The following is a 130,065-nucleotide window of genomic DNA, read 5'->3' as shown; positions in this document are numbered from 1 at the left end:
CTCTGGTGGGTGACCCGTTTGACTTATTTTACAGCCATTGGTAATTAGTATCTCCAGGAGTTATTGCCATAATCAGGCAAGTTTTCCCTTTGACTTTTTGTTAGCCGTTAACTTTGGTGTTGCTTGCTCTGGGATGGCGGTCAAATCCGTAAAAAAGACAGCAGTAGTAAAACGAATAAAACCGTAGGGTTCCTTCTGGAGAAGTTTAATACTTTCAGAGCTATGATAATTCCTTTTACTTCAAAGCAACCATTACAAATACAATTTCATCAGCCTTGATGGAATTGTGGGAGCCTGTTGTAAGTATTTGAGTGGAAAAGGGGGTATTTGGGCATGATTTCATTAGTTCTTTAGGGGCATGTGTATAGAATAAAAAGCAAACACTAATAGCGAGGAATCACAAACTCTCGCTGGCAACTAAAAACAAATATTTGTAATGATTTTGAAGGGAAACACTTTGGGGTAGTCTTAACATGCCAAGTAACTTTTAAATAATATGAAAGTGAACTAATAGGTACAATGAGAAAACCAACACTACATCATGTCAGAGGCTAATGTATTATCTCACTACTACATATCCGATGATGTCATCAAGAGCATAATCAGTTACAGTATATACAGTTGAAGTCGGAAGTTTACATACAATTAGGTTGGAGTCATTAAAACTCGTTTTTCAACCACTCCACAAATGTCTTGTTAACAAACTATCATTCTGGCAAGTCGGTTAGGACATCTACTTTGTGCATGACACAAGTAATTTTTCCAACAATTGTTTACAGACCGACTATCTCACTCATAATTCACGGTATTACAATTCCACTGGGTCAGAAGTTTACATACACTAAGTTGACTGTGCCTTTAAACAGCTTGGAAAATTCCAGAAAATTATGCCATGGCTTTAGAAGCTTCTGATAGGCTAATTGACATAATTTGAGTCAATTGGAGGTGTACCTGTGGATGTATTTCAAGGCCTACCTTCAAACTCAGTGCCTCTTTGCTTGACATCGTGGGAAAATCAAAGGAAATCAGCCACGCAGTCGTCATACCGCTCAGGAAGGAGATACGTTCTGTCTCCTAGAGATGAACGTACTTTTGTGCGAAAAGTGCATATCAATCCCAGAACAGCAAAGGACCTTGTGAAGATGCTGGAGGAAACAGGTACAAAAGTATCTATATCCACAGTAAAACGAGTCCTATATCGACATAACCTGAAAGGCCGCTCAGCACTGAAGAAGCCACTGCTCCAAAACCGCCATAAAAAAGCCAAACAACGGTTTGCAACTGCACATGGGGACAAAGATTGTACTTTTTGGAGAAATGTCCTCTGATGAAACAAAATGGAGTTGTTTGGCCGTAATAACCATAGTTATGTTTGGAGGAAAAAGCGGGAGGCTTGCAAGCCGAAGAACACCTTCGCAACCGTGAAGCACGGGGGTGGCAGCATGATTTTGAGGGGGTGCTTTGCTGCAGGAGGGACTGGTGCACTTCACAAAATAGATGGCATCATGATGAAAGACAATTATGTGGATATATTGAAGCAACATCTCAAGACATCAGTCAGGAAGTTAAAGCTTGGTCGCAAATGTGTCTTACAAATGGACAATGACCCCAAGCATACTTCCAAAGTTGTGGCAAAATGGCTTAAGGACAACAAAGTCAAGGTATTGGAGTGGCCGTCACAAAGCCCTGACCTCAATCCCGTAGAACATCTGTGGGCAGAACTGAAAAATTGTGTGCGAACAAGGAGGCCTACAAACCTGACTTGGTTACACCAGCTCTGTCAAGAGGAATAGGCCAAAATTCAACCAACTTATTGTGGGAAGCTCGTGGAAGGCTCCCCGAAACGTTTGACCCAAGTTAAACAATTTAAAGCCAATGCTACCAAATACTAATTGAGTGTATGTAAACTTCTGACCCACTGGAAATGTGATGAAAGAAATAAAAGCTGAAATAAATAATTCTCTACTATTATTCTGACATTTCACATTCTTAAAATAAAGTGGTGATCCTAACTGACCTAAGACAGGGAGTTTTTACTAGGATTATATGTGAGGAATTGTTAAAAAATGAGTTCAATTCTATTTGGCTAAGGTGTATGTAAACGTTCGACTTCAACTGTGTATAGAGGATCTTGCGAAATGTAGGGGGTTGAAAATTACAGCCAGCAAGATTAGGAATGGAATGAAAATAGGAGAATAGACAACTTCTCAAAGTGCTCATCAAGAGGCAATGAGACCTGTCCAGACTCTGTTCCAGCGTTGTTTTTTACTCCCTGCTCCTTTACTGCCCATCTAATGGCTTATTTATTACATTCATTCTTTATAAGGCTGTTCCTGTGTGGCCTAATTATGGTTAGCGCTACTTTGGAATTCCACGATAATTATGAGCTTCGTTGTTTTAATAAGAGTCTTGGCAAGGCTGGAACTCTCGTACATCTTCACAGTTCCCAGAGGGGATTTTTTTTAAGGGCAGCACCAATGGTGGACAGATGGAATGCAGGCATACCATTGGTAAATATTTTGACCATGGAGGTGTCTACTAAAATGTTATTGGGTCTCTTATTGCAAAACCACCAAACCATGGGATTATCCTGTCATGCTTCATAAATGATGATAGATTTGACTATTCATAATGCCGTACTAACTATGTCTGGTAATTGTTAGAGATCACCAGTTACCTGTATCTAGTTAGTGATAAACAGTGAGCCAGCCAACATCACAAAAGTATACATATTTTACAAGGACTCAAATGCGATATTATCTAATCAACTACTTTGACAAGACCAAATTCTGTGGAAAGGTCATCTTGCAGTGGATAATGAACAGTTCTGTCTGTCTACTGATCAGTTGCCCCCAAAATCCATTTGTGCCCTCTATACTGTTGCTTTTGATTCTATACATAATTGTCCATTCTCTTGAGAATCTCTGAAGGACGCCATATCAATTGTCCCTAGCCAATCACACCTACACGTCCCAGTCTCGTCGCATAAACAAACACTTTTACCCAAAAGGCCTAACATTTATTTTAAATAGATGGTCAGGAACAAATATCAACCCATAGTTTTATGTTGTATGATGAATATTAATGTTTGGATAATAAATCGTGTTCTCTGCCAGATGTTGTGATGAGTTTTATTCTCAGTGACACTGTTCGGTCAATATGAGGCAAAACAGTTTTAGGTTCCGGGTCCAAATAGTTATTCCCCAGGACCATCAAGCCAAGTACCTGATCTGCTAGATATATCTATCCCACAAGCCAATTAATATGAGTTTAAAAGTACTTTAAAAAAAATGTATTGTCCTTTACGTTCAAGGTTTTGAAATAACCCTTTCCAATTTGAAAGGCCAGAAAAGAGAGACGTGTTATGCAGATGTGGTGTTGATTACTCATCGTCTGCACGTCAATCACCTTGTATTCACTGGCTGCGCCTGACATGCACAAACCCCTGAATTACAGGGGTGGCTGAAATGCTTATGACCGTGCGTTGTCTTTATCTGTGATGCACTGTTGCATGCGAACTCTCCCTTCAATGCATTGTCTTCCCAGTAAATGTCTCACTGTCCACTGTAAATCTGCCAAGACACAAGAAATCCTCATCCGTGATCACTGATGTATCGCTGTCCAGAATTTCCTGACTTTTTTAAAAAAGTCTGTGGAGATCATTAAAGGTATTCTCTCCTTCACCGCTACCCCCCCCCCCATCCTCATTAGGTATGCAAAATCCATTTGTTTATCAAACAGCTAAGGGAGCGGAGGACAGCACACCCAAGCTGGGGATTGATTTATTAACACTGATTCCGGCCTGTGAGACCATCGTGATGACGATCCTGGTGCTTCAGGAATTTCAATGGAAAGAAGAACCCCTTCGCTAGAACATTTGCCATGCATGACTTAGCGCGAGTCGTAATTTAATGGAGGCCGTCTAAATCTATCAGCGAAGAGGGCAAATATTACCGAGACGTTGCCAAACCGATGGGAAAAATGGCTGTCCATCTGGAAAATCTAAGTTCACATTATGGATATCAAAAGTGATGATATGAAGTCACAGATAAAAACTGAAAAAGTTATGTCTGCAGATGTTTGTGTGATAATAATCTTGGAGGGCCTCGGGTGCCCAGCTGTCTGTGGTGATTTTTTATCTTCTGTTACAATTCAACCTCTCAGAAATGTTTTATGATGAATCTACATATTTTCATTCTCCAGGGGGATACAGATTATTGGGAAGCACTCGATCTCTGCCTCCATTTCCTGTCGGCTTTAATAGCTTCCAGGTGAGAGGTGTTTCTCGGCTCTCTTCTGGGAATGCTTATTAAAACTGTTTTCCTATTGATACAGTTGGTTTGATACTTACCAGATTTGACAAAGTAAAGATCTCATGTTTGGCATAATATTACAAGGGAAACATAACTAAATTATTTGGCCTCAATAGCTGGAAATGTAACATTGTTAAAGTGCAGGGCCTGAAAATCTAAACGGGGTCCCACGCTGCATTTGGTTTTCATTATTTTCTTGAAAAAACGTTAACAATATCACCCAGGGATTAAGTCATGGGGCAGGTCGCAGCCAAGCTAAACATCCTGCCTCCCTCAGACAGATGAAGACAGATGAAAAAGGGAAACAGGTGTAAACTCTTCTGCATTTGTTTCCTTTGTTTCTGGGAGGTGTTCTCTGCTTTGCTTGTCTTCGAGAAAACATCTCACTGAGGTCCTAGGGAGGAGGGGGGAAAAAGTCACAGCAAAACCAAACAAAGGACGTTTTCTCTCTCTCTCTCCCTCTCACTCCAACCCCCCTCTCTCTCCCCTCACATGCATGGTTCCTGGGAACTGTTGAGAGAGTGACTGTGGATCTCCAGGGGGGACCATTAGAAACGGAGCACTGCCCCTGCTCTGCTCCATATTTATGAGGTTGGGTTTCCTACCCGGGGGTTTCACTAAGGTCCTAGTGTAGCAGCATCCCAGAGCCATGCTGAGGGATCACTGAGTGATACAGTGACACTAACCACCAAGAACCCTGCCCTGCCCTAAACTTACACACACGGCTGACTGCATTTAGAAACATTTGAAATGATTTGATAATACAAAACACTTCCATTTCAAAGTGGGATTTCATAATACTGTCATAACATGATCGCGAAAATCAAATCAAACCAAATTGTATTTGTCACATACACATGCTTAGCAGATGTTATTGCGAGTGTAGCAAAATGCTTGTGCTTCTATTTCCGACAGTGCAGCAATATCTAACAAGTAATCTAACAATTCCACAACAACTACCTAGTACACACAAGTCTAAGTAAAGGAATGGAATAAGAATATATACATATAAATATGACAGAGAGGCAAAGGCAAGATACAATAGATGGTATAAAATACAGCATATACATACGCTGAAAGGAATGGAGAAATGTGAGCAATTCTTTTGAAGAGATGACAAGGAAATGATGGGAAAACGTTAGGACACCGTATGTGCACTTGAGAGAAGACAATAATGATCAATGAACATAATATCTATAACACCAACATTAAAGGTCTATGTATTCAAAAAATGATACAGACACAACAAAGAATGGTAAAGGAAACATGAACATTGTATTAAACATTTCCCAGATGTAACGTTAGCTAGCAAGCACAGAAAACATTGTATTAACATTTCCCAGATGTAACGTTAGCTAGCAAGCACAGAAAACATTGTATAAACATTTCCCAGATGTAACGTTAGCTAGCAAGCACAGAAAACATTGTATAAACATTTCCCAGATGTAACGTTAGCTAGCAAGCACAGAAAACATTGTATTAACATTTCCCAGATGTAACGTTAGCTAGCAAGCACAGAAAACATTGTATAAACATTTCCCAGATGTAACGTTAGCTAGCAAGCACAGAAAACATTGTATTAACATTTCCCAGATGTAACGTTAGCTAGCAAGCACAGAAAACATTGTATTAACATTTCCCAGATGTAACGTTAGCTAGCAAGCACAGAAAACATTGTATTAACATTTCCCAGATGTAACGTTAGCTAGCAAGCACAGAAAACATTGTATTAACATTTCCCAGATGTAACGTTAGCTAGCAAGCACAGAAAACATTGTATTAACATTTCCCAGATGTAACGTTAGCTAGCAAGCACAGAAAACATTGTATTAACATTTCCCAGATGTAACGTTAGCGAGCAAGCACAGAAAACATTGTATAAACATTTCCCAGATGTAACGTTAGCGAGCAAGCACAGAAAACATTGTATTAACATTTCCCAGATGTAACGTTAGCTAGCAAGCACAGAAAACATTGTATTAACATTTCCCAGATGTAACGTTAGCTAGCAAGCACAGAAAACATTGTATTAACATTTCCCAGATGTAACGTTAGCTAGCAAGCTAAAAAAAACAATTGCTGAGGACATTGCCGACGAATCCTATTATTTACATTTTTCAGTTGGACTTTTAGTGAATAGATTAAGCAAAGTTTCATATGAAATTAAATCCCCCATTTCAGGCTCATAGGCGAGCAATAACTATTTAAGTGAGTAAATCGCAATAACACAGGGTGGTAAAGCTAGTTACAAAAGAGTTACGATATGACCCTCAGCTACACAATTTGATCCGTAAAATGTACCCCGAGGATTCAACCCTGTGGGGATCTCCATGCACCATTGACCTCAGTGAGAAGAAGAAGCAGAAGGTAAGTCAAGGGAGCGTGTCAGGCCTATACCAGCCGGTGGGGGAAATGGTGCTGGTACAGGCTATATATCAGCATAATTTTTAAAATGTGGTTTGGCCTTTTGGCATATTCACTAACATGATCAAGTAACACTTGTCATGCTTGTTAAGAGCTCTCTGTGTGTGTGTGTGTGTGTGTGTGTGTGTGTGTGTGTGTGTGTGTGTGTGTGTGTGTGTGTGTGTGTGTGTGTGTGTGTGTGTGTGTGTGTGTGTGTGTGTGTGTGTGTGTGTGTGTGTGTGTGTGTGTGTGTGTGTGTAGCAGTAGTAGGGGGAGGCTTCAGTGAATGATAATCCCCTAGAGTCGATCTAATCAGCAATAATGATACAAATACAGCATCAAAATCCACCTATTTAAGCTAGAGACTTCACACGTAAATGTCTGTAACATCCAAACGGTTTGGACCCAGTTGTAGAAAGCTGAGAAGCTCACGATTACAAACACATTCTCAGTTTTATTCTACGACACCCACAAGCTTCATGGGACTCATCTAAAGTCAATGATGTCAAGTTGAAACGGTTTGAGGTAAAAAACTAATATGACCCCACCATCAGAAGCTGAGACTCTCACGAACATGAACATTCTGCCCCACGAGCTTCAAGAGACATGTCTAAAGGAAACCCATTACAAACTTTTGTGGAAATGAATAGTATTTTTTGAAACCATGGTCACACAACTTTTTGTCGTTGTTTTTGGTTGTTGTTCCGGATGCTTTCCTAGATCTCTAAGATGCATTTCAGACACCTCAAATCACATATCCTTTTGATTAATTTTTGGACTGTTTTTCCATGTACGGTACCAGTCAAACGCTTGGACACACCTACTAATTTCAGGGTTTTTCTTTATTTGTACTATTTTCTAAACTGTAGAGTATAGTGTATTACAATGATAGTAACATCCACAGTAGTATATCAATATTATCACTAAACAATGTAATACTTTTCTGGAATGGAGGGGTCTACTAAGATGTTGTTATACCATGGATCATTTAGTTATTTGATTAAGGACCCTTTTTCTTTGATTTAGGACCCTTTTAGGACCTTTGGCTGTAGGTCTAAAAAATAAATCTAGAAAAATTATTTGATGAAAAATTGAATTTGTCCTGTTATTAGCCCATAGAAACACTTTGAATAACACATACAGTACCAGTCAAAAGTTTGGACACACCTACTCATTCAAGTTTTTCTTTATTTGTACTATTTTCTACATTGTAGAAAAGCAGTGAAGACATCAAAACTATGAAATAACACATATGGAATCATGTAGTAACCAAAAAAGTGTTAAACAAATCAAAATATATTTTAGATTTGAGATTCTTCAAAGTAGCCACCCTTTGCCTTGATGACAGCTTTGCACACTCTTGGCATTCTCTCAACCAGCTTCATGAGGTAGTCACCTGGAATTTGTTTCAATTAACAGGTGTGCCTTGTAAAAGATCATTTGTGTATTTTCTTTCCTTCTTAATGCGTTTGAGACAATCAGTTGTGTTGTGACAAGGTAGGGATGGTATAGAGACAATAGCCCTATTTGGTAAAATACCAAATCCATATTATGGCAAGAACAGCTCAAAAACGCAAATAAAAACGACAGCCAAATCATTACTTTAAGACATGAAGGTCAGTCAATAGGGAAAATTTGCAGTCGAAAAAACCATCCAGCGCTATGATGAAACTGGCTCTCATAAGGACCGCCACAGGAAAGGAAGACCCAGAGTTGCTGCAGAGGATAAGTTCATTAGAGTTAACTGCACCTCAGATTGCAGCCCAAATAAATGCTTCACGGAGTTCAAGTAACAGACACGTCAACAACTGTTCAGAGGAGACTGTGTGAATCAGGCCTTTATGGTCAATTTGCTGCAAAGAAACCACTACTAAAGGACACCAATAAGAACAAGAGACTTGCTTGGGCCGAGAAACACGAGAAATGGACATTAGAGCGGTGGAAATCTATCCTTTGGTCTGATGAGTCAAAATATGAGATTTTTGGTTCCAATGCTGTGTCTTTGTGAGACGCAAAGTAAGTGAACAGATGATCTCCGCATGTGTGGTTCCCACGGTAAAGCATGGAGGAGGAGGTGTGATGGTGTGGTGATGGTTTGCTGGTACCACTGTCTGTGATTTATTTTGAATTCAAGACACACTTAACCAGCGTGGCTACCACAGCATTCTGCAGTGATACACCATCCCATCTGGTTTGGGCTTAGTGGGACTATAATTTCAACAGGACAATGACCCAAAACACACCTCCATGCTGTGTAGGGGTTAATGACCAAGAATGAGAGTGATGGAGTGCTGCATCAGATGACCTGGCCTCAATCGCCCGACATCAACCCACTTGAGATGGTTTGGGATGCGTTGGATCGCAGAGTGAAGGAAAAGCAGCCATTTTTAAAATGTATATTTAACCTTTAATTAACTAGGCAAGTCAGTAAATTCTTATTTTCAATGATGGCTTACACCGGCCAAACCTGGACGACGCTGGGCCAATTGTGCGCTGCCCTATGGGACTCCCAATCACAGCCGGTTGTGACACAGCCTGGAATCAAACCAGGGTGTGTGTAGTGATGTCTCTGGCATTGAGATACAGTGCCTTAGACCGCTGTGCCGCTTAGGAGCCCGTGGGAACTCCATCAAGACTGTTGGAAAATCATTCCAGGTGAAGCTGGTTGAGAGAATGCCAAGAGTGTGCAAAGATGTCATCAAGGCTAGGGGTGGGTACTTTGAAGAATCTCAAATATATTATATATATAAAACACTTTTTTGGTTACTACGTGATTCCATATGTTCCATATGTTTATAATGTTGATGTATTCACTATTATTCTACAATGTAGAAAATAGTACAAATAAAGAAAAACTCTTGAATGAGTAGGTGTGTCCAAACTTTTGACTGGTACTGTATGTTTTATTCAAAGTGTTTCCATGGGCTAATAGTAGGACCAATTAAATTTTTCATCAAATCATTTTTCTAGATTTATTTTTTAGACCTACAGCCAAAGGTCCTAAAAGGGTCCTAAATCAAAGAAAAGGGGTCCTAAATCAAAGAACTAAATGATCCATGGTATAACAACATCTTAGTAGACCCCTCCATTCACAAAAAAGTATTACATTGTTTAGTAATAATATTGATATACTACTGTGGATGTTACTATCATTGTAATACACTGTATGCTCTATTTAATGCGCATCACGGATGTTCAGCTTTACAGAGTGATGGTTGAAATTTAAAGGCAATGTTCCTGCATTAGCAGAGACTGCATTCACAGTAAAAGCTTCATATGGCGGCTCAATCGGAAATGAGCTTTACATTTATTTTGCGGAATCTGTAATGCTTAGCCTATACAGATTGAATAGAGTCATACATAAATGAATACTACAATGTGTCCATTACTACCATAAACAATAACCCCATCCTCTGATAGGACAGAAGCAGGTTCCAATCCCAGACAACATTTCCTACTCAGACATGTCATAGGCTATAAAGATAACGACACACCTGTAAATACAATTTGCTTCGTCACATTGTCACAGTACCAAAAGCTTGAGGGACTCACAAACTATTAAACACTCAGACTCCAACTCTCTAACCTTACTCCAAAAGATGAGAAAATCAGTGAACCTCACACTGAAATATGTGCTCTTTTTTTGACAGTGCAGCGGTTGTGCAACACATGGTTTTGATGGGCCAACATCATATTTCCAAAGCTCCTCGAGCATCAGTCCTTCCCAGGAAACATGGCTGGCTAGGTTGAACTTTTGTACGGGTGATTTACATACCTTCTCAACTGTGCAGAGTTGGCGGAGGGCTCCAATGTCATCTCGGGCTGAGGCCCAAAGCACTTCCTGTGCAAGATGACTTACAGTCCCCCATCAGTCCTGAGTGCCGTTTTGCTGTTATGACCCCCCCCCCGCTACCTCCCCAGCCCAAAGCCAGGCCTGCGGTGTCACCATGACATCAGCACACAAGAAATGCTCTAATACTTCAACATTTCGGGGTGCAGATGTATGGTGTTGTGGAGTGTCATAATGTCACCTAATTCACTCAGCTCAAACCCTGAAACAAAACACACCGGTACACAATCTATTACAACTCTGATTAAAATGATTGCGTTCTGTACTATGACAACTATGGCTATCTAATTTGATAGCCTAGGTCGATTGTTCCCTCTTGTTTGACACCCATACAGTCCTTTCAGACCAGCAAGGTTGAAGTGATTAGATGATAGGAAAAGGGGCTTCCAGAAAGTATTGAGGTGCACCATGGCCGTTATATGAATAGGGGTCGGGCTTCGGCCTCTTAGAGGAAGCTTCCTCTTCCCCTCCTTCCCCCTTCTAGCAGATGCATTACTTAGTCACTATGTGTTGCTAGCCAAATCACCCAGAAACACTACAACATCCTCCTCTTTCAGAGTGTGGCCGCACAACCTTCAAGTATCAACAGCCAAGTGCCGAATGAGAACCTTTTTTACATGAAATCTTTACAGAGGAAACCCTGGTCATGTATTATGGAGCGCTCGCGTTCAAATATGTCAAACCCGTTAGTGGCTTCTCTACGTGACGAACCACTTGTTATGGGATGGTGGCCATGTTTTATATAGCCTGGGCTGCTCAGCTTCCGCCCTCACTTGGCAGAGTCGAGATGTGTTTTGGCTCTGGCACCGGAGGCTTACAGGAGAAGGACTCTGGGTTCGGGGAGATGGCGTTCTGGTTTTCTATGGACGTGCTCTAGAAGGCTTTGGGTGAAGGCTCTTACTAACAAGCACAGTATACCAACAAACAAATAGTCATCAAAACTCATCAAGAAACTGCTGACTACCAAAGTAGGGTTAATTACTCACAACCTGTGGCTGAGAGAGCTAATGTTGTCTAATCGGCGTTGCCGTTTGCAGCCTCCGATGCTAAGTCTCTTTAGATAGCTTATGTTGTGATCCTCCTACGTGCTTGAAAGATAGGAAGCAGACTTCCTACTAAGGGGCTGCAGACTTGATAAAGACCTCTGCTGGTCTACTCTAATGGCGTCAAAAAAAGCTATCGGGCAGAGTTAAGGGCAGCTATCTCAGGAAGCGGCCACACCCTACGACCTCTGAGGAAGCCCGTGCACGTTGCACACAGTATCAAACGGGTATGCATACACACAAACCCATTAACTCTTTGCAAAAATGCACACTAGCGTGCACAAAGGAATTGTCTTATGTGTTCTCTGTGTAGTGCCTTGAAGTGATGAAGTCACATTGTACAGTTTAGTACACATAAGAGTCAACCTCCAGGCTTGCAACCATCGAGATGATCTTTTTGCCTGATGTTATGCTATCATTTATAGAGGGAGGAATTGTTGCTCTTATTCAGAATTTGAATGATTGATTCAGATACACACCGGTCAATATGTCATCTGAGAAGCCTAGTTCGAGGGTTTGAGAGCCAAGATTTTCATCATAAAATGTGGTCTTTGGAGGCTATTGCACACGTATCTCCCATAGACTGAGTGTTGGCTAGAACAAGCGTCCAAAAGGTTGAAGCATTTGAAGGATGAGCTTGTCTGGAAAGTTTCTTATTGAGCTAGGAGTACTCGGTGTGATTCCTGTTGCCCTCTGCTATGTGAGGGAATAGATGATGGTAGATCTGGAGATAAGCCACACTTGAGCAAAATGAACCAGAACATCAACAATACACGACAGTTTTCAAGCCAAATGTATTCTTTATTAGTCTGTTTCTGTACAAAAAGCACTGGATCACAGAAAAAAAACATGCATCTATTTACAGCATGGTCAAAGACAGAAAAGGAAAAGCGGGGGGGATACCCCCCTTTTGTATTTTAGAGACATTAATTAAACATTGTGCTTTGATAGAGTATACTTTGATGGTACATTTCATATTTGACAAAGATGCAGTACCTCTCCCCTTTTCATATTGAATAAAACATTGAGAAAGTACACTTTGCAATTCAAAAAACCTCTGCAGAAAAACCAGGGCGGCAAAAAGCAAGCTTTCTACAACTAATAACAAACAAAACAAAAAAATGTTGCAAGCTATTTGAAAAGTCAGTATAGGGATGGAATGGATACATGGGGGTGAAGGGGAGGATTGTGAGAAGTCAGCCAAGATTTAACTCGAAGAGAAAACGTGTGTTTTCATTGAAAATGGGTTTAGAAGTCCATAATATTGAATTCAGATGACATTCTATGAGCTGGCCTTGACTCTCGTAATTGAAAAATGGCTCTCTCAAAGTGGTGCAACAGATTTGCCCTTTTTCCTTTTCTTCACGAGCCCACATTATGACTACATGTTGATGCCACCCGACGACAGCTGATTTATGTCAATCGCTGCACAGAATTAGCATAAAATCAAAGGTTTAATCAGGCGCATCATTGATTTTTTTATGTGACCTATTGTCCCACTATCATTATGTCACACAGGATATGTGGAAATCTGGAGGATGTAGCGTTCAACATATCCTAGTTTAAACTACATCCACTGCAGCTCAAATGATTATTCAAAACCATCAAATGAACGACAACTCTAATTAATTCTTAGACATCTATTTATTTCTACTATGTTTTGTAACTTTCCCCCAGGGCGTTGCTGTAAATGAGAGTGTATTCTCAGTCAACTCACCTGGTAAAATAAGGAATAAATAAATCTGCGACAGCATAACTCCATTTTGAAGAAGAAAAAAAAAAGATTCTAAGACCACACTTCAATTAAGAGTATCAAAACAATGAAAATGCATTGTATTTGGAGCGTGTTCTATTGTAAAGGCATCAATTATGTCTTGTGTTCTTTTGCGTTTCAAAACCATTTCCACTGAAATGTGGAGCGATAGCTTGCTTTACAGGAAATACACATTGCATAAGTACATGATACAGATTTGTGTGCAACGACAATAACACCACCGACAACACTGACATCAATGGAAGGTTCCTTGAGATCGGTGAACCCTACACTTGAGTGGTCCCTCCACAGCAGTTATTGGAGGGCGTACTTGAGTTTCAACCATTGCTGCTGATTCAGGCATGTGTATTACATTCATTATCACCAAAACACAAGGAATAGGCTTGGGTCCGTAGTTAAGATGGGAAAGGAGTTGAATTCTAACCAACGAACGAAAAAAAAATGGATACGCCTAAAATTTTAAGTAAGGAGTATGGAGGATTAGGATGGAAGAGTTTTTGAAAAAGAGAAATTCACATGAAAACAACCTTGCCATTTTAGCCACACTGACAAAAATGTGAATCGAAGAATGGCTACAACAACAAAAAAACATCCTGGTGCATATTTGTACTCGCCTTTGTCTTTTGTATTTTTTTTTTATCTCCATTTTCTGTAATTGTTTTCCTTTTTTGTATTTTTTTCTTGCTTGCTAAGATGCATTGCTCTTGTAAGTGCCCCAACTAAAATAGTGCATTAAGAAATAACCATGATAATACACATTTCACATTAATACACAAAGGACAAGGAGAACTGGCGAAAACACAAATGCTGTATACAAAAAAAAAAGTTAAATATAGTATCGGAAAACCATTTTTATACAAAAGTGGTGGGGCGTATATCCTGCTTTAAAAGACAGGGTGACCATGTCATGTTTGACTTTTTTCGTTTTTACAAAAGGGTTGTTCCTCTCCTTTTTCAATCTTTTTACAATATCTAAAAGGTATTAAGACATCAAATGTGTTTACATATATATTTAAGACTATCATTCAGGCCTAAATCACAAAAGGAATCCCAAAACATACTTTATAAATACATACAAAATAAGCACAATCAGAAGAATAACAAGAAATCTGGTACCTAAATGTGATTAAAACTGCTGCAAGCATTTCTGGTTAAAATCTACCAATCAACACACCCGGAAATATATCTATTGTACTATGTTTCAAAAATGGTAGACATCTAAAACCCTTTAACCTCAAAACCTCGGGCTGTTTAGTACAACATTTGCTATTTGCTCCTTGGCAGAATGTTTGCCAACCCTTTCGTTAGATTAGAAAATTACTGCATTTTCCTTCAGATATGATAAACGCACATTATTAAAAGCTATGGTACACAAATTAAAATGCTAAAAGACTACGACATTAGATATCAGTTGTCTTTTTGAAGCTGATTTTTTTTATAGACATTGTGGGGAATTCTCATTGAAACTCCCGCCGATGTTGAGTCGGACAATTGACGGAGTGTTGGATATTCATGGCTTCTGCACTTTTCCCATAGTTGACCGTTTTGAACTGTAGGCCTTTAGACTCTACCTGCTCACAGTGGTTATATGACTGACAACGAACTAGGTTCATTAGAAGATCCAGTCAAAATACTTTTTCAGACATGCAAATGAACCTCGTAGGACGCCGGACAATGCTTAAACGACAAGGAGTAACTACCTGCCTTTCAAAACCACAGTTTGTTATTCACATTGCTATATTTTCAGATTAGTTAACCCTTCATACATATCTATGTGGAAATGCTACCTGTTGGGCAAGGAATGGCTTACAAGTCCCAAAATGCAAAACACAGAAAGTGACGATGAAGTCAACTACTGAACCAACACAAAGATAATCTAGCGTCATTTTACGGGTTTTCCGGTTACTTGGATTTTCTTTGTTGTGCTGTTCTGTTTCCAGGAGTGAAGAGGCTTGATGGTCCTGTTTTGGAGGTTGATGAGATTTAAGCTGATGCTGTAGAGATTCTGTGAGCTAGTGGAGATGTGGTCAATCTGGCAGTAGGCCCTCTTCACATAGGTGGGACTATTAGACCTGCCATGGCTGAAAGACAGACACGCTGGTTACCTAATAAAGTGGGGAGACGTTTTGTATCCATAACACATTTTGCATCGATAAAACGGTAATATAATGTTGTAAGGATATCCCATAGAAAATCATTACACACCCTCTTAAATGAAAAGCCGTGTGTTGAGGTAATTATGATATGCATATGGATTTGCTGCAAAACCTAAGAATGACAAAATTATATTTTTCAAATATAATAACTTTTCCAGTCATGTTACATTGACTTATAATCAGTCACTCACTCTATGTCAACAAAGATTCTCAGCCAAATTATTTGATTGTGATGAATGTTTTGAAAAGTCTCAGTCTCAGATTCAAAAATCTACTTTACCAAGAGCCAGAAGTTATGGATCAACTTTGACCTTCAATCCACTACTACCTCAGGCCACATCATTACGTCATGTGAATTCTAGCATTACAGGGTCTCCATGACAACGCCCTTTCTAACAATAACCCAGGCAGAAGTGGGCGGGACTGAGAGGCAGGAGAGGGGTGGGATGCTCACCCTGTAGGCTGCTGCCATTGGTGGTGGTGCAGGTGGGGGGCGGGGAGGTCTGTGGCCGCACGACAGGGGCGAAGGCGCTCTTCTGTTTGACTGCAGAGATCATATGGACAGGAGAGAATGAATAAGGGCCTATGGGTCCACCGGAGAACAGAGGGATGGAGGAAGAGGAGGAGGAGTAGGAGGAGGAGGGGGAGGTGGTAGATCCTAACGGAGAAGACAGACAGACAGACAGAGGTTGGTGAGTGAGTGGACTGAGATGAACTGTAACAGTGAGGGCATGCATGGGGGCTGAGGAATGGATGCCTGTCTGAAGAAGGGTCAAGGTCTGGAGTGACAAGCCCGGAGTAAAAGGTGCACAATATTTGCAAAGTTGATCCATAACTTGAAGAGGCCCATTTTAGACTTGACACGACAATACCTTGTTCTTGAGGGTAGCAGCAACCTCCATCCATGTTCACAACAAAAAAAGAATTGTGTGGATGTGTGTACAGTATGTGTAGAATGTTCATGTATGAAATGCTGACTGTGATAATAAAGCAATTTGATCATAATCACAGTGTATTTGATACCCCATTCTACCCAATAATGGCTCGGTTAGTCTCTGTAGTTATTGCATATTTTACCACAAGAAATATGATTCCAGTAAGGTATGAATCCCTGAAGCAGCTTATAGTCCCATATCTCACAAATTCTAAATGGGACGGCAAAATGCAAACTATGTGCATCCCTACAAGTGAATAGTTCTTTTGTTTCGTCTTCCTTGAACTATTGACTCATACTTGCTCTGTGACATCACAGTAGAGATGTGTTTTTTGATACTTAATCCCAACTTAATTTGGTTTGACCCCAAGCATGAATGATACTATGAGGGTGTTAGAATGTTAGTAGCGGTAAGTAATGAAGGAGATGGAATAAGGTATAGGCAAAGCAGATGAAGACTTGTACAATGCATGGTACAGACAGACAAACCCAACCTTTCTTTTCAGTAGACAACACATAACCCTCCGCATCGAAATGCCAGAACAAAACCGACTTTCAGTTTCGTATCCAGAATCGACAACCACTGAGAACGCTGTGGCATTGTTTTGTCTGCCATGCTCTACACACGCCTCTGGGAGACTTTGATCTGTGATGCTGTAGCCTAAACAATAAGCAACTCAAAAAGTCCCCGGGGGTGACAGAGTTCAAAAACACCTGTGACCTCCGAGTGGAATCGTGACTCTGAGCATGTTAATTAGAAGGAAGGATCAGGGACAGAGACACAGAAGGGTTCTAGCACTGAGAGGGAGAGAGGAGGAATCCCTGTGATGTCATCTACGCCATGTGTGTGTGTGTGAGGAATTCCAAGGCAGGTGTCCTCAACACCAGTCCTCCAGAATGGCAGTGGACGCAGGTATGTTCTGTTCCTGTGCCTCTACTGAATTTATCAATACTAAATTGGTGCGAGTCCACACACATTGTGCCCCAGGTCTAAGCCAATCACTGTGCAAACAGGAAGTAGGAGATAACTAGCCGACACTGCATCCCTCCTGGACTGAATCAGAGTATTACTGACCAAATGAAACCTTGTGTTGCTATCCCACCACATATATAACTACCCAAATGCCCCCCCCCACACGGAATGTGACATGCCTTGAGACGTGACGCATTGAGATGCAATCAGATATATTAATGATCATTGGGACCAAATAAGGCTTTACTTACTTGCGTAAGGGGAGTTGGCGGCGGAGCCGTTGAGGAAGCTGGGTGAGCCTGGCACCCCGAGGTTGGTCATGCCCGCTCCGTAGCCGTTCATGGTGGACGTGATGGTGTTATAGTTGGACTGCTGGGGCGTGGAGCTGGGGACGTAGCCACGGGGCGATACGCTGTTGGAGTTACGGGAGTAACCTGGACGAAAGGAGGAAATGCTACAGTTAATCCAATGGCATCAGCACAGTGCAGTTTGGACAACATCACATTTGTATTCCATTGACTAACTCCGAAAGCATGGACCTGATTTTTACTATTCTAATATTGAGTATTCCAATTTGCATTGCTCACCTCCAGAACTAAAACCACCCGAGGCAGCATTTTCCCTCTCCCTTACCTGTTTGAGCACAATTCCCTTTACACTTCAAATCAGAACAAGGGTTAATAAATATTATGTCAAAAGTGATCATTCGATTTGGTAAGAGTAGGGCCTTTCAAAATGGAACCATAGTGTGAAGTTTCCATGTTTCCCCAATGAATTGAAGAGTTGAATCGGACACAGTGTGGCTTTTGAAAGGGATTGTCCCTGCTGCCCCTCCCTCCACTGTTGTTCCTGACATGTGTTTCCCATTGCCTGCACTCTTCCTGATCCCAGGGTAGCTCTCCATCAATTGCTCTCCTGCTGGGAATTGCGTTGGCTCAAACCAGGAAGTGGGAAGAGAGAATGAGAGAAAAGAGAAGAAGAGTGAGAGAGAGAGAGAGAGAGAGAGAGTGTGAGAGAGAGAGTGAGAGAGTGAGAGAGTGAGAGAGTGAGAGAGTGAGAGAGTGAGTGAGTGAGTGAGTGAGTGAGTGAGTGAGTGAGTGAGTGAGTGAGTGAGTGAGTGAGTGAGTGAGTGAGTGAGAGAGAGAGAGAGAGTAGTATGGAGAGGAAGTGAGAGCAAAACTGTGCCTTTCTCCCTTGTCTCTAAGCCCCCAGATGGGTAGGAGCCCTAGTGCCTCGTGAAGGCAAGAGGGCTATAACGAAGGGAGAACGGGTATTCAATACATCTTAGATGAGGGCCAATCAACTAAGGGCTGGGGGTGGTAGAGGGGGGAGAGAGTTAAGGCATCTCCACTCCACTATTGGGGGGAGAGATGAAGGACAGGCCTAGCCTAGGGGGAGCAGTCAGTAACCCTATCCAGCTATCGCGGACAGCCTCTGGAGGTCAACGAGACCGAGACGCGCCACAAGGGCCGGGTAGTACCCCTACTCGCTCCAGAGGAAACTGTCAACGTGAAGCAAAACAACTGGAGTGGATGCAAGTTTGAAGACAAATGCCAGAGGAGGAATGATATAATCCATTTTTGCACACAACGTGATGTAAAGCAGATCCATAACGCTCGTCTGGAATTGTTTCAGTAAATTGCATTGCTCAGTCCTTTCATAAAGCTTGGCGTATGAGCCACCCTCTATATTAATGCTTTATCTTGGCCAGGTCGCAGTTGTAAATGAGAACGTGTTCTCAACTAGCCTACCTGGTTGAATAAAGGTGAAATAAAAAAATCAAAATCAAAATAATATTTGAGTCATAGTACATCATTTATTGGAGCTCAAAAGAGGAGTTACAGTAGGTGGGGAAAAGTCTGATTCTGGGTTGCAATGTTCCAATGATTATGGACATAGACTATGACATTCTGTATTTTCACGATGGCTTCAGTCCTGTTCCCATGACTTCATAGATTACTGTAGGTGTTCACTCGGTGGTTGATGTGAAAAGCAGACAAGGGGAGGGCAGGAGGAAGGGAGGAACTATGCTGAGGTGTCAGGGGAGAGAAAACATCTCAAGATATCTCTCGCATTTCCTCTTTCTGCCTGTATCCTCAGGTCCGACGTGAGCCAATCTGTTCATCACACGTTCAGACCTATTTCCTGTGCATCAGTCACAGAGCTGCTTTGTCAAAGGAAACAGCCCTCTGTAGGATAGGGGTGTGTGTTTGTGTGTGTGTGTGCGTGAATGCATACATGCCTGCGTGTGTGGAGGGCTTTTCATTATAATATATGCATAATAACATGCCTCTGCATTTTTGGAATTGTATAAACAGTGAATTCATACTTGCAACAATAGTGTCAAGCATGCACTGAAAAAAGAGACACACACTCACACTCTGCTCCCTGAAATCTTGACCGAGCTGCTGTCTTCAGTGTCTAAACTCTGGTTGCTTTATTCATGCCACCTCGTCTGCATTTTTTAACTCATTAGCACCTCCTCTTCTCATACACCCCTTCTCTACCCCATACTGACGCACGCACGCACGCACGCACGCACACACACACACACACACACACACACCCTTTCTCTACCGCACACAGTGTTGTATAACTATCCTTGTGGGGACACACAATTCAGTCCCATTCAGAATCCTATTTTCACTCTTCCCTAAACCTAAACCTAAACCTAATTATAAACCTAACATTCATTCAAACCCTTACCCTAAACCCCCTAGAAATAAAATGTGACCTTGTGGGGACTAACAAAATGTCCCCTGTTGGTCCCAACAAGTATAGTTAAACACGTCCACGCTCACACACGCACAGAGGGATACATTTTTAAAAAACACACAGAGGGATACATACAAAAAACACACACAGAGGGATACATACAAAAACACACACACAGAGGGATACATACAAAAACACACACACAGAGGGATACATACAAAAAAAACACACACAGAGGGATACATACAAAAACACACACACAGAGGGATACATACAAAAACACACACACAGAGGGATACATACAAAAACACACACACAGAGGGATACATACAAAAACACACACAGAGGGATACATACAAAAACACACACAGAGGGATACATACAAAAACACACACACAGAGGGATACATACAAAAACACACACACAGAGGGATACATACAAAAACACACACAGAGGGATACATACAAAAACACACACAGAGGGATACATACAAAAACACACACAGGGGGATACATACAAAAAAACAACACAGGGGGATAAATACAAAACAAACACACAGAGGGATACATACAAAAAAAAACACACACAGAGGGATACATACAAAAACACACACAGAGGGATACATACAAAAACACACACAGAGGGATACATACAAAAACACACACAGAGGGATACATACAAAAACACACACACAGAGGGATACATACAAAAAAACACAGAGGGATACATACAAAACACACACACAGAGGGATACATACAAAAACACACACACAGAGGGATACATACAAAAACACACACAGAGGGATACATACAAAAAAACACACACAGAGGGATACATACAAAAACACACACACAGAGGGATACATACAAAAACACACACACACAGAGGGATACATACAAAAACACACACAGAGGGATACATACAAAAAAACACACAGAGGGATACATACAAAAACACACACAGAGGGATACATACAAAAAACACACACAGAGGGATACATACAAAAACACACACAGAGGGATACATACAAAAACACACACACAGAGGGATACATACAAAAACACACACACAGAGGGATACATACAAAAACACACACAGAGGGATACATACAAAAAAACACACAGAGGGATACATACAAAAAAAACACACAGGGGGATACATACAAAACAAACACACAGGGGGATACATACAAAAACACACACAGAGGGATACATACAAAAACACACACACAGAGGGATACATACAAAAACACACACACAGAGGGATACATACAAAAAAACACACAGAGGGATACATACAAAACAAACACACAGAGGGATACATACAAAACAAACACACAGAGAGATACATACAATAAAAACCCACAGAGGGATACATACAATAAAAACCCACAGAGGGATACATACAAAACAAACACACAGAGGGATACATACAAAGGCATACACACATTTCACTGAGCGTATATACGCACAAATGGCCATGCCTGACGTATATGGCTGCTAAAGTACTGCTAAAGTACTGCTAAAGTACTGCTAAAGTATAGCCATGAAGCTTATATTAAAGAGAAACATAGGACGAGCATATCTACAGGGGACACCAATACACAGAGAAGGTGTGAGAAGATCAGAGGGTGAAGGGTGAGGGTCGTGGAGTGAGAGGTCATAGTGGGGGGTTGTGACACTCACCCTGGTCCCCCTGCGAGGCCTCGGAGATGTTGACGGCCAGCTGGCTGCTGAAGGAGTTGACTCCCATCATGCCGGAGTGAGCGGCCGAGCCGCTAAGCGAAGGCAGCTGGTTGTGGCTGCGGGGGACGCTGTACAGGGCCTCGGTCAGGTCAGCTGCCCGCTTCAGAATGATCTCCTGATGGGAAGGAGGGACAGGGAGAGGGGGAAGGTGGAGAGAATTGTGAGTTTAGAGATTTTATGTGTAGTGTTGAGTATTTCTTTGACCAGAAATGAACCTGATCATATATTTTATTTGGGCCACGTTACCCTTTATTTTCTCTTAGTCAGTACATTTAGCCTACTTCTGCCATCTAGACACTACATAGGTAGTTATCCTGGCCTCCCAGGTCCTTGTGACCTGGCTGTTCTTGAAATATAAAATGGGATGTTCATTTAATCTGTAATTAATCAAAGAAAATAAAAACGCTTAACACGTTTTTTAGAGTCGCGAAAAAGGAAAAACTTCAATAAATGCCCAGGGGTATGTTTAAAAGGATGAGAGCCAATAAAAATGTATATGATTACATACCTGGTTATTGTGGGGCATTCCATACAGGGCTTCTACTAAGTCTGCTGATCGCTTTAACAGCACTTCCTGAAATGACATCACATGTTACTGAATACTACAGTTCATTTGAAGAAAAACACAGTATGATACCGAGTTACATGAAAGACTCCACCACACTCATTACAATTTCAGAATCCTGGAACTTGTTGATGGTTGACAGAAAAATAAATTGGAAGATTTTTTTTTACTGCTCGTATAAACCGAGAACATTAAAACCTAAAACATGTAAGCGGTAAAACAATCTGGGATGTTTTGGTTTTGTGAGTGTAAATCATTCCATTGCATTGTAACTCGGTTTGAAAGTTATAAATAGGTTGCTGTAAGAGTCGGACCTGGATGTTGGGGAGTTGGGGTCGTAAAATGGGGAAAGCATTCAAATGTAATCATTGTTTTACAGAGCACAAGTCAGAGATTAGCTTTAATGGCAAGGCCTATGTGTGATAAACAACCCAGAGAAAGCAGCTGTCTGCATCTCATTTCCCCTCTCCCATTCTCTCACACACCCACACTCACACTAAACTCTCTCCCAGTCAGCACTTAGGCTTCTCAAGTATTAGGACCCAACCACTCCCTTCCCATCCTCTTATGTCTCTGCTTGCAGGGGGTTTAACGTTTTTGTTAGAACACACATTTTGTCACGGCACCACATAGTAACAAATTGTCATGATCGGAGGGCATCGTCACCAGGCCTCTAATCAAAATGGCTGCCGATGCACCCTGGAGGGAGTGAGGGAAGGGGGAAGGAAGAAGCCTGAGGTGGTGGGAACCCATTAACACTTTCAGACTGCCTTCAGTGCTTCCGATCCGCCACTTCAGACCCCAGCTTATTAGAGCCACATTGCATCTGTTTATTGAATGCCTAATTCACCCCTCCCTCCTGCTCTCTCTCTCTCTCCCACCATCATCCCTCCATCCCCACCTCCTCCATTGCCCCCGGGCTGTTTTCCCACCACTCAGAGGAGGAAGTGTCCAATCTCTCCCCGGCAGCCCAGTGGGTCGCCGTGGCGATGGCTCTTAATAACAATAACAGGCCTGATAGATAGATAAATAGGGTCTGCCGGAGGAGGCGTCGCTCACAATCGCTGGGGCTAAATTGGGGGACAAACACTCACACATTCACACAAGGTCCTGTGCCTTTTCACTTGAGGAATGAGAGGAGAGGAGAGGAGAGGAGAGGAGGACGTCACCACATGAGAGTGGAAAGGAGATGCGAAGTGAAGAGGACAGAGAAGAGGAGTGAGTGAGGTCGAGAGGGCTGGGTTGGTTGTTGTTTCCAGGGCTCTGTAGATGAGAGCTGGTGTTGTGGGAGCCTCTGCTGGAGGTCTCTGGGGTATTACAACGAGGAGGGGCCTCTGTCTGCTTTTCTGGAGCAAGATTGGTTCCTACAACACATCAAGACTTTCCCTTGTGTTGTAAAAAAAATAATAATAATTGAACTTGACCGAAACGCTGTCAAAGGAAATGTGCAGTGCTGTGGTGAACATGTATCCGGGAATAACTGTTTTCCTTATCGGTTAATCATTTAACTATTCCCTCACTGTTGGCCCTGTGTTCAGTGTTTGACAGGGAAAGAGTGAACGAGGACGCTCTTTCTTTTCTGTCCCCCATTTCCCACGACAAAATATGACCTCAGGAAAAATGATTCAGTCGAATCAGCCCGAGGAAAAACCATCTGCCCAGATGGGCAAGCATACTGACTTGAGTTACAGTGAGGAAGGGGTGTGTGCGTTTTTCTTAACTTCATGTATTCTCTCCTGAATATATGCTTGAAAGGAAATTAGATTCCCTTGTTTTATTAACATATTGGTTTCGTTTTTTTTTTACCATGTGCACATTTTATTTTAGAAAGAGCAGGTGTGAACGTATGCGTGTGTTCGTGTTTGTGTGTTTGTGTGTGTATATGTATGTGCGTTGGTGCGTGTGTACAGATGTAGGATCTTAATTTGAGCCAGCTTGTTACAGCACAAAAATAATCCTGCAGCAACAGGAAAGGTATATCATTATGTGGATTATAAATAACGGACATTTTTTGTAGGGCTCGATACATTTTTCGAAAGGGTAAAAAATGTCAATTACAAACTTTAGAAGCCTTTTTAAACCTCAAATAAACTAAAGTTTGCATTTCAGGGAAAACTCTTTGCAACAAAAAGTGATCAAATTATGTTTCACATCTATCTGAGATCCACCGTGCCAGTGTGCCCTTCCTCTGTGCCTCTCCTTAGTGGGCATGCCGACCCACCTGCCTACCCCCACACTCCTACTGACCCCGCAGCTATCCTGCAGGCACAAAGTCACACAGACACACACACACCGCTACCCCCACTGCAACCAAGCAATATAGCTCCTGTCACTCTCTATCCCACCCCTCGTCCCTACACCCAAACCCCTATCCACTGAGAGAGGGCACAATCTGTCACACCCTGGCACTGCCAACATATCCACCCCTGTGAGGAGTGTCTCAGACTCCTCCTCTCCTCCTCTCCTCTCATCCTATCCCCTCTCATCCTCTCTCCTCCCCTCTGGCATGCGCTCGCTTCATTAATCTCCATTATGAAACAGAAGTTAGTTAATGTCTCTGAGGCTTGGCGGCTGCAACACCCTGCCCGCCATAGGGAACTTTGGCAACCCCTTCCCGCCCTGCCGCCTCAAACGCACAGGCACACGCACACACACACACACACAAACACTTACACACGCAGCAATATACAAGCGCATGCATTCATAAACATTTGCACGCACACATTCCTGCCTCTACACACTAGTGTGTGTTTGCCACTGACGGTCTCTCTACTTGTATTTTCATTAGGCAACGACAAACACAACAGCCTTTCTCGAGTTAATGACGCCTTCGAGGCCTTACTGCTCGCTGGCGCAACTCTGTTTGTGTGTTTGGGTGTTCAATTGTTTGAAGTGCGTGGCCATTTTCTGATCATAACAACTGCCCTAACTACGGTAACCAGAATCTGAAAAACAAATGCAAAAGGAAGTACTCTTTGGAGTACATCGCCCCCCCAGCACTACACAGCTGATTCAAATAAACAGCTCATCATCAAGCTTTAATTATTAGGGTCAGCTGTGTAGAAATATTTATGTAACCCGGGGGGCAGGACCGACTTTGGGAAACTCTGTTCCAGAGTATTATTGTAGAATAAGTAATGCTGCTCTAAACAATAACAACCATTCGATAACCAACTAAGGAGAAGGCCGTCTGTTCTGAGAACCTCATTACATTTCATGTTACTTGACTTGGACCATTGGAAATACATCAAAGCACTTTGCGACATAACAGCAAGGGTTATCTATGCCTGGGCCTTGTGGTACTGTAGCTGTGGGGTGGGGGTGGGGGGGTGAGGTGTGTGTGTGGAGGTGAGATATGGACGTTGCACTGCCTTGCCATGAACCATACCACACATATCCACACACACACACACACACACACACACACACACACACACACACACACACACACACACACACACACACACACACACACACACACACACACACACACACACACTCCTCCTTTTAGCGGCTCGGAGAGACAGCGCCATTGGATTCCTGTCAGCCCAAGTGCCGGCAATCAGAGCGCGGGTGTTTTAACACAATCAATACGGTAATGCACTATCTCCCAGTTATCATCATAATCTCTTATCACTGGCCCACACCTCTAGGGAGGGGGGTCAGGCTGCTCTGCACTTCCTCTCAGAGATGGACTGAGGGAAAGAGGGATGGAGGGTTAGAAGCAGCATGTTGGCTCATTCAATAATCACCTCGGCCAATGAACAGAGAGATTCCATAGTGTGTTAAAGGCTGGTTTAGTGCTCATATAAAGTGAGTGTCACTTGAATTAAATATAAAGGTAATACCTTGGTTTTTGGAATGACCCATTTGCAATATGAATAAACATAAAACATGGAATATGCAAGGGTTGAAAGATTCACTGCAGACAGACAGACAGACAGACAGACAGACAGACAGACAGACAGACAGACAGACAGACAGACAGACAGACAGACAGACAGACAGACAGACAGACAGACAGACAGACAGGGGAGGGCAGGAGGGAGGGAAAGGAGTGTTCTCTCCTTCATCCTCAGTGGGGCTATTGCCAGTGAGGGATAAGAAGTTGGCCCAACAAGAGACTCCCTCCCTCTGTGAGAGTAGGACGGGTCTGTTCCCAGCCTCTATCCTGGAAACCTCTACCCTGATGACTTAGACTTGGGGAAAAACAGGTTTTAGCTAGTATATGTCTCTTTTACGACCTCAGACAGAGGGGGAAACCATTTCATCCACCATGCTCTCTTTTCGTCTGTCTCAGGGCCAAGAGGGAAAGGCACATCCAGCATTCTGGAGCGACAGACCACACATCTTGAGAGTGGATGTCTCTTTAGGGTACTTCAGAGCTCCAGGTGGAATAACTCACAAGGAGAACGATATGAAAGAGCAGGAATTATAGAATCCCTCTATCCTGAACTGACTGGCGTCATCTTCAAGTCAGGTCGATTGAGGAAATGAATTCCGATTTGATTCACGAGTTGAAAAATGCAGATCATTTTATATGAGGATTGTTTCTCTCCAATTGATTTGTGGAATTTGAGAAAATGGATACGTTAAATGACAATGAATTACCTATCGACTGGAAACCCAGTCTAATTCACTTCTCCTTGACTGTACGCGTTGTAATGGTGAGGTATTGCTTAAACATCTTAGTGACACGGTAAGAAAAGGTACTTCTCTCGAGGAATTGAATTTCTTTACTATTACAGATATACGGTACTTTGATAAGTGCTATTTTCATGTGGAAACGTTATGGAATGCACCTTGATCATACGTCATATAGTTGAACAGCATATCTCTTTTACCCACCTAACCCAACCCTCATGAGCCCCGCCCCTGCAACCAGCCCCTGTCCCCCAAAGCCCCAGTCCTCCTTGAGTCTGTCTCCAGACATATTCCACTTTCTTTTTTTCTTCTTCCATTGCTTTCCAGGGGCTCAATTATGGGAGGTTGGCTCCCTGCATCCAGAGGTGCCCGGAGAGAAGAGATCAGCTGACCCTGGAGAAGAAGTCATCCGACAGGTCCCTTAACAATGATAAATCCCCCCTAGCCCGGCTCTGCATACCACCTAGATACAACACACAGGAGACGCTATGGCGAGCTACCGCTTCCACACCGTAACACCAAACTGATCTCTTCGAGTACACAGTCTCGATCAGGGGTGTGCGCACACACAGCTCGGGTGCTGAAAAGCTACAGGGTGTGCAGGCTTTCATTCCATCCTCGCACTAACAATTGCATTCAAATACAATTGTCCCCTAACCCCTGGCAGTTAATTCCAATGTCATGGCCAAACAGGTGGAAAACACATATTCTCCTTGAACATATGAAACCTCACATGAGCCAATTTTTAGCTGTTGCCGTTGACACATTTTGGCCGGTAAGACGGCAAACTCTTCACCTCGGTTTGCTTTTAATCTCTGTCTCCATTTGTTTGTCTGCTCTGTATCAAAACAGGCTTCCCGTGTGGCCGTATCTTAGGAAAATAGGCCCTCCGCATGTAAGGAATGCATCACCATCCAGGTGTCTATTTAAGAGGATTCATAGGCCGTTAAACTTGCCGTGACCTGGGAATGGGTCTGGGTCTTCTACCGCAAAGGTCCTGGAACGGAGTGCCTCCCATGCTGAGCAATGAGGGGAGGCTAGAGCTTGAACTCGTTTCACATATCCTCCATAGATCTGGACAGGGAAGTGTCCGCTTGCAGCCAAGGCAGACTGGAAATGAAATTAGAGGCGAACCTGATCCAGCCCCAGCCTCCGAGGTCATCAGTGACCAGTTGGCCATGCTTTAGCCCCGGGCTGGTCTGTCTGTCCATCACTGGAGCTAGGCTCCCACCTCTGACACCGGCTCGTTGGAGAAGTGTGGTTGCCAACCTCCTAATGAAATCACTCAACAGGGTTTTTCTCGGGGACAAAGGAAAACGCCAAAACCAAAGGAGCCCAGAGGAACGATGGCCAGTGCTTTCCTATCTTATTGTTTCCCACCTACCATTATCTACATGGAATACCTCTTATTCCCACCATTCTAGACATGCTCTGTTTCTTCCTGTAAAAAAATAAATAATTACATTTTGACTTTGGTTCCAATAGCAGGGTTTGGTGTCTATAGCCTCTGGATGTAGCTTAGGGGAGCTCTGCTCCCTGCCTAAGAGACAAACATTCTACTATCGCTCCTGGCCAACCTTTCTGTCCTACAGGAAAAGGAAAGGAGAGAGGATCACAAAAGGATGAAATGTCAACCTATCTGTTCCCGAGGGATATTGTGAGTCTATCCTGACAAGTCACATTGGGCGAGAGCAACGAGGTACTTCACGAATGGCAAGCTTTTAAGGTGTTACTCTTGTTGCCATTTCGTTCTGTCTAAAATGTCGGGAAAGCTCGCAGCTGGATGGAAGACGGAGGAAAATCTATTTGCATATTGAGTTTCCTTTTGAATAAATAAATATATAACGGCTGATGGGGACATTCTCCCTCCGCCACAAATCAGGGCATCAAAGGGGGCCAGACAATATATGCTCGCTATTAGTATCAATTTACAAATAAACTACTTTTTTGGTGACTGGATCTCAGACGTCAGATTTTGATAAATGGTTTCAATTTGGCAGCTGCTTTAGACTGTCAGGCCCCATCTGATCATATCCCCTTTTACAGCAGTTCTCTGCCCAAAACAATCTCACTCATTTAGTGGAGCACCTTTTAGGGAGAAAAATCATCTTTTCATACTAACCAGGCGGCAAACCGCCCAGGGCACCTGACGGCTGCCCTACCTGAGTCTGTGCCTAAGTGTGTGTGTCGTCGTGTGTACGCAAGTATTTATCAAGTGTGTCTGAAAGGCAGCGTGGAGCCGTGCATACGCTCACGTCTATTTATAAGTGACTGTTGCTACCTTCAAACCTAAAAACAACCAGACCAGGAACACTGTCTCAAACACCAAATACGACATCCCATAACCACCTGTTTCCAATTGTACGAGATATCAGAACAATGTGCCCCCTTGGCATCAGAGCCGGTTCATAGGTCAGAGGGTGGTCTTTGGAGTAACAACAGGGGATGATGTACCTCCTTGGTGTCCTATGAGGCACGCCACTGACCTTAGGTAACCTCTCGGGATCTCCTGGGTGTCTGGGGATGACCTTCTGTAGCCTCTGGAAGCCGTAGTCGATGGTGGGCTCATTCAAGGCTGGAAAGAGAGAGAATTATCAAGGTTGGAACATTGCTGAGTGAAGCAGCTCAAACATGCATCGATCTTCTTAAGCTTCCAATGTCACACATGTGCATTGTTTTTTAAATTCCACGCCTGTATGCCTATGTAGGCCTTATGAAGGTGTTATGTCACATTCTAGAGGAATATCTCCCCTGGCTAGCTGTCCTGCCTTGATACATGTGCTCTACGCTAGCCTTGAGTGTCAGCCCGGCGTCAGGCGATCTCTTCCTCCATCGTCACGTCTCTCTCTTTCGTCTATTCTATTTATTAAGCTTGAGACCTTCCACTCAACCTGTCCCAGTTGCTATCCCTTTCACGGGGCATTCCTAACTAATTCAATTGCACCTCCCTCACTCTAAGCCTCTCAGGTACCCCCCTTTTTATTTCACCCCCCCCCCCCACACACACACACACACACACACATTTGCAAACAACGCAATCTCCATTCCTCTCCATTTCGAGACGAAGGAGAAAAGAGAAACAGCCGGAAATGAGTTAGAGAGATATTTCTCCATAATCAAGCCCATTAATCATAAAAGGCTGTCAAATTTGACTTTGGGGACAATTTGTCAGCCTTCTTGCCCTCTCCGCTTTTGTCACCGGTGCCTCTTGTATTCCGTAAGGATGATTGACACACCAAATGCCGGTGAGTAGAATAGCTAGTTTGCGCTAATATGCATAACCGGCGCTTTCATGAATAAGAATAAGGTGGTGGCGGCAGCGCGGGTTCTTTTCAAAGGCCCGCTGCCGTTTGTCGCGAGCGGCAAATAGATGTTATTACCATTATAACAATATTTGTTTTCTTTCCCCGGGAACGGGCACCCGTGAGCTGCTAAATCAAATTTGTCTGAGGCTCGTTTCACACCAAGGGAAGGAGAAAAGGGCTTTCAGGCTGCGGCTGGGTCAGGATGTTATCTGAAGGGTGACGGAGCCTAGACGTGCCCTCTCCACACAGGCTGCCATTTTGAATATCTGCCCCTGTCCCCTGAGAGGGACCTAGAGAGGAACGTTAGCAAGGCCCAAACAGATTACACTCTCATGGACAATTTCTCCCTTGTCGGGATGAAGAGGATAGTCTACTTTGAAACCAAACACGTCTTTGGATAATGAGGTATTCCTTAGGCCTTGTCAGAGAGCTAGGGCTGAGCATTGTAAAAGGGAATTTCAACACAATCAGGGAAAATTTGAAAAACAGCCAATATACCAAGAGAGTGGGACACTATCAGAGAGAACCAGTGGAAGAGAGACAGAGCAATAGAAAAGGGAATGCGCAGCACAGACAGAGAGAGAGACACAGACAGAGACAGAGAGAGAGAGAGACAGAAAGAGACAGAGAGAGACAGAGCAATAGAAAAGGGAATGAGCAGCACAGACAGAGAGAGAGAGACAGAGACCGAGAGACAGAGAGAGACAGAGAGAGACAGAGAGAGACAGAGACCGAGAGACAGAGAGAAACAGAGAGAGACAGAGCAATAGAAAAGGGAATGAATGAGCAGCACAGACAGAGAGAGAGACAGAGACAGAGACAGAGAGAGAGAGAGACAGAGAGAGACAGAGAGAGACAGAGCAATAGAAAAGGGAATGAGCAGCACAGACAGAGAGAGAGACAGAGCGAGAGACAGAGAGAGACAGAGAGAGACAGAGACAGAGAGAGACAGAGAGACAGAGCAATAGAAAAGGGAATGAATGAGCAGACAGACAGAGAGAGAGACAGACCGAGAGACAGAGAGAGACAGACAGAGAGAGACAGAGAGACAGACAGACAGAGAGAGACAGAGACAGAGAGAGACAGAGAGAGACAGAGAGAGAGAGAGAGAGAGAGACAGAGAGAGAGACAGAGACAGAGCAATAGAAAAGGGAATGAGCAGCACAGACAGAGAGAGAGACAGAGACCGAGAGACAGAGAGAGACAGAGAGAGACAGAGAGAGACAGAGAGAGACAGAGAGACAGAGAGAGACAGAGAGAGAGAGACACAGACAGACAGAGAGAGACAGAGACCGAGAGACAGACAGAGAGAGACAGAGAGAGACAGAGAGAGACAGAGCAATAGAAAAGGGAATGAGCAGCACAGACAGAGAGAGATACAAAGACCGAGAGACAGAGAGAGACAGAGAGAGACAGAGCAATAGAAAAGGGAATGAGCAGCACAGAGAGACAGAGAGACAGACAGGCAGACAGACAGACCAGACAGACAGACCAGACAGACAGACCAGACAGAGAGCAAAAAAAAAGAAAGAAAGAAAGAGGGAGAGAGCGAGAGAATGTAATCTCATAAAGCTTGCCTCCTAATGAACCTCTCGACTAGGAGACAAGAGGGTAGTGAAGCAGACATCTTTTCCTCTACTGCCAGGCCCCTCAGAAATTAAGTCCATTACTTCCCCTTATTAAAATCCCCCTGCACTTTGACCCCAGCACCCCATTGGCTACCTGCAGGCCCCTGTTCTCGCGGCCAATCGATACGGCAGCCTCCTTCGCAAAGAGCCCGAGTAATTGGAGAGCGCCGGCGCACTGCGCGAACCCTGACCCCCTACGTATTACACACCCCATATGAAGATAGATTGCCTGATTTAGTGTAAACATATGCTGCAATTCCAGCCATCAGTGCCACTTTCTCCATCGTAATTTGTATAGATTTTTTCTTCGGGGGCCCAGTCGTCTTTGTGGTGTCTGACGTTTGGACTTTTTCAAAGGGGAAAGATAATGCAGTTCGCTGGGAAGAGGAGGCGGGAGTAGGAGTGCGGGAGTAGGAGTGAGAGAGAGAGAGAGACAGGGAGGGAGAAAGAGAGGTGTGGGCGGGAGGGTATACTTTTATTTATTTATTTAATCCTCCATTTATTGCTCTCTATTTCTCGCTCTATGAAAGTGATCAAACGGTCGACTGGGGTCTCACTAAACAGAGCGTTGTTATTAGGTGACCACTCGACTGGGACAAAGGGGAGGGAGAGGGTGAATGGGATTTCCACTAACACACTCAACCAAGCCTGAGAGGAGCTCTAGTGAAATATGATCCCAAAGCACAGAACTGTATTAGATAGGGGAAACATGGTGCTGGTGACAGCAGGGCACAACACAAAGCAGGACAGACATTTTCGGGTTCAGGAAAACAATGAGCTCCAAATTGTAGGCACTTAAAGTCAGATAGACCATGTAGCATTAATTGGTATTACAGATGATAATGTTAATTGAATCAACGCCTTAAGTGTCATGCCTTCTACCTTAATACTCTGATAGCATTCTGACTTCATTCAACGCAAAACTCCTCCTCTTCTGTAGGTTGAGAGTATTGTTACAAGTAGAAAAGTCTTTATTTTGTGAACAAAAATGGCTCATTTGATCGTACATGTGGAACATTTCACCTTTCAACCCGTGTGAAAAACCTCCACGTGTCGAGCCAGATGTCCTCACCTATTTCTAGAGGTTTTAGGAGGAGGCTACCTAAAGCTCCCTCAAAATCAATTCCCATGTTGCTCTCTGTCTTATTTCAAACAGCGCTGCCTTCCAAATGACCCAAACGACTTCAGTTAGCAGGAGCAAGAGGTTAAGTCAGAGTTAGAACAGTGTACCTCTACAAGGTCAACGTGATCAGAGGGACGCTTTACTTACACCCCTGAACCGAACAAAATGCGGGAAACATGATAGAGTTCAGGTGGGCTACGCACCAATATTCTTAAATAGCTTTCTTTCCTTTGTTGCTACTGAGGGATTGGATAGGTGTTCCAACTACAGAATTGAAACAAATCAAGTCCTTTTAGATTGGTGGTCCAGAATGGGAGAGAGGGAAAAGGAAGCCAGTTAATATTATTGGAACGTAGCAAGTCTCACTGCTCTTTTTTTACAATCAGTCTCACGGGGTGTAGAGACTAAGGCTCCAAAGCTTTATAGGGTTTGCATGCTTCAAGTGGTGCCTTGGCAAAAATATGTATCCATTTACTCAGCACATGTTTACATCCTCATACTCCATCCAACGTGTTTACATCTATTTATGTTGAGCTATTTTCTATTTACTTTCCCTCATCGCCACTGTCCTTCCAACCGCTTAGGTGGCTTCTGCTTTTCTACTTGGCTGCTAGCTGATTCTGTACACATGTACCAGATATAGCTGATGGATGGAATATGCACTTTAGGGAATCTTTTTTTTCTCGGCGCCTTGACGCCTTTCACTCCAGTGATATCCTTGTTGAAGGCGCAGTCATGTCCCCGATGAGGATCATCCTCAAACCCATAAATCTCCACTCTCCTGCTCCACCACTCAACACATAGGCTCTCCGTGGCTTTCCCTATATTGCACGTATCATTTCAAATGGAGTCCATATTTCATATGAGATACACCATCAAGGCCCCAGCCCATCCCCACCGCCCGGCTGACAGAACAGGGGATTTGAAGCGGCTTGAGCAACATGGGCTCCAATTTTCCATTCCTATCATCTCTATTCATGTTATGATTGATGCAGGTCATCGCTGCGTTTGCCCCGTGTCGCCTACAGATAGATGTGTGTATCAGATCATTTCCTCCCTCTCTTCTGAGGGAAGAAATTGTCGGACGCACCAACAGTGTGAGCCTGATCTGAGTCGGTCAAGTGCGGCTGTGTGTCGTCGGCTGAGGGTTGTGGAGCAACGACCGGGCGACCAGCATCGAAAGCCGCCCTGTTACTGTTACACACGTGCACTAATGCTATTGATTTACTCCTTTCATCCCCCCCCCTCTCTCTCTCTCTCGCTCTTTCATTTGTCCCTCATTCAGAGTAAGATGACATAGCAACACACTGGGATACGTACAGACGTGTGATGCAAAACCAAACTCTGGCTTGGACTGCGGTACGCTGTTGTCTGTGTAAAAACAGTTGCTTTCCCCAAACGGGACTCCATCAGCATTATATTCTGCACTGTATATAAAACACACTGTACAAACTCAATACATAGACCTACGGGTAACCATACACACATCACCACCCCCCCCACCACACACACACAACACACACATCCCATCACAGTGAGAGCATAGAGAAGAGAAATTCAAAGCAAGAGGCTTGATCAATCATCCGGGCCCCCTTGCGATCGATGCTCATAGAAATTTCATGAACTTTAAACTGTGATTGACAGACAGACAGACAGACTGGCCCCAGACAGATATGGCCTCTTTAAAGTGGAGAGCCACCAGGGAAGATGAAAGGGCTTCTTCCCTCACCAAACACACACTTCTAATTAAGACTAAAACGCTTTGGCGATATGGTAACAATTAGCCTGACTGATGTAGTCTATATGACTCCTATGACCTCCAGTGACCCCTGTCTGACACCACACTAGACCACATAGCTTTGAAGAGAGAGAAAAACGATAGACCACACCTGACCTTCAGAGGAAAGAGGGAATCTTTTAATGGGTACAGTACATTCGGAAAGTATTCAGACCCCTTGACTTTTTCCACATTTTGTGGACTAAATTGTTTTTTCTTATCAATCTATACACAATATCCCATAACGACAAAGCATAAACCGTTTTTTAGAAATGTTTGATCATTTATTACAAATAAAAAATTGAAATTTACATAACTATTTAGACCCTTTACTCAGTATTTTGTTGAAGCACCTTTGGTTTCATCAGACCAGAGAATCTTGTTTCTCATAGTCTGAGAGTCCTAGAGGTGCCTTTCGGCAAACTGTCATGTGCTGTCATGTGCCTTTTACTTAGGAGTGGCTTCCGTCTGGCCACTCTACCATAAAGGCCTGATTGGTGGAGTGCGGCAGAGATGGTTGTCCTTCTGGAAGGTTCCCCCATCTCCACAGAGGTACTCTGGAGCTCTGTCAGAGTGACCATCGGGTTCTTGGTCACCTCCCTGACCAAGGCCCTTCTCCCACTATTGCTCAGTTTGACTGGCCAGCTCTAGGAAGAATGTTGGTGGTTCAAAACTTCTTCCATTTAAAAATGATGGAGGCCACTGTGTTTCTGGGGACCTTCAATGCTGCAGAAGTTTTTTGGTACCCTTCCCCAGACCTGTTTCTTGACACAGTCCTGTCTCGCAGGTCTACAGACACTCCTTGGCATGATCACGGCTTCTTTTTTGCTCAAACATGCACTGTCAATTGTGGGACCTTATATAGACAGATGTGTGCACATCCAAATAATGTCCAATCAATTGAATTTACCACAGATGGACTCCAATCAAGTTGTAGAAACATCTCATGGATGACCAATGGAAACAGGAAGCACCTGCACCTGGATGCGCCTGCACCTCAATTTCGAGTCTCATAGCCAAGGGTCTGAATACTTATGTATATCAAGTATTTAATAAATGTGAAAACATTTCTAAAAACCTGTTTTTGTTATGTCATTATGGGGTATTGTGTGTAGATTGATGAGGAAAATACTTTTTTTAATCAATTTAAGAATAAAACAAAATGTGGAAAAGGGGAAGGGTTCTAAATACTGAACTGTATTTTCAATGAAGGAGGCCTATCAGTTTAGCGCATTTTGTCTCTGTAAATCCTACACAGATGTCAATGGGACAGAACTCATGTCTGGATTCAGCCCCAAGTCAATGAGTACTTATCACATCCATTTAATGCTACAAGTGATGAAACTACACTTACTCTAGATTCCCCGGAAGTTACCGGTCTTTTATTAGACAGAACAGTGTTCTCCACTGAGGGAATTCCCCTCTCTTCCACAGAGACATGCCACATTTCATATATCAAAGACAGAGATCTCCTCGTCTTCAAGGAGGGGGACTAGCAGAACTAATGTCAGATAATAAGCGTTTCTGTGGGGGGCATTGTAGGCTGTGACTCAAAAAGAATAACTTCTCAGGTGTGTGTGAGGAGGGTATTTCTTTGAGGCACACACTTTCCCAGCCTTGTCACTCCGGTCTAATCAAGGCACCAAGGAGGTAATTATTCACTAGCTGATTAACATATCTCGCCGCTGAAGCGGATGCACACTCTAATCACAGGGGTTGCGTCATTCTCAGATCTCACAGGAGACGAGAGAGGCAACAGAAGGGAGTGGTTGTTGCTGTCACCTCCACTTCTCTCCATGCTCTAGAGGACAACCATCGATGTGATGTTCTTCTGTGTCTACGTGAAGAAACTAAATGTTTGATCCAACAGTGGTTCAGTGCAATACTGTAGGTACAGGGGGGGACGGGGACGGGGGGGTATGTATGCTCAATCATGGGGAAATCTACTGTGTAACAAATATGGAAATATGGAAAACAATTAACACATGATTGTGTAAAAGTGTTCATTTTTCTTCCTATACTGCACGCAAGTTGATACCACGCATACGTGCACATAATTACCTCCATGTGTTACAGTGAGAGTATTTAGACAATAAAAGTGCAGTAGTCAATTAGTCAGCGTACAGTGCTACAGAAAGAGATCACCGACAGGGCTGGGAAGGACCAACACACCACGTCGAGTAAGTCGAATATTTTACAGAGGCTCATATTCGACACGACGGGGAAGCCGAGGTATAACTCTCGCTCCTTTGTTACATGTTCACAAGAACTTCAGCATACCGTATGGAACATTTTGCTAATATGTTCCATGTGGCCAGCCCCTGTGTGTGTGTGTGTGTGTGTGTGTGTGTGTGTGTGTGTGTGTGTGTGTGTGTGTGTGTGTGTGTGTGTGTGTGTGTGTGTGTGTGTGTGTGTGTGTGTGTGTGTGTGTGTGTGTGTGTGTGTGTGTGTGTGTGTGTGTGTGTGTGTGTGTGTGTGTGTGTGTGTGTGTGTGTGTGTGTGTGTGTGTGTGTGTGAGAGAGCGAGAGAGCGAGAGCAGTAAGGTACAGTACAGAGTGGACCATTGTTTTTCTCCTCGCTGTGATAGGAACACTGGCCCTGCCCAACTCCAAGGCAATATGCCCTGAGAGAAAACAGTGACTGCCCATGCTGAAAACCTCTTAAGGGTTTAGCCTGGGAGGTAGTGGCCGCCAGGGTGCCAGGCCTCCTTTCACGCCACACAACAACCAGGTCCCAACAGCAGCTCCTGCTAGCCGTCTCTGCCATTGGCTAAATTCTTCTTTCCGAATGACCTCATCCGAACCAGCACTGGATTGCCACACGTCAGATTAACCCAAATAAAAGGCCATGTTGCTTGGACTGGCTTCTCACACCCCTTCACTCTAACACCCAACCTCTGGGTCACACGTCCTCTCCCTCTAGACAGATGTGTTTTGTTGTTTGGGGGGGATTTGGACAAGATGAGGCTTGCCACGAGAACCCCCTGAGGCTGCTGCCCCCCCCAGGCTAGTGAAATAGTAGTCACAGACTCAAACCATGCATCACACCATGAAATGGATCCGGCACAGCGCGTGTGTTGTACACTACACTGCCATCCATGAAGGACGGCATTCACTTCCTATGAATATTATCATCCGTGATAGCAGAGGAATTAGTAGCAACACTATTAAAAATAGTACCATTTCCACGAGTAGTGGTAGTAGTACTAGATAGTAGTTGTAGTACTAGAAAGTAGTAGTAGTAGTAGTAGTAATGGTAGTGTTAGTAGTGTTAGCAGTAGTAGTGGTGGTCCAGTAACAGCAGTGGTAATAATAGTAGCAGTATCATCATTCCAGTATTTAGTGGGGTGGTGTTAAGGCAGGGTGGTGGTGGATCCATGCTGCCAGCCTCAGTGCTTGTAATGCATAGATCAATGTGGCCTATGGGGAAGGGGAATCGATGGGTGCTGAGTTATTGCAGTACTTGGCCACTGATTTTTAGAGAGCTGTGTTTTCCCAGGAAAGTCAATACCTCCAGGCTCCCCTCATTAATTTCACCCTCCCCTCCTCGAGCCGCACCTGGGGATATACAACCCCTGAGAGAGTCTGGAAGTCCGGGGGAGGGAGGGCGGGGAGAAGAGAGGGGGCAGAGAGGGAGAGGGAGGCTAGCGAAAGAGAAGGGTAAAGGAGGGGAGATGGAGAGAGAGGGGGAAGATGGGAGATGTGCAGTTGGCAATAAGAGGAAGCTGCATGAATAAAAAGGAGAGAGAGAAGTGTGTGGGAGAGAAACCATCACATTTCTATTTGGATATCATGTGTGTGAGATATGGATTTCAAGTACTGCACAAGAGAAGGCTCAAATGAATGATTCTGACTGGAGGGCAAACAATCCAAGAAGCCACTGGTCTGTCTGTCTGTCTGTTTGGTTATAGGAGAAACCAGCACCTATAATATCTGTCTAGACACTAGACCCAACTCTTTAGTTCCAATATCAAGGAGACCAATCTCTCACTGTCTCATAAGTCAATGTGGACCCAGACATATTAAGGCAGTGACAGAGTCAACATAGTCCTGCATGTCTCTGTACGGTAGATGAGCTGCAGTCACATAGAAAGTGTCAGGTAACAGTGGAGTGCCCCGAGGAGCGCAATTCGCTCAGGTTCATTGTATTGCCATTCTAGCCCATGGCAACAGTTGTAATGTCTAGGATCAAAGCCCGGAGACACCGTTCTCTGCTACAGAGGGAAGACAGAGAAAGAGGGGAACTTATCTAGGTCTCTTTTGTCTCCCTCGTCTGAGTTTAAAGGAATAAAACATTTAGACCCGTGTGTACCTCTGTCATAACACAACGTGTGGATCGCTCCCTCTTTCTTTGGCATGATATCAAACAAAATAATGTGTTACCATTAGTTCAAACTTTTGGTGTGTCATCTCTACAACTCAGCTGATTTGCTACGCTACTCAGCCGCTGTTTGATAGGAGAGGGCTATGTTTTTGTGGAGGGGACGCACTGAAAGACGAGCTCACTTGGGCATCTGGAAGTTCCCCAGAGGAAATGACATCATTGAGCCTGGATGCATTCTCTTTCCTGTTCAATTATACACAAGCTTGCCGATTTAGTATTTAAAAGCTTGCCTCATTTTGCATTCATGAAGAAGACACTCCTGGCACAATAAACACGCTCCAGAAATGCACGCAGACAATCTTGAAATATGTATGTGTAAATCAGATTAAATGTTGATGTGTGCACAATATGGGTCTCAATCTGGAGAGAAGAACTAGAGACTAATGAGCCTTTTTTTTTGTTGTACAATATTATGGTGCAGGCACCTGTCTGTGTTAGGAATGGAGTCACCGGCGAAATACAGCCTTGTTGATTCGCTATCGATCGAGTCAAATAGTTTTTGTTTTATCATTTTTAAATCGACTTCAAATCATAAAACGCTCACCACATTTGAGTACTTTCGTTGACCACGTAAAGTATTTTTACAACTCCTTCCAGGGATCCACAACACGGGTTCTCGACAGAACCCGTCCGTCCCTCGGCCTAATAGACGTACAGGGCGAGGTAACGGGAGGTCTCGATTCACCACACCCCGTCCATAAACGCAATACACCGAGCAGTTGTCAGTCATATCGTCAAACGGAATCGGGTATTAGCATTGCAAAAGGAACCGTAAGCTGGGTTGGACGGCCCATTGTGAAGTTGTCTATTTGCTTCGCTCACACTTGCATGGGAACTAAGCGGTGCTTTGAACAGAGGGGAGAGGGCCGCAGCGATAAACCTGTGCTTAACAGAAAGCCTTAACACAGTCCCCTCTTTCATCGGCAACACAGTGACATTTCCTTATCACACTAAACAGCCATCCATCTGACCTTTCTGCTACTTTGAATGGCATCTGGATATTCCGATGGAATAATCGGGAATAGTAAAGCGCTGATTTAAGGGAGCGATACTCCATTCTGGCGGCAGTCACGCCTTGGCATAACAGTCTGGACATCAGACAAAGGCTTGAAGGATAACCTGGGGAAAAGCTCCAGCAAAAAAGACGGGTATGACTCAATGCCCTTGCACAAGGGGAAATGTTTACCACCTTGAAAGGACAGAGGAGTACGGGGAATGTCGCCACCACTATATGTATGATAATATATAGCATGGAGAACAATAAACCCTACTTTTTTTAAAAACTCAATATAATGGTTAACCTATGTACTAATGTTAATAAAAACAGACCTTCAGATGAAGTGATACCAAAGTGATTTAAAGGGGAGGAGAGGAGGAAGCAGAGAGATATAGAGAGAGGGTAAAACAGACCTTCAGATGAAGTGCTACCAAAGGGATTTAAAGGGGAGGAGAGGAGGAAGCAGAGAGATATAGAGAGAGGGTAAAACAGACCTTCAGATGAAGTGCTACCAAAGGGATTTAAAGGGGAGGAGAGGAGGAAGCAGAGAGATATAGAGAGAGGGTAAAACAGACCTTCAGATGAAGTGCTACCAAAGTGATTTAAAGGGGAGGAGAGGAGGAAGCAGAGAGATATAGAGAGAGGGTAAAACAGACCTTCAGATGAAGTGCTACCAAAGTGATTTAAAGGGGAGGAGAGGAGGAAGCAGAGAGATATAGAGAGAGGGTAAAACAGACCTTCAGATGAAGTGCTACCAAAGATGAAGTGCTACCAAAGTGATTTAAAGGGGAGGAGAGGAGGAAGCAGAGAGATATAGAGAGAGGGTAAAACAGACCTTCAGATGAAGTGCTACCAAAGGGATTTAAAGGGGAGGAGAGGAGGAAGCAGAGAGATATAGAGAGATGGTAAAACAGACCTTCAGATGAAGTGCTACCAAAGGGATTTAAAGGGGAGGAGAGGAGGAAGCAGAGAGATATAGAGAGATGGTAAAACAGACCTTCAGATGAAGTGCTACCAAAGGGATTTAAAGGGGAGGAGAGGAGGAAGCAGAGAGATATAGAGAGAGGGTAAAACAGACCTTCAGATGAAGTGATACCAAAGGGATTTAAAGGGGAGGAGAGGAGGAAGCAGAGAGATATAGAGAGAGGGTAAAACAGATTTTAAAAAAGGAAGGAACAGTGATCTTACCAGTGTAGACAAAGCGTCCTGGCGCCCCTTTGCAGAACTGCTTGGATTTGTAAGAGAGCGTGACCTCCACGACCCCTGGGATGTGGCGAGGGGGCGTCTGGACCCGGATGGCGTGGGGCGTGATTAGCTGGAACACATCAACACGCACACTCGTTTGAACGCTAAGAGCAGTGCACTGTGGGAGGTATGGTCATTTCTTACTATACAATAGACGCACTTAGTCTTAGTTTGCTCTCAAAGGTGCATCTACAGCATCATCCACAACTCTGTCTAGCAAATTCAAATTTGATCATTTTAAAATTAATTTAGAAGACAATAATATCTGGAGCAACTTCCAGTTCAGTACAAATGGCCAAACGACGAAGCACAGTAAACCCAACCGAATACACACTGTCATGAACTATGTGTAAAGATTTCCAGATAAAGACTCTGTGGCATGGAGGCATCTGCCTGACTAACAGAGTGAGCCAGGCGTAGCACTGAGGCAGCCTCTGTCGTCTCTGAAGCACTCTGGACATATTCCAATATTCTATGCCCTGTCTTTCTTTGAGCTTCTTTCACCTAGCGTCCGTCCGCGTGCGTGCGTGCGTGCGGTGTGTGTGTGTGTGTGTGTGTGTGTGTGTGTGTGTGTGTGTGTGTGTGTGTGTGTGTGTGTGTGTGTGTGTGTGTGTGTGCGTGTGCGCGTGTGCGTAGCTGGACCCACCTCACTCCAGACCAGCATAGTACCGAAGACCACCTGCAGTCCGTCAAAGAAGTTGTCTCCGATGATGATGACAGTGGCTCCCCCGGTCGTCCACCCCTCACTCGGGCTGATGGCTTTGATGCAGGGCGTAGCTGCTTCGGAAACACAGACAGCAGGAACAGGTATGACTTCTACTTACCAGGACCGTTAAAATCCCCCAACTTGACAAACGGAGTGGTTACACTTTTTGGGCCAAAAATGTGTTATATGCTCAGAGGAATGTTAAGTCACTGTCCCGGGTTGCAATATGACTAATACAATGCAAGGGTAGCATTAACAAATGACATACAATTGATGTGTTTTTTCCCCCCAAACAGATGTCTAATTGCTGCCGTCTACGATGTCAATTAGCTCAGTCATCAAAAATGCAGTGTTATGTTTTCATTTTTGTTTGATGGCGGAGGATCAATAAGCTCAACAGAAACATTACAGTGTCTCCTGCCTGGCCAGACTGTGTGTAGGCACAACAGAACGGAGACAGCCAGGCTGACTAACCGGTCCTGTCTACAGGATATCTGGCCAAAACAGCCACTGCACTGCAAAAAAGGGGAATGAGGCAAGTGATCAAAATAATGACTGTGGCTTGCGGTGGAGGTGGGATACATTTGCCACACAGTCTGCAAGCAGATCGCGTGTCTGTCAGAGACCGATACCGATCCAATTGATATTAGGATGAGTTGAATAGCATAGGCCTACTGGTTCATGGTGTAAAGGTAGTCATTCTAACTGTGCCCTGGGAGTGGTGGAACAGTGTAGCCTTCTCAAATGTAAAGATGATCCCGAAAGAGGAGGCATGGGAAACAGACTTTTAAGGCTTGAATGACAATTGAAGCCAGTCGATTATAAATGAGCGCAATGTGCTTCAACCAACGGAGGATACTGTTTGACAGAGTCTCTCACACCGTTTAACAGGAGTTTTCTTTTTGAGGGTGTTGTTGGAGAAGAGGGGCTTTTCCTCGGTAGCCTACTGTCATCGCTATTAATTTCCCCCCTGTCACAGCCGTAAACACACAGTCAAACTCTCACAAATGAATAAAACACAATGTTGTGAAACAGACTGTGGAAACTTTGTACATTTATCGGGGGGGAGGGGCTTACGGGGGGGGGCTTAGGGGGGACGGAACAAAGACAGGAGCAGATGTTGGCTTTATCGCCTCTGAAAACATCCCAATCTGTCTGAGATGAAACGCGGTGAGACTCCCTCAGTGGAGCCTTGACTTCAGTGATAGCCTCCTCGAGTCTGCATAGGGAGACAATGGCGCTCTGACTCCAGTCACACAATGGCACCGTACTGCTCTGCTCTGTTGCCGTCAGTGGCGACCACCCATGTGACTCTCTCTCTCTCCCAGTGTTCCTATGAATGCCTAAGTACTGTTTATCCAGTGTGTCCCAATGCTCTTGTCATTTGTCAACTCAGAAACTTGTAAGAAGTTAGTTCAAAGCGATAAGTTTAAGCGGTTTCCCTGTGCCTAGCCAGGTGCTAGGCCGTGTGGTCGCTAGGCAGGTAGGGGACAATGTTTTAATATTGCCGGTAAGAACAAGAGTACTATTCTTTCTCACAATATGGCACCATGTTACGTCATAACCGCAAACGGCGCGGTGAGGTAGATTTTACAGTGTGATTCTGGGGTGTTTTTTTTTAGGGCTTTGGTAATAAAAAGGTTCCCAATTCAAAGAGGATGTCATCATCTTTTTCCAGACATAAGGATATGGTTTCATTTAGTCCAATAAAGAGGATGATGTAATTACAATTCAGTTGTTCAGTGGGGCAAAATAAAATGGCGCATCATCATTTTCACCACAGCCAAAGTTTTTAGACACTGGCACACAGGTGGCCAAAGACACCAAGATGCATTGAGGTTTTAGAGAAAGTGTCATGTTGTCTGTAAGTGTGAGGCAGTTGTACCTTCAGAGGGGTCCAGGCGTCGGGCCCTCCTGCCATGTTTGGAGTTGTTGTGGACAAACATGTTGTCGGAGACAGCAAGGACATGGCCATCCACGTTCACCGTAGTGGAGACCACCACCTGTGAGATAAACCGAGAACCTTAACGATATACTGTGTTTTCAATTCGTGTACCTGCATTGTGAGCCGAATGAGAAAATGTATGTTGTGTGGAACTATAGTGGCAGGTTTAACAATAAATATGGCCTTACCTGAAACCTTCTCATGTCTCGTGGGTTCCCTGCATTTTTCAAACAATTCTGATTGCACTTGAGGAAGAACTTCAGGAAGAATCTGTAAACACAAAATAAATAAAAAAAACACGCATCCTACATTAGAACTCTGTTTCATCAAGAGGTTTTATTCAAACACTGAAAACAGTTCATCACATTTGAATGTTGATGCAATTTTCAATGTGATGCATGCTGGGAGAAAAATAGTTAACACAATCAAATTCAACCATGCTTTTAATTTGCTATTCATGTTCAAAATCAAACTAGGGACATCTCGCTCAGTAAACACTTCAAAACACTTGAATAAAATCTAGAATGATTTGAATTATTTTGAAGCAATCATTTTCTTCATTTTTTTCTCTCTCAAATAAACACAAAATGACACTCCTTCTCCCTCCAGACTCATGGTGTCTCATTAGGGTTGGCTTTTGATTTGACCTTCTTTATGTCCAATCCTTTCTTTGTGTTAATTGACTGTTTTTACGGCAACAGAGGGGTATTGATTGGGAATGGATATCAACGAGGATGGGCCGTAATAACCCAGCCGTTGGAGCAAAGATTCCCAGCCATACAGTAAAAATGGATTGCCGTCTTAATGCATTTCCCGCTGCCATGTAATCTCTGCACATCCATCTTCTGGACCAGAAGCCCCCTATTTTGATGGAGCGCTTTCTTTTTAATTGCCACATTATCACAATAATAATCCGGGCAGTTAACAACCGACAAGGTCACAGACAGCCATGTCACATTAACCAAGGGATAACCTCGTCCAATGCAGCCACCCATTTTTTTTCCGTTGCAAAGGATGCTGGGAGTCTCCTGTCGCGGAGAGCAGCCCTTTCAGAGAGATATAAATGGTCGCTTTCTGAAGAGAGCATCGATTTCTCCCTAACAAGACAGTAACAATATATTTAAAACACACAGTGGTGAGCGAAGCGATTTTCTCATTGCTCAATCAAAATATATTTCTAAACCGCCTCGAGTGGCCGTACAGTGATAAGCATAGAAAGAGAGAGGGAGTGTGAATTCAAAAGAGCCCTGTTGCGTAAAGAAATATGCCCATTTTGTAATGACACATTGAACAAGAAAGAAATTGCTACTCTATTTAGCCGGTATTGACTGAAACTGGATCTGGGGTGCACTGTAGGCTACTAATGCCCTTTATGGCAATGGAATACAATAACATGGGGAACCCATCCCCAAGCCCAATTCATATGATATCAGAGTCCTTGGGAGGAGAGATATAGATCAATAGGGATTGAATTAAAACGCAGCTGGAGACAAGGGCCTGGTAAGCCAACCAGCCACGCCGATATTACAGCTACACTCTTTTTCCAATGGCGTTGAACCAGAGCAGAGCTCAGCCAAGCAAGCACACCAACTTGCAACACACAAAAAAATGAGAATCTGGGACATACCCTCCTAGAAACCCTGGGTAGAGCCAGTTCAGAGTTAAGATTCACCACAGCTTTCCAAAACGAAAAGAAAAACAGAAAAAAAAAAAAAAAACACAAAAATAGGAATAGAGTGATGAGGGTGAGGTCTGTGGAGGGGGGAGCATGTGATGTTGTCTCGGCGGCCCCGGATCCTCCATCTGCCACTGGGCAGGAGTTGACAAGGAATGTAAGATTCCAGGTCTCTTCATGGAAAAGAGGCACCAGATCAAAGCCTGGTTCCCTTTGGAATGGTTCTGCGATAGCAGCTCGGAAGCAAAGGGGGAAGTAGCTGCTTGTAGAAGATGACAGGACGGAGGTTGAATGTTGATCTCAACTTTGAGAAATGGGAGCGAGAGAAAGGGGTTAGTTTTCAGGCCAGACTTGGGCTGTAAACTGTATTACTTCACAGCTGCACAATGATTTGGTCACTTGAAAAGGTTACCCGATCCCATCAGAAAACTCAACAGGTAACTTCACTTAGATTGAATGTGTGAAATATATTTCTGTACATTTGGAGCCATTTCAATCCCTTGTTTATAAACCACCAGGGTTTTCATTATATCAGAAATATAATGACTATACACCTGTTCCATTGGTCTATTTTAACAGTATGAGCACTGAAAAGCCTTTTGAAACCAGTGTCATGCTTGAAACTTGCAGCGATTACTTTGTTGTAGCTTCCAAATTGGCAGAGAATTTTATACGAGACATATGATGGTGAAACATCATTATCACATCAGGAGAGACTAGAGTTAGTGGGAGAAAATGACTCTCAAGCTTTTGGCAGCTGCACCGCTCAGCACTGGGGCCCATCAACATTTTTTTTACAATGTTTTACCATATATTTAAGTTCAAATATTCCATAGTATGTTATACTATGCAATAACAGAAGCCATGGGTTACAGGCAACATCCGCATTGAGCTAAAGGCTAGAGCTGCTTATAAGAAATCCCGCTATGCCATCAAACAGATAAAGAGTGAATACAGGACCAAAATAAAATGCTACTACACTGGCTCTGACGCTCGTTGATGTGGCAAGGCTTGCAAACGATCATGGATTACAAAGGGAAAACCAGCCGCAAGCTGTCCAGTGACGCGAGCCTACCAAACGAGCTGAATACCTTCTATGCTCGCTTTGAGGCAAGCAACACTGAAGCATGCATGAGAGCACCAGCTGTTCCGAACGACTGTGTGAACACGCTCTCCGTAGCCAATGTGAGTAAGACCTTTAAACAGGTTAACATTCCCATGGCCGCAGGGCCAGTCGGATCACCAGGACAAGTACTCAGAACATGCGCTGACCAGCTGGCAAGTGTCTCTTTACAGACATTTTCAACCTCTCCCTGAACCAGTAGACCCTTCTCTACCGGAACGCCAAGTCTGGGACCAAAAAGCTCCCGAACAGCTTCTACCCCCAAGCCATAAGACAGTTAATCACTGGACTATTTTCATTGACCCACTTATTGATTTTTTTTGCACTAACATTTTTGCACAGGCTGTATGCACACTCACTGGACTCTACCCACAAACTCATACATACCACAAACATATTGATGCCATACACACTCACACAGACACACTTTCACATACACTGCTGCTACTCTGTTTATTATCTATCCTGAATGCCTAGTCACTTTTGCCCCTACCTACAGTTGAAGTAGGAAGTTTACATACACTTAGGTTGGAGTCATTAAAACTCGTTTTTCAACCACTCCACAAATTTCTCAAACTATTGTTTTGGCAAGTCGATTAGGACATCTACTTTGTGCATGACACAAGTAATTTTTCCAACAATTGTTTACAGGCAGATTATTTCACTTACAATTCACAGTATTACAATTCCAGTAGGTCAGAAGTTTACACACACTGAGTTGACTGTGTCTTTAAACAGCTTGGGAAAATCCAGAAAATGATGTCATGGCTTTAGAAGCTTCTGATAGGCTAATTGACATTATTTGAGTCAATTGGAGGTGTACCTGTGGATGTATTTCAAGGCCTACCTTCAAACTCAGTGCCTCTTTGCTTGACATCATGTGAAAATATAAATAAATCAGCCAAGACCCCCTTTTTAACCTCCACAAGTCTGGTTCATTCTTGGGAGCCATTTCCAAACGCCTGAAGGTACCAGGTTAATCTGTACAAACAGTAGTACGCAACTATGACCACCATGGGACCACGCAGCCGTCATACCAATCAGGAAGGAGACGCGTTATGTCTCCTAGAGATGAATGTACTTTGGTGCGAAAAGTGCAAATCAATCCCAAAACAACAGCAAAGGACCTTGTGAAGATGCTGCAGGAAAGAGGTACAAAAGTATCTGTATCCACAGTTAAACGAGTCCTATATCAACATAACCTGAAAGGCCGCTCAGCAAGGAAGAAGCCACTGCTCTAAAACCACCATAAAAAAGCCAGACTACGGTTTGCAACTGCACCTGGGGACAAAGATCATACTTTTTGGAGAAATGTACTCTGGTCTGATGAAACAACCACAGAACTGTTTGGCCATAATGACCATTGTTATGTTTGGAGGAAAGAGAGGGAGGCTTGCAAGCCGAAGAACACTACCCCAACCGTGAAGCATGGGGGTGGCAGCATCAATGTTGTGGGGGTGCTTTGCTGCAGGAGGGACTGGTGTACTTCACAAAATTGATGGCTTCATGAGGATGGAAAATTATGCCGATATATTGAAGCAACATCTCAAGACATCAGTCAGGAAGTTAAAGCTTGGTCGCAATTGGGTCTTCCAAATGGACAATGACCCCAAGCATACTTCCAAAGTTGTGGAAAAATGGCTTAAGGACATCAAAGTCAAGGTATTGGAGTGGCTATCACAAAGCCCTGACCTCAATCCTATTGAAAATTTGTGGGCAGAACTGAAAAAGCGTGTGCGAGCAAGGAGGCCTACCAACCTGACTCAGTTACACCAGCTCTGTCAGGAGGAATGGGCCAAAATTCACCCAACTTATTGTGGGAAGCTTGTGGAAGACTACCCAAAACGTTTGACCCAAGTTAAACAATTTAAAGGCAATGCTAACAAATACTAATTGAGTGTATGTAAACTTCTGACACACTGGCAATGTGATGAAATAAATAAAACCTGAAATCAATCAATCATTCTCTCTAGTATTATTCTGACATTTCACATTCTTAAAATAAAGTGGTGATCCTAACTGACCAAAGACAGGGCATTTGTACTAGGATTAAATGTTAAGAATTGTGAACAATGAGTTTAAATCTATTTGGCTGAGGTGTATGTAAACTTCTGACTTCAACTGTACATGTTACGTCAACTACCCCTGCACATTAACTCAGTAGTCCTTGTATATAGCCTCGTTATTGTTATTTTATTGTGTTACTCTCCTTTAAACATTTTTCAAATCTTTTGTTACTTTTGAATCTTTTGTTACTTTTGTTACTTTTTTTGTTGGGAAAGGGCTTGTAAGTAAGCATTTCGCGGTAAAGTCTACACTTGTATTCCACGCATGTGACAAATAAAATGTGATTTGATTGACTTGACCTCTCCAGTTTCAGTCTTTACTGTATCTGTGGCAATCCAATGCACATACACACCTGATTGGATGTTATTTCAAACCTCAGATAAATATACAAGTATAAGAATAATAAGGAAATTAACGTTATTTATACTAAGGGTTACATGGAGAAAATCAAATGTCCCTAAAAATGAAAATGAATGGCCCTCCGTTCAGCAAAAAATATTTTACGTAAACCCTCTCTGAATGCCGGAAGACCCTCCTTATATACGCTAAATTATAATTACAACAAAGTATATAACAGAGAACCGGTCTATAGTTTACCCTCACTTTTTGGACAGATCAGAGCCTTATATATGCAGTTGTAGAAACGTTTCTTTATCTTGTAAGCATTAAATTGCAATGCAGGAATTTTGATAGGGAGCAGGGCTGCGGGTCAGAAGGTTGTGGGTTGACAGACCACGTGGACAAAAGTAGGGGTGGAAAGATCTCTTTTATAGTAAAATCATTGCATTAATCTATCATCATATTTACAGGTCTGAGAAAAAAATAGCCTTTTGTAAACATTTCATACAATTCTACTTCATTTTACATATTATCAGAATCTTTATTAATACCACGCTAATTACCAAACTTACAGGCTAAATATGGACAGAGCGAGAGGCCTACGGGTTATTATATTCCTGTGTGTCTTGTTAAATCTGAGACTTCATTAGGAATCTGAGCATGGTACTTTCAACAGTTAGGCTAACTTTTTCACCCCAGACAGCAGGAACCTTCCGACGCGGAAAAATCTATGCTTCAACAGACGGCTACTCTTTTTCCGTGGCTTAACCCAACGAAAGAAGGTCACAAGGGTTTCCCTAAGAGCTGTCTGGGTTTAAACATATTCTACTGTACAAAAAGTCAATAGCTTGATCATTTAGATTACTTCCCAAGCAAAGTCAGCCTCTAAATGAAAACAATGATATCCCCATATGTATCGGAGTTACGTCTTTCCCAGGTACTTTAGAGCGTGTTTCTAGCATAAAGCATCGCGGACCAAAGTGTTGTTATAGATCACTTTATATGTGACTCGTTTCAGGAAGCTAGGTGTATGTCGCACATCACTACTTCACAGGAGAGGCATTTGAACATATGTATATATTTTTTTATCAGAATGTATTTTTGGGCAGAAATGCCTTCTGGAACATGTGAACTTTCACGTGCCTTTATAACAAACTTGTATGCCATCTGTAAATACAAATGCAATTGTTAAATTACGAGCCTAGTTGGTTTAGTCATGGAAAAAGCCAGGAACCTTCCCACTAGCCTAGATTGGCTGAGATAATGAGTGGGCTGGACATGCCAGGAGATGATTTCTGATTGGTCTGCCATGTTGCATGCCTCTGTCTATAACATGAGCTGCTCAGTATGTGTTGGTAATCCTTTCCAATGCAGCCTTTTTGAAAGATATAACATTAGACATCGAGGAACTATAAAAGTTTTGCTACTTTTCTCAACAATATTAACGCCCTGAATTTAGCAGGTGCTGTCAACAAAGATCTGTTGGAAAACGTTGTGATGGGGTACTTTCTGCATACACAATGGTCAGTGTGAACCGGAGTGACTTGACACAATGCTGGCCAAACAAGATGTAGGAGTTAAATGATTCCAGTCTGCCATGAAGCGCTCATCCATTGATACGGTTAAGAGTCTAGCTTCTACCTGCAGATTCATACTACAGATATGACAATGTTTGTATTGGTAGTAGTATGAGTTGGGATCATGTTAGCTACATGTCTAAACAAAAGACTCCACTTTCCCAGATGATTACATGAACCATCAAAACCGCCAGGTGTGATTCTGGCCATCTATTGTATTTCATGAACATGTGTACATGTCTAGACAATAGTGACTCATCCACTTAGCTAGATATGGCTGGGGGTTGGTTACAGCATTTCTTTCACATGACCCATCAATTTAGATAAGTGTGCCTGGGTAAGAGTCATCTAATAATGATAAAATATTGTTATCTGGACACTTTGTTTTTGATATAGCTACTATGCAAAAACGCAAGTAAAAATTTCACTGTACCATTTACACCTTCTGTATGTGACAAATAAACATAGATTTGATTGTATATGGTGTGTGTTCACCAGACAGTAATGTGAAGAACAACATGACCTGCATCAAAGTCAGATTAGGATCTAGGCCCAGGACTGGATAAAGTGTATTTTTACCTGGAGATTATTCTTATTGTAGGCCACCACTTGTACCACTTTTAGTCTTGAAATCGTTGGTTGTTTACAACACTACTCACTCTGTTTAGCACATGGCCTCTTGTGAATCCTTAGAGATGGGTGGGGCTAAGGCTTAAGACGGTGTGAACAGGTATAGGTGGATAGGTGTAAACAAGGAAGAGCTCTCCAGTAGGTGCACCAAAACATTCACTTGCCATTTTTCCCATTGTTTCTCAACTGCAGTGTATGATATACCATTTTCTAGCTCTGAGTCTCTACTTTTATCCAATGTAAACATGTAAAAAACACAGTTTCAAAATGTTCTACATACAACTGAATTGTGGTGGTGGGTCACATAATCGGAAACATCTTATTTTCTTCTAAATCTTAAGCTATCAAGGGGTAGGCCTGTGGTTTTCTCCATCTTCATTAATAAATATAGGCCTACGGCATATCCACTCATGCCCCCTCAAATCGAGACTTAGTTTTAACTTGAGAGCAATTCACTGACACAGAGGTAGGCTATTCAAAGAGTGCATGGTGGGTGGAGGAATTGACTGATACATCTATGGGTGTAGCACTATAGCGTAATTTTGTCTGTGAAACAAGTAGGCCTACCTCTTATTTCATAAATAGGAAGAAATAGACTCCAACACAAAGCCCTCTTGTTGTTAGCAGTCTAACTAAAACGAGGACGGTTGAAATGAATTATGCCTACTTGAATTTGCCTACTTTCAGCACCATGAGCTGTCCAAGTCTCAGCACCACAATGTAAGTTACTCGCATCTGGCTTATTGTGAGGTCAATAACTCTGATACATACATAAGGGGCAAGAAACATTTCAAAAATAAATAATTATAGTACTAACAAGCTATCAAAGTGGACCTCCGGTCCTCCTTCTAATCTTCATGCTCCCCTCCTCAAACTGAGCAGAACATAGGCTTTAGGCAAGGCCAAAAAAACAAATATTTTCCTAAGAAGCCTTTAACTCTTCTCCTTATCTACCACCGTAGGACTACACAGCACAGCCATTGGTTAGGCAGCAGGCCGGGGCTCAGAATATCCACTGCAGTGTGTAATGCAGTCTAGTTTTATATTTAACTAGGCAAATCAGTTAAGAACAAATTCTTATTTTCAATGACGGCCGAGGAACAGTTGTTTAACTGCCTGTTCAGGGGCAGAACGACAGATTTGTACGTTGTCAGCTCGAGGGTTTGAACTTGCAACCTTCCGGTTACTAAGTCCAATGCTCCAACCACAAGGCTACCCTGCCTACACCAACCCAGCAGCTATCTTAGAAATAGAACTTTGCTCTGTGCTTCTACGAGCATGCATATCGTAGCCTATGAGCTATGGATCATTTGATTGAGACCTCACTAAATACAGTAGAAGTCAGAAGTTTACATACACTTAGGTTGGAGTCATTAAAACTTGTTTTTCAACCTCTCCACACATTTCTTGTTAACAAACTATAGTTTTGGCAAGTTGTTTAGGATATCTACTTTGTGCATGACACAAGTAATTTTTCCAACAATTGTTTACAGACAAATTATTTCACTTATAATTCACTATATCACAATTCCAGTGGGTCAGAAGTTTACATACACTAAGTTGTCTGTGCATTTAAACAGTTTGGAAAATCCCAGAAAATGATGTCATGACTTTAGAAGCTTCTGATTTGAGTCAATTAGAGGTGTACCTGTGTATGTATTTCAAGGCCTACCTTCAAACTCAGTGCCTCTTCACAGGACATCATGGGAAAATCAAACGAAATCAGCCAAGACCTCAGGAAAAACAACTATATACCTCCACAAGTCCTCCACAAATGCCTGAAGGTACCACGTTCATCTGTACAAACAATAGTATGCAAGTATAAACACCATGGAACCACGCAGCCGTCATACCGCTCAGGAAGGAGACGCGTTCTGTCTCCTAGAGATGAATGTGCTTTGGTGCAAAAAGTGCAAATCAATCCCAGAACAACAGCAAAGGACCTTGTGAAGATTCTGGAGGAAACGGGTACAAAAGTATCTATATCCACAGTAAAACAAGTCTTATATCGACATAACCTGAAAGGCCGCTCAGCAAGGAAGAAGCCACTGCTGCAAAACCACCATAAAAAAGCCAGACTACGGTTTGCAACAGTACGTAGGGACAAATATTGTACTTTTAGAGAAATGTCCTCTGGTCTGATGAAACAAAAATATAACTTTTTGGCCATAATGACTAATGTTATGTTTGGAGGAAAAAGGGGGAGGCTTGCAATCCGAAGAACACCATCCCAAACGTGAAGCACGGGGGTGGCAGCATCATGTTGTGGGGGTGCTTTGCTGCAGGATAGACTGGTGCACTTCACAAAATAGATGGCCTCATGAGGTAGGAAAATTATGTCGACATATTGAAACAACATCTCAAGACATGGAGGCCTACCAACCTGACTCAGTTACACCAGCTCTGTCAGGAGGAATGGGCCAAAATTCACCCAACTTATTGTGGGAAGCTTGTGGAAGCCTAGCCAAAACATTTGACCCAAGTTAAACCATTTATAGGCAATGATAACAAATACTAATTGACTGTATGTAAACTTCTGACCCACTGGGAATGTGATGAAGTAAAGAAAAGCTGAAATAAATCATTCTCTCTACTATTATTCTGACATTTCACATTCTTAAAATAAAGTGGTGATCCTAACTGACCTAAAACAGGGAATTTTTACCCGGATTAAATGTCAGGAATTGTGAAAAACTGAGTTTAAATGTATTTGGCTAAGGTGTATGTAAACTTCCGACTTCAACTGTAGGATATAGGCGCACTTGACATTGCGCACCCAGCGGAGAATCAGAGATGAGGAGCAGGATCTTGCACATGTCGATATATAGCCTAATAAGAAACTAATTCTCAAACACTGAAAAATATTTACATTTCATTTCCAATTACATGACTCTCCCTTTGACTAGATTTAAACAATACTAAACCTTCCCCTTGACTGAAATTGAAAAAGCATGACCCTCCCCAATTTTCCTCCAAGTATCCATTCTGTAAATTTCGATCCATCCCTAAGGGAGGAAAGCCAGGGACTAACTTCTCCTTTTCCGTTCAACCCCTTCCTCCCTCCCTATCGAGAACTTATTAAAACATCATAAATAATGAATGTCCATCTACAGCCAGGGCTCTGTTATTAGTTCCAGCCAGTTTTCCCCCGCCGTCTCGCTTCTGCTCTTAAAAAGTAGGTAAAGATAATGAGAGAGTCAGTGTCTCTGTTGTAAGCCGCCACCTCATTATGCTGCCCTACAATCAATTACAAGGGGGTGTGTGAGCCTGCCAGACTCTAATGTGGAACCGTGGCTGTGGCAGGAGTTACTGCTGCTATAGTCCTGCTGGGCTAACCTGCCTCAGTTTAGGCTGAGTCCACATTCATCTCAAGGCGTCCTTTCCTTGTCTCTTTGTGTCCTTGTCTCCTTTCCTTTGTGATCGCTGATAGGTGTGAGGACTGGATGGTCTAAATGAGGATCTTAATTTGAGCCAGTTTGCTACAGCAGAAAACATGAATTATTATGTGAATTAGAATGAATGGGCATTTTTTTGTAGGGGTTGATACATTTTTTATTATGGCAAATAAAGTCTACAATTTGGAAATGACAAACTGTTTCAAACTCAAATTTACCACAAGTTGCAAGTGCAGGAAAAATCTCAGCAACAAAAGCGTGATCAAATGAAGATCCTAGATCTGTACTACTCCATCTCGGTTTTATTTTCCAAGACCTTCGGCCTTATGAGGCCTTGGTGAACATAAGGAAAGGAGATGTGACTATTGGGACGCTGCATACAGTTAGCCCCAAGTACAATAGCATTACAAATAACGTTGGCACAGAAGCTGCACAAAGCGGCAGTAGGCCAGGAAGGGGGAAAAAACACATTAAACAAAGAACAAGGAAGGGCACAGGAAATCACTATGCAGACCCTCTAAAAATTGAACCGCTTGATGAAAGCGGTTGTGTAACATCATTGTTTCAAAGGAATAAAGCTTGAGATGATAGCTACATATGATGTACACTAAAGCTGAATGAGGCTGAGCAGGGAATAAGCATCTGACTTCAGCATCATTTTCATTACAGCGGATGTGAGCTGAGGTCCACTCTAGATGATGTCATCCTGGGACCACACCCACAGCACTATACTGAAGCAATTATGTCTGGCTCAAATTACAAGGCCCTCCTGACTCCACACACACACACACACACACACACACACACACACACACACACACACACACACACACACACACACACACACACACACACACACACACACACACACACACACACACACACACACACACACACACACACACACACACACACACACACACACACACACACACCATTCCCAGAGTCTCTCATTTATTACGTTAGGCAAGAAAAATAAGAAATCAATATTTCAGCAGGGGTATTTTTAAAAGCTGCCGCGCTTCCAATTCTGCCCCACCATTTGCTTTGCGTGTTTGATGCCTATGAAAAGACAGAACCAGGCGGTGCTGTTTACTCTATGATGAGCAGCACCAGGAGGCAATGAGATAGCGCCTCAGATTCTTTGAGGTCGACTTCTCCAATTTCAAAAACTAAGGCTGAAATCAACTGAGAGATGACACACTGCAGAATTGCTTCACAGTATAACTGAGATAAGTTCCTAATCAAACACTTAGGTTAGACACAGAGATCTACAGTCTGCCCAGTGACACTGAAATGACATTAGCATTGTCGCTAATTGTTTCCCAATCGCTTTGTCATTTGATTTAATCTGCTCGTTATTGTTGTTCTGCTAAATTCAAGGAACATTTTCCCCAACATCAGAAGGAACCATATTCCACACAGTCTTATTACAGTATCTAATATTTACTCTACTGTATTGAAAACAAATGCCCTCTTCAAATAATTACTGACACATTCTGAGGAAGCTCCTGTATAGCTAATTAGTGTATGAAACGGATGGAGTTAACAATATGGCTCAGTGTGTGTATATGTGTGTGTGTGTGTGTGTGTCCCCTTCTGACAACGCTCCAAGACTAGGATCCTCCTCGGTTCTGCTACATGCCATCAATAATTTAGTAGCCAAGATGGCAATTACAGGACCATGTACAATCAAACTAAATATTTGATGAGGCACTAAAACAGTCCCTGGAACAGATCTCTCTCTCTCTCTCTCTCTCTCTCTCTCTCTCGATCTCTCTCTCTCCCCCTCTCTGAAACATACATAAACACACACACACACGCTCGATTGTCTATTGTCTTAACAACGCATTATGACTCTGGTCCCTTATTCCCCGAACTTTGCCAGAGATACAAAAGCAGTTTATTCTGCTAAGAGTGTCATGCACAATTCATTTGCTCCTTCTAAAATATTGAGCGGACACATTATGTATTTTATAAGGGTTTGTTTTCACTTCCGACGTATCAAGGAAGGCCGTCTCTCTGCCTGGAAATCAACACAGTACAAGAGGAGGGCTCAATCAGACAAACGGATGGCCTTAAATATCCAAATCAAATTGATCGCAACATAAGCCAGCACCAGGATTTTACCTCGCCTTTCATCTTTGATCAGACACCGATTATTCAACATTAAAAATGATGTGACGTAAAATCCATTACTGCTGAACATTTTTGAGATGACTTTGTCTGAACCTGGTAAATTGGCAGCTGGCCATTTCCACTAAAGGATACAACAACTCTGCTGCTGTATGAGAGATGATAAATAATTTGATCAGAGTTAATATCTGCCTAGAATATATCTATATTTAATTTATTATGCTGAAGTCAACATGGTCCTTTAAAATAAAGCAGTGTTCTTAATGAGAGCTTTGTGTCAGTGAAGCATCAGCTTGCGGAAAACGTGAAAAATGTCACAGTGTGTTCAACAAAATCCCATTTTTTTTATATGTGAGATCATATGAAAAAAAACACATGCAGAATTCCTTGAACGCAGATATGAACAGAACATCCCATCATTATTTCATGCAGCAAGTGTGGCTGGCTCTATTCTGAGGGTGGATGTGAGAAACTGCTTTGGAGCACAGAGAGAATGGAGTCTGTTTGGCCAAGTAAACCAGTACGTGTTCCACCACAACCTCCTGTCTGTCGGTACTTAAACCCACCCATCGCGCACACGCACACGCACACACGAACACGCACACACACACACACACACACACACACACACACACACACACACACACACACACACACTTCTCCGCTGCACTCAGGTTTCCTCTGGTCCTTCCTCAGCTGTGTTTTGGCCTTGTTGCCATGGCAAAGAACATATTTATCTTTCCAATCAAAATCACTCCACGACATAATGCTCTAACGAGAGAAAATAAAACTGTGACTCGCGGTGACCTCATGGCCCCGGCATGCATTAGAAATTGTAGCAAGCTGCAAAAATCTGTCGTTTGCTTCCTGTGCCGAGAAACATATCGTCAAATCACGCATCAGAAAGATCACGGTTTGTTCAGAAACAACATTCTTGATATCAAACAATTATTTCATGTTTTTCTTTTCCAATTTTGGCGAGTTTTGGAAAACACATATGAGTGTAATTACATTAGATAGAACACCTTTCAACCTCAGTACTGTTAGGAAAGTTTGAAACGGTAGAAGAGACATGTTGTCGTTATCTCTGAGGTGTTTTGGAGGTAGGGTAAAACCCTAAAGCGGGGAACGGTGAACAGATGTGGTCGGGTTGTGTATGGGGAGCATCAGATATAGAACCACAACAAACGCAGTGCATCAAAAGCAGAGGCTGAGAGCTCACACTGAGGGATTCAGCAGGAGTGAAACAGCAGGTGGACACACATACACACACACTGTGATGAGTGAAACAGCAGGAGGAGGGTACACACACAAGTATGCATGCATGCATAGGCCACACACACACACACACACACACACACACACACACACACACACACACACACACACACACACACACACACACTGTGATGAGTGAAGCAGCAGGAGGAGGGTACACACACAAGCATGCATGCATGCATGCATGCATAGGCTACACACACACACACACACACAATACGTTCCACAGCAGGGGGAGAATCACCACAACGACAGGTAAAGCCCTGAACAGCGATGTATGGAGCTGAATGAGGAAGCAGCTCTATATCTTTCATAGAGGTGGTGTTGAATATTCATTGAATCATCAACTTGACTAGGTCCAGTGACAGCTTGAAACAGGACTGTTGGAGCATCAATTGAGTCTCTTTGAGTAAGTAAGTCTGATGCAAAATGTTGTATTTTTCCTTTGACATGAGTGCCAAGACAGATGAGGCTTCTGTCTGGAAACATCTGAGGTTAAAGGCTGTTTCAGGCTATAGGTCCTTGCTATAGGATAGGCTGGGTGGAACTTCCACCATATTGCTTATACTTATCCAATCCTTCCAGATCTATAAGTGCCTAGGAGGTAGGAGTTGTCCATTTCCTAGGCATCAGAGAGTCGAACACGAGCACATTCCCCTATGTCGGCTGGTCAAAACCACAGACCTGTGGCTACCAGCTAGCCTCTCCGCCCTCACATGTCTACAATCACCGTCTCGGCGAGAGAGAGGACGGGCTGTCCAACAACCTGTCCGCCGAATGCAGGCGGAAGGTGAAAAAAAGAAAATCCCTTCCTGACACGTTGATTGACAGCTCCATCCAGGCCCCCAGCACTGAAATCAAGCTGTCAGTCTGGGGGCGGCGACGGAGGAATTGTCCTCTCAGATTTAAATACAGCCCATAATAGGCTACCATCTATCACGCCGGCCGCCCAGGTTATTCTTAGACACCTACATTAGCCCTTGGCCCAGATAGGAATGTCACCAGATTAAACATCCAATTTGTTAACCGGCCGGACCAGAGGTGCTGCTTCTTGACAGGACTTACAAACAAGCACAAATGGCCCCATTTTTCACACCGGGGCCTGCAGGCTTCTTAATGCAGAGTGGACCTCGGGCCTAGCGCCAGAGCAGGCAGGCTGTCGAGGTAGAGAGACGGAGCAGAGGGGTGTGCTTGTAGAGTGGCAACACACACACACACACACAGACACACACACACTGGAGTAACAAAGACCTGAACACTATACACCTGATGATTCTAACAATTTATACAGAAAAGACAGATGTTTCACCAAATGATGCCTGTTATTCACCAATAAAGGCTCTCTATTCTGATTTTAAAGGAGCCTACCGGTGCATACTGCACACTCAGTGCATGGTAGAATCAATCAGGCCTAATCCACTGCTGTAGCATGCTAAGGCCCAGGGAGAGGAAGATCCACTGTATACTTGAGATGAAGCCATATATTTCAGTCAATGAGGGCCCTATGGACAGACTGGGAGCATATTGGTAAACAGAGGGAGAGATGGACTAGCAGATGCCACCAGTTTAGACCCTGCAGACTGGGAGACAGTGTGAGAAATATGGGGATGTAAGGCAGACACCAAGCACAGCCAGAGCCATGGAAACGGTCTGCAGGGAGACATCTTACTTGGAGGAGAGGGAGGAGATATACATGGGGAAATACTGTGAAAGAGTATCTATACTGCAGATTGTAACTGGACGAAGGGACTGAATGCAAGTCCTGTCATTAATCAGGCCTGAACACAAATGTATTGTATATGGACTTCCTGTATAGGAGAGAAACGTAACCACCGAACTAGCGAATAACAAAAAGTCTCTTAGAAAAAGAATGCAAATTATAATGGTCTGAGAAATGGACCGTACTAAGTAATATAATTTCAGTTTTTTGTATTATTCTTCAGAGGAAGAGTGATTTATCCCTTACTTTGTCTGTCAGACAAATGTTTTTCTTTATGGCTAGTACTATTCCAAACGAGGCCTGGCGTCATAAAAACGAATACATGGCGTCAAGTATTTAATTAAGTATCTAGGCAGAGACGAGTGAGCGTCTTGCTTTATTGCACCAAAATTAAAAATAACTCTCCCATTTGAATAAACGGCCTGGGGGTTGCCTCTCAAGCGTTTCATTATAATATCGCACATGCCACTTTAACCTCTTTAAGCGCCGGCCCCTTCAATTGTTTGTGAATGGAGACAGAACACGCTGAGAACGCCTCTCATCAACAACAGAGAGACTTCCTCCCCTGTCACCTGACTAGGGAAAAACATGGCAACCTCCTGGTTGTTCTGTTTGTTTGTACTCTTTGTGTGGAGGAGATAAGACAAAGAAGGAGGGAGGAAGGAGGGAGGAACAAACAGATATACAGCCGGTGATATGTTGATAGAAGCAGCATAATGATGCAACCGTTACAAAGTAAATGTAATTTAGTCCCGCCTTTGAAGTCGGTGGAGAACCCAACCACGTTAGAACGTCTCAAACGGTAAGTTTAATCAAACACGACTGGAGCCCAAATAAAAGGGGAGGAAATTTCAGCCGGGCGTCAACATAGCACCAAGCTACACCTAATTGGAACAAACAGCGGCAGGGCTTGGGTAGAGAAGGGGGGGAAAAAATGTGTTCTGCTCCTCTTCCAACTGGAGCTGTCTCATTTCCAGACGTAGGTTTTTAAATCACAGAGAGCGAACGCCCAATGATATTCTCCATCTGTTTGGCCCAGGAATTCTCTCAGCTGCTTTGGGAGGGACGTGGTCAGGGACAAGGTGTACTCCCTCACACCATCTGCCTCTACCTTGGCCTGGCCCTGGACACTGCTTAGGTGGGGCAGTTGCTGCAGCCTTGAAAAACACTCCCCAATACCTCCTCCCAGTCTCACCCAACAGATTTAGCTTCATGAACACATGATGTTTCCTGCTGCTCGTAAAAGTAGGGAGAAATGGGTGTTAAGTTGTGATTATCGTTTTGATACTTTGCTCTCAAAACCCGAGCCAAAAGGTACGTGAGTTTTTGAGTCTGTCCTTAAGGGAAATGGCGACTATGGTCCAGATTCAATTGAACTAGCCTTAGCAATAATGTTAAGCAAGACCTGTTTGCACAAAGTTTGAAACTTTTTTCCTCAGGAAATAAATAATACAAGTCAAATATATTAATACAAAAAAAAATGACAGTCGTAGACATTTCTATTTTCAAGCTTTGTTTGTTTTCTCTTTTGTTTTAGCCTGTGAAAAAAGGAGGTCCCCAAAAGACCTGTCTGCGAGGCGTATCAGTGAAATCCATCCTACCTGCCCCTGACCTACACTGGAGAGTTCCACTCCCAGTGTGGGAGAATAGAGTTGCTACTACAATGGACTGCAGATGAGTCTGAACATAAAAGGAAACAGATCCTCTCTATACTCTAACCATCCCACCCAATGAGACCTCAGCACCACAGTAATGAAACATCAAATACTCCATTGAATTTTAATTTATGCCGGGTTTAAACTTTTATTTTCATTTCAAAAACAATAGGCTGCTTTCATCAGCGAGGAGCATTACCTCCTTTATTGTCCAGAGTGCAGGATTGAAGTCAACATTTATCTTTTCATATTTCCAGTCAGTGTAAGTGGATTACTCATGAAATCATTCACTGCTAATAGCATCCAGATGCCAAAGTGCCAGAGAGGAATTAAGTCTCTCTTTAGAGCGATGATGTGGACACACAGTATCTTACTGTAACTGCTTCCTGGAGCATTGAAATATGCATCTCACAGATATTTCCTGTGTATGAAATTGTCATTCATATTTGAAATATATACTCAAGTAAATGAATGATGAAAAAGAAGGGAAAAGATGATTTTGAAAAACAATTGTTTGCTCTTTGCCGAGGGTTATGTCCATAAAAAATGATGAGCACACACACACACACACACACACACACACACACACACACACACACACACACACACACACACACACACACACACACACACACACACACACACACACACACACAAACAGGCATCAATCAATGGCCAGCAAGAAACAAAGACCAAGTTAGAAGAGGCACTTTATTACAAATATCATAAATATTCATAAGTGGGTGACAAGTGAGGAGTAATTGATACGGAGCTGTTGGGAAAGCTGCAGATATTCCAGCATGGCTGTCTGCCACAGGAGAGTGGAGAGAGAAACGAAGCCCTGAGAGCAGTGCAGGTGCACAGCCTGGATCCATCCCAGGCACACACAGGCATGCAGGCGCAAACACAAAACACACACACAGTACAGGCACACATATACACTTGTAAATGTGCCCACACGGACATGAATACTTTCTCCAGACTCCAGCACACATACTAATAAATGACAAATGCGTTGCACAGACATCAACATATAGCACCGCAGGTTCACTGATAATACATACGTGCGCAAGACCACAATGCGCGCACACACACACTACGCTCAAGACACATGGGTCACCCGTACACAGCTCTTTTACAAAAACAGCTACATACCCTCAATCACACACGGCCATGGCCAAATACCTCGGTGACAAAAGCATTATCTCAGCATCAGCTGCTGGGTGTGCTCCCTCTCTGGATTTCACATTATCCCTCCACTCCAACCATTCAGATGGGAGTCGAGAGAGAGAGTGTGTGTGTGTGTGTGTGTGTGTGTGTGTGTGTGTGTGTGTGTGTGTGTGTGTGTGTGTGTGTGTGTTCAGTGTGTGTTCAGTGTGTGTTCAGTGTGTGTTCAGTGTGTGTTCAGTGTGTGTTCAGTGTGTGTCCAGTGTGTGTGTGTGTGTTCAACTGTATTTGTGGTGACCAGAAGTCCCCACAAGAATAGTAAACCAACAAACATTTGACCAACTGGGGATATTTTGTTAGTCCCCACAAGGTCAAATGCTATTTCTAGGGGGTTTATGGTTAAGGTTAGAATTAGTGTTAGGTTTAGAATTAGGTTTGGGGTTAGGAGCTAGGGTTAGTTTTAAGGTTAGGGTTAGGTTTTTGGGTTAAGGTTAGAGTTAGGGTTAGGGATTAGGGAAAATGACCCAAGCCCAGCTCATTTAATCCCTACCATTGTGTCGCTGAGTTGTCATAATGCTTCAGCAAATGTACATTATCCCAGGGGCGCTGGAAGACACAATGTAAGTGACCTAAGTCATGTCCCTCTTACTGCCCTGAATGTCTCTGCTGATCCTACAGCTATTGAATGCAGTAATCATGTGCCTATGATCCAGAGTTATACTGTTAGCACTGAGGTGGTGTGCCCCAGCAGGAAGTCCACTGTGTGCAGCTCTCCCTGCACTAACATAAATAACCTGAGGATGTCTACTTCTGCTAAGCTTCCCAGAAAAGCAGAAAAAACAATCAAGCATCCCAGAAAGTGTTCAAAATAGCCGACATTAACATATGTACCTTAAGAAACAAAGATCATGAAATCAATCATTTGCTAGGAACAGATTATATTCATATTTGGACAATCTCTGAAACTCACTTAGATAATACCTTTGATGATACAGTGGTAGCAATACATGGTTATAAGATCCACAGAAAAGAAAGAAATGCCAAAGGTGGAGTTGTGGCCATTTATTTTCAGAACCACATTCCTGCAAAGCTTAGAGAGGATCTCATGTTAAAACTGTTGAAGTAATATGGCTACAGGTTCATCTGCCTCACCTAAAGATTCCATAGGCCACCAAGTGATAACGTGTGAAATGCTTGACAATGTATGTGATATCAATAGCGAGGTATATTTTCTGGGTGATTTAAATATTGACTTGCTTTCATCAGGCTGACCACTCAAGAGAAAGCTTCAAACTGCAACCTGGTTCAGTTATTAATCAACCTACCAGAGTAGTTACAAACAACACAGGAATGAAGTCATCAATGTGTATTGGTCACATCTTTACTAATTCTGCAGAAATCTCCGTGGATTGATGAGGAATTTAAAAATTGTATGATTGAGAGGGATGAGGGAAAAGAAATGGCAAATAGGTCTGGCTGTACAATCGATTGGCAAACATACTGCAAATTGAGAAATCATGTGACTAAACTGAATAAAAAGAAGAAGAAACTACACTATGAAATAAAGATAAATGACATAATGAATGATAGTAAAAAGCTTTGGAGCACCTTAAATGACATTTTGGGCAAAAAGACAAACTCCGATCCATCATGCATTGAATCAGATGGTTCATTCATCACAAACCCCACTGATGTTTACAACTACTTTAAGGATTTTTTCATTGGCAAGATGAGCAAATGTAGGCATGATATGCCAGCAACAAACACTGACACTACACATCCAAGTTTATCTGACCAAATTATGAAAGACAAGAATAGTAATTTTGAATTCCGTAAAGTAAGGTGGTGAAAAGATTATTGTTGTTTATCAACAATGACAAGCCACCGGGGTCTGACTACTTGGATGGAAAATTACTGAGCATAATGGCGTACGATATTGCCACATCTTCAATATAAGCCTAGTAGAAATTGTGTGCCCTCAAACCTGCAGGGAAGCAAAATGTATTTCCCTACCTAAGGATCGTAAAGCCCCCTTTACTGGCTCAAATAGCCAACCATTTAGCCTGTTACCAACCCTTTGTAGACTTTTGGAAAAAATTGTGTTTGACTAGATACAATGCTATTTTACAATAAACAAATTGACAACAGAATGCTTATAGGGAAGGACATTCAACAAGCACAGTACTTACACAAATGACTGATGATTGGCTGAGAGAAATCGATGACAAAAGGATTCTGGGGGCTGTTTTGTTAGACTTCATTGCGGCTTTTGACATTATTGATCATAGTCTGTTGCTGGAAAAACATATGTATTATGGCTTTACACCCCTTTACACCCCTGTGGATAAAGAGTTACCTGTCTAACAGAACACAGAGAGTGTTCTTTAATGGAAGCCTCTCCAATAAAATCCAGGTAGAATAAGGAATTCCCCAGGGCAGCTGTCTAGGCCCCTTACATTTTTCAATCTTTACTAATGACATGCCACTGGCTTTGAGTAAAGCTATGTATGCAGATGACTCAACACTATACATACCCTTGTAAAACTGACCAGTCATTTACAAAATAGCCTCCAATACCCTACTTGCTCTATTGTATTTACTTTACCACCATGGCCTTTTTTTGCCTTTACCTCCCTTATCTCACCTCATTTGCTCACATCGTATATAGACTTGTTTATACTGTATTATTGACTGTATGTTTGTTTTACTCCATGTGTAACTCTGTGTCATTGTATGTGTCAAACTGCTTTGCTTTATCTTGGCCAGGTCGCAATTGTAAATGAGAACTTGTTCTCAACTTGCCTACCTGGTTAAATAAAGGTTAAATATATATATATATATATTTTTTTTTTTTTAAATACAGATTAGCTACCACATCGACTGAAATTACTGCAACACTTAAAAAATAGCTGCAGTTAGTTTCAGAATGGGTGGCAAGGAATAAGTTAAGTTAGTCCTTAATATTTCAAAAACTAAAAGCATTCACTAAAGCCTAAACCTCAACTAAATCGTGTAATGAATAATGTGGTAATTGAGCAAGTTGGGGAGACTAAACTGTTTGGAGTAACCCTGGATTGTAAAACTGTCATGGTCAAAACATATTGATACAACAGCAGCTAGGATGGGGAGCAGTCTGTCCATAATAAAGCTCTGCTCTACCTTCTTAACAGCACTATCAACAAGGCAGGTCCTACAGGCCCCACTTTTGTTACACCTGGACTACTGTGCAGTCGTAGTCAGGTGCCACAAAGAGGGACTTAGGAAAATTGCAATCGGCTCAGAACAAGGCAGCACGGCTGGCCCTTCGACGACACAGTGAGCTAAAATCTATAATATGCATGTCAATCTCTCCTGGCTCAAAGTGGAGGAGAGATTTACTTCATCACTACTTGTATTTGCGAGAGGTATTGACATGTTGAATGCACCAAGCTGTCTGTTTGAAGTACTGGCAGACAGCTCGGTTACCCATGCATACCCCACAAGACATGCCACTAGAGGTCTCTTCACAGTCCCCAAGTCCAGAACAGACTATGGGAGGCACACAGTACTATATAGAGCCATGACTACATGGAACTCTATTCCACATCAAGTAACTCATGCAAATAGTAAAATTAGATTTAATAAACAGATACAAATATGGACCTGCGGGAACTGTGAAGCAACACAAACAGAGGCACAGACATGTGCATACAAACACATAACATACGCACTGTACACATGGAGTTGTAGATATGTGGTAGTAGAGTAGGGCCTGAGGGCAGACACTAAATATGATGTGAAATCTGTTGTGAATGTATTGTAAAAAAAAAAAAAAATAATAATAATATAAAAAAATGTTAAATGTATAACTTCCTTAATTTTGCTGGACCCCAGGAAGAGTATCTGCTGCCTTGGCATACAAATACAAAATAGGATTTTGAATGGGACTGAAATGTGTGTCCCCACATGGTTAGTTATACAAGACTATGTGTGTGTGTGTGTGTGTGTGTGTGTGTGTGTATTATATGGATTACATACAATACAAGGACTAAGCCAGACATAACAAACAACACAAAGCTGAGAGCTGGGGTCAAAAGGGTCCCCAAGTCCCTGGGAATAAGCTTATGTCTTCATCCGATTTGCCTGATTGGAGCTTTTTGTGAAGTGGTTTGGCGTTTTAGGGTGGTTAGGATGGTTCCTAATCAGCTGGCATCTCCCCTGCCATGACTAGGGCTCAGTAATGTTCTCAGAGGACTCCCTTTTGGCTGGCCACGGCTCTGCCATTACGCTGCCATGGCACGAATTCTGCTCTGGCATGCTTCAGTGTCCATTCCATGCACATGGCACGTCAGAGAAGATACATATGACAATAGTGTCCAGTGTAACATTTATGGCAAAATACTATCCTGAAACAGTCACAATCTCACTCAATAACTCAATAAAACAAAGGTTCACTATTACATGTAAATGCCTAGATACCATTTCCATAAAGATAACATCATTTAAAGAAAATATTTAATGCACTGTAAAAATGTGTGCCTAGAATTATTGGTAATCAATGAAATCCTTTTTGTGGGAGTAGATTTAATTGGACTGTGAAGAAATTATTCTTGAGCAGACTAGTTTGGGTATTAGATTGTAATTGTTGTGCAAATAATATCCTTTATAAAATAGAGGTAGCCCATAGGATTTATGTGGAAATATCTTAGGGGGATAAAAATGACTAACAATCTGCCAAACCTGAACAGGCTACTACAAAAAACCTATGATTTATCAGTAAATCAACAATAGCTGTAATGTGTTAAAGATGTCAAACTTACGTGGACACACATTTTATTCACGATTCATTGGATCGGAAACTGCAACAGTCAACTTGAGCTTTATAGCAATTCCAAAGGAGAATCAGTAGAACTACTGGGGTTAAATCTACCTGTTTTCAGTTTCCTCTTTGTGAGCCATAGGAACAGACATGGCAGACACACACACACACACACACACACACACACACACACACACACACACACACACACACACACACACACACACACACACACACACACACACACACACACACACACACACACACACACACACACACACACACACACACACACACACACACACACTCCCTTATTTGTAGGCGAAGCCACTGTGCAATTGAGGCAATTTGTTCTTTGCCATTCCGGACAAGCGGACGGGTCACATTCCACCTGGCTAATTAAGGTCTGTGTATCCCAGTGCTGCCACCAGTGCGCACAAGCCGACTGCAACTTAAGCACAAGCTATCGGGGTCAGGAAGGTCATATGGGAACTGGACCACGTTCTGGTTCTTTGCCTAGTTCTGGTCTAGCTTCGCTTCCAATTCGGCTGGCTCCCTAAATGCCCCATCAACATGTTTAATCAAATTAGTAAGCAGCCAAAAATTGACGCTTTTCATTAATTATACAAGATAATTCTAATTGCAAATTCAAATGTATTCGCTCAGAACAGAAGGTGTTCAGTAATATTTCAGGGAATTTGCATATTAAATGGGGGTCGTTCTGCATTATGTATGGTAATGTATGCGCATTGTCTTTATTTTTAACTCGCGGGCCATATGCGCGGCTGCTTGCCTGAGCAGGTGAAAAAAGTCCAGAGTGTTTCATTTCGCTGAACAAACGCAATGAGGCCGTTTGTCAAGTGCTGTACGGTTGGTGTCAATCTATGTTTTTTCCCCCACTTTCCTGGCCCCGCCTTTGATTAGCGGCAGCGATGGCACCACCAGTAAACAAACCTGCGGGTTGCCAGAGCAGGAAGTCACTGCTGTTAAATTTCTCTGCTTCCTGTCTCGGTTTGCCTTTTTGTTTGGCGTCTCTTTTCACAGCCAGCAGTCAGAGATGACACCGCATCGTCAGCGGATTTCAAAAACTCAGCACGACCTGAACAATGTAGACAGCTTACAATGGAATTAGGACTGATAGTTGTACTACCTTAAATGAACTGGCTTGCTGGAGTCAGGTTACACACCCGTGCAATACCAAACAACCGCACACTGCTTCACCTGTGGGGGTATTTGGCAAAGAAACTACAAAGCAAATGCATGTGGGCTGTAGGTTTCGTTGCATTTGTACGTTTTCTCAGGGTTGCTTTTAAAACAATAGAGTAGCCTAAATGGGCATATCAGCTCAGTCTTCCATTTGGCGGTGTCCCAGGCCAATCCATCAGAGGAAAGGCTCTGCTAAAGAAGATGAAAGGAGGTTTCCCCAGTCAAGAGCATTACACTGGTGTGAAAAACCAATACACTGCTTTGGGAAAATTGAACATAATTTACACAAAATGACTCTATGCTGTTTGAACTTGGCACAGCATTACCTGAGCATAAAGGGAAACGTGCACAACTGAATTAGAGAAAATAACAAACCTTATCCCTACAGTTCTGGATGAAAAATATATACATTTCCCTTTTCATCTTCTACTCTGCTCTGACGAAGGCCTTGAGGCTGATACGTAAAGTTTAATAAAGAGCCCCCCCATTAATAAAGACCCCCCCCCCATTAAAGAGTGCTCCCCAACCTGACACTATCCTAAAGCTTCAATGTTGTTTTCTGAGGTGTTAACACAATGTGGGATCATTGAGAAGGGGAGAACGCGGATCCTCTAGGAAAGGTAAATATTAATTAAAGCGGGAAGGAGCAATGCCGGGAGTGCTAGTGTGTCTGATGACAAGTTAGGTCTCAGACTGGAGGATTCACTGAATGAGCGGAGATCCCAGCTCCCTTCACTCCTTCTCAGTCACACAGGACAGCTTTTAATAACCCAGCCGCGCGCACACACACACACACACAGACACACACACACACACACACACACAGAGAGAGAGAGATATTGAGAGAGAGGGAAGCTGCAGTCGGACCTTACACATTCCAACACACCACGGCTATGACTAAAATACGATAACAAAGCCCCACTACATTCTCTATTCAATGTAAATAGTTCATATGAAGGGAAAAGTGATTTCTCTATAGGAAATCATATCTGCATATTAACACAAACATATTAATAATCAACAATAAAGCAAGGATATGATTCTCTGCTTTCTGCCTGAAAACAGCCGGATGAGGTAATGGACGTGACCGTGCCATCTCTTACACCTCCGTCAGAAAGGGAGAGGAGAGAGAGGGGAAGTTGCCAGTTTGGCCACAGGGTGCCACTGTGCCCGACGGCCGCCCACTCACAGCTAGCCATGGGAAAGTGCAACCTGGCATGCTATTGGTGAAGTGGGTCCACTGCCCAATGAAACCTGGCCCACAGTGAGCTGTACCCCTGGCCAAGGGGGCGACTCCAAGGACATATCTCCCCTGGATCAACGTTAGCTGGACAGATGGGCATCTGGAGAGCTGTTTCCAGCCCCAAACCAGCCACTGATGTCCAGCCAAAGCTAAACTAAACCCACTTACTCCATATCTGGCTCATAGGAAAGTGGTTCCAATGTTTGACTCTACCTTTACTATGCATATTGAATGTGACTGTTGTTTTAGTTACGGATGACAACGGCAGTTTGTACTGAAGTGACTGTTTGGGATCTCTGTTTGAGGTCCATTTAGCGGTGGAGGCGTATAGGACTGTAGTACAGATAAGAGCCCGTGAAGTAAAGGCAGGCACACACACACACACACACACACACACACACACACACACACACACACACACACACACACACACACACACACACACACACACACACACACACACACACACACACACACACACACACACAGAAATGATTGGTCTCATTAGCCCTGCTTTATCTGGTATTTACACGTATTGACTCCCTCCATACAAGCACAGTAGTTAGACCCCACCCTATAAAGGGGTTCATTGTAGGAAGCCTAATGGGTGTTCTTTCCCCATGTTAGATTAGCACACGACTCACACAACAATTGCGCGCATTATTGCAGTCAATAAAATATATGTAAATAAAAGCACTGATTTGGTTACCTCGTTTCAAGCCGAATCTGTTTCCTGTACAGAAGAACACAGGACAGACACATGCAAAGTGTCATGCTCTGAGGACTGTTTGTTTTTTATTTGTCAAACTTTCAACATAGAGGTTTGGTTTTTAGTGTTGCCTATCCAAATGCTCACAGTTGTCACGGAGCCCTCCGCAACTTTCCTTACACACCCCTGTCCCCTATTCCCACTGATTAGTATTTGTATATATATATATATATATATATATATATATATATATGTGCCCTTTGGTGTCCATTGGGCTTTCGATTATTGTTACAATGTCCGTTGGTGTGTGTGAATACCTGCGCTGTGTGTTTTGAGAACCTGTGCAGATGATTACGGGTCTCGTCCCGTGTGTTAATCATTGTGAGCGTGTGTTAATTATTCGAGGTACTCCTCGCTCTTTTGTTTGAGTTCCAACCCTGTGTTTTTGTTACGTGTTTGTTTGGTCTTTGTCCCCGTGCCTTTACACGGCACGCCGTAATTTGGTTCTAAATAAAAAGCCTAATTACACATTTGTGAGTCTGTCTCCCGAATCCATTATGCCAACGTGACAACAGTCCCGCGTCAAATTGTCAAAACAGAAATGCTGAAACTGCCTTCCAAATGGGTCGCCTCTCCAACACCATGTCATAATTGAGACTTAATTTAACCCTGCTCTTATCTGGAGCCAAAATGGTGCCTTTCTGTTGCTCTGGATAGCCTCAGAGTCCTCCATGTGCCTGGGGTCAGGGGGCATAAATGTGTTTCCGTTTGTGCAGAGAAGAAGGCTGCGGAGTCATGCCTCACCATGGGAGAAGCATGGGACAGCGTCTGAAATCAGCTGGAGCCAGCGATGTTTCCCAAGAGAAACTTTAGCCACTTCCTCCTCATGCTCCCTCACTCTACAGGGAAAAACACAACATTCCGAGGTTCGACTCTCTAAATAGATAACACATGTTCCTCTAAAGGGCTGGAAGCCAAACCACAGATCATAAAGACAGAGGTACAGTAAATGTCAAACAATATGTCGTCCGTGACGGTATCAGTGGTGTTGACGTCGATTCTGTTTCCCGTTCGTGAATTTACCATCAACCACAACTCTTGGAGAATCCTTATTTTCTCACTTCCTGACTTGAGGCGTTATTTGTTTCCTGAATAGCAATTGAGATTGAATCAACCAAACTAACATCAGGGTCTTCCATACAAGTTTATCTTTATGTGCCGAGTGTGAATGCGGCTGTGTCTATAACAGGAGCTCGGGTCACGGACTCACGGTCTCTCTGTGAGAGGTAGGTGGAAACCCAGCAGAGGTAAATCCAGGTTCATTTCTAATCTGCATGTTGAACCAATGTCAATTAGAGGTCTCTGCTAAAACATTTGGACCCGCCAATGTTTCCTCAGGTTGAAAAGGAGCACAAGCACTCTTATGGAAATAAAAGTTGTTTAAATGAAACAGATAACTTCATTATAATAGGGGAACAGAAGTAGCTAAACTAATCAACGTTTGCTGTTATCTACTATTAGCAAATCCAGACGTTGGCCCTGGTTATTTTTTGTCTATCAGAATTAAGAGGCTCCCAAGTACACGTGAGCGAAAAAAATACCTTTATCATGTTATAATCTTCTCAACTTTATTAGACCTAGTGCAACCAAACATTGGTCATCATAGATTACAATTAGATCATGATTGGACAAGGCTTGTCCACACTTCATATCAAATGTTGCCGTCAGCACAATTTCCTTCATATTAAGTGGACATTCCGGAGCTGAGAGTTTTCTGTTGTCTTATTGAGTTGCCAGTGTGTGTGTGTGTGTGTGTGTGTGTGTGTGTGTGTGTGTGTGTGTGTGTGTGTGTGTGTGTGTGTGTCAGGAGTGACAGGCTAGGAGAAGCTAATAGTGAGAGTGCTTTCATTAATGACTGACAGCTAAACAGCCAAACCATTAATAATACTTAAGCTTTCGCTTGGGGCCTGTCAGCCAAACACGAATCGATGGATCAATGCCTACACCCACACTGGCCTGCACAAACACACACTTTCTCAGTCTCTTCCCTACTGATACATATACACCAACACACACACACACACACACACACCCATGTCCTCTTCAGACTAGGTGTCCCGCTGCCCCTGGCTCTATATTACCAGATGTCTCTCCTCCTGAGGATAAGAGGTTCTAGGTGGAACACAGCGTTGATTTTTACTGGAGATTTTCTTCCCAGCATCTATCCAGGGCTAGAAGAGCTAATTAAGGGGACTGGGTCTGGATCTTTGGATCTTTGATTGGGGCGCTGGGATGTTTTGACAGGTGGGATTAGCACCGTGTGATTAGGAGGGGGTCCGCGTCGAGCTAGCTAAGCTTCCAGTAAGCCCTGCGCCGATGCGGGGAGTAACGCCATGCATGCAGGTGGAGATGGACACCCTCAGTCCCCTACGGTACCGTGTCTACTGCCTACAGAGCCCTACCTGCACTTCTCTACTCAGGTGTTTGGGAAAGAGCTCACTCATGCCAGACGGACAGAGTACACTCTTAGGTTCTAGATAGAACCCTTTTAGGGAAAAAAAAGGTGCTTCGGCTGTCCCCATAGCAGAACCCTTTGAAGAACCCTTTTTGGTTCCAGGTAGAACTGTTTTGGTTCCAGGTAGAACCTTTTGGGGTTCCATGTAGAAGCCTTTCCACAGAGGGTGCAACCTGGAACCAAAAGGGTTCAACCTGGAACCAAAAAGGGTTCTACTTGGAACCAAAAAAGGGGTCTCCTGTGGGGACAGGCGAAAAAACCCATTTGGAACCCTTTTATCTGAGAGTGTCGGGAATTGGGAAGTATTTAAATGACTTCACTGCATGTATTTGAACTATGTATTACTTCTGTGTATTTTGTCATTAGCATTAGGTTTCGTGGTTGTTTTGTACTTTACATTTTGTCCATCGCCAGCAGCACATAGTGGAAGAAGGCTTTTGGCAAAGCTAAGAGAGTTATATGGCTAGGCAGTGAACGTAGAAAACCAGGCTCATGGGTGTCTTCTCAGTGTTGCCGTTAGGCGTTAAATGAACACCTGGCTACAGAGGCTTGGTTCATGTTGTAAGTTAACAACAAACACACCAAGGTTTACTCAGCAGATGGGCTGGAATCAACTGTGGAGAGCAAAATTACCAGAAGAAATTATAACAAAGAACAAATGGTGTGGACAAAGACTATTGTTAGTCTGTGTGTTGGTGTGTGTGTGTGTGTGTGTGTGTGTGTGTGTGTGTGTATGCACAGAGGACATATACGTTTGTGCGAGCGAGTCCAGGTGTGTATATGTGTGCTCCCATGTGTTACCACACACACTCACATGTATTCTCCCGGTGTGTTTGTAATCCCTCATGGAGCCACCTCAGCAGGTGAAGAGCCTCACTAGAGAGGGGTGACGGGCTATAGGATTAACATTATCTAAAACTCTCCAGCCTCCCAAAGTATCATCCAGCGTGCTTAAGTTAAGGTGCAGGACCGGGGTGATTTGCATAAGTAATTAGCTAATGTGCTGTTCCATTTCTCTCCCATCTGGCTCCATGAGCCAGACCTCATTTCTCAAATTGACAGCCTGGTCTCTATCGCTAGCCACACTGCAACAAGGCGCCCACCAAATTAATTTGTCAACCTTCTCCAGTAATGGGACATTCACCTTGAAAACTCAATTTACCAGAGTCTGTCTGAAGGAAAAAGCGAGAGAATTTTCTCAAAAACACTTTGGGGAGAAAACACAACAAAAATCACGGCTGAGGTTTTGGTACATGACGACCAGGAGAGGGTGTTGAGAGGGGAAAATTGGCAGAGAGGGTGTTGAAGTGGGTTTAACATTGCTTGTTGTTTGTACCATATAAAGAACATCGAAACAGAGGCACAGTAAAACTGTTGGATCCATCCAATAATTCACACAATAAGCTATTCGTAGAGTCTGATTTTAGAACACTGGGTTGGAAATAAAGGTTAGAAATCTGGCTAAAATGACCGCCAAATTCCTTGACTCTCTCGCTCTCACACACACACACACACACACACACTGCGATTGTTTGTACCTGAACATCTGAATTGAGATATGATGTGTAACGGGAGCTTTAGGAGATAGAGCCCAAGGCAAGAGATTTTTCACACGCAAGTAACAAAGTAGCATTACAGATTCCTAAGGGCATGGGGTATGGACTCTTTATAATGATCACTAAAGCATAGTGGGCTCTTTCTCACTCAGTTTTTTTGTGATTTTACCCCTTGTCTCCACCCACTCCTGGTTATTCTCGTCGGCCCGAGTTGTGACAGGCATGAGCAGGGGGTGCAGGGGTTGGTGGGTGGAGGGGGCTGGCGAGAGCGATGCCAGGGCTCTCTGCTCAGGGACTAACTCAGGGAAATGGGCCAAAAAGCCAATCTAATGAAACCCCCCAAATTAATTTTCAGTCTCATCTTTAGCTGGAGGCGGTGTGGAGAGCCGGGGGAGCCTGCGCCTGTTTGTGGAGAAAAGGATGGAGAGAGAGGGGGGAGAAGGAGGAGTGGGAGAGGGGAGAGAAGGAGGAGTGGGAGAGAGGGGAGAAGGAGGAGTGGGAGAGGGGGAGAAGGAGGAGTGGGAGAGGGGGGAGAAGGAGGAGTGGGAGAAGGAGGACTGGGAGTAACATCATTTTGAAATAAAAGAGAAAACCTCTCTCTCTCTCTCTCTCACTTATTAAATTCCTTTGTGCGCCGCGCCTGTTCCGTGCTCACTGGTGTTAAAATGGCTATTCATTTTGCCAGCTGCCACCCTGGTAGTAAAGGAGAACTGTGACTATGGCGCCAGACCTCTGGGCATAACACACACACACACACACACACACACACACACACACACACACACACACACACAGGTATTAGAAGTGACAGAACTGACATACAGTGAAATAGAGCTAAGTAATGTAGTTAGCATAGCATCTTAGTCGAGCATAGCCCTGGCTTGATGTTAAAATCAGTCCGGCACATCCACATATTTCTCTCCGTGCCATTTAGCTGCGCCACTCCCGTGCCACACGCGTCGACCTTGGCGTTTTCCACTGGCGCGGCTGGTGCCATCTGCAGACGGCAGGCTTGGGCAGTAAAGCATCCCGACCCCAAGTTTTTGGGCCCGTTACGCCTCCACCAGGGGCCCGGGCCAGATGGCATTACCCACTAAGAGGGTTTTACTGCAGCTAAAGACGACCGGGCAGAGCCTGCCCGCCTCCCTCCTCCCTGCTTGCTGTGCCAAATGTGCCCCCCTCTACCCCCCTCGCCAACCCACCCAATATTTCAGTCATGATTATCCGGCACCAGACAATCCTTTAAAAGCCAAAAGGACATAACTGGCATAACTGCAACACAGCAAGAACCTGCAGCTGCTGGGATATGAGCAGACTTTCTTATTAAGCTGCAGAGGAAAGTCCAACTTGTGTTTCACTGGGTTCTGAAACTCCCAAATGAAGACCGAGTGCTCAGGAACCATGCTAAAACTAACTTTATACATATTTGTTCCGATACACAAGTTTGGGCACGTACCCATGTGGGCGGACTGACAGACATACCTGCAGACATACTAGTTCAGTTGTCTACAGTATTTCACACTATCACTTGGTGTGAGCCTTTATAAGAAGGCGTAACAAAAAATAACAACCATACAAATCGGTTCATGTTCAACCTAAATGAGTTCTAAATACATTTGGAGCGTGTGTGTTTCAACGTGTGCGTGTTCTCATTGGGTTCACCCAGCTCCTTCTCAGTGTACCAGTGGTCCCAGGCCCTGATTAGAGGATTAATAGAGGGCCTGCTGAGCTGAGGAGCTCTGTGTATTGACTGCAGGGAACACACTCCGCTCCCAAATCCCTCCTCCCCAGAGCCCCTGCCTTAAACCTCCACTCTGCCCTCCGCTCACCAGTCTACACCTGTGTCTGTGTCTGTGTGTGTCTTTTGATTGTGTGTGTATGTGCGTGTGTGGCAGAGGTAAAATGCATCCGGTGTTTGTGAATACTGTTAGGGCGTGCTACAGAGGCTGCTCTGCTCACTGGACTTTACATCACCAAGTAGTAGGGTGGGGGTTTTTTTGGACTCTGCTTCATGACATGATTGATTTTCTTTCAGCGAGTCAACCATAGAGGTCTCCCCGGGAGATCTGAGCTGGGGGTGGAGGTCGGGAGAAGCTAGAGTGATAGGTACGTGTGTGTGTGTGTGTGTGTGTGTGTGTGTGTGTGTGTGTGTGTGTGTGTGTGTGTGTGTGTGTGTGTGTGTGTGTGACTTTCCTTATTTCACCATCATCATTATTATTATAATCAATATAAGTACTACTAGCTTTGTATGAAGCTGTTATTGTCGACATAAGCAGCGATGCAATGATAACATTTTCTATTATTTCATCTTTTCATAAATGCCAAAGTACTTTGGAGTATCCATCTGTACTCATGTAGTACAGTACACTAGAGCCTGTCTAAGTATTGTGTATAGTGTCTGCCATGCTCCCAAACCGGAAGGCTACTCTGCACTAGTTTGCCTCTCAGATCCCAATGATCAATGTCTTACAAGACGACATGTTTGCACTAAGGGGCACAAAGCCTGTGTTGGAGCCCAGATCGCTGAAGCAGACGGACGAGACGCAGCGCAGACAAATTACTCCGCTTAACCCAATCCCGGCACATGTAGCACATCTCTCCCTAGATTTGTCAAGGCTTCGTCCTCTGTCAGCTATTATCCACTTTATTTCATTCTAGGGATCAAATTTGTATCCCGTTAGGCCTCTCATCTCTAACTCAAAGGGAATAAATAAAAGTAGACTTTATTGCGCAGCACCCTGAAACAAGAAAAGGGGGGAACGGCAGAAAGAAAAAAAAAAGAGAAAAAAAATCTCCAATTAATTCGGATCAAGTCAATAACACTGTAATATTTATGAAGGCTGGAAGCCAAGCCTGCCCTAAAACCCAAACTCCAGCAATCCTGAATTATAAATTGGTATTGATTTGTGTTGTGGGTGAGTGTGTGTGTGTGTGAATCCCTTTGTGAAGAGGGATAAATGTGTAGACAAGATGGCTTGAGATCTACTGTAGGTATACACTGTATATATGGGTTTGCTACGTTTTCTAAGCGTTTCTAAGTGTTTGTCTATATGTTTATGACTGAGTGCATTCTGTATGAGTGCATGTTATTGACACGGTAGCCAATCCATTTATTTTGTTATGTCTGTGTTATCATGTCTATGTCTGTCTGTCTGTGTGTGTGTGGTGAAAGCAATAGGGTCTCATCCTGCCCTGGCGTCAGAGTTGCATCAAATATAGATGATCCTGCATCCCCTGCGAGATATGTACACAGTGCATAACAAAGTGTTGATTCACACACACACACAAAGAGCCAAACCTTAGAAACAACAGGATTTCAACTGTCATTACCCCCCCACCGCTAACAAACTCAACTTGGTAGGCAACCTATAGTGGGAATACTGTATAGAATTTCAGTCTGTGCAATAAAGATACAATCTGATGGTTTGGTTTATGATTGATCAACTGCCTCCCGGACTGTTTTCTCCCTAGTTAAAATGTCTTTGGGAGATTCCGTAACGACTCTTTCGCATGAGCATATATCATCTCTCGGTGAAATGTCTGTACGTAACATCGCTGGTGGATTTGTTTTGTGATGTTATTCTGCGTGGTTTGACAGGTTAGGCCCTATGAGAGGTAAGTGTAAGAAACATAAACATTGGGAAACACTTTGTGTGCGTTCTCTCTCATAGTTTGTCAGCTGATCATCCATTCTAACTCCGGATGTTGATCCGGTGCGCCGGTGTTACCGATGAGCCCTGTGGAATCGGACTGTTTACGGTGATGTAATGGATCTCCTCGACTTCCCCCTGTGTGCTCGCTCTCTCTCTCTCTCTCGCTCTCTCGTGGCCGGCCCCTCTCCTGCGACCCTCCTCATATCAAATCTCGGAATCTTTATATAGAAATCAATACCCTCTTAATCTGCTCCTCTTTGTCCCTGCCTGCCTCCCTCCATCCATCCTTCTTTTCCTCCGTCCTCCTCCCCCATCCTGTCTCATTCACACTCCCTCACGCCACAACTCTTCTCCACCCACCTACCCCCCCCCCAACTCTGCCATCTCTCCCTCTCTCCTCATCCACACCACCACTTTTCTCCACTCAACCAGCCCCCCCCAACTCCTCCCTCCTCATCCACACTCTTCTTTTCATCCATCCAGTGATTCACTCCTTCCTTTCCTTCTTCCCTTGAACTGCTGTGGCTGGTTCGGGCATGCCGCGTCCAGATTGCATCCTCACACTACGAGAAGAAAAAACCAAAGGCTGATAAACTAAACCTGCTTGCTGATGAAACGAACTACCCTCCATTGCAGACTGACCTAAATAATCTGTGGGGTTGTTCCCCATGTTAGATATTCATAAAGATGAATATATGCTCCAGCTATGAAGGTTAAGTGTCTTGCTCAAGGGTGAAAACCAACAACAGACTACTCTTATTTTCAAGTTAGACAATGTTTCAAGAGCTATACTCTGAGCTGTTATGAATGGTTATAGCAAGCATGCATTATAAACAAGCAGCTCTTATCCGGCATCAAATTGCCTCCTCACATCTGTTTGGCAGGACTGGACTTAATTAGCCACACCACACTCCTCCTCCTGATTAAACCACCCGAGTGTGTGTGTGTCAGTGGGGTTTGGAGGGAAATCTGTGCATTCTTAATTGGGGAAACACTCGGGTGATTAGCGTGCGAGAGTGAGTGAGTGAGTGAGTGAGTGAGTGAGTGAGTGAGTGAGTGAGTGAGTGAGTGAGTGAGTGAGTGACCATCATGGGGGAGGGGAGTTGGCCGATATCAAAGGTGAATCCATTCATGATAGGAAGACGCTGCTGCCCCATGGTTTCACAATCAGCTGAGTTGAAGATGGGGGGTTAAGGTAAAGGACTGGGAAGAGAGGAGCAGGTGGGTGGTTGGGGTGCGAAGGCATCCCAGCTAAGCCTGAGCTGTTGAGTCGATGGTGGGGCTGGGAGTGGAGGGCTCGGCGAGGGGTCCCCGGCGGTGTTTACAGATTACATCCCACCCCATGTTGGCTCTTTGAAAGCCACAGGAGCCAGTGGTATGTCAACAGCAGGATCAACAAACAGGGATCGATAGCTTTTCTCTCACCGACGAGTAGTAAAGGGCTAACGGCAGCATTAGTGACAAGCAGGCGCTGGAGGGGGGGGCAGGAGGGCTTAGCGGCTGGCAGGTCTTGGTAGGGGGGCCCTGTCAGGACTAGGGATTTTCCCAGTTCCCATGCCCCCACATGGAGCGCTACTCTGGGTGGGAAGGTGGACTGGAGTCGGTGCCTGGGAGGCGTGGCTGGATCTGTTTGTGAAGAGAGTCCGTGTGTCGATGAGTGGGTTCCAATTAGGGCTCAATCCCATTTCAGTTAACTATACCTATCGAGAACATGCAGATCCACAACAGAGAGTAAACAAGGACAGAGGAAATGGGAAGGAGTTACTATCCTAAAACAAATGGTGAATGATATCTTTTCCCCTCTGGTGAATAGGTTTATGGGCAACCTTGGACCAGTGCACACTTCACAGCATATCACATCAGCCATGCTCAGCCCCGGGGGCCCGCTGGAGGCCCTGGCTCCACCCCGGCCTGATGGAACCACCCAGACGGATATTACCACAGGCTGTGAACGCTAAGACAGGTAGCGAAACACCCCTTCTGTTCCCAACCGCCTGCCAACAGGGTGACTTGGCAGCTTCCGAACCCCCGTTCAACAGAGGGAGAGTGAAGACTGTTATACTCACAGAGCCTTTGGGTTTTAAGGGACTGGAAAACCCTCCTCTGAATGGTAAATGGAGGATGATTGTTTAATGGCAACATCTGTATTAGAATAACTGCTCGACGAGCTTCAGCCTCCTTGAGGAAAATGCAAAGATTCAATAAGTTGGAGAGTCATGCAGGTTGGATACGAGTAGTGGTACTCCTCTGGGAATCAAAGCCATGAGAGAGGTAGGAATAATGTTTTTGTGGGAGCATTGTTCACCAGAGGCAGCTAGTCGTATCATATCATCCCGGGGTAGAGTGCAACCGTGGCTGTGATTGTGTGGTTTTCTATTTGGGGGAGCTGTAGTGTATGTGTGTGTGTGTGTGTGTGTGTGTGTGTGTGTGTGTGTGCGTGTGTGTTGGAATAGATACCCTGCTGAAAGGCGAGAGGGGTGAACCACAAACACTGGCGCTGATATTTCCCTCTTACCCTGTGGAGCAGTCGTCAAGGTCATCTGGGCTAACCCTGACACAAGCACATAAATATAAGCACACACACACTAACACAGTTATACACACACACACACACACACAAAGTAGAAGTCGAGGAGCAACCAGAAGGTGTAAGGTAATGTGGCTAGCTACTGTATCATTTGAATTAAGGAGAAGAGACAACAAACAACTTCACGTTGAGAGTTTTTGCATCTCTTAGCAGAGCCCGAGGGGTGGCAGTCATTGGATAAGATTACAGGACCATAAACACACTGCAGGTACCTCACTGTGGCAACCGACCCCATTTCCCCTGTCCCCAGTGCTAGTCTTGCCACCATCGGTCAGCAGACCAAACAAAATTCTTGCCAAAATAGAACATAAATCTATAGCCCGAGAGGATGGCGTCTACCTCTCTCTCTCCTTCTCTTAAAGACCGTTTGGTTTCCTGAAAGTCGTGATGGAGCAGCGGTAGGCCGTCCCCCCTTGTGTGAGGGATGGGATATACTGAATAATTCAACCAGAAGACCAGGCCACCAACAGTCCCCCATCCATATTTTACACCTACACCACAGTCTCTGACCCCCCACCCCCTGAACACGCACACACACTCCTGAGTCTCACTCCCCCCAACCACCACCCCTGATATAGCCTAACTGCACCATTCTAAGGCCGAAATACAAAAGATACCACAAAGCAAGGCTACCCACAACGCAACACCCGACAAGGTGACCTCCATAATGCCGATGTGATAAAAAGCCGTTAAAACAAAGTTGACACGGGGGCAACTGCCTTCAATAACATACATAAAGCCCAATGCAAAATCATGTAATAGCAGTTGGCCCCTTGTACCCATAACCTGTCTCCTCAAAACATAACCCCGGACAAGCAACCCATAAAATCTGACAAAGATCTACTCTACAACCTACCAACCCCTTCCTCTCTCTCAGTCCTGACTCATCCCACCATCCAACCTGGCAACCCCTTCCTCTCTCTCGGCCCTGACTCATCCCACCATCCCACCCCCAACCTGGCAACCCCTTCCTCTCTCTCTCTCTCGGCCCTGACTAATCCCACCTTCCCAACCCCCAACCTGGCAACCCCTTCCTCTCTCTCGGCCCTGACTCATCCCACCCCCAACCTGGCAACCCCTTCCTCTCTCTCGGCCCTGACTCATCCCACCATCCCACCCCCAACCTGGCAACCCCTTCCTCTCTCTCCCTGACTCATCCCACCCCCAACCTGGCAACCCCTTCCTCTCTCTCGGCCCTGACTCATCCCACCCCCAACCTGGCAACCCCTTCCTCTCTCTCGGCCCTGACTCATCCCACCCCCCAACCTGGCAACCCCTTCCTCTCTCTCTCGGCCCTGACTCATCCCACCATCCCACTTCCAGAACCTCATCTTTTTTTCTTCTGTCAATTTCTACCCGGGCTGCCAAGTAATGTCCTGCTTTTATTGTAAATCTATACTCTTAATCTGGCCGGCTCTGATGTGCTCACTGGCCGATCAATAGGCTGCGATTGCTGGAAAGAGTCCGGGGAGGCTGATAACCCCATCACCCCCCGCAGAGTTAACCCTCACTGGAGGTTGTCAGTCAGTCCAGCGCCTGGAAACGTGCATGCATGCATACACACAGAAATATTGGTGTTCGCTAATACCCGTCCACACAGGTTGAGTGTACAAAACATTAGGAACACCTGCTCTTGCCGTGACAGACTGACCAGGTGAATCCGGCTGAAAACTATGCTCCCTTATTAATGTCACTTGTGAAAATCCACTTCAAGCAGTGTAGATGGAGGGGAGGAGAACGGTTAAAGAAGGATTTTTAAGCCTTGAGACAATTGAGCCATTGATTGTGTATGTGTGCCAGTCAGAGGGTGAATTGGCAAGACCTCTGTGCCTTTTAACTGGGTATGGTAGTAGGTGCCAGGCGCACAGGTTTGAGTGTGTCAAGAACTGCAATGATGCTGCGTTTTTCACATCTGTATCAAGAATGGTTCACCACCCAAAGGACATCCAGTCAACTTGACACAACTGTGGGAAGTATTGGAGTCAACATGGACCACAAGCATTTCGCTACACTCGCATTAACATCTGCTAACCATGTGTATGTGACAATAAATTTGATTTGACCAGCATCCCTTTCGAAACCTTGTTGTCCACGCCTCGACGAATTGAGGCTGTTCTGGGGGCAAAGTGGGGGGTGCAACTCAATATTAGGAAGGTGTTCCTAATGTTTTGTACACTCAGCGTATATCCACACGTTAACAGATGTCTGCACCTGATAGATGACATGACTTTTGCTTTAAATCTCCAGTGTAATACTGATCATATGAAAGACGAGGATGCTTCAATATATACAGTATATGAGATCTATTTCCAGGAGAGCTTTCATAACTCCCCATCGACTGGTCCAACCAATGATGGACAGCTTCCCAAGCCACTCATAAACAGTAACCGACACCAACAGAGACAGCCCTAAACAAATGTCCATTGACAGACTGTAGGGGATGGCTAGTGGTTGGTACTATAGAACAGATCATGGAAGGCTATGAGGGGTGGGGGGTGGGGAGAGAAGGGTATGACTCCCATGTCCAGCAGATCCATTAAGGTAAGAGGGTGATGGGAGATAGGAGGAGACAAGGAGGGGTTAGGGCCCATGTGGTCTATACTGAGTAATTAGCCACTGGTCCCCCAGTAAGCTCTGACAGTCTCTGGGAATTTATGGTCCCACTCATGGAACTGGCCCGGCCATCTAATTGCAATATTAGCTTGTAATAACACCTGTTTTAATGGCCACAAGCCAATATTTCACCACGCCCCATTGGAGCTTTCTGCTTGCCTCGGCACAATTTCCCCCATTAAAATGGCAGCACTGGAAACAAACTGCTTCCTGGTTTTAGATGGGAGGTCCCACCTCAGAGTGCAACCTCAATTTTGTCTGCCAACTAAATGTATCCCCTAACCCGTCCCTTATGCTGGTTATAGGCGCAAGTGTGTATGTCGAATGTGATGTCATAGAGAAGGCATGTAAGACGTGCACAAGACGTGAGTAATGTATAATGATCACGAGAGAAAGAGGACATTGTCACCAAACTAAATAAAGTTCCTGCAATTTCACCATTTTATATTCAAATGCTTGCTATATAGGGAGTGTGTGTGCACTTGCATACATTTAATAATGTGCGTGTGTGTGTGTTAGTGTTTATCAGCGATAATCCGAGGAGAGGTGGTAAAAGATGCAGAGCAGAATCAGAGTTTGATTTACAGGGTCTACGGATCATTTGAAACAGAGGCGCTTGTGTGTGTGTGTGTGTGTGTGTGTGTGTGTGTGTGTGTGTGTGTGTGTGTGTGTGTGTGTGTGTAGGGGCCATGAATTGCCGGCATTAACCACTTTACAGTGGCGACTGATAGGGGTGATTTGCATCGCGGGTCACCAATAGCAACCCTCCACCCACCCTGGCTAACTGTTTTATCTGTTGGTTAAGTAGCTTGAGGCTGCGTCCCCATAAATCCTGTATCTCTTAATAGGGCACTAAAATGCAGTGATATGGGCAGTCCGGCACTAAATCATGAGCCAGGCTTGTCGCTGGTAAACATTTTGGAATTGTTTGGGTGGGGTGTAACGAGCGTAGCGATGTAGCGCGCGGGGGGGGTGACCACTAACACACACACTTTAGTTGAGGATGTGGCACATGGACATTCCTGCAGATTTCTACCCGAGGATATGCCTATTGGGACTGGATATGTATTTTTGTGATGCATGCAAGTGTGTGTGGTGCATAGTTCTGTCACGCTCTGACCTTGGTTATCTTTGTTTTCTTTTTATTTTGGTTAGGTCAGAGTGTGACAAGGGTGGTTGGTTAAGTTTTTGTATTGTCTTGGTGTCTTACCCTGTCTAGGGCTTTTGTATATCTATGGGGTTTTAGTATGTCTAGGTATATGTAGGTCTATGGTGGCCTGAATTCGTTCCCAATCAGAGACAGCTGTTTATCGTTGTCTCTGATTGGGATCCTATTTAGGTTGCCATTTTCCATTTTGGTTTGGTGGGTTATTGTCTATGTGTAGTTGCATGTCAGCACTTGTTCTATACAGAGTCACATGCGTTTTATTAGTTTGTTTAGTGTGCTTTCTTTATTAAAAGAAGAATGTATTCATAGCAAGCTGCGCCTCTATACGACGAACGTGACAGAATAACCCACCCAAACAAGGACCAAGCAGCGTGAAAAGGAGGAACAGCGCTTAATGGGGAGATGGACCTCGGAGGAGATATTAGATGGAGCAGGACCCTGGACACAGCCGGGGGAGTATCGCCGTCCTAAGGAGGAGTTAGAGGCAGAGAAAACGGAATGGCGATACTACGAGGAGAAATACAGGAGAATCGAGGAACAGCGAAGATATGAAGGTACACGGCTAGCAAGGAAGCCCGAGAGGCAGCCCCAATATGGGGCTCAGGTAGGAGACCTGAGGTCTCCTAAACTGCAGGAAAACAACTTACAACGCTTGAGAAACCAAGACGAGATCACTTAATTAATCAAATCACATTTTTATTAGGTAGGAGACCTGAGCCAACTCCTCGTGCTTACCGTGGGGAGCGTGTAACTGGTCAGGCACCATGTTATGCAGAGATGCGCACGGTGTCTCCAGTGCGCTATTCTAGCCCGGTGCGCTCTATTCCAGCTCCTCGCACTTGCCGGGCTAGAATGGTCATCCAGCCAGGACGTATTGAGCTAGCTCTATGTTTTGGATCTCCAATGCGTCTCCACGGTCCAGTGTATCCTGTGCCTCCTCCCCGCACTCGCCCTGAGGTGCGTGTTACCAGCCCAGTACCACCAGTGTCAACACCATGCACCAGGATTCCTGTGCACCTCCAGGGTCCAGTACGCCCTGTTCCTGCTCCTCGCACTCGCCCTGAGGAGCGTGTCCCCAGCCCGGTACCATCAGTGCTGGCACCACGCCCCACGCACCAGGCCCCACGCACCAGGAGCATCCGGCGACAGTACCCAGTCCGGAGTGTACGGCGACAGTTCAGACCGGAACCTCCAACGACGGGCCCCCAGTCCGGGGTCTCCAGCGACGGTCCCCAGTCCAGAACATCCGGCGATGATCCACGCTGCGAGGGTCCCCAGCCCGGGGCCTACGGCGAGGATCTGCAGTCCAGAGCCTCCGACGATGATCCACGGGTCAGTGATAGATGAGCGGACTCAGTGTAAAGGGGGACGGCGTCCAGAGCCGCCACCGAGGTTAGATGCCCACTTAGAACCTCCCACATATGTTTAGGTTCGCGGCCGGGAGTCAAGGTAAGCTTTCAGTTTGACTAATTTATTGCCACCGGGGCCCACCGGTGTAAGTGCTGACCTGCTTACTGACTATACACTGTAACGTTACTGCATGATTGTAGCGGGTATAGTAACACGTTAGTTCTATTAGCTACTGTATGTTGACAATGACATTATTTTAGCAAATATGGTGACAGCGATTTAGGCTGTGTGTAGCGGTTATGATATGGTTTGGCTTGGAAAGTTTTTGTTTCCCTGGTCAGAGCTGATGTGTTGTGCACTGAAGTCTACAAGCGAAGGGAAAAGGTGAGAGGCGGAGAGCGCTGAAGGAATACAACGTGGCTGAAGGAATACAACATGGCTGCTATGAAAGTGAACTGTGTTGACGTGTGATCAGTGGTGTATTCATTCCGCAGATTCTGTTGAAAAACATTTCTTAAAACGGAAGCAAACAGAACAAACATACCTGAATTTGTCCAATAGAAGCTCTTGTTTGCAACTGTTGGACTAATGATTACGCCCTAGATCAGCTCGATGAAGGCAATGACCTGTGTGCACCTATGTTGTAAACTTTCATTCACAGGCTAGGTTGTAGCAACCTCATGATGGGTAAAAGGAATATTTGAGTATCATGTAGTAGCCTAAACATATCGATGTTACATTGAACTGGGTGAATGGAATATGAATGACATCATATCATGTCATTCATCCAATATGCTGTAATAGAAATAAGGCCATGCTCATTAAATAAATAATAGTCCTCCCTCATTTTAAACGAAACTTATCATCACTGGGGGTGTGTGTGTGTGTGTGTGTGTGTGTGTGTGTGTGTACTGGTTGAAAGTATCGTCATTGTAATCGTATGTGCTCAGAGTTGGGTAGATTACTTTCTAAATGTAATCCATTCGTTACTAGTTACTTGTTCAAAATTGTAATCAGTAACGTACCTTTTTGATTACCCAAACTCAGTAACATAATCTGATTACTTTCAGCTACTTTTAGATTACTTTCCCTTTAAGAGGTATTAGAAGGACACAAATTAATATCACCAATTGAATGACATCTATTGCAGGATAAATCAATGTTAGAGTTTACATTGTTGGCCTTAAATGGAGGTTGTATTTTACTTTATGGGTTGGTTATGTAGGCTTCTTCTAACCCATAATAATATATTAGCTAGGTAATATCTTTACATTAAAATCCAAAGTCTGTCAATTTACAGTCATTCCAATTAATTTAATACCTCTTGATCTTCAAGAATAGGACTTGGAAATATAGATTAGCCAAATTGTTTTACCTGAGCGCATATATATATATATATATATATATATTTTTACATTCAGTCGGGGTCTCAGCTTACTGTTAAGAGTTAGAATAGAAAGATACACAAGGTGCAATTTAGAAATGTGGTTGTGCATCTGGAGTTTCTGTTATGTCAGTTACTGATAGTCACTCAATTATTAGCCTTGTCAGCTAACAATTTTTAGATTTGTAAAATAGTCTAGCCTGCTATCTAAACTTTTATTAACCATGGCTGAATACCGAATACTGACATGCCACACAGGGCATGTGCCCAGGGGCCCTGACCTCGAGGGGGCCCCCATTGATGTTGTTAGTCACTGTCACTCAGATATCATTAACATGGCATAAGTCATAGCAGAATGTGTAGAATTGCAGGTAATTAGCTTTCTCTCTGCTGTCAAGAGGGGGGCGACTAAAGTGTTTTGCCCGCGAGGTGGGGGGGGCCCCCTCATCCAAATCTCACTTAGGGCCCTCAAAAGGCTAGGGCCGGCCCTGAATCAGTTACCCAACCAAGGCAGGGCCCCCCAGTTACCCACATGGGCCCCCTACCTCTTCTCCTCCCCCCATCTGATGATTAGCAGAGCGGCAGCAGGTCATTTACATTGACAGCAGGCTCCTGTGGTTGGCGGTTGCAGTCAAAAAAGGTCTGCACTATGCAGCTGTTGCAAGAGCTAATTTTTCACTGGCTGTCCACTGGTCGCAAAAACAATGATTGATAGGCAGCTTACGCTTCTTCAATTGAACCATTATTGGGATAAAATACACAAATTGTAAACAGCCATCCACAACCACCATAATCCGAAGCCTACGGTGCAAATAGGTAAATGAGATTCACATTAATGTGAGATGTAAAATAAGTGATATCCGTATCGCCCATAGGCTACACCACTGCTTCTGTCCTCCAAACATTTATTCAAGTTGGATAATCTTTGGATACCAACAGCAGTCACACCATTGGAAGACATAGCTTGGACTGTAGCCTAAAAAAAGCCTATTCCTGTTCTGTTCACACGATCCATTAAACACATTTGGTGTCAATCATAGTGGTCTCTAACTTGTGGTCAGACTCGCTCAGGAATAACTTTTTCCAATGCTGATTCAAATGTCCTTGAGAAAACACAGATGTCAAAGATTTTTACTCAAACATCCTTTCTGAATGTAAAAGTAATCCTATAAGTAATCATATTGTTTTTGAAAAATTTGTAATGTGATTACAATATTTTTGCTGGTAAAGTAAGGGATTACAGCTACCGTTTTTTTTGGGGTGGTAATCTGTTACTCCTCCCTAACCCTGGCTAGAGGTCTGACTAAAGAGAATAGCATGAGATTTACTGAGATCTTAACCTGATCTAGGAAAACAAGGTGTGACATGATCTCTGTAGATTTGGACTGTTACTCCTAACACAGGCAGCAAGAGGTAAGAAGACATGTGTGTGTGTATGTGTGTGTTTATGTGTGTGTGTTTGTTGTGACTCTGTATATGTGGATCACTGGTTTCCAAGCTTCCAGCTCTCCTGTCCCCTGGCCATTCTCCAAGCTCAGTCTAACGAGCCAACATGGATTTGGTAATGACCCGTGTGCCCTCAGAGGCCACTACTGTCCTTTTGGAGGAGGTCAGTATACCCCAGCCAGCCTGACAGGCCCAATGATAGCCACAACCACGAAGGCTTGGTCCTGCTTACCTGCATGGTCCCACTGCTTGCCTGCTTTGTGGCTGTGAAAGAAAGACGTGGAACAAAAGGAGTGTGTCCTTACCTATCAATGATGACAGGGTCGGAGGGCGTCTCGTTGCGGTTTCCACAGCTCTTCTTGTCACAACAACGACTAGGGGGAAAAAAACACAAAAGACACAATTAGCTGTCACACTTAGGTTTACTAAAAACATTTACTATCATTTGTTACTAGAGTTGTTGGACGGTCTCTGGTAACAGTGGGCATACAGCGGACTATGGAGTCAGAGAGGAACCATGTGCAATCTGCTGTCCCCCTTCTCCCCCATGACCCACGCTCCAGCTGGGCAGGGCTCCAGCCAAGGTCACTCAGTGACTCGCTGTCAGTTTGGACAGCGCCCAGAGATGGCTGGCCCGGTGCTGAGCCACCTCCATCCTGCCCCCGTGCCATCACCCCTGCCACACCGCCATGGCCACGGTGGACTTGCCCAGGTCTGTGCCACTGCCCCTCTGCCCCTGCCCATGTGGTGGCATGCCGTTTCAGAAAAGTGGGTGTGAATACAGCCAAATGTGCTCTTCTGGTTGGTCGCCATGCAATGGTGGACAATGAGGATCAGTTTCCCAATCATTCTGATTCAGTCTAGTGTAACAATAGCATAGTGCAAAGAAAGTTTTTCACTTTTTCCATTTGTTGGTAGTGGTAGTAGTATACTTTCTAGTAGTTTAGCAGTTAATTCAGTGTCAATTACATTGCATTCAGAAAATGAATTTGGATTCAATATACGTCTTTTGTACATTTACATTCAAAATTGTTTGCTTCAAGCAGTGACTCAAATGTATTTTATTTAACTAGGCAAGTCAGTTAAGAACAAATTCGTATTTACAATGACAGCCTCACCCGGCCAAACCCTCCCCTAAACCGGACGACGCTGGGTCAATTGTGTACCGCCCTATGGGACGCCCGTTGTGATACAGCCAGGGATCGAACCTGGGTCTGTAGTGATGCCTCGAACATGGAAATTGAAATGGAAGTCCTGATTCTGTGGGTTGTTAACAGTAACTAAGGTCCCATTTTAAATATAAATGTGTTATTCTAAAGATAATTGAAACCAACCCTCTTATTCTTCAAAATTATTCATATTGCATGACCTGCCGAGGACCAATTATGCTCACACACTCACCCATGCTGTCATGAATCACATTGCCATTTGACAAACAAGCTTAAAACCGAGCCACCGAATGCCAAATTAACCCATTTTATGAATCATTTATCACACCATTTGATCTCTAAGTAGAAGAAAAACATAAACTAAGTACTGTTTTTTTGCCTGGTCTTTGTGTGTGACTGTTGCCATAGAACGCAACACAATAATTTATTCCCCCAGCTACTTGGAACCATTAGCAAAGTTCCAGGAGACCAATTAGCATTGGAAACCCAATGGTGCTGCTGTGGTGACAACCTCCTCAAACTGAGAAAGTGTTATAAACAAACTGGACCCCAGGAGCACTGCCAGGCCCCTCGGGGGACCCGGGGCCCTTCGCACACGAAAACAAACCTTGGCTGAGCGTCCACAATATCGCCTTAATGACGTTTCCCCCCGGGCCCAAACTGGCTAACACCCTGGCTAGCTAATGACTGAGAACACAGGCCAGTAAGTCAGACGAGTCCCACAAAACAACTAGACTGGATATCCAGTCAGCGTTACTCTGTTTTTTTTCAGCTACAGCCGAGAAATAGTACTGAGCATGAGCAGTGCTGGTCCAGTGAGCGCCGCAGCAACGAAACCAGAGAGGCCAACTTGATGATTTGTCAATCTAGCAAAAAGGACCCACACCGAATCTACAATAAGAAGTGAGCCTGGAATGCCAGTTTTATCCCAAGATGGGCAGCCTGCCTTGGCTGGTCACTAGCATCATTATCATTGTCCCTTCAGTCAGCCAGGCATACTTCAAATGATCCCCACAAGTGGAATCTACTTAAGCACTAAAAAAGGAGTGTTCGAAGCTGAACTATCAGAGTTTAGCTTTAAAAAACAAGAGAAGCCTTCAAAGGCTCCCCGAGGAACCTGAAGACGGGCATCAGAGGGATGGAGAACAGAGCCAGTCTGTTGGATCACAGGCCTGTGATAAGACGCAAACACAGTGAATGGCTGTCAATGGAGGGCTTGTTTTCAAAGGGCAAGTGCTGTAATTACCCAGCCCAAACATGAGGGCCACAGCCAGACCTAATGATATGCGTCAGGACGGCAGGCAGACAGCCGGCTTGGCTGGGAGAGGACGCCCGTGGCAAGCCTTTCTCACACAACGTGTCCTCTTCCAGCCTGGCACCGGGGCTGGCGCACAGAGCCCAGTCCTGGCTAGCCTGTGTACCCATAACACAGTGCTCCGATGACTGGCCCACGCCAACTGACTACCTCAAAGCCCCATTTGGTGGTTTTGGAAGAGCCAGTCTCAAATGAAAGAATGCTGTGTTGATATTGTGAACCAATTCAAGTCACACTACATGGAATACAGTGACACTTCAAATGTACTTGATAATCAACTACTGACATAGTTAAGTTGATATGTGTGTGTGTCAAGTAGTGATATTTAAAAATAATGTGAAAAAAAGTGATATTTAAAAAACTGTAAATAAAGGGCCTCAATTTTGATCCTACAATCTATAATGTCGTCATGTCTATCTAATTAAAGACGAAAAAACTCATTGCAAATATTTTAAATTGTCAAACTGTCCAATAGGTTCAGTGCTTTTAACTCTATGATGAGAGAACTACTCTTTATCTTCAGAGAGTTCTGGACAAAGGGACAAGTCTCAAAGCCACCACCAGGGACCACATGGCCATGCCGGAGAGGGTCCCTACCAGCTGCTACAGTATACTTCCACTGCTGGTTGAGTGCGTTACTTTATACGGCAGCGAGCCAGGCTGCAACACCACACGGGACTAGATAAAGACACCTCAGCCATCACGTCCCTGTCACCTGGGAGACCGAGGGGGGAGATCGAGATAGATGAAGAAAGAGAGCGCATCTCTCTCATCCCCTTCTCATTAGCCAATGGAAACACGGCATTCATCAGGGGAAGGATGGTTAATAATCACACTCAATCACGTAATGACCGACGCCAAGTGGAACCGTCATTAGGAAAATGAAGCGACGTATCAGAGGGGATCTCCAAGGAGGAGACAATGGGTCCGTCACTCAAAGAAGTCCCCACATTTTCAGTGTCGACCATTTTTCAACTAAATGTTGAAAAGTTTAATGTTCCTCCATGCACTGTTTGAAATTGGCTTTGAAATGTGAAACAAGATGCATGAGATAACCAGATATGGTTTCCCCAGCTAGGTCATAAGATGAGTGCGATAATGACTTAGACCCTGATTCAATCAAAATAACAGACGGAGGGTTTCCATGGTGAGGCAAATCAGCATTCCTCCAGCACTGTGTTTAAACACTTAGCTGAATTATTGATTCAGCTAATCAACAATTGCCTTCTCACAGGTAAATGCTCTCTATTGTCTTGCTCTAGAAACATCCAGATCAAGGTTTTGCTTGGAATAGCAGTTGATGCATATGCAATTGGGTTCCAACAGGGATGACTGAGTCAATGGAAAAGGCAAAAAAGGGCTGTGTCGACCCCAACCTCCTCCCTCCCTTACTCCTACAACCAGCTGAGGCCTCTCGTGGGCCAAGGCTTGAAACTCCTCAACCCCCAGTGTCCAAGGCAGCACACAAACACACTTCCTGTATTGCATAATTAACACTCACTCCTACCAGGCCCTAACCAATGCCCTACAGACTTGCGCCCAGCCAACCTCCATCAAAACACACACAAACATAAAGCCCCCATCAACATGGGCCTTCATCCGGCAGATAATGACTCAGCATGGTATTCAATTCAACTATACTTATTTAATGAGAGCAACCCTGTAGGACTGTATAGAGAAGACTATATAGCACGAAAAGGGATGACCCACAGAGGAATAAGGATGCCTCTTGTTGCATTAAATTAACTGGTTTTGACCAATTTGACTAACCTTGAGCCTTGTGTTGATCCCTTAAAGGAAAAGTCACTCCAACATACATTTTTTTCCATAAAATGTCCTGGAGTCGATGGTATGTGTACATGTTGTGTAGATTCTTGTACATGCATCAGGAGAACTACAGACCCCAATTCCAGATTAATTTAGATGGTGCCAATCATGCCCATTCATTAGATTTTGGGGTGAAATAGCCCTTTAAATAGAGTGGCACTCACCTGCACATGATCTCGTGGGTGAGAAGGACACGGCACATCTCTGGGTTTTTGTCCTGGCCCTCGTAGAGGATCGCCTGAGGAGAAGAAAAGAGCAGCCGATATTTGTTTGTTTTAGTCTTCTTTGGGTCCCTGGACTTGAACCTGTGCTTTCCCTGTATAATATCCAATCATGGCCCTGTAAAGGTTGTGACTACATATAACTGGAAAGGCTTTGTGCGCGTGTTCGTTATCAGTGTCTGCTAAATATCTACAATGGAAGTGGATGACACTTTATTAGCGTAAGCGCCGCTTGGTCTAACTTTCATATCATATTAACAGGGAGAGAAAGGAGGTTAGACTGGAGAGATGGTGGAGGGGGACGATGAGGGAGTAGCCCCCCCATAGTGGAGAGCCACGTGGTGTAGAGCGGCCCGGCCGGCCCTCCACCCCTCCCAGACAGATGGCGGTGCGAGCCCCAGTAAGAGAGAGAGACCACCCTCTGGGCATCCTTCACTGGAGCTGCCATGTCGGCCATGGATGACGGATGACCACTGAGAGGAGCTGTTCCCTCCTTCATTCTCTCTATACCTCCTGTGTCAGAGGGATGGAGGGAGGACGAGAGGGAGGGAGTGCTCCATCCCACTCCCAATGACGTACCCCTACCTCGTCCACCTAGGTGGTCAGTTGCCCCACACACACACACACACACACCCAAGGGGACAATACTTTTAGGATAACGACCACTTCTGCATTATTGATTCCTCCCAGCCTCTATATTAAAATCTGCCAATTTCGCCAGAAGGGGTGGGGATTGCAACAGGGACCAGGGAAAGGGAGTGGGAGTGTGTGTGGGGAGGAGAGGAGGTGTGTGTGGGGGGGAGGGTATCGGGTCGATATTTATACATCATCATTTCTGATTCAAGTAGCCGCTCCACCCCCTGGAGCTAGTCTGGGAGTTTTCATGGGGGTATATCATGGACATACGTGAGTAATACCACCATGTTGAAAAAGGCAAAAAGGAGAGTCAAGATTCGGCTTTTTTGAGGATGATAAGACAGACTGAAGGGGGATATCAAACAGATATATTTTCCTACACATCCACTATTAAAAGAAGATTATTTGTATTCCTATTGTGTGCAACATACTGCCTTCCAGGTAAATGCATTATACACAGTAATATGTTTGAATTTGCCAATAGGAGTGTCTGAGAATGGGCTCCTAACAGCCAATCAATAGACATGGGCCCCCCTCTGGCTGCTAGATGGCTGCCTTTCTGTGGGTGGACACACTACAGTATGCAACGTCTGCATGTCTGTCTGTCCAAGTCTAGGCAGGAGGGAGGGATTTGAGTGGCGCACCCGAGGAAGAAAGCTCCTTGTGTTGTTGTCAGAATTATTGTCTCCGGCGCGCCGTCGCTGCAGCACATTAAGGGCTATTGATTGGTTTCCGTGGCTGGCGCTTTGTCGAGGACCTCGTTGCCGCATCGATCTGTGACAGCCTGACATGGCGACACAGGGAGGGCCTGGTGGGCTGGGGATAGAGAGGGCCTGGTGGGCTGGGGACAGAGAGGGCCTGGTGGGCTGGGGACAGAGAGGGCCTGGTGGGCTGGGGACAGGGAGGGCCAGGGAGGGCTGGGGACAGGGAGGGCCAGGGTGGGCTGGGGACAGGGAGGGCCTGGGGACAGGGTGGGCTGGGGACAGGGAGGGCCTGGTGGGCTGGGGACAGGGAGGGCCTGGTGGGCTGGGGACAGGGAGGGCCTGGTGGGCTGGGGACAGGGAGGGCCTGGTGGGCTGGGGACAGGGAGGGCCTGGTGGGCTGGGGACAGGGAGGGCCTGGTGGGCTGGGGACAGGGAGGGCCTGGTGGGCTGGGGACAGGGAGGGCCTGGTGGGCTGGGGACAGGGTGGGCTGGGGACAGGGTGGGCTGGGGACAGGGAGGGCTGGGGACAGGGTGGGCTGGGGACAGGGTGGGCTGGGGACAGGGTGGGCTGGGGACAGGGTGGGCCAGGGTGGGCTGGGGACAGGGAGGGCCTGGTGGGCTGGGGACAGGGAGGGCCTGGTGGGCTGGGGACAGGGAGGGCCTGGTGGGCTGGGGACAGGGAGGGCCTGGTGGGCTGGGGACAGGGTGGGCTGGGGACAGGGTGGGCTGGGGACAGGGTGGGCTGGGGACAGGGAGGGCTGGGGACAGGGAGGGCCTGGTGGGCTGGGGACAGGGAGGGCCTGGTGGGCTGGGGACAGGGTGGGCTGGGGACAGGGTGGGCTGGGGACAGGGTGGGCTGGGGACAGGGGGTGGGCTGGGGACAGGGAGGGCCTGGTGGGCTGGGGACAGGGTGGGCTGGGGAGAGGGTGGGCTGGGGACAGGGTGGGCTGGGGACAGGGAGGGCTGGGGACAGGGAGGGCTGGGGACAGAGGGGGCCTGGGGGCTGGGGTGGGCTGGGGACAGGGAGGGCCTGGTGGGCTGGGGACAGGGAGGGCCTGGTGGGCTGGGGACAGAGAGGGCCTGGTGGGCTGGGGCTGGGGACTGGGGACAGGGAGGGCCTGGTGGGCTGGGGACAGAGAGGGCCTGGTGGGCTGGGGACAGAGAGGGCCTGGTGGGCTGGGGACAGAGAGGGCCTGGTGGGCTGGGGACAGAGAGGGCCTGGTGGGCTGGGGACAGAGAGGGCCTGGTGGGCTGGGGACAGAGAGGGCCTGGTGGGCTGGGGACAGAGAGGGCCTGGTGGGCTGGGGACAGAGAGGGCCTGGTGGGCTGGGGACAGGGAGGGCCTGGTGGGCTGGGGACAGGGAGGGCCTGGTGGGCTGGGGACAGGGAGGGCCTGGTGGGCTGGGGACAGGGAGGGCCTGGTGGGCTGGGGACAGGGAGGGCCTGGTGGGCTGGGGACAGGATGGGAGGGTGGGCGGATGGGAAGGAGTGTACAGTACAGCACAGTGTATGGTGGAGCCAGGTTGCCCTATGTCTTCTAGCCTGACTGGACAAGACTAGTTATTTGCCACTGGGGTACTGTAAATTGATAGCACTTTAGCTCAGCGGGTAAAATGACTGAAGGGTGTCTGTGTTCATGGGTTCAAATCCCAGGTGGGATAGGTTGACTCATGTTACATTATGTACAAAATGGGTGGTGGTTTGCGGTATGATACGTAGTGAAACCCCGCTACTGGAAACAATGTTCACACTTCACTGGTCACCTGTTAAACGGCTGGGATCAGAGTAAGGAGAAAGCTCACCTGTTTGGTCATGGAGTCTATTAGCCGTACAAACAGATCTTGTTCTGTCCTGATGCCTGCAACACAACACAAATATGTATCAGATATCCTGCAATTACACATGACACTCATTTGGATTATAGAAATGTTACGATCCATTGACAGAACGACAAGTTGAATGTCATCTTCCTCTGTAAACAATTTGCATAGAAGTAGGCGTGTGGTTTTAGCCAAATGAAATGTCTCGAGCAACAACAGCAGCCTGAACATCAGCCTCAAATGCAAATTCACTTCTTTCGCAGAAAGAGAAACATAAACGACGAATTTCAAATAGCGTCTTCTCACCGAATTCTGTTTATCTGTGTCCCCATGGTGTCTTTATGTTTTCTGTCGTGCTTGTCGTGGGGACCAAGCTTTTCTAGCCCCCCTCAGCAAAAACAAACAAGCCTGTGTGCTCTCTTGCTTTTACTATTTATGATTTCCCGGCTGCAACTGCCGAGTTCCCCTCTCTCCCAGTGCCGTTTTGGAGTTCTCATTCACAGACAAATTAAATAGCAATCATTATTGCTTATCTTTTATTAGCTTTGCAACGGAGCGTAAATACGGCATAAACACAACAGGGGGGTAGGTAGTCAAAAAGGACCATGGGAAACGAGACGATTTTCTATTTCTTGCCTGTAATTGCGTCAGGCTTTGGTGTTCTCTCGCCATTTCTTTGTCCTTTTAAAAAATAAAATAAAATAAAATAAAAAGGTCATTTTTAGATGACTTGTGAATTGTACTGTACCACACCCACAGTCTTCTGTTTCTTCTCGGGATGTGGTCTCAAAACAAAATCCATGGCAACAGGAATCTAAGCTTTGTGCATTAAAATAATGACCACAGATCAGTGATCAGTGTTCAAATTTCAAGTTCTTTTCCCCAATGACCAAAACAGACTTTAGGATTTGCTCATGAAATATAATTCCAGATGTGATGAGGATTATCGTTTATATTTATGTTGTCCTTTTCTATTTAATGTCCTAGCCGAGCAGTTAGAGCGTTGGGTCAGTAATCAAAAGGTAGCTGTTTCGAATCCCTGAGTCGACTAGGTGAAAAAAAAAAATCTGCCGATGTGCCCTTGAGCAAGGCACTTAACCCTAATTGCTCCTGTAAGACGCTCTGGATAAGAGCATCTCCTAAATGACTCAAACGTAAATGCTAAATGATTCTCCTGAAAGTGCTAAAGCTAATCTTTCCACGGAGATCAGCGAGAAGAGAGAGAACTCTGCAGTATGTTTGGAGGGATTATCGTGGTCTTACCGTTACTGTACAGGAGCTGTAGCCTGTAATGGATGCCGTTGTTGGTCTTCTCTCCATTGTACTCCTGAAAGAGTCAAATTCAAACACAGAAAAATCATCAAGACGGCTCTCAGCTTTTGAGGCGACACCCAAAATCAAAGGAAACATCGGCCCATTTCGTCCCCTGCTGTGTTGTCATAAAGGCTCTTGTACGTCATCCAATATCTCACAACTAAATGAACTACCTGTAAAAAAAAAAAAAAAAAAAAACTAGACCATCCTAATCTACGCTCCCGTCTCAATCTACTCTATCGCTGACATTCTCCAAAGAGACCAACATCCCGGTCCTAATCCAAGCAGATGTTGGGCCACAAATCGAAATCGTAAACCCAACTCTGGTGCCACAGGGAATACCCAGACTAATACGGCATCCACTGCATCCAATTAGAGATCATCTGAAGAGGACACATAAATCCCATAAGAGGTCAGGGGACCAACCAGCATTATTACTGGTTATCTGCTGTTATAACACTGTTATTACCCTGTGGTTTCATTTGAGGTCGAATGAGCTTGCAATCAGAAAGCTGTTAGTTAAGTTATATCACACTGCCTGTGTGTCCACAATAACAGGTACTTCGAATAATGGTATGCAACCGAAAACATATGAATTAAAGGGAACATTTGTAATATCTACTAGATTCGTACAGGAAGACAGTTCTGGGAAAGTAAGTTCTAGGGGTTCATGGTTTTAAAAACAAATCTCTTTTCCCATAAACTCTGAGGACAATCCACACCGTTCTCTGATTGAGTTATATTTATGAAGTTGCTAAGCCCTTGCTATTTTTGAGTATTTGTCTAGGCCCAAAATCCCACCACAGGTCCATGATGATATACAACATGGAATCTCCATCTCCATCATGGAATCGCCACCACAGGTCCATGATGATATACAACATGGAATCTCCATCTTTCCTCTAACTCCCGTCGCTGACACGCACACAACAAACCAGCTGCTTTACTGTTGCATCGTCTAGCCAGGAATAAATCAAACATCAAGAACAAAAGGACAAACCCAAGTGAGAGCTAAAACAACCCTGTTACCACAGCTATACAGAGAGATGTAGTAAAAGTCTAAGTGACAGTGCCCAGTTAGTGTTGGTCGCCACGGTCACCGATGACCTCAGCTCCCAGGTGGCCCAAGTCGCTCTCACTGATCTCGTGTCACCTCTTCAACGGGCGGGCACCGGGAGAGAGGCCACATCCGCTCCTCTCTCCCTCTCTCCTTGTCTCTTTCTCCTTCCCTCCCTCACAATCTCTCTCTCTCTCCTTCCCCCTCCGCCGTGCAGTGCCAAGTGTGCCGTGGAGTCTTGGCAGGGGCCCAGGGGCAGGCTGGAGGTCAAGGCAGAGGGGAACGGGCAGGGAGGACGGGAGGAGCGGCCGTGCCAGCTGGCCGCTGTCCCTCCTGACCGTGGGCGGAGCTGTTCTCTGTAACCTTTTACTGAGAACAACCCCCTGGCAGCATGGCAGAATGGCCCAGGCGGCAGGTAGAGAAGTGGGTTACCATTACCACTGAGAGCACAGGTACTGCTGAACAAATACCAGAGGCAGAGAGAGAGGCAGAGAGAGAGGCAGAGAGAGAGGCAGAGAGAGAGGCAGAGAGAGAGAGCCTCATAGACTGGTCAACTATATAGCAGAGCTTGTAGATGGGACATGAATGTACAATAAATGACATTAACAACTGCTGCTTAAAACAAATACAAAGGCTTTTCATAAGCATATGTCTGATCAAATCATCATATTTGCTCTCCAATCTTGTATTATTTTGTATTTTTTTAACTAGGCAAGTCAGTTAAGAACAAATTGTTATTTACAATGACGAACTACCGGGGAACAGTGGGTTAACTGCCTTGTTCAGGGGGAAAACGACGGATTTTTACCTTGATAGCTTGGGGATTCAATCCAGCAACCTTTCGGTTACTGGCCCAACGTTCTAACCACTAGGCTACCTGCCACCCTGAAATAATACAAATTAATACAAATTAATGAATACAAATTAGATTTTTTTTTTTTGATAGATACCTTCACGTAACCTCTTATCAAAATGACTTAAGTAAAAATACTATTTGAGTTTAATGTCTGATTTTAAAGCGGAATCAAAACTGCTTCATTCAAGATTTCCTGCTTCCTGCTCACCACTGCCCCCCGACAGGTTCTTTGTAAACTATGAGTGCTTCTATATCTGAATGGTTTCTATCCTCAAACAGCTCTCAGGATTACAACCTTTCAGTAATTGTAAGAAATCTCAAGAGCTTAATGTACTTTCTGAAACCAAATACTTTGAATTAGTATTGAATTACAACAACAGATACTTACAATATGTCAAATCTGTTAAGTAAATGAAAACATGATCTCTATTTATGAGGTGGACATAATCAATATATAATTTACATAAAGTATATTATCTTCAAATAAATGTGTACAATTCTGTTTATGAAATTCAAATCAATATAATTAAATTAGTGTATATAAAATAGAACATAATTATGTTACAGAATGTAGAGATATAGAATGAATAAAAATCTAATTCACTAAAGACACACATTACAGTGCATTGCAGTATACTGTACATAATAAATCAACAAACAATATAGAGAAAAAAAATATTGCTCTCGACTTGACATCACGAAAACTGTGAGTGTATCCACAGCTTCTGTGCTAGACATTTCATATTTCAAAAGCATCACTGTGCTATAGCACTGAATGAAGCAGAAGGAATTACATCCCCACAAACACTGGCCCCAGTGTCAACACCACCCTTTTACCCCCAATGCCAGCTATACCTGGGCACACATTCCCTCCTCCCCATTCCCCTTTGTGTGTTGGTCTTACTTTGTCTTTCTCCACAAAGTCTATGTAAGAGGTTCTCTCGATCTCCACGGGCTGGCCCTGTCGGTCGTACAGCGCCAACACGAAGTGGAAGAAGTTGGATTTGCGTAGGTTCGAGGGGGGCTGTTTTTCATAGTGAGCCCGGGCCAGACCTACACCGCTATAGATAGGAGAAAGAGAGAGAGAGGGGGACAGGGGGAGAGCAAATGGGGGAGAGAGAGAAGGATGAAATTTGGTTAGTACCGTGTAGCCAAGGAGCACCGGGGCAATTCAAAACACAGCAGGCGCTATTCAATCACAAGCTGTTTCTGCAGGTAAAACAAAATGTTGTTTACTGTGTGAAACTAAAATAAAGTTTTCCAATAATTTAAGTATAATTTAAGTATGACGCCTCGCAAAGAAGAAATCCTGGAGCAGTAGGGATTGAATAGGGCCGAGAGTCCTAGCCTAGCAGTATTAGTATGCAGTTCTTGGTTTCATTTAAGAAACCTACGTTTCAAAACGTGTTCATTGTTCTGACAAAAAATGGATGTTATAGTCAGGTCAATTACTACTATCAGCACCGACTGCAAAACAACCCAATCAGTAATCTTTCAAAACCTAAGTTAAAAACACAAACACAAATAATGAAAAGGAGAGAAAAGTGGAGAGAGCGAGAGAGAGAGAGAGAGTGATAAATGAAAGACACTTGGCCCCCTCTTCACGTTCCCTGTGTGTGCCACGCGTTCCTTTGTGTTATTTGTCTCCTCGACCACCTCAACAATGTGAATTTGGCTGGGTAGCAAGGACTCCAGAAGGCAGCGTCTGCCTCGGTTCGTGCCAAGCGCTGTGGGGTACCATTCGGCTTGGCAACCGCGCCACTCCAGTTTTCCCTGACCTGTCAGTCAAACTCTGCCCTGCATCCCCTGGGCCCGGAGAATAAAAGACCTCCACACACTCGGCGTGCGCCATATGCGCGCACACACACACACACACACACTTTTCACCATTGATTTAGAGACGGAGGATGTCTGCTAACACACACTGCTAACCAGGGTTGGAGTTCATTTAGATTAAAAGTGAAGTTTTGAAGTGAATGCCAATTCAAAAGGTGACATGGTGTGGAATAGATGACAAATTCAAATTGAAAAGGTTTCAAAGCTTTGGAGAGGAATTAATGTAGAAGGTTTTTAAACATCTGAACTTAATTCAATTGATTTTTGGAGAAAGAGGAAATGATATCTAGAAGAAGCTGAATGGGTGACGTTACACACTGATTCTTGACCTGTCACTAATAAATGGCAGAGAAACATACAAAAGGAACTGAATGGAAATGAACATAAACATATGTAAAAAGAAGATGGTGCAGAATCATGTCTTCAGGTGAAGACAATAGACGGCAGACTGCAGTGTCAGAATGATTTGGACTGATTGACTTTACGTGTACCTTGTGGTCTGGAAGACTGTGCCTAACTTATCCAGGCCGTGAACAGAGAGCAATTTTGTTGTTGTAAGATATCTCATGCATCTCTGCTCATCTCATAGCTTCAATATCAACCGATTTCTAGATCCAATAATCGATTCCTCATTCAGGAAAATGTTCAAGGATGCATGAGCGTAATTGCTTTTTAAAAACGCAGACAGATCTAAATGTATAAACAAACGCTTGCAGGCAGCTATAGGAGCTCTGTTGTTAAATCAATGACACATCTAAATATCATAATGCTTTGGTATCAATCTCTGTTCAACTTGGTTGCTGATATCTCATTTATCTACACTAACAAAACAAATAACCACGATCAATACGAGATTCCAAGTGGAATGGACGCCACGCTGCCTGCTTAGCAATTACCACTTCCTCCTGATTCGGCTCACGTCGAGGCTCGAACGCAGGATGTCTGCTTTGCTAGCATGGGTGACCGCCCGCCCGAAGCATCTTACCAGTCAGCGTCACGTGAAAAGCTAGCTCCACCTCAGGCTGAGGAGTAAGATTCACACACCTCCATGTGCCACACAATCGCAAAGCGGTTCATGTCAAAATATTTGTTCACGTGCTGCATTTTTCTTGGAGGGCGGAGCAAGTGTTTTTGGAAAGTTGCCTGGTTGCTTTCTCTCTGCGCTCATGGGTATAGTCCGCAGGCGCTAGATTAATACAGGTGTGACCTTTCTGCACCCCATTACCAATGCTTACTGCCTCATTTGTAACCGAGTTGTTGAAAGCGAATTCCTGGACTCAGTTCTGAAGACACAAAGACAAAAAGGTTGCACATGGGAGAATGGCATTTTACTTTGGGGGGGAGATAAGAGAGTTAGGGTTTATCTGACGTCATGGTTTCAGTGCTACTAAATATGAAGCGTTGGACTGATAGGGGATTTTTTCCCTATCTAGCAAACCCTCGTGTAAAATCCTGCAAAAAGTCCAAAACAAATCCTAAAAAGTCGATAGGGGAAAAATCCCATGAAGTTGCTAGATGTTTTGCTGAACCCAAACATTAGGTGACCGTACTACTGCCATGGCCTACATAGAAATCATCTGGGGGGAAAACTCAATTATACTTAACTACCTAACAATTAATAAAACAAGACTCGAGTGAGAAACAGCCCTCACTATCATATCACTTCCCACCCCCAATTACATGTATAAACCCCCTTCAACACCATTACCCCAATTATGAAGCTACGCCAGAACATCGGGGATACGTTGAGACCTCCAGCCACGGCGGCAGTGCCAGAGCCAGTCTCAGCACATCCAGATCTCCCTGCACTCTATCGACACAGAAAGCTTGTTAGCGTTATTATTTCAATTATGCTAATTGCAGCCACATCCACTTATGACTGGGCGCGGCGGCCTGTAGCGCGCGGCCTTAGCACTCAGTATAATAAAAACAGTATCGATGGCACACAGGTTTCTACTACACAGGCCGTGTAAATCAGAGGGCAACAGACCGACAACAAATAGCGCTAACAGATCTTCTGACGGGCCTCCACCCTACATGCGCGTTGACACTTCACCCCCCACTGTAAACGCTGAAGGAAGAGATCACGCGTGAAGCAGCAACTGTCATCCAGTCACTTCTCAACACAATCAGCTGACGCCAAAAAGCCCATGTCCATTCTGTCTGTGGCTGACGTCAACGCTCCGATAGGGATGGTATGTTTACTGAACTAGTCGTTTTAACATGGGCTGGTACAATTGATCTAAAGTCATTAGAGAATTTAACAAGATTTTGAGTTGTGGTTTTAACGACTATAAAAAATATAAAAAATAAAAGGAGATTCTACATCATTTGAATTCATTTGTAGGTCCAGCTATCCGCCATGCAGCATTAGGATGGTCGTCAAAGTGTACATTCTTCGGCAGTATCGGCTTAATGCAATGCAGCAAATTCTAATTATGATAAATGAAAAAGGTAACCCCGGGCTAAAGTCCTCACTGCTGGAGGGCCTGCAACACTTCAGGGAAATAGATATTAAGCACTGAGACTTCTGCTCTGAAATGATCTACTAATGAACATACAGCAGAAGGGTTCTCCTTCTAAAATGGACACTGTTGACTGTACTGTGTGTGTGTGTGTGTGTGTGTGTGTGTGTGTGTGTGTGTGTGTGTATGCACGTACGTGTATAAAATATATTGTTCTACATATAGCTGTGAAATAGTACCCATGAGCAGCTGGTAAATCTTCCAGATTGTGGCTTTAAGGGACCGATCAGTGGTTGCCCTTCCCACTGCCTCCACTCTCCCCTGGGTAGAGAGCATCCCCTGTGCCACCAGAGTGGGCACAGTGGACACGGCCCGCACCCCTCCAGCATTAATCAGCTGGGTGATGGGGTGTGACCGACCTACCGACCGAGCGGCGGAGTCTTTAACCAGCGCGGCCGGCTGCTTCCTGCAGGACAGCCTAATGAGCCATATACCATCGCCTTGTTTATACAAATGGGATGCAAGCAGAGTATTAACAATCTCCTCTCTCTGGCCTACTGCCACTGTGTTAATCTAATGAATAGTGGAACTGTAAATCACACAACCTCTGTGGTTGTACGGCCACCCCTCTCTGGGTTGCAACTTGGTCTGTCCCTGGAGAGGACAGTAGGTGACAAAGACATAGGACTAACACAGAGAAAACGTTGAGTATAAAACCAAGGACAAACCAAAGGAGATAGTAAAAGGGGGGGGGGGGGTATCAGAATAAAACAGCATGGAAAACCAATGTAAGGAACATTGACCTATCTAAATTCAGACTTACACTAATTGCACCAGCAAATGTTGGGGGTCACATGAAATATATGCAAATGTGTGTGTGTGTGTGTGTGTGTGTGTGTGTGTGTGTGTGTGTGTGTGTGTGTGTGTGTGTGTGTGCACATAAGGAAGAGTATAATTTATGCAGCCGATACACAATTACTCCGGCATACATTTGCCCAGTCAGGGCCGCTCCCTCCCTAGTGCTTGTTTGGTTAGCTCTTATTAGCCGTGTAATATGAGCTAATGAGTGGAAGCCTGGAACACGGCAGGAGGACAGCCCTCGCCTGTGTGTGTGTTTTGAAACACTATACCCTCGGTAGGCAGGATGGGTAGTCTCGGATGCTTTCGGTCTGAAGTTATGTCTGATGAAACCTATCACCGCACTCCCTTAGACATCTCTCCTCTCCCCTCTCGCAATATAGGACCAACCATTTAGTATTACCCACATATTGCAAGGTTGTTACGTCGCTATGACAACGCTTTGCCTTAAGAAATCCAAAACAAAAACACCATCATAGTGGGAAACAAATCCCGTATACAGTCTACTCCATCTGCCCCAATGAACTATCCCATCGCTAAAGCAATAATCTACCTCGTAGTTGAACATCTGTCAGTCTTTGAGCAATCAGGTTTCAGGAATCTCATTGTGCCATTTTAGAATTTTAAAAAAACCCAGTGAATGATTTGGCCAGTCAGTGACCAATCAAACGTCACAATCTTACAAGCGCAATTGAAAAAACGTCAGTGTCACTCTGCATCGATAACATCTGAACAGAATCCAGTCATCAGAAGAGAGATGTTGCCACTACATTGGCGTGTCAGAAGCATCAATTACCTCGCCAGGAAACGGATATTGAAAAGAAAATCACAGTTTGACATTGTTTTTACACCTCACTTCAGAAGAACGATACAGAAGCCCCTCTACCCTTCCATTCCCTTCCTACTCATCTCCCCTCCCTACAGGTAATGCTGTGGCAGAAAAGTGGTACTTTCTATTGAAGTAGAATGGAATGAGCATCCCTTCAAAGAATATAAAATACTACTTGTAAGAGGGATTTGAAACGTACTGGCCTACAAAACCATGCAGGTAATGGTGTATCAGAAAAGTAGTACTTTCTATTGAAGTAGAATGGAATGAGCATATCTTCAAAGAATATGAAATACTACTTGTAAAAGGGATTTGAAACGTACTGGCCTACAAAACCATGCAGGTAATGGTGTTTCAGAAAAGTAGTACTTTCTATTGAAGTGGAATGGAATGAGCATCTCTTCAAAGAATATGAAATACTACTTGTAAAAAGGGATTTGAAAAGTACTGGCCTACAAAACCACAGAAACAAGTCTACAGCTAACACCCACACAGACATGCTTGTGGATCCTTGGCACAACTTGTTTATTTTTTACACTTACGACACGCTCACACATGGAACACTGCTCACTGTGTACTAATTGGTACACACTCATACTGTACAAACACACACTCGTTTTGCACACTGTCAGAAATACTGCTACATTTTTCTCTAACTGTAAAAAGAGCATTATCATAGGGTAAAACCCCCTTTCGTCCAATTGTTTGGCAACTGCAGCAAGACAACTACACCACTTTTGGCCAATGGGGTAATGTTTCTCTGAGCTGGCTGGGTAAATAAATCAAACAATGACACACACGATTAGGGTTCACGAATTGAAAATCAAAACACCAACCGTTTCCTCAACTAGAACGGCTTCCTCTCTCACAAAAGCATTGCACAGTGCACACACGTGGAACAAGTTACGCAACAGCCGTGATGGACACAGACGGTGTGTTTAGTTCAAACTTAAATGCAAATCCAAACATGTGGGCAAACACTTACTTAACATCAACTAAGGGTAAAATAGTGCTCTATCCATCATTGCACGACAACTTGTACTGTATATCAAGACCTAAGCCATAAGTTACTTTATTTGGCATGTACTGTAGCCCGCACCAAATACTCTATAAAAATTGGTGAATTCGGCAAAAAAAAATGCAGAGTATATCTTCACCTTGAGTTTTTCACTGTTTGGTGTCAGCTATTTCCTCAGGTTGCAACAGTATTTTTTTACTAGACTTTCTCCCTGTCCGGTGTTTACTACAGGTTGAGCCGAGGCGCACCTGTCCCTAGGCTGAAAATCAAAGCAGCACCCTGGTCCTCGCAACACACATACCTCTGCAAACTTAATGAGTGGGCCACAGCTGAAACCATTAGTTGGTCACCTGCACACTTCTAATGGGGGTCGTAAAGATGGTGGCCTCACTCAAGCCAACTAATTGTTTGCACGTTTAGGGGCAGCTGGTGAGAAACACTTCTTTCTGTTGCGGGATCCAATGAACTGGTGGCTGAGATGTAGCAGTGAGACGAAGGGTCGACTCTATATGTTGACGCGAGTCGCCGTATTGTCCCCACTGCGCAACGTGTTAGATAGAATGTACAGGAACACGCTGCAACAGGGTGAATGCACTGTGAGGACCTTGTTTGAACTATTCTGACACTATTCCACAAGGCTCAGTCAAATGTTGCTGAATTGAATAGGGGGAAATAGGGGAGAAGTGCTCCTTTCACGATATCTATTTTGCTCTCTAACAAATCAGAAATAAGAGGTCAGACACATTCATTGACCTCAGGGATTGTGAATGATGATAGGTTACAGTGAAATGAACCTTGGACAAAAATCTCTCCCAAGACGACATGGTGGTGATGTGAAATATGAGTGAGTGCCACACCGCACAAATATGTCTGTCTGTACAAATGGGTTTCTCCCTCCCATATGCCTGAGGCCAATAGGGAGTATTGTCTCCATATTTTGAGTCCAGTGACTGGCGATGATTGAGGCAGTGACGGATTGGGCTCTGGATATAGAATCCTGGGCTATCAGTCTCATCGGCTGCTGCCAGTGAACGCGGAACACTCAGTCTTCTGCTAAGCTTGGGAACTTGCACTTTATTAAGTCGCCCCTCCTCCTCCTAGCAGACAAAGACAGGGGCAACATAATTCACTTTGCTCGATTTTACAGTGGCAACTGGGGAGAGTCAAGTTAAATCTGTTCCTTAGTTGTGCAGACCACTCAGTCACACACACACACACACACACATACCCCTCCTCTCCCTGCCTCAGTGGAATGGCTGTTTTTGGGGTTAGATCGGCAAAGGCAGTTATGGTGGGCATAAGCTTGGGGAGTGTCTCTGAAAGCGATCCAGACCAATGCTTTGCACATTTAAATCAGCAATGACCATTTCTTAATGAAACACTTTACTATCCATAACAGATCTATCCACAACCACATTCTAGTGCTGAACAAAACTAACTCAAAGTCTCCAGTTCTGTCTTTATTAACACTAGGTCACAAGGAAAGTACACTAGGGTTCCAGAATCCAGAGAAGGCCAGAGGCTCTACAGAATACTTTTCCCTTACCCCATAACAAGAAACTTCCTCTACACGCACAAATGCAACTCTTTTCTGCAATGTGACTTAACATATAGAAACTCACTGTTTGGGCATTGCCCCTCAATGGAGTTTTGGGGAATGTACTTTTTTTTAAATCAAACTTTTTGTGGCATGGTATAAGTTGGGTATGGGTAACTCACATGCAATTTTTGGTAAGATTTCATCTCTCAATGCGTCAAACCTGAATTTCCTCTATAGGAGTGTCCTTTTTGCAGCTGGACTACACATTAGCTACTTATCCATGAGAGTTAAACATTTAAATCAACAATCTACCTTGCAAAATGACACAGACACAATGCATTGCACTCCACAAAAAAGTCAAACACATGAAAAAGGACATGCCTGATGAGCTATGCATAATCTTTTAATGCACTGGGAGGGAGAATTATCTGACAACCTGCTATAAAAAGAAAATACAACATGTGTTCAAATCATAGAGCAAATGGTCCCGGATAATGATTTTTTGGAAACAATTCAAATAGTATAATAAATAACGAATGTACTGTCACTAATAAAAACCACTTGTCTTATTTTTGCAATATCTTAATCTAGATAAGTGTACATTTTACATGTTCAATATTTCACATAATATAAAGTGATGCACTTTAACAATATATAATATCACCCACCGTATAGCCTGTATCTGTTCAGCCAAATTGAAGTGTAGCTACCAATGCAAAGTAATGCAGCTGTCAACCAGTACTGATCAATAACTTGTATACTGCCGACCACTCAACGCATATCAGTTCTACGAATTCTCTTTGTGTTACAGAGGATAAATGTGTGACACGTGGGTTTAATTCATGCGAAATGCAAACTGCATGTCAGTTAAACGTCGCATTAAATGAAGCATCATTCAGTGAACACCAAATATTAAAACTGACGTTTGCAGTTTTGCAGGTGCTGCTGCGGGTCGATTTTTCCCCAAAATATATCATTGCATTGTGATGAAGGGAAAACTGTGAACACATTAAAGTAAGTTTGTGGACTTAAAAATGGATTGACACCGTAAGAAAACCAGTATAGCCTACACACATGTCGTCGACGCGCTCACCCGTGAGCGGACATGTCAATTGACCCGCTTATCGGACTTGAACTCCCGGGTGTCTGTGTGTGCGATAGAATGACAACTAACACAGAATAAACGTATCTATCCTAGTTCATTATAACGTACTGCTGTTGTCTAACATGACACCACCACTCGCGGCCTCTTAAAGAGCTGAGGGTCACTTACACGATAGGCCTATACTCTGAGCATATATGATATAGTCTCATCTTGCATGCTCAAAATGCACTTGAAAACGAATAGCATATTGAACATGCAAGATGGTAAAGGTGAGCTTCAGTAGGCTTGTTTATTTCTTTAGTTCAGACAACGGGATGTGTCAAACTGTCGGCCATGTGCACCGTGCACCATAACAAATTGTCGATGCCGCAAACTGACGTAAATATTGACCTAAACCCAAGAGCAACGGTTTTAGTTGTTTACATTGTAAGAGTAAATATAAATAATAAACATAGTATATCATATAATCTGCGATACCCTAATTCAAGAGACAGGGGAGATTTGTCGTGACTATTTTCCGTGATGACAACTTTGGATGGTTAAAGATGTTCACGCAGAAACATTAAAACCAAAAAGGAATCTTTGTCGGTAGGCCTATGTAGAATTATTATTAGATTTTAAAGAAAGCATAGGCATTTAAACGTGTCTAGATTATTGCAGGTCAGCAGAAGTCATGTATTTAAACATTTGAGTACATCAATATTTTCAATACGATCACCTACCCTATTATTTATTTTATTATACAAACCGTGTTTTATTTGTTTTAGACCCAAACATCAACATTAATCAATACTTTATCAATTCGAATTGATTTATGAAAATATGACATTTTATTAATTAAGCCCTTCTAATTAATTATGACTTCAAAACAGCTTAAAAGTTACACTTGTAGGTAGGCTTAAATAATACAAAGGACATGTTCTCCTTGTGTGGCATAGTGGAACTGTTAACACGCTGTCAATCTTCACATCAATAGTTTACAATAGCGCAAGCATGTCCATAATCGAGTTGCCCACAGCTGGATGGATACACAACTATTTCGTATCGCCTAAATGAGTAATATTCGATTGAATGTGTCTTGGTATAGTTTAAAATTATAGAAGAGCAACGATGCTCATATGAATTCAATAGGATGGGCCAACAGAAATCTTATAGTTTAATGGATGCAACTTTACGCCTAGATCACATATAGGCATAGGCCTACATATGAGAGTTGTGTTAGGCTGTAAGTGTGGACTGGCACTTGTTCAACACAAAGTCGAATATAAATAATTTGGGGGTTTATTTAGGCTATGTGTAAGGGCTTCCTGAACCAATCAACGTATGCACAGAGGCAAACTCTTCGAGGTGATCTTATTGTTTAGCCAACACTACTGTGGAACGGTGTTTGGTTTACATTAGGTCACTCGTGCGAGAGATATGATGACGTTATATTAGACGGTAGGTGCGTATTGTTAAGTTGAGTTATTTTCTTATCGGCGTCAAGAGTTTTCAATGGACAGCAAATTGCTTGGAGCTCATTCGGGCATATCATGTGAAAGCGCATCGCGCTCAATGCCTTCCACTCACCACACTTTGTGATGCTAGGCTGTTTACACATTGCTACATGTTTACAAGTATTGGGGCACTAAGTCTAGAGTTATTTTGCAAATCAATGCAGGATACAGTAGCCTACTTAAAAGGCCAACCGTTAACGTCTTTACAGATGCGTTTCTATCCGGAACGCAGTAAGCCTTTACCTTTAACATTCCTGTGAGCGGTTCTCGTATAGGCTACTGTCGGGCAATCTGCAGTGATCTGTCAGCATCCTGTCCAGCGATTATCATATGTGCGTCTAGTTGATGTTTAACCTACCTTTGTGCTGCTGTGTTCGCGTCCAATATCCCCGCGCTCTGCATCCAAGAGCGGACGGGTGTCATGCCACTCGTGAGCGGTTCTTCTTTCATGGTCAAGGCTCCCCGCGGGAGGCTGTCCTGGATGGAGAACATGAAAGTAACCTTCTGGGAACTCTCTCTCTCTTAACCAACTCACAAGGCCACCTGGATTAACGACGAGCAACTGAAAAGGGAAGAATCTTCCCCAAAGTGCAACAAGGGGGAAAGCGATAGCGGTCCTTATCCAAAGACGAGCGTCGTATCCCTTTGGGTTTTTCCGCTTTATTTTTAATTCCAACCCCAGTTCAGTTCGCTCAAGCTTAACCGGTCTCAAGTTAAAAGAGGGTGGAGAGAGGGTGAGCGCTAGAACAGTTAAGCATCTCGAAGGAGAAGAATCAGCCGGGATCTAGGATACCTTTTCGTTGTGAGTAAAGAGAGGGGAGATGCCGAAGTTGATCAGAAGAAGGCGAACATACGCGCACGGGATTGTGAAATGAAAAGTGGGATAAAACAAGCGACTGCTTCAAAAAGGAGTAAAATGAAATGATTACCAAACAAGAGGGAGGGACGGACCATGGAAGGCTTGCTCTCCCAGGGGAAAAGGGGGATTGGGTAGCAAGAAATCTCATTCCCTCCCTCCCCGTCTCTTTATGCTTCCTCTGTCCCAGCGGAGCGCACCTTCTCTCGGGTTCGGAGGCTCTAGTGCTCTCGAGGGGGACAAGCATGGATTTGACAGGGGCGGAGACTAGTCCTTATATGGAAAAAATCATTTCAACGTCAATGGCAGTTCTGTCTTCTCATTGGCTGAAGTCATCAATGGCGTCATTTTTTTGAATTCGCGGCAAAAGCTTTCCCGGTGTTTACCTGTACAACATTGCACGCTTTGCTGGGCTGTACGCGTGGACGCAAATATGCGTATTGCTTTACCAGATTAATCTGTCGATTTGCATGTTGGCCGACTTTTTGAATTGGCTCATAAAGGCATAATGATGACCTCTCGTTTGAAAGCATTGATACTGTCCTTTGAGTGCAGAATTACTGAGGAGCACGGACGCCTGTGATGGATATTCACTGTATTTTGTTGTGGAATTGGATTGTATAAAATCCATTATGTTTGTAAGGAGCAATAGACTTCCACATGGTCATTAGAAGTAATTTGTTTTTAGAAAGACATACCCACGTGCGCGCATGAACACACACACAAACATGCGCACACATAGACACACTCCCTCATCATACACACACTAAAATATATTTCATGATGATTGAACATTTGCTAATATCTTATGATGGGGAACAGAACAATTGTTGCCATATGTCTTTCTTGAGGGGTCCGTAGAATGCAGGCATTTTTCGCAATCATGCTTCTCTTGGCATTGTTGAACGGTATTTGTGAACATGTTCAATGAGATTTGACAGCGCCGTGTACTTGCAGTCCTTTGCGTCCAGCAATGGTAATACAATTGATCCCAACAGCGTAATAATAATAATATTAATCATAATAGTGCTGTCTCAAAGTTATTAATAATAAAAACTCTTAACAATGTAATTGTTTCAGGTAATTTGAAAGATCCGTGAACGCAATAGCCTATGGCTACCACGACAACTCCAATTTCAGTAATAAGGAATCTCCCAAAAGCAACCACAATTAAATATTTACACAACTTTAGCCTCTCCAATTTAGGAGGCCAACATCTTTCTCTACAAGTAGACTAGATTAATTCGATTATACTTAAAAATATCTCTAAATCGTTTGATAAATTACCATACGATGCTACTTTTAGATGGAATAACCTGATCCATAATTTCTCACAACAAATCACGGTATGTAGGTCTAACTCAGGGGTGTCAAACTCATTCCATGGATGGTCTGCGGGTTTTTGGTTTTTCTTTCAATTAAGACAGACAAACAGGTGAGGGGTGTTCCTTATTAATTAGTGACCTTATGTCATCAATCAAGTACAAGGGAGGAGCGGAAAACCGCAGACACTCGGCTCTCGGTGGAATGAGCTTGACACATGTGGCCTATATCATGTCATCGCAAGTCACATTACCGCAATAGGACCTAAACAAATCTTCAATAAAGATAGGCTACGTTTTTCCTGTTACTTAAAATAACTGTTATAATTAATAATAATAATAAGAAGAAGAATACCATTTATTTAACTTTATCATTATTTTGGTGGACTATTATCAATTAAAAATAACCAAAGCAATATTAAGTTAATGATTCGCCTATAGCCTAACAAAACGTTTGTTTAAACAGTTGGGGTAAAATAAATAACTATTGCATTTTTCCCCCCCTATGGCACTTCAAGGATAAAATTCTATGTTGCGACTAACTAATGTAAATGTCCAGTCTCAAGGGCAAGAAGATGGGTAGAAAAAGTTTTTTTGTGACATTCATATTTCAATTGCACTTTCTAGAGCGGTCAACAAGGCCGTGTACAAGGCTAGACGGGACATTCAGGAGGCCACAAAACACGCGTGGAGACAATCCGAAACTCCGACCTCGCGTGTGAGTTTCGTTGGTATACAGGTAACCATCGAACGCATAACCATATGTATCAACAATAATAAGCAATGTCTTCTCAGCAGCTGGCTCTTGGTACACTTAATACCATTTAGGCTACGTATGATTCCAATGGAAATGTTTATAGGCTACTGTAAATTATGGTAAGGGAACTACATAGATTTCAGCACGTTTCTTTGGAGTCAAATTTGTTCCAAATATTTCTGCATTCATACAAACAACTCAAATTGAGTGGCTTAAGACTTGTGGTACTTATTGTAAAAGCTGATTGAGAATAAACAAACGATTTTTTTTCATAGAAAAAATGATATCCTTCCAATTTTTTTTGGTCATATGCTCAGGCTTTCTCTTTCAATGTTAGATTGACAGAGTATTTCACGGAAATTTGACTGATCACTGGTCTTGATTTTTCCGTTTGCAAGCGATTGCTGACACCTAGTGGGCATGAGTTGCAACATGCGTTATCAGGGGAAGATGGACTGGGGCATGAATCAAGGTATTATTGTCCTCGTTAGTGCATAAGCAAAAATTATCTACAAACATATAGCACTTGTACATATATTCATGATTTCAAAGTAAAAACATCCTCAAAATGTTTCCAACAGCAACATATTCAAAAACATTACATTTGAACATGTAACAAACCCCATATTTTGGTCATCCTTGTCTGAACCAGAATGGCCCATAGAGCAGGAGCCGAATTCCATGAGAATACAATATTCTCAAATCCTCCACGAACACACTTACTTCAACTAATCAAGGGCGTGTTAGCGCTGGGTTAGAACAAAAATGTGCTCCTCCTGGGGGACCCTGATTTAAGCACACTTCTTGAATCCATATACTCCCTCTCCCAGAAACATAGCACAGCACCCCCTATACAGCACTGCGCCCCTATACATCACAGCACCCCCTATACAGCACAGCACCCCCTATACAGCACAGCACCCCCTATACAGCAGAGCACCCCCTATACAGCAGAGCACCCCCTATACATCACAGCACCCCCTATACAGCAGAGCACCCCCTATACATCACAGCACCCCCTATACAGCACTGCGCCCCTATACATCACAGCCCCCCCTATACAGCACAGCACCCCCTATACAGCACAGCACCCCCTATACAGCAGAGCACCCCCTATACAGCAGAGCACCCCCTATACAGCAGAGCACCCCCTATACAGCAGAGCACCCCCTATACATCACAGCACCCCCTATACAGCACTGCGCCCCTATACATCACAGCACCCCCTATACAGCACAGCACCCCCTATACAGCACAGCACCCCCTATACAGCAGAGCACCCCCTATACAGCAGAGCACCCCCTATACAGCAGAGCACCCCCTATACAGCAGAGCACCCCCTATACAGCAGAGCACCCCCTATACAGCAGAGCACCCCCTATACATCACAGCACCCCTATACATCACAGCACCCCTATACAGCAGAGCACCCCTATACAGCAGAGCACCCCTATACAGCAGAGCACCCCTATACATCACAGCACCCCTATACAGCAGAGCACCCCTATACAGCACAGCACCCCTATACATCAGAGCACCCCTATACAGCACAGCACCCCCTATACATCACAGCACCCCCTATACAGCAGAGCACCCCCTATACATCACAGCACCCCCTATACAGCAGAGCACCCCCTATACAGCACAGCACCCCCTATACATCACAGCACCCCTATACAGCACAGCACCCCCTATACATCACAGCACCCCCTATACAGCAGAGCACCCCCTATACATCACAGCACCCCCTATACAGCAGAGCACCCCCTATACATCACAGCACCCCTATACAGCAGAGCACCCCTATACAGCAGAGCACCCCCTATACATCACAGCACCCCCTATACAGCAGAGCACCCCCTATACAGCACAGCACCCCCTATACATCACAGCACCCCCTATACAGCAGAGCACCCCCTATACAGCAGAGCACCCCCTATACATTGCACGGTCACAACCCTAAATCCAATGATGCCTGCATAACCCTTAAATACCTCCACACCAGGGGTGCAAGACCTATCGTTCCAGCACTCTGAAGTCTAACTGACATAGTCCTGGCTCATCACACCAGTCATATGGATGGCCAGAGAGAAAGGAGACTGCAGGTTTGTTACAAGAAAAGAAAAATCAGAGAGCTTAAAGTAGGTTTCTGCAGCAAAAAGGTTTGGAAGCCACTTATTTAGAGGTTTAGTTTTCTTTAAACATCCATTACAAACTTCAGTTAACTTTAGCCACCGCTAGCTAAAAATCAATGGAAGTGATGGGGGCATGTGAGCATTTTTTTGAAAAATAATGTCCAAATCACCTGACATCAACTCTATATTTGGTTTAATGATACTTAAAGGTGATTTGGCCATAATAATTTTAAAAAACAACATACTCACATGCCCCCATCACTTCCATTGATTTTTAGCTAGCGGTGGCTAAAGTTATCTGAAGTTTGTAATGGCTGTTTAAAGAGAGTTTAATGTATTACAGCTTCTGCTAGTCCATAGACTACTTCCAGGTGAATGAAACATCTAACACCAAGTTGTAAAATAGTCAATTACTCCTTTAGCATATAAAAAGGCACAGACCGCCACCTAGTGGCCAGAAAAATAAACAACTTCTAGTTGTGAATCATAAGCAATGAATGAAGTTGCAGTCAGAACAGCCTCAACTACACGGGGCATGGACTACGAGGTATCGAAAGCATTCCACAAGGATCATGGCCCATGTTGACTCCAATACTTCCCACAGTTGTGTCAAGTTGGCTGAATGTCCTTTGGGTGGTGGACCATTCTTGATACACACAGGAAAATTTGAGTGTGAAAAACCCAGCAGCGTTGCAGTTCTTGACACACTCAAACCAGTGCATCTGGCACCGGTTTGAGTGCAACCATACCCGGTTCAAAGGCACTTCAATCTTTTGTCTTGCCCATTCACCGTCTGAATGGCACACTTTCTCAATCCATGGCTCACAGATTAAAAAAATCATTCTTTAACCTGTCTCCTCCTTTTCAAAGTGGATTTAACAAGTGACATCAATAAGGGATCATAGCTTCCACCTGGATTCACCTGGTCAGTCTATGTCATGGAAAGAGCAGGTGTTCTTAATGTTTTTACAATCTCATATATATATATTTATTTATTTTATTTTTATTTCACCTTTATTTAACCAGGTAGGCAAGTTGAGAACAAGTTCTCATTTACAATTGCGACCTGGCAATATATATATATATATATACACATACACATACACACCACTGTTCAAAAGGTTGGGGTCAAATGTCCTTGTTTTTGAAAGAAAACACATTTTTTGTCCAATAAAATAACATCAAATTGATCAGAAATACAGTGTAGACATTGTTAATGTTATAAATGACTATTGTAGCTGGAAACTGCAGATTTATAAAAAATCTTTGAAATTGTTGCGTGTTGCATTTATACTTTTGTTCAGTATATATTGTTTTTTGTGGTGTGGTTTTCACATAAGCCCTTTGAGCTTCCAACAACACCTGCACATCGTTTAATTTGTTCTAATTCATATTTTATCTGTATTGCTGCCAATCACATGTTTTCTTTGGTGCAAATAAATCAAATAAATAAAAATAAGCCTCATAGATACAGTTGAAGTCGGAAGTTTACATACACTTAGGTTGGAGTCATTAAAACTTGTTTTTCAACCACTCCACAAATTTCTTGTTAACAAACTATAGTTTTGGCAAGTTGGTTAGGACATCTACTTTGTGCATGACACAAGTCATTTTTCCAACAATTGTTTACAGACAGAATATTTATATTACACATAATTCACTGTATCACAATTCCAGTGGGTCAGAAGTTTACATACACCAAGTTGACTGTGCCTTTAAACAGCTTTGGAAAATTCCAGAAAACTATGTCATGGATTTAGAAGCATCTGATAGGCTAATTGACATCATTATTGTGAATTGGAGGTGTACCTGTAGATGTATTTCAAGGCCTACCTTCAAACTCAGTGCCTCTTTGCTTGACATCATGGGAAAATCAAAAGAAATCAGCCAAGACCTCAGAAAATTGTAGACCTCAACAAGTCTGGTTCATCCTTGGGAGCAATTTCCAAATGCCTGAAGGTACCACGTTCATCTGCACAAACAATAGTACGCAAGTATCACCACCATGGGACCACACAGCCGTCATACCAATCAGGAAGGAGACGCGTTCTGTCTCCTCGAGATGAACGTACTTTGGTGCGAAAAGTGCAAATCAATCCCAAAACAACAGCAAAGGACCTTGTGAAGATGCTGGAGGAAACAGGTACAAAAGTATCTATATCCACAGTAAAACAAGTCCTATATCGACATAACCAGAAAGGCCGCTCAGCAAGGAAGAATCCACTGCTCCAAAACTGCCATTAAAAAAAGCCAGACAACGGTTTGCAACTGCACATGGGGACAAAGATCGTACTTTTTGGAGAAATGTCCTCTGGTCTGATGAAACAAAAACATAACTATTTGGCCATAATGACCATTGTTATGTTTGGAGAAAAAGGGGGAGGCTTGCTAGCCGAAGAACACCATCCCAACCGTGAAGCACGGGGGTGGCAGCATCATGTTGTGGGGGTGCTTTGCTGCAGGAGGGACTCGTGCACTTCACAAAATAGATGGCATCATGAAGAGAAAAATTATGTGGATATATTGAAGCAACATCTCAAGACATCAGTCAGGAAGTTAAAGCTTGGTTGCAAATGGGTCTTCCAAATGGACAATGACCCCAAGCATACTTCCAAAGTTGTGGAAAAATGGCTTAAGGACAACAATGTCAAGGTATTGGAGTGGCCATCACAAAGCCCTGATCTCAATCCCATAGAACATTTGTGGGCAGAACTGAAAAAGCATGTGCGAGTGTAACGGATGTGAAACGGCTAGCTTAGTTAGCGGTGCGCGCTAAATAGCTTTTCAATCGGTTACGTCACTTGCTCTGAGACCTTGAAGTAGTAGTTCCCCTTGCTCTGCAAGGGCCGCGACTTTTGTGGAGCGATGGGTAACGATGCTTCAAGGGTGACTGTTGTCGATGTGTGCAGAAGGTCCCTGGTTCGCGCCCGGGTATGGGCGAGGGGACGGTTTAAAATTATACTGTTACACGAGCAAGGAGGCCTACAAACCTGACTCAGTTACACCAGCTCTGTCAGGAGGAATGGGCCAAAATTCACCCAACTTATTGTGGGAAGCTTGTGGAAGGCTACCTGAAACGTTTGACCCAAGTTAAACAATTTAAAGGCAATGCTACCAAATACTAATTGAGCGTTTGTAAACTTCTGACACACTGGGAATGTGATGAAAGAAATAAAAGCTGAAATAAATCATTCTCCACTATTATTCTGACATTTTTAAATGTATTTGGCTGCTGGGAGGTTTGAGTATTTTGTAGATAAAAGTGACAAATTGGCATACATTAACGTCGTAAATAGACAAGACATTGAGTTCCTTAAACAAAGGTGCAGATGGAGCCAAGTAATTAGAGGAGGTGACTAGTCTTCCAAATGTATTTTGTATGATGAGTAATTTATGTAGGTAGGAGGCATATGTACTGGCCCAAACTATATTACAGGAAATAACAGACGACACACAATTAATCTTCTCCTTTCCCCCTTCTGATGACCAGGTGGCGAATCGCATCTCTGCATGTCTGGCAGACATATCAGTGTGGATGACGGATCACCAGCCGGGGAAGGACTGCCCGTTCCATGAGGAACTCCATTGTGTCCTCCTCCCATGGGATCCTGGACAAAACGTTCTCAACTAACATCAAGTGGGTGTCCCGTTCCTGTAGGTTCATGGCTACCATCCGAAACGACCCTGCCTCACAAGTTAAACAATTTAAAGGCAATGTCATCTCCGTCAATTACTGCAACTCGCTGTTGGCTGGGCTCCCTGCCTGTGCCATTAAACCCCTACAACTCATCCAGAATGTGAGCCCGTCTGGTGAACCTTCCCAAGTTCTCTGAAATCACCCCGCTCCTCATCTCTCCACTGGCTTCCAGTTGAAGCTGCATTTTTAAGACCATGGTGCTCGCCTGCTGTGAGGGGAACGGCACCTCAGTACCTCCAGGCTCTGATCAGGCCCTACACCCAAACAAGGGCACTGCGTTCATCCACCTCTGGCCTTTTGCCTAGATAAAAGTGACAAAGTACATTAACGTCAGCCCAGACAAGACATTGAGTTCTTAAACAATGGTGGAACAAATGGAGGCCAAGTCAATCACCAGGAGGTGACTAGTCTTCCAAATGATATTTTGTATCCCCCCAACAAGATTTAGAATTTCCATGGTTGGTAGGATGCATATTTGTAGTCGCTCTGGCCCAAACTATATTAAATGTAAATGTAAATAAGATATGGGTCAAATAAGCTATAGTATAGAGTTAGGAAGAAAGCCTGATGAACCAAACCACTCATCTTTATGATGATTCTGGCTCTTTTTTTTAAACAATATTTTGTGAATATTATAAGTGATAATATTATAAGTGAATACAATAAAGTTGATTGATTTTTTTTTACATTTAAAGGTAAACGAATGATCTAGAACCATTTAGAAAATGTGGCCATGCTTGAGTTGGCTTCATTAATTAGTGAGTAAAAATTATTGTGTGATAAAAATGTAATTGGTATCATCAGTAAAGAGAATGGGAAGTACGGTAGACACAGCAGCAAGGTCATGGTTATAGATAAGGAATAACAAAGATCCAATTATCAAACCCTGCGGCACGCGACAGGATATCTTGGCCCTGGTAGATGCACAGCTGTTTAAATAAACACATTGTCCTCTATCATAAACATAACTATATAAACAATGATGTGTATAATCATTTCAAAAAAACGTAATAACAATTTTCATGATCAACCGTGTAAAACGCTTTGGATAAATCTCTCACTAATTGATAGTACAATGTGTAAACACATATCTTATTTTATTAGGATTTCAGTTTGTGAGTGTGTGATATGGGGGTTTGATACATGTTTATTTCGACATTATAAAGAAAAACTTTTATAAACAATAGCAACACCGCCATAATAATCTGAGTGTTGCTGTTGGAAAACCACTTTAGTGCTGCTCAAGGGCATATCCTCAGCAGACTGTCGACCAATCGCGTTCATCGTGTCATGCTGCATCACGCTGTTGCTAAACTAATCGTCACGCAATCCCTTCTAAAAATCAGGGTATGATGTCGCGTTCGCGTACAAATCAGAAGTAGGAAACTTGGAAATGTCAGACTTGCTAACTGGTTGTAGTTATACACGTGCCTTCAAACAATTATCAAGTCGGAAATTCCCGGGTTCTGACTAGTACGTGAACGCGGCATTTGTCGAGAAACCTGTCTATTTTCCTCGAAAGTATGATTTCAAAGCTAGTTAATTATCTCACATCTCTGAAAAGATGTGTAATGTTGTGCATGTTCACGTAATTAATTGTGTTATTTTTTGTTTGCGAGCACCCAGTTGACTTCCATTCACTCCTTGAAGGAGTGCACTCTTTGGGAGATTCTCAATTGGAGAGTCTGTCATCTCCTCGACTCCTCTGTCAATTCATTGGTAGGTAAATGAAGGAGTCTGCTGCCCACCTCGATTACCAACCTCGACATAAGGGTGTCCTATCAAGTAGTGCAGAAGTGTTTTGAAATCTGCCACACCCCCTTTAAATCATCTGTTGTTTTCCCAAAGGAGAAAAGCATGCACATATGAAGAAACGATACACTACTTAATATTTTATCTCTAAAATGTATGTCACAAGCGCAATGTGTTTTTATCACATGATACATTTATTTTGGAATTCCACCCATGTGTAAAAGTTATTTGACTGATTACATGGAGAAGGCGTCTAATTTCATACGAGCGCATTTGTTTACACGTTCCCTCCCCTTGCCTCCGCTCCTGGATGACCTTTTACCTTGTTCAAAAAGTGGACAGAGAAGGGAGGCAAAACCAATTGACATTCTCCCTTTGTCCAAGAGTCGCCCAAAATGCACAGTGCAGCCCATTGACAACGTACAAGCAACGTCATAGAGAATGATGGAAGACTCTTCTGCATTAAGGCGTCTGTGGGCACCCACAAGTAGCCATTGAGGCCACCTCCATTTTAAAGTAGTCCATTTTCTCCTTCTACTACACTTAACAAAAATATAAACGCAACATGTAAAGTGTTGATCCCGTGTTTCATGAGCTGAAATAAAAGATCCCAGAAATGTTCTATACGCACAAAAAGTTTATTTCACAAAAATGTTGTGCACAATGCCACAGACTTCTCAAGTTTTGAGAGAGCGTGCAATTGGCATGCTGACTGAAGGAATGTCCAGATAGTTTAATGTTAATTTCTCTACCATAAGCCGCCTCCGACATCGGTTTTGAGAATTTGGCAGTACGTCCAACAGGTCTCACAACCGCAGACCGGGGCACCGCCTGGGATTTTGGGACCCAAAAAAGATATCACATTGGGCCCCACCACCACAGGCCCCACCAACCCTGCGCAATTTCTGTAACCAAACACCTCCAGAACCCAATCGACCCATTCAAAGCTTTAAATAACTCTACCTTTGCAGGCTTGCAACTCTCTTATAGTCCAATATTTACTGTATGATATTTACTGACAGTGAGCTGTGAAAATATAACACTGTACAGACATGCATGCAGCATCTCTGCACAGGAATTCACTATTCCTTCTGTGGCTCAGTTGGTAGAGCATGGCGCTTGTAACGCCAGGGTAGTGGGTTCGATTCCCGGGACCACCCATACGTAGAATGTATGCACACATGACTGTAAGTCGCTTTGGATAAAAGCGTCAGCTAAATGGCATATATTATTATATTTATTATTATTATTTGATGCAAGACTGACACCCTCTATAAGAAATGTGCTAAAGGCCATCTTTTACAGTCTAAATGTAATTTTAATGGTCAAATTCTTGAATGGAAAATTCTCTTAACATTAATGAATAGCCTAAAATAAATATAACTTAAATATACATTAACCTATTAAATTAAAATAAATTAACATTATCATCTATAGAATGATATAACAAACAAAATAATAAAATCAGTAGCAGATTTTTGAACTAAGTACACATACCAACTGGAAAATAAGCAGCTGTAAAAGTGGAAATGGAAAACAAAATGGAAATGAAAAGGCCTGATGGTGGTGCTAGAGGAAAGGTCAAGAGGTTATCAAATCAATAGGTTTCTTCCACTTGGGGTCTTGATTGTGCACAACCAATTTTATGGCAATCCAGCCATTACCTTGAGATATATCTTGTTCTCAGCCTGTGGGCATCATGTGTGTAGTGATCCAATATCCATAACAATGCCATTTAACTGTTATCACTGGCCCTTGCTCAGCCTTACTCACCAAGAGCCCAGTGCTGAGCCTTCCTGCTAACAAAGTCACTGATCAAGTCTTTGAAGTCCAGCTTTCTAGCTAACTGACTTTCAATGGACATGCTGTCCAATGGACATGCTGCAAAGCCTGTCCTGGGACATAGTGGACCTCAAATGTTTTCCCATCAGTTTTAGTTTACTGAATGGTCTCTCGCCACCAGCAACAGTCACAGGCAGTGTGCAAAATATACGTAAAGCAATGCACACTTCTCCAAATATGCTTTGCAGCTGCATCTTACTAATTGCATTCAGGAGACCAAGTGTTCAGGTATATTACTTAATTTTGTACCTCAGGTGTAAGATCTCTGGAATACTTAATGATCAGTGGTTGGCACACAGAAGGGACTTTACCCTCACTAATCTGCCCAACTTTCAAAACAACAGAAAATGATTCTACAATTTTTGCAGTGGTGTGGAACCTAGTGTCCAAGTCACTTATGATGTTGTCCATAGCAGTAAAAATCACTGTGTTCTGAAACACCATTGCTGCACTGTCCTGATCTGTCTCCTCTTGAGAGGTCTCGCCATGGAATCTCTTCCTTTTCCTCTGGCGGCTGTGTTCCTTGCTAAATTGAGGTACAACATCCATTTGCGTAGCAATCAGTGTTGCCTCAGACAGGAGAGACTCCCATCCTTCTCTAAGAGCCTGCATCTCTTAATTTAAGGCTGATATTGACTGCCTCTGTGTCAAGATACATTTTTCCTGACTGGACAATCACATTCCTGTCCTCAATGCATTGCAGTGCCTGTAATTATGCCAACTAACATGTCATTCAACACAATGCTGCTCACCTCCTTCTTCAGTTGGGAGTAGGGCTGGTTCAGGGGGATGGGGATGGGGAGACAGGGCTGGTTCAGGGGGATGGGGAGACAGGGCTGGTTCAGGGGTATGGGGAGACAGGGCTGGTTCAGGGGGTTGGGGATGGGAAGACAAGGCTGGTTCAGGGCTATGGGGATGGGGAGACAGGGCTGGTTCAGGAGTATGGGGATGGGGAGACAGGGCTGGTTCAGGGGGGTGGGGAGACAGGGCTGGTTCAGGGAATGGGGATGGGGAGACAGGGCTGGTTCAGGGGGGGGGATGGGGAGACAGGGCTGGTTCAGGGGGATGGGGATGGGGAGACAGGGCTGGTTCAGGGGTATGAGGATGGGGAGACAAGGCTGCTATGCCTGAAGCTGCACCTGTTTGGCCTGGCACCAGGCAGGGGCAGGGACAACTGATTTAGTATCAATAGCTTGCAAAAGTTTGCCTGCATTGATTAAATGTCGGCTTAAAGATGAGCGAAATGTAAACACTCAGAATTGTCTGTGAATATATTAAGTAACTAATGTTAGGGGAGCAAAAGTAGCCTATTTCACTATGGACTAAGCTAACAGGTTAATTTCCACCACTCACAGACTACACCCACCATCCTTTGTGAAAATTGGGTGACATACTGTCAACGTTTCTTTTCTCTCTCCTGTCTGTCTTTTCATTTCTGGAAGACAGATCTTTCTTTAGGAAGCTGAGACATGATGCTCCACCTGCACTCCTCACTTGCAATTCACTGCTAGCAAGTACCATTAGCGCCTGGTTTGGGAGCAGGACTGCACCATTTCCTGTAAATAAGGGGGGGCAATACAGAGGCTCTCTGGATGTTTACTTTTTGCAAAGAAACAAGAAAAGAAACAGAAACCATTCGTTTTATCAGTACATTGTAAATAAAATATTATATTAATGGTGATCGGTTAATAGTTTTACATTGAAAGAAATGTACCTAATGTTCTAATAAAAAATGTGGCTCCCTGTTGTGAACAGAGTGCCCTATGGTGATTATGGTACTACGGACAACAAACATAACTGCATTTTATCAATGGCAATTTGAATGCACAGTGATACCGTGACGAGATCCTGAGGCCATTCATCCACCACCATCACCTCATGTTTCAGCATGATAATGCACGGCACCATGTCGCAAGGATCTGTACACCATTCTTGGAAGCTGAAAAAGTTCCAGTTCTTCCATGGCCTGCATACTCACCAGACATGTCACCCATTGAGCATGTTTGGAATGCTCTGGATCAACTTACGACAGCATATTCCAGTTCCCGCAAATATCCAGAAACTTCACACAGCCATTGAAGAGGAGTGGGACAACATTCCACAGGCCACAATCAACAGCCTGATCAACTCTATGAGAAGGAGGTGTGTCACATTGCATGGCAAATGGTGGTCACACCAGATACTGGTCTTCTGATCCACGCCCCTATCTTTTTTTTTTAAAGGTGCCTGTGACCAAGTTGTGTGAAATCCATAGATTAGGGCCTAATGTATTTATTTCAATTGACTGATTTCCTTATATGAACTGTAACTCAGTCAAATAATTTAAATTGTTGCATGTTGCATTTATATTTTTTTCAGTATACTTCTATGAGTTGGTAAACAAACTCAAACAGGCTGACTACACCGCTTGTGCAAAATCAATTTAGAAATCTATATTATTCCATTATTGCACTCACACTGCTCGAGCATGCCAACGAGCGTCTGCATTGCCAAGGGCTAAAATAGAACTCCTTTCTATTTCTGACGCAGATCACGCTGCAAGTTCTTCCTCACCCATCTCCTCATTGGTTATACCCACGTGGGTGATTGAAAGACGAACTGTGTTGCTGGTCGGTGTAGTAATACTATGGAAGTTTAGATGACAATCACCATATAAATTCAAAGATGAAAAAGCCTGGAAGGAGGAGAGATTACTAAAAACGATTCGGTTGACCGTTTTATGTGTGGATTAATTGTCGGAGTAGAGGATCTTGTGCATTTCAGGTAAAATAACAACTCAATGTTTAACTATATCCCAGGACAAATTAGCTAGCAACAGCAAGCTAGCTAAATAGGACCAATTAGTTAGCAAGTGCAAGCTAGCTAAATTGCCATAAATGTTTCATGCTTTTTGACCTGTCCCCAAATTAATGTAATTGGTTCAGAGTTTGTTGTTATATTTTAACCTGCGTTTGGTGTGGGGGGACAAAATACATTTATGCACGATGGCGCACGTGCGCAGACGTTTGGGTTCTGTGAAAGGGTGCATACTGCCAGCTGAAGTGTGTTATTTATTTGAACAGTCAAAGTTGGCGATTTACTGCCATCTACAGTTATGGAATGTTTGCTCACAAGCATAATTCATTGGCTGATCCCATAGGAAGCCTCACAAAGTTGACTACTTTAAAATGGTGAAAGTCCTTGATGGCGCTGCCCATCCTAAATGGGCTTTTGTGCACTAGAGTGCTATCTCTATGGGCAATGAACACAATGGGTTTTATTATGAATTGAGTTTCAAATCTAATTTCTTAGTACTTCTGGTATGGTGTGATGCACGAGTTTAGCAATTTATTGATCAGGACATCCCTCGCCACACTGACCAAAGGGGAGCAAATTTACCGCTAATTAGTTGCTAATGTGACAATAATAAATAACTGCAAATGCTATGATCTGGACAAGACTGTCAAATCAAGGCAAAGGTAAGAATCTCTGGATTAACTATCTAATGTTAGTTAAATGTAGTATTGAATAAATTGGCAACATTTATTTAAATGGACAATTCTGTGAACTGTCTTGTGCACGTTTTCAATTGACACAATACCTGTTAGCAAAGATGACAGCTAGAGATGAAGTGCAGGAGCTTGCAGGGATTTGTCGCTTTGCATGATGTCTGAGAGTAAATAGAGACGAATATATTGATAACCATGTAAATCTCTCGGACAAGGTGAGTTATCAAAATGTCACCAGGGTAAGCCTACACGAAACACAACCCTTATTTTAAGTGTTTCTAAAATTTCCTATGGGAAAATGAATGGTGGAAAAACCTTTTATTTAACTAGGCAAGTCAGTTAAGAACAAATTCTCATTTACAATGATGGCCTACCCCAGCCAAACCCTCCTCTAACCCAGACGGTGCCCTATGGGACTCAGGATCACAGCCGGTTGTGATACAGCCCGGGATCAAACCCGGGTCCGTAGTGACGCCTCTAGCTCTAGGTCCATTTCCCTGTTTGACCGTTAGGTTTTATGGGTATTATGACACCTCCACTGTGAGGCTCTATGGAGGGCTGCTCCTCCGACCTAGGGAGTGCCAATATGGCCGACTAGTGGCCAATACGTAGCGTCAGCAATCCATGTGTTACATACGTCAATCGTCTAAACCAGGGGTGTCAAACTCATTTCGCATCGTGGGCCACATACGGCCTAGGGAGATGTCAAGTGGGCCGGACCATTAAAATTATACCATACTCTGCTATAAATAACCAAAATATCATGTCTTTCCTTTGTTTTGGTGTAAAGAAGCACAAGAACATTAGGAAAATATTGAAATTTAATGAACTATCCTTTTACAAAACATTTCATGAAACACCTCATATTTCCTTAGACAAATGTGCAATTTACTTTTATCATTCACAAATATGCATTGCAACTGATCCCACTGATTGTACAAAGGCACAAAACTTTAATTGGTACTGAAAAATATAGTAATGCACTTTAAGATTAAATGAGACTTTTAAAGAAAGGAATTTTTTAAACCACTTACACATACGCATATAAAATCTAAATGTAATCCCTGCGTACACCTTACAAACTAAGGAGAGTGATTTTAAATGTGTAATGAAGAAAGTGTTCGCCTGTCCTGTAAATCTGTAAACTTCATACATGAAACATACATACACATACAATACATACTGAAAATGTATGGAGTTGTATGAACAGTAGAATTCCATCACACAACTTTTGTTTTGAAGCTGCTGACTAACATTAAAGTGCACATTTTTTAAATCACCACAGTAAGGATTCATCTTCACAGAGCTGTATTCTTTCAATGCAAACAGTATCTAAGGCAGCATTTTAAAGGTGTTAGTCTAGTCTGGACTTGTATTTGTACCTGAAACTTGGCATCTTTTGGCCTGTACAAGTGCATCAACACCAGGTGTCATGTCCTGACTAGCTGTCACTTTCAGAATGTCATTTAAGTGCTTGTTTGTGAGCCTTGAACGCATTTTTGTTTTATTGATATTCATCACTGAGAAAATTTGTTCACAAAGGTAGGTTGTCCCAAACATGCACAAAATTTTAGCAGCCAGGGCTGTTAATTTGGGGTACCCTGGTAGTAGATACTGATAAAATCAGGGCAGGGTTGCCATTTGCCAGTTGCATCTCCCACAAAGTCAGCTTCAACTTAAATGCATGTATGTTGTCAGAAAACTGTGTGACAACTTTTTGCGGCCTTGCAACATTTTGTTCAGATTGTTCAAGTGTTCAGTAATATCAACCAAGAATGCAAGGTCCCGTAGCCATTCCTGAGATTGTAATTCCAACACCGGTTTTCCTTTTTCTCCATGAACTGTCCGATTTCCTCTCGTAGATCAAAGAAATGCCTCAGCACAGCGCCTCGGCTTAACCATCTCACTTCAGTGTGGTATGGCAGGCTGTGGGTAATGTTGCTGTCGCTGAGAAGTTTGTCAAACTGACGATGGTTCAGACCTCTGGACCGGATGAAATTTACAGTGCGAACAACCACCTCCATGACGTGGTCCATTTTCAGCGACTTGCAACACAATGCCTCCTGGTGCAAAATACAGTGAAATGTCCAGAAACGATCTCCTCCATTAAGGGCTTGTACTTTGTCTTTGAACTTTGTCGCGACACCTGCTTTCTTTCCGACCATGGATGGCGCGCCGTCTGTAGCCAGGCTGACAGCGCGGGACCAGTCCACTCAACTCTGTCCAATGCAGCAAGGACAGAGCCGAAAATGTCCTCGGCTGTTGTGGTGTCCATCATTGGCACCAACTCAAGAAACTCTTCAGTAACAGTCAATGTCTCATCAACTCCTCGAATAAATATGGCCAGTTGGGCCACGTCTGTGATGTCAGTGCTCTCGTCAATTGCCACGGAAAATGCAATAAATGACTTGACTCTCTGTTTCAATTGACTGTCTAAATCTGCCGATAGTTCCGAAATCCTCTCTGCTATAGTATTCCTCGTCATGCTAATATTGGCAAAAGCTTGTCGCTTCTCGGGACATACAAGTTCAGCCGCCTTCATCATGCATCGTTTAACAAAGTCACCGTCGGAATACGGCTTCGATGCTAATGCTATTTCGCTAGCAATTAGGTAGCTGGCTTTTACCGCTGCTTCACTGACTTCTCGGCTCTGGATGAAAGTTGACTGCTGTTTCCTCAGACCCGCCAGCAATTCGTTAATCTTATCTCTTCTCAGTTGTCCTTGCAAGCCGTCATATTTTTCGCTGTGATGAGTCTCGTAGTGGCGTCGAATATTATATTCCTTCAATACCGAAACTTGTTGCAAACACACCAAGCACAAAGGTTTTCCGTGCATCTCTGTAAATAAATAGGACGTGGTCCATTTTTCTTTGAAAATTCTACACTCCTTATCTACTTTTCTCCGTTTGGATAACGACATTTTGGCTAATGAGGG

General features: G+C 43.8%; 1 protein-coding gene across 13 annotated transcripts; it reads right to left on the bottom strand.

The window, feature by feature from the left end:
* Window positions 1-12,389: 12,389 nt before the first annotated feature.
* Window positions 12,390-112,509, bottom strand: LOC118363523 (transcription factor COE3). 13 transcript variants are annotated; one of them, XM_035744466.2, is made up of 17 exons: window positions 111,640-112,509; window positions 101,039-101,195; window positions 98,171-98,234; window positions 96,890-96,945; window positions 93,691-93,764; window positions 89,521-89,589; window positions 44,414-44,495; window positions 44,166-44,283; window positions 42,221-42,351; window positions 41,518-41,644; window positions 29,603-29,691; window positions 22,416-22,481; window positions 21,848-22,022; window positions 17,698-17,880; window positions 15,994-16,197; window positions 15,589-15,651; window positions 12,390-15,464 (listed from the first exon to the last, which is right to left on the bottom strand). In XM_035744466.2, exons 1-16 carry the CDS (start codon window positions 111,771-111,773, stop codon window positions 15,593-15,595), a joined length of 1,788 nt encoding a protein of 595 aa, XP_035600359.1. In that variant the 5' UTR covers window positions 111,774-112,509; the 3' UTR covers window positions 12,390-15,464; window positions 15,589-15,592. The 13 variants fall into 13 exon arrangements, with proteins under 13 accessions (XP_035600359.1, XP_035600358.1, XP_035600364.1 ...); XM_035744465.2 differs by having other exon boundaries at window positions 42,221-42,354; window positions 111,640-112,508; XM_035744471.2 differs by having other exon boundaries at window positions 15,994-16,083; window positions 111,640-112,505.
* Between the last annotated feature and the right edge of the window lie 17,556 nt (window positions 112,510-130,065).

The sequence above is a fragment of the Oncorhynchus keta genome, chromosome 30 (genome assembly GCF_023373465.1).
Source record: "Oncorhynchus keta strain PuntledgeMale-10-30-2019 chromosome 30, Oket_V2, whole genome shotgun sequence".
Lineage (NCBI taxonomy): Eukaryota > Metazoa > Chordata > Actinopteri > Salmoniformes > Salmonidae > Oncorhynchus > Oncorhynchus keta.
The sequence above is the reverse complement of the archived record's forward strand: the minus strand, read 5'-3'. Positions and strand labels throughout refer to the sequence as shown.

What these genes read in the sequence shown, in the direction of transcription:
- LOC118363523 (XM_035744465.2), bottom strand. Translation starts at nt 111,773, where the DNA reads ATGTTCTCCATCCAGGACAGCCTCCCGCGGGGAGCCTTGACCATGAAA. An exon ending in ACCCACGAGATCATGTGCAG is followed by an intron (nt 89,590 to 93,690) that starts GTGAGTGCCACT and finishes TTTTCCCCCTAG; the next exon opens with TCGTTGTTGTGACAAGAAGA. An exon ending in GAGACATGAGAAGGTTTCAG is followed by an intron (nt 44,284 to 44,413) that starts GTAAGGCCATAT and finishes TTTATCTCACAG; the next exon opens with GTGGTGGTCTCCACTACGGT.